At 46.0% G+C, this 105,085-nt stretch overlaps 1 protein-coding gene across 5 annotated transcripts; it reads left to right on the top strand.

The window, feature by feature from the left end:
* Positions 1 to 26,967: 26,967 nt before the first annotated feature.
* On the top strand, positions 26,968 to 89,833 carry MAPK15 (mitogen-activated protein kinase 15). 5 transcript variants are annotated; one of them, XM_073329704.1, is made up of 14 exons: positions 26,968 to 27,253; positions 37,207 to 37,305; positions 38,952 to 38,981; positions 43,018 to 43,108; positions 43,733 to 43,857; positions 44,155 to 44,318; positions 45,583 to 45,722; positions 47,669 to 47,726; positions 66,977 to 67,114; positions 67,428 to 67,533; positions 79,016 to 79,310; positions 87,279 to 87,433; positions 88,429 to 88,590; positions 88,947 to 89,833. In XM_073329704.1, exons 1-14 carry the CDS (start codon positions 27,185 to 27,187, stop codon positions 89,169 to 89,171), a joined length of 1,857 nt encoding a protein of 618 aa, XP_073185805.1. In that variant the 5' UTR covers positions 26,968 to 27,184; the 3' UTR covers positions 89,172 to 89,833. The 5 variants fall into 5 exon arrangements, with proteins under 5 accessions (XP_073185805.1, XP_073185804.1, XP_073185806.1 ...); XM_073329703.1 differs by having other exon boundaries at positions 26,969 to 27,253; positions 43,727 to 43,857; XM_073329707.1 differs by having other exon boundaries at positions 27,235 to 27,278; positions 38,954 to 38,981; positions 43,727 to 43,857.
* The last annotated feature ends 15,252 nt before the right edge of the window (positions 89,834 to 105,085 follow it).

The raw sequence follows: 105,085 nt of genomic DNA on the forward strand, positions 1-105,085 counted from the left end.
GGAATATTTTGTACCTTGGGGAACTTTTTGACCTAAACTGGTAAAGATAAACTTAGGAGGTTTTCATGCAGGTCCCCACATCTGTACCCTAGTGTTCAGAGTGGGGGAGGAACCTTGACAGTGATATTTAATATAAAGCATGCCATGTGAGGTATCATGGGAAAGGATCTGCTGAAAGTCATTGTTCTAGCTAAATATGTGTATCATTGGTGCATATGAAGTTATGAGACTGTGTTGTATGGTTGTCACTAAAATATGCTGTGAGTTGGGGAATTGCCCAGATATTAGATCCCCAGAGACAAGTAGAAGAGAGCTAACCAACACCTGGGTGGGTGTTGAACAACCATCAACAGCCATTATCCAGCAAGAGAATTACAATTCAATGACTCACTTGCACAAGGTCACACCAGGGGAATTGCTCAACCTTGCATGGTGACTCAGCAATGCCCACCAGACATGCCTGGACTTATGTTTTCCAAGCACATGGAATTAAGGTATAAAACAGAACACAGTGGTTCCACTCTTCGTCCTTCCTCTTCTCCTCCACCTCTGCTGAAGGCAATGAGAATGCTGGAGCTGAAGATACTGGTCCTGAGGCTAAAAGGGAAATCCCTGGAAAGACTGTGACCAACCTTCAATATCCAATGGGGTGAGAAAAATTGCTTAATCTAGATGTTGCCCAGTCTATAGGTTGAGAGTTTAGACTGCATGCTTATATTTTATTTTATTTTTGGTAACCACTCTGATTTTTGGCCTATTCTTTAAATCTATCTTTTTGTAATCAAACTTATTTTAATGTATATCCATACCAATGAGTTTGAAGTGCTTGGTAAATCTGCTCAGGTTACAAAGGGTGGTGTATGTCCACTTTCCATTGATGAAGTGGCAAACCAATTAATGAACTTGCATTGCTCAAGAAAGCATCTTGATCATTGCAAAATGGTATATTCCTACCATACAAGGCTGGGAGCTGGGGACAGATTATTCTGGTGCCTTTCTCTGTGTGATTCATGAGTGGCTGTGAGAGCATTCAGGCAATCTAGCTGGGTGTGGGGCTCCACATGCAGTTGTACTGAGTGGTAACAGAACCTGGAGGGGTTTGCTGCTTGCCACCAGTAAGCCATTGTGAGAGACAACCCAGAATAGTGAGTAAAGGGGTCACAGCGGTCCCACAGTTCCAAGTTGCACTCCAGGGATCCTGTCACAGCTGGACACCTGCACAGCAACAAGGACCGGTTCAACAATAGGCTCAGCAAGTGCAGAATGGTGGTTGAATGTGCCTTTGGCCATTTGGATGATCGCTGGTGCAGTTTTCTCACTAGGTAAGACCTCTGTGGAAAAAAATATCCCCATCATTATAGCTGCCTATTGTGTGCTTCATAATATCTGTGAAGCAAAGGGAAAGAAGTTTCCACAGGGGTGGGGCATGAAGGTGGATATGCTTTCTGCTAATTTTGAGCAGCCTGATACCAGGGCTATAAGAAGAGCTCAATGTGGAGCAGCGTGTCACAGGGAAGCTTTGAAAATCCATTTTATTAATGACACACAGTAAAGCGTGCTGCTTTTCTGCATTGTGCCTACACGTAGTCTGAACCTTGCTGCGCTTGCTGTCTGTGTAGTAATGTTATTTTGGAAACACACCTCTTGCTTTGCTCTGAATATAACTCTCAGCCCCCACCATCGACCTCCACTAGAGCCGCCTCCCAGCCTAGTGCCGGAGAGACGACCCAATATGCCATTCAACCCTTTGCCTCTCCTAAGGCACAGCCATTGAGGGGACGTGTATTTGGTGCCTGGGGAATGGGCAGCAACCCAGCAACTCATCCCTCTTGGGGGCCAAAACAGTGGCTGCCATGAGTGAAGGGCGCGTGGGCTACTGGTTAGAGCAGTGGTTCCCAACCAGAGCTTTGTGTACCCCAGGAGGTCTTCCAGGGATACATCAACTCAGCTAGATATCTAGCCTGTTGTAAAACTAGGCAAATAAAAAGCACTAGCGAAGTCAATACAAACTAAAATTTCACAGACAATGATTTGTTTATACTGCTCTGTATACTATATACTGAAATTTAAGGACAAGATTTATATTCCAAATGATTTATTTTATAATTATAAAAATGAGAAAGTAAGCAATTTTTCAGTAATAGTGTGCTGTGACACTTTTGTATTTTTATGTCCGATTTTGTTAGTTTTTAAGTGAGGTGAAACTTGCGGGTACACAAGACAAATGAGACTATTGAAAGGGGTACAGTAGTCTGGAAAGGTTGAGAGCCACTGGGTTAGAGTATGGAGGGAATGGGAACCAGGACTTCTGAGGTCTATCCACAGCCCCGGCTCTGTGTGAAGTTGTGCACATCCCTCAACCCCAGAGCCTCAGTTTCCCGGTCCCACCCCTCCCACCCATGCTATGAATTAATAAAGACAATTTCATTTTCAAGACATGGACTTTTATTACACACAGAAATAGACACTGAAAGATTTGACAAAGAATTAAACCATGGAAATACAGGGGAATAAAACTGGGAGGGGGGAAACATCTCTTTAAAAACAAAGCGATCTCGCCTGTCATACATCAGTGTACGTGCGGCTGTTACTCTTGGCACCTTACCTTGGGGTTGAGTGGAAGGGACATTGCTTTGGCCCCCATCGACTAGTGGAATGTGTACGAGGGGGGCAGGGAGAATACGGTGATGTAGAATGCCATTCTGTGGGGGCTGCAGAGGGAGTCAAGCCTCAAGGTGTTTCTCCTGAAGGTCAACAAAATGTCTCAACGTGTCTGTTTGTCCCTTCTGAATCCCACACATGACCTGCTGCATGCCACGCTCATTCTACTGGGCTGCTTTCCTGCTCATAATGTCCATGTCCAGTTTTTCAGAGAGAGCAATCCTGCACACCCTCTGCTCAGTGTCCACTGTCCCAGAGGTGTTCATTATCTCATTAAACAGGTCTTCACATGTTCTCTTTAGCCTTTGTCTTACCTGGGAGAGCGTCTCCGCTGGTGTGGAGGAAGAGCTGAAGGACACACTTTCATGTGTAAAACCTGCAAAACGCAAAGGAACCATTGTCAGTGCAGACCCAAGGTCTAGTGCAGAATTGCTATATAAAAATCACCCCCCTGAATCCCCACAAGTGTAAAACAGAACATTTTCATTTCTACAAGGTATTCATTAAACCAATTTGATGTCCCAGCTCTGGTGAGTATAGCTTGGGAACAGGGGCGCCGGACCATCTGCAGTGGCGGGGAGCAACCCATGGCCAAACTGGAGGTGGCCAGGGGGCAATGCCACCTCCCTTTTGTAACATGGATATTGTCTGGAGGTTGGGGACCAGTGTTCTCCTTCCCAAACTGCAAGCCTTGGCAGAGGCAACACTGGGGGGAGGGGGGGGGTGCTTGCGGTGGCTTATGGCTACCACAACATTTTCCTTACCCTCCTGTCCTGTTGCCACTGCTGCTCTCCAGCATCCAAGGCACGCCCCTCCCTCCCCCACTGCCCCCAGCCCAGTTCAGAAGCCGGGCCCAGGCAGTGTTAAGAGCCTCCGAGAGAGACCTGGATAGTGTGCAGAGGCCCAGACGCTCCACCTGCCCTAGGTGGGGGCAGGGGATGGGGTGCTAGAGAGCGGCCCCGGGCCCATGTCCCCACATCCCACCTGCCCAAGGCTTGCACTTTCTGTGGTCAGCACTGACACCTGCCACCCAAACTATGGCCATGTATTGTAAAGCATGGAGAAAGGAGCGGAAAATCACAAGTGGGGGGCACAGACACTATTGTTTGTGGTTTGAGCAATTTAAATGGAAACTACCTCCGTCTCCCATAAGTGACTCTAGTTGATATCATGCTCCTGAGAGTAACAGAGGCGGCAAGAGAACAGCTGCTGTAAGAGTCTGGTTCAGACCAGGTCCTTATGCTGCTATGCTGTGTACTGTGATGATACTAGCTGAATTAATACTGGAGTGGCATGGCAAAGTGTCCTACCATGGTGGAAGAAATAAGGCAATCCTTCCCAGAAACCTTCTACAATAGATTGCAGACTACCTCCAGGAAAGCTATGGAAGATTCCTGGGACATCCCTGTGTATATACACAATCTTTTTCATAGGGCACCCTCTGCCTAGCTGGTGCAGCCACTGGGAAGCAGATAGCCACTCTATCTCAACTGTTTTTTTTAAATAAAAAATAGCATATAAGAACATATGACCCCAAAATGTTAATTGGAGTTGCATACTCACCAGAGGTTCCTTCTCCAACGTCATGCTTGGCCATGCTGCTGTACTGTCATTGGCTGGACTCCTCATAAGAACATAAAAATGGCCATAGAGGGTCAGACCAAAGGTCCATCTAGCCCAGTATCCTGTCTTCCAACAGTGGCCAATGCCATGTGCCTCAGAGGGAATGAACAGAACAGGTAATCATCAGGTGATTCATTCCCTGTCACCCATTCCCAGCTTTGGGGTTACAAACAGCTCCTGGCTCTCCAGCACAATGGATCTCTCACTCGCCTGTCTCCCATTCTCCTTCGCCTCTGCCTCATCCCAGACCTCCTGCTCAGGATTGCCTGCAGTGGCCCAGGACCTGACTCCTCGGAGGTATCCACGCTGCTCTTGGGGGTTGAGATGGGGTCGTCGCTGAGAATCACATGCAGCTCCTTGTTGTTGGGATGGTGCCAAATTGGTGTGGCCATACTGAATTAATGGTGAAAGCATAACTTGACATGATGTAGGGTATGTGTACACTACGAAATTAGGTCGAATTTGTAGAGGTCAGTTTTTTAGAAATCGATTTTATATATTCGAGTGTGTGTGTCCCCACAGAAAATGCTCTAAGTGCATTAAGTGCATTAACTCGGTGGAGCGCTTCCACAGTACCGAGGCAAGCATCGACTTCCGGAGTGTTGCACTGTGGGTAGCTATCCCACAGTTCCCGCAGTCTCCACTGCCCATTGGAATTCTGGGTTGAAATCCCAATGCCTGATGGGGCTAAAACATTGTCGCGGGTGGTTCTGGGTACATATCGTCAGGCCCCCGTTCCCTCCCTCCCTCCGTGAAAGCAGCAGCAGACAATTGTTTCGCGCCTTTTTTCTTGAGTTACCTGTGCAGACACCATACCACAGCAAGCACGGAGCCCACTCAGGTAACCGTCACCGTATGTCTCCTGGGTGCTGGCAGACGTGGTACTGCATTGCTACACAGCAGCAGCAACCCATTGCCTTGTGGCAGCAGACGGTGTAATAGGACTGGTAGCCGTCATCATCATGTCCAAGGTGCTCCTGGCCATGTTGACCAGGAGCACCTGGGCAGACATGGGTGCAGGGACTACATTAGAAGTGACTTGACCAGGTCATTCTCTTTAGTCCTGCAGTCAGTCCTATTGAACCATCTTATGGTGAGCAGGCAGGCGATACAGATTGCTAGCAGTCCTACTGTACCATCTTCTGTCAGGCAGGCAAGAGATGAGAATGGCTAGCACCATCTTCTGCCGAGCAGCCATGAGATGTGGGTGGCTTGCAGTCCTTCTGCACCGTCTGCTGCCAGCCAAAGATGTCAAAGATAGATGGAGTGGATCAAAACAAGAAATAGACCAGATTTGTTTTGTACTCATTTGCTTCCTCCCCTCCCCCACCTAGGGGACTCATTCCTCTAGGTCACACTGCAGTCACTCACAGAGAAGGTGCAGCGAGGTAAATCTAGCCATGTATCAATCAGAGGCCAGACCAACCTGCTTGTTCCAATAAGAACAATTACTTAGGTGCACCATTTCTTATTAGAACCCTCTGTGAAGTCCTGCCTGAAATACTTATTGATGTAAAGCCACCCCCTTTGTTGATTTTAATTCCCTGTAAGCCAACCCTGTAAGCCATGTCGTCAGTCGCCCCTCCCTCCGTCAGAGCAATGGCAGACAATTGTTCCGCGCCTTTTTTCTGTGCAGATGCCATACCAAGGCAAGCATGGAGGCCGCTCAGTTCACTTTGGCAATTAGGAGCACATTAAACACCACACGCATTATCCAGTAGTATATGCAACACCAGAACCTGGCAGAGCGATACCGGGCGAGGAGGCGACGTCAGCACGGTCATGTGAGTGATCAGGACACGGACACAGATTTCTCTCAAAGCATGGGCCCTGCCAATGCATGCATCATGGTGCTAATGGGGCAGGTTCATGCTGTGGAATGCCGATTCTGGGCTCGGAAAACAAGCACAGACTGGTGGGACCGCATAGTGTTGTAGGTCTGGGACGATTCCCAGTGGCTGCAAAATTTTCACATGCGTAAGGGCACTTTCGTGGAACTTTGTGACTTGCTTTCCCCTGCCCTGAAGTGCATGAATACCAAGATGAGAGTAGCCCTCACAGCTGAGAAGCGAGTGGCGATAGCCTTGTGGAAGCTTGCAACACCAGACAGCTACCAGTCAGTTGGGAATCAGTTTGGAGTGGGCAAATCTACTGTGGGGGCTGCTGTGATGCAAGTAGCCCACGCAATCAAAGATCTGCTGATATCAAGGGTAGTGACCCTGGGAAATGTGCAAGTCATAGTGGACGGCTTTGCTGCAATGGGATTCCCTAACTGTGGTGGGGCCATAGATGGAACCCATATCCCTATCTTGGCACCGGAGCACCAAGCCGGCAAGTACATAAACCGCAAGGGGTACTTTTCAATAGTGCTGCAAGCTCTGGTGGATCACAAGGTGGATCACAACATCAACGTAGGATGGCTGGGAAAGGTCCATGACGCTCGCATCTTCAGGAACTCTGGTCTGTTTCAAAAGCTGCAGGAAGGGACTTTATTCCCAGACCAGAAAATAACTGTTGGGGATGTTGAAATGCCTATAGTTATCCTTGGGGACCCAGCCTACCCCTTAATGCCATGGCTCATGAAGCCGTACACAGGCAGCTTGGACAGTAGTCAGGAGCTGTTCAACTACAGGCTGAGCAAGTGCAGAATGGTGGTAGAATGTGCATTCGGATGTTTAAAGGCGCGCTGGCGCAGTTGACTGACTCGCTTAGACCTCAGCAAAACCAATATTCCCACTGTTATTACTGCTTGCTGTGCTCTCCACAATATCTGTGAGAGTAAGGGGGAGACGTTTATGGTGGGGTTGGAGGTTGAGGCAAATCGCCTGGCCGCTGGTTACACGCAGCCCGACACCAGGGCAGTTAGAAGAGCACAGGAGGGCGCGGTACGCATCAGAGAAGCTTTGAAAACCAGTTTCATGACTGGACAGGCTACGGTGTGAAAGTTCTGTTTGTTTCTCCTTGATGAAACGCCCCCGCCCCTTGGTTCACTCTACTTCCCTGTAAGCTAACCACCCTCTCCTCCTCCCTTCGATCACTGCTTGCAGAGGCAATAAAGTCATTGTTGCTTCACATTCATGCATTCTTTATTCATTCATCACACAAATAGGGGGATGACTACCAAGGTAGCCCAGGATGGGTGGTGGAGGAGGGAAGGAAAATGCCACACAGCACTTTAAAAGTTTACAACTTTAAAATTTATTGAATGCGAGCCTTCTGTTTTTTTGGGCAATCCTCTGTGGTGGAGTGGCTGGTTGGCCGGAGGCCCCCACACCGCATTCTTGGGCGTCTGGGTGTGGAGGCTATGGAACTTGGGGAGGAGGGCGGTTGGTTACACAGGGGCTGTAGTGGCAGTCTGTGCTCCAGCTGCCTTTGCTGCAGCTCAACCATACACTGGAGCATACTGGTTTGATCCTCCAGCAGCCTCAGCATTGAATCCTGCTTCCTCTCATCACGCTGCCGCCACATTTGAGCTTCAGCCCTGTCTTCAGCCTGCCACCTACTCTCTTCAGCCCGCCACCTCTCCTCCCGGTCATTTTGTGCTTTCTTGCACTCTGACATTATTTGCCTCCACGCATTCATCTTTGCTCTGTCAGTGTGGGAGGACAGCATGAGCTCAGGGAACATTTCATCACAAGTGCGGTTTTTTTTTTCTTTCTAATCTTCAGTAGCCTCTGGGAAGGAGAAGATCCTGTGATCATTGAAACACATGCAGCTGGTGGAGAGAGAAAAAAAAAGGGACAGCGGTATTTAAAAAGACACATTTTATAAACCGTGGCTACACTCTTTCAGGTTTCAGACTAACAGCCATGTTAGTCTGTATTTGCAAAAAGAAAAGGAGTACTTGTGGCACCTTAGAGACTAACCAATTTATTTGAGCATAAGCTTTCATCAGCTACAGCTCACTTCATCGGATGCATACTGTGGAAAATACAGAAGACGTTTTTATACACACAAACCATGAAAAAATGAGTGATTATCACTACAAAAGGTTTTCTCTCCACCCACCCCACTCTCCTGCTGGTAATAGCTTATGTAAAGTGATCACTCTCCTTACAATGTGTATGATAATCAAGGTGGGCCATTTCCAGCACAAATCCAGATTTTCTCACCCTCCTCCCCAAAAAAACCCACTCTCCTGTTGGTAAGCAGGGTAAACCTTGCTGTTAACATTACATACATAGCACATGTGCTTTCGTTACAAGGTCACATTTTGCCTCCCCCCACCGTGTGGCTACCCCCTCAACCCTCCCCGTGGCTAACAGCGGGGAACATTTCTGTTCAGCCACAGGCAAACAGCCCAGCAGGAATGGGCACCTCTGAGTGTCCCCTGAAGAAAAGGACCCTATTTCAACCAGGTGACCATGAACGATATCTCACTCTCCTGAGGATAACACAGAGAGATAAAGAACGGATGTTGTTTGAACGCCAGCAAACATACACTGCAATGCTTTGTTGTACAATGATTCCCGAGTACATGTTACTGGCTTGGAGAGGTAAAGTGTCCTACCATGGAGGACACAATAAGGCTGCCCTCCCCAGAAACCTTTTGCAAAGGCTTTGGAAGTACATCCAGGAGAGCCGCGAATGCCAGGGCAAATTAATCCTGTCACATGCTTGCTTTTAAACCATGTACAGTATTTTAAAAGGTACACTCACTGGAGGTCCCTTCTCCGCCTGCTGGGTCCAGGAGGCAGCCTTGGGTGGATTCGGGGGGTACTGGCTCCAGGTCCAGGGTGAGAAACAGTTCCTGGCTGTCGGGAAAACCGGTTTCTCTGCTTGCTTGCTGTGAGCTATCTACAACTTCTTCTTCTCCTCCTTCTCCTCCTCCTCCCCAAAACCTGCTTCCGTGTTGCCTCCATCTCCATTGAAGGAGTCAAACAACACGGCTGGGGTAGTGGTGGCTGAACCCCCTAAAATGGCATGCAGCTCATCATAGAAGCGGCATGTTTGGGGCTCTGACCCGGAGCGGCCATTCGCCTCTCTGGTTTTCTGGTAGGCTTGCCTCGGCTCCTTCAGTTTCACGCGGCACTGCTTCAGGTCCCTGTTATGGCCTCTGTCCTTCATGCCCTGGGAGATTTTGACAAAGGTTTTGGCATTTTGAAAACTAGAACGGAGTTCTGATAGCACGGATTCCTCTCCCCATCAGATCCCGCACCTCCCGTTCAGTCCATGCTGGAGCTCTTTTGCGATTCTGGGACTCCATCATGGTCACCTCTGCTGATGAGCTCTGCATGGTCACCTGCAGCTTGCCACGCTGGCCAAACAGGAAATGAGATTCAAAAGTTCGCGATTCTTTTCCTGTCTACCTGGCCAGTGCATCTGAGTTGAGAGTGCTGTCCAGAGCGGTCACAATGGAGCACTCTGGGATAGCTCCCGGAGGCCAATACCATCGAATTGTGTCCACAGTACCCCAAATTCGACCCAGCAAGGCTGATTTAAGCACTAATCCACTTGTCAGGGGTGGAGTAAGGAAATCGATTTTAAGAGCCCTTTAAGTCGAAAAAAGGGCTTCATCGTGTGGACGGGTGCAGGTTTACATTGATTTAATGCTGCTAAATTCGACCTAAAGTCCTAGTGTAGACCAGAGCTTAAATATGGCTGAATGGCTGCAGAGGATCCTGGGAGAATCTTTAAGCAGAAGCAAATCTGATAAAGAACTGGAAAAGTCTGTGTGTACGATTGATATTGAACCTATTTGTTGGCAAATATGGGCCCATGCAAAAGTAAATATCCACGTATAAAGTTCCAGTATGGAACACAGGTCGACCTGGTTATAGTGACCTTACAGCAGGAACATCATGCGGAGAGCCAGAGTGAATGATTGATAAGTATGTAAACATAGGGTGATCTTCATTCAGTACCACCCCTCCAGCCCCTTCTAAAAATACCAATTAGGTAAAAATTAGTAACCACATGCCCACTGGGCATGCTTTTAAGACATGTGACTTCTTTGAGGAAAAAGAGTATAAAAATCAAGCAAATTAAATTACTGTTGGGCTTACTTAATTGACACTTAAAGAAGCTTGCAACGCTGCCTCGACAGAGTAACCAATCACTCTGCTATGTGGGACTGTGAACCAGAGGGGTCTCAAGGCAACCGAGGTCTTGCTTCGCAGAATCCAAAGCAGACCAGAAGGCTGAGAAGAACAGACAAGGAAAGAAGAAGCCGTCTATAAAATTGGTAACCACTTTCTCTGTTTGCCAAGCAGGAACTGTGTGAGGCCACCGCAGGGCCTGTTTGTGTATGTTAGTAAAAAAGAGACTCATTAAGGGGAATGTATAGCTCTTAATGTCTAACATAGGAGTTATGTGCTTGATATAACCCCTTACCACTTGTGTAATTCCTTCTCAATAAACTGCTGTGTATTGAAATTAATTACTGTGGACCTTTTTCACTAGTATGACAGTAAGTGCTCCACCAGGAGCCAGTAAAGATCCATTTCAGGGGTAGTAGCACCCCCTGGTGTCAACATTTGGTAGCAGAGGAGGGTTTACTCTTGTATCTAAGGATTTAACTCTTCTCTAGATAGGGGATTGAACCCAGTTACAGTCCCCTCCCATAAAATAACCTTCCTCCAATCATCCTAGTCATAGGCGCCGACTCCATCGGTGCTCTGGGGCTGAAGCCCCCACGGGGAAAAAATGGTGGGTGCTGAGCACCCACCAGAAGCCCCCCCCATCAGAACCTCCCCCTCCCCCCTCCTGCCTGCTGCAATCAGCGGTTTCAGGGCGCAGGAGGCTCAGGGAGGAGGTGGAATGGGGTGGGAAGAGATGGGGTGGGGGTAAGAAGAGGTGGAGGGGGATGGGTGGAGTTGGGGGGAGGGCATGGGGCAGAGCTGGGGGCCGAGCACCCCCTGGCACATTGTAAAATTGGCACCAATGATCCTAATAGCCCTTCTCTACACCTGTTCCCATTTGAATTAATCTTTCTTGAACATGGGTGAAGAGATCTGTACACAGTATGCCAGATGAGGTCTTACCAGTGTCTTGTGTAATTTCCATTTCTACACACACATCCTCGTTAGTCATCCTGCCTTTGTCCTCAGGTTCTACCCTAAATTTATCATCCTTATTGAAAACTGAGGCAAGTATGCATTTAGTTTTTGGGCCATATCTAGATTATACTCAATCTCTACCCTACCATCACTGCAGAGCGTTCCCACTTCTTTTCTTATTCTCTTTTTATTTATATGGCTAAAGAACCCTTTATTATTTGTTTTAATTAGATTTGCATGGTCTAATCCCTCTTATTTTTGGCAGTTCTCACTTTATCTCTGCACTTTTTAACCTCCAAGATGTAGGGTTTTTTTGCCATCAAACGTTTTTTCCATTCATTGTAGACTCCTTGTTTACTCCTAATATCCTTTTTGGGGTGATTATTCAGCCGAATAGATCTGGAGTCCTTCCCTAAAGTTTTTTCTCCTTGCTTGGGATGCATAGTCCAGACAGTTTTCTTCCCAGAAATTCTTCCAGTCACGCACACAAGGTAAGGCAGAAAATAATGGAGGTGAACGATAGCTAATGCAGCTGGTGTGAAGCTGAAGGCTTTGGTTTTGTGGAACATTAGGCCATATACCAATGGAAAAGGGGTCTGTAAGAAAGAACTAATTTTCCAAAGTCGAGGAAAGTTATGAACAAAATTGACTGGGAGGCAAAACTTGGACAGACAAATGTGAGTGAAAATTAGGAGTTGTTTAAGAATTGTACGAAACTGCAGAAAAACCTGAGTGTCTCTGGATTAAGTTTAGAAGTGTGTGCAACAAGAGTGATGTAGTGGTAGCAGTCTGCTATAGACCATCGGACCAGGGGGATGAGGTAGATGAGGCTTTCTTCCGGCAGTTCACGGAAGCTACTAGATCGCATGCCCTGATTCTCATGGGTGACTTTAATTTTCCTGATATCTGCTGGGAGAGCAATACAGCGGTGCATAGACAATCCAGGAAGTTTTTGGAAAGCGTAGGGGACAATTTCCTGGTGCAAGTGCTAGAGGAGCCAACTAGGGGGGGTGCTTTTCTTGACCTGCTGCTCACAAACCGGGTAGAATTAGTGGGGGAAGCAAAAGTGGATGGGAATCTGGGAGGCAGTGACCATGAGTTGGTTGAGTTCAGGATCCTGACGCAGGGAACAAAGGTAAGCAGCAGGATACGGACCCTGGACTTCAGGAAAGCAGACTTCGACTCCCTCAGGGAACGGATGGCCAGGATCCCCTGGGGGACTAACTTGAAGGGGAAAGGAGTCCAGGAGAGCTGGCTGTATTTCAAGGAATCCCTGTTGAGGTTACAGGGACAAACCATCCCAATGAGTCGAAAGAATAGTAAATATGGCAGGCGACCAGCTTGGCTTAATGGTGAAATCCTAGCGGATCTTAAACATAGCTTACAAGAAGCTTACAAGAAGTGGAAGGTTGGACATATGACCAGGGAAGAGTATAAAAATATTGCTCGGGCATGTAGGAATGCTATCAGGAGGGCCAAATCGCACCTGGAGCTGCAGCTAGCCAGAGATGTCAAGAGTAACAAGAAGGGTTTCTTCAGGTATGTTGGCAACAAGAAGAAAGCCAAGGAATGTGTGGGCCCCTTACTGAATGAGGGAGGCAACCTAGTGACAGAGGATGTGGAAAAAGCTAATGTACTCAATGCTTTTTTTGCCTCTGTTTTCACTAACAAGGTCAGCTCCCAGACTGCTGCGCTGGGCATCACAAAATGGGGAAGAGATGGCCAGCCCTCTGTGGAGATAGAGGTGGTTAGGGACTATTTAGAAAAGCTGGACGTGCACAGGTCTATGGGGCCGGACGAGTTGCATCCAAGAGTGCTGAAGGAATTGGCGGCTGTGATTGCAGAGCCATTGGCCATTATCTTTGAAAACTCGTGGCGAACCGGGGAAGTCCCGGATGACTGGAAAAAGGCTAATGTAGTGCCAATCTTTAAAAAAGGGAAAAAGGAGGATCCTGGGAACTACAGGCCAGTCAGCCTCACCTCAGTCCCTGGAAAAATCATGGAGCTGGTCCTCAAAGAATCCATCCTGAAGCACTTGCATGAGAGGAAAGTGATCAGGAACAGCCAGCATGGATTCACCAAGGGAAGGTCATGCCTGACTAATCTAATCGCCTTTTATGATGAGATTACTGGTTCTGTGGATGAAGGGAAAGCAGTGGATGTATTGTTTCTTGACTTTAGCAAAGCTTTTGACACGGTCTCCCACAGTATTCTTGTCAGCAAGTTAAGGAAGTATGGGCTGGATGAATGCACTATAAGGTGGGTAGAAAGCTGGCTAGATTGACGGGCTCAACGGGTAGTGATCAATGGCTCCATATCTAGTTGGCAGCCGGTATCAAGTGGAGTGCCCCAGGGGTCGGTCCTGGGGCCGGTTTTGTTCAATATCTTCATAAATGATCTGGAGGATGGTGTGGATTGCACTCTCAGCAAATTTGCGGATGATACTAAACTGGGAGGAGTGGTAGATACGCTGGAGGGAAGGGATAGGATACAGAAGGACCTAGACAAATTGGAGGATTGGGCCAAAAGAAATCTGATGAGGTTCAATAAGGATAAGTGCAGGGTCCTGCACTTAGGACGGAAGAACCCAATGCACAGCTACAGACTAGGGACCGAATGGCTAGGCAGCAGTTCTGCGGAAAGGGACCTGGGGGTGACAGTGGACGAGAAGCTGGATATGAGTCAGCAATGTGCCCTTGTTGCCAAGAAAGCCAATGGCATTTTGGGATGTATAAGTAGGGACATAGCGAGCAGATCAAGGGACGTGATCGTTCCCCTCTATTCGACATTGGTGAGGCCTCATCTGGAGTACTGTGTCCAGTTTTGGGCCCCACACTTCAAGAAGGATGTGGATAAATTGGAGAGAGTCCAGCGAAGGGCAACAAAAATGATTAGGGGTCTGGAACACATGAGTTATGAGGAGAGGCTGAGGGAGCTGGGATTGTTTAGTCTGCAGAAGAGAAGAATGAGGGGGGATTTGATAGCTGCTTTCAACTACCTGAAAGGGGGTTCCAAAGAGGATGGCTCTAGACTGTTCTCAATGGTAGCAGATGACAGAACGAGGAGTAATGGTCTCAAGTTGCAGTGGGGGAGGTTTAAATTGGATATTAGGAAAAACTTTTTCACTAAGAGGGTGGTGAAACACTGGAATGCGTTACCTAGGGAGGTGGTAGAATCTCCTTCCTTAGAGGTTTTTAAGGTCAGGCTTGACAAAGCCCTGGCTGGGATGATTTAACTGGGAATTGGTCCTGCTTCGAGCAGGGGGTTGGACTAGATGACCTTCTGGGGTCCCTTCAAACCCTGATATTCTATGATTCTATGAATTATTTACTAGATGGCCAAAAGACAAAAATTCCACAAGGAAGAAAGAGGACAACTTCAGTCCTGCTATCTTGGCTAATAGCCATTGATGGACCTCTCTTCCATGAACTTATCTAATTCTTTTTTGAACCCAGTTATACTTTTGGCCTTCACAGCATCTCCTGTCAATGAGTTCTACAGGTTGACTGTGGATTGTGTGAAGTACTTCTTTTTGTGTGTTTTAAACCTGCTGCCTATTAATTTCATTTGGTGACCCCTGGGTTCTTGTACTTGTGCCACAAGTACTCCTTTTCTTTTTGCGAATACAGACTAACACAGTTGCTACTCTGAAACCTGGGTTCTTGTGTTATGGGAAGGAGCAAATAACACTTCATTATTCACTTTCTCCAAATCATTCACGATTTTATAGACCTCTACCATGTCCCCTCTTAGTTGTCTCTTTTCCAAGCTGAAAAGCCTCAGTCTTTTTCATCTTTCCTAATATGGAAACTGTTCCACACGCTTAATCATTTTTGTTGCCCTTCTCTGTACCTTTTCCAATTCTAATATATCTTCTTTCAGATAGTGTGACCAAAACCGCATGCAACATTCAAAGTGTGGGCATAACATAGAAAATATAATGCCACTATATAAATCTGTCTTATTATCTATTCCTTTCCTAATGGTTCCTAACATTCATAGAATCATAGAATCATAGAATATCAGGGTTGGAAGGGACCCCAGAAGGTCATCTAGTCCAACCCCCTGCTCAAAGCAGGACCAATTCCCAGTTAAATCATCCCAGCCAGGGCTTTGTCAAGCCTGACCTTAAAAACCTCTAAGGAAGGAGATTCTACCACCTCCCTAGGTAACGCATTCCAGTGTTTCACCACCCTCTTAGTGAAAAAGTTTTTCCTAATATCCAATCTAAACCTCCCCCACTGCAACTTGAGACCATTACTCCTCGTTCTGTCATCTGCTACCATTGAGAACAGTCTAGAGCCATCCTCTTTGGAACCCCCTTTCAGGTAGTTGAAAGCAGCTATCAAATCCCCCCTCATTCTTCTCTTCTGCAGGCTAAACAATCCCAGCTCCCTCAGCCTCTCCTCATAACTCATGTGTTCCAGTCCCCTAATCATTTTTGTTGCCCTTCGCTGGACTCTCTCCAATTTATCCACATCCTTCTTGAAGTGTGGGGCTCAAAACTGGACACAGTACTCCAGATGAGGCCTCACCAATGTCGAATAGAGGGGAACGATCACGTCCCTCGATCTGCTCGCTATGCCCCTACTTATACATCCCAAAATGCCATTGGCCTTCTTGGCAACAAGGGCACACTGCTGACTCATATCCAGCTTCTCGTCCACTGTCACCCCTAGGTCCTTTTCTGCAGAACTGCTGCCTAGCCATTCGGTCCCTAGTCTGTAGCTGTGCATTGGGTTCTTCCGTCCTAAGTGCAGGACCCTGCACTTATCCTTATTGAACCTCATCAGATTCCTTTTGGCCCAATCTTCCAATTGGTCTAGGTCCTTCTGTATCCTATCCCTCCCCTCCAGCGTATCTACCACTCCTCCCAGTTTAGTATCATCCGCAAATTTGCTGAGAGTGCAATCCACACCATCCTCCAGATCATTTATGAAGATATTGAATAAAACCGGCCCCAGGACCGACCCCTGGGGCACTCCACTTGATACCGGCTGCCAACTAGACATGGAGCCATTGATCACTACCCGTTGAGCCCGACAATTTAGCCAGCTTTCTACCCACCTTATGGTGCATTCATCCAGCCCATACTTCCTTAACTTGCTGACAAGAATACTATGGGAGACCGTGTCAAAAGCTTTGCTAAAGTCAAGAAACAATACATCCACTGCTTTCCCTTCATCCACAGAACCAGTAATCTCATCATAAAAGGCGATTAGATTAGTCAGGCATGACCTTCCCTTGGTGAATCCATGCTGGCTGTTCCTGATCACTTTCCTCTCATGCAAGTGCTTCAGGATTGATTCTTTGAGGACCTGCTCCATGATTTTTCCAGGGACTGAGGTGAGGCTGACTGGCCTGTAGTTCCCAGGATCTTCCTTCTTCCCTTTTTTAAAGATTGGCACTACATTAGCCTTTTTCCAGTCATCCGGGACTTCCCCGGTTCGCCACGAGTTTTCAAAGATAATGGCCAGTGGCTCTGCAATCACAGCCGCCAATTCCTTCAGCACTCTCGGATGCAACTCGTCCGGCCCCATGGACTTGTGCACGTCCAGCTTTTCTAAATAGTCCCTAACCGCCTCTATCTCCACAGAGGGCTGGCCATCTCTTCCGCATTTTGTGATGCCCAGCGCAGCAGTCTGGGAGCTGACCTTGTTAGTGAAAACAGAGGCAAAAAAAGCATTGAGTACATTAGCTTTTTCCACATCCTCTGTCACTAGGTTGCCTCCCTCATTCAGTAAGGGGCCCACACATTCCTTGGCTTTCTTCTTGTTGCCAACATACCTGAAGAAACCCTTCTTGTTACTCTTGACATCTCTGGCTAGCTGCAGCTCCAGGTGCGATTTGGCCCTCCTGATAACATTCCTACATGCCCGAGCAATATTTTTATACTCTTCCCTGGTCATATGTCCAACCTTCCACTTCTTGTAAGCTTCTTTTTTATGTTTAAGATCCGCTAGGATTTCACCATTAAGCCAAGTTGGTCGCCTGCCATATTTACTATTCTTTCGACTCATCGGGATGGTTTGTCCCTGTAACCTCAACAGGGATTCCTTGAAATACAGCCAGCTCTCCTGGACTCCTTTCCCCTTCAAGTTAGTCCCCCAGGGGATCCTGGCCATCCGTTCCCTGAGGGAGTCGAAGTCTGCTTTCCTGAAGTCCAGGGTCCGTATCCTGCTGCTTACCTTTGTTCCCTGCGTCAGGATCCTGAACTCAACCAACTCATGGTCACTGCCTCCCAGATTCCCATCCACTTTTGCTTCCCCCACTAATTCTACCCGGTTTGTGAGCAGCAGGTCAAGAAAAGCACCCCCCCTAGTTGGCTCCTCTAGCACTTGCGCCAGGAAATTGTCCCCTACGCTTTCCAAAAACTTCCTGGATTGTCTATGCACCGCTGTATTGCTCTCCCAGCAGATATCAGGAAAATTAAAGTCACCCATGAGAATCAGGGCATGCGATCTAGTAGCTTCCGTGAGCTGCCGGAAGAAAGCCTCATCCACCTCATCCCCCTGGTCCGGTGGTCGATAGCAGACTCCCACCACTACATCACTCTTGTTGCACACACTTCTAAACTTAATCCAGAGACACTCAGGTTTTTCTGCAGTTTCGTACCGGAGCTCTGAGCAGTCATACTGCTCCCTTACATACAGTGCTACTCCCCCACCTTTTCTGCCCTGCCTGTCCTTCCTGAACAGTTTATAACCATCCATGACAGTACTCCAGTCATATGAGTTATCCCACCAAGTCTCTGTTATTCCGATCACGTCATAGTTCCTTGACATCACCAGGACCTCCAGTTCTCCCTGCTTGTTTCCAAGGCTTTGTGCATTTGTATATAAGCACTTGAGATAACCTGTTGATCGCCCCTCATTGCCAGTATGAGGCAGGAGCCCTCCCCTCACAGACATTCCTGCCTGTGCTTCCTCCCGGTATCCCGCTTTCCCACTTACCTCAGGGCTTTGGTCTCCTTTTCACTCTTTTCACTCTTTTGACTGCTGCTGTACATTGAGTGGATGCTTTCAGAAAACTATCCACAATGACTCCAACAGCTCTTTCTTGAGTGGTAGCAGCTAATTTAGATCCCATCAATTTGTATACATAGTTGGGATTGTAAAAAGAAAAGGAGTACTTGTGGCACCTTATAGACTAACCAATTTATTTGAGCATAAGCTTTCGTGAGCTACAGCTCACTTCATCAGATGCATACTGTGGAAAGTGTAGAAGATCTTTTTATACACACAAAGCATGAAAAAATACCTCCCCCCACCCCACTCTCCTGCTGGTAATAGCTTATCTAAAGTGACCGCTCTCCTTACAATGTGTATGATAATCAAGTTGGGCCATTTCCAGCACAAATCCAGGGTTTAACAAGAACGTTTTGGGGTGGGGTGGGGGGGTAGGAAAAAACAAGGGGAAATAGGCTTGAATAGAGACTGGGAGGGGCTAAGTCATTATGCAAGGTAACCTAAGTTAATTGTATCCAATTTGCAAATGAATTCCAATTCAACAGTTTCTCGCTGGAGTCTGGATTTGAAGTTTTTTTGTTGTAATATCACAACTTTCATGTCTGTAATCGCGTGACCAGAGAGATTGAAGTGTTCTCCGACTGGTTTATGAATCTTATAATTCTTGACATCTGATTTGTGTCCATTTATTCTTTTACGTAGAGACTGTCCAGTTTGACCAATGTACATGGCAGAGGGGCATTGCTGGCACATGATGGCATATATCACATTGGTGGATGGGCAGGTGAACAAGCCTCTGATAGTGTGGCTGATGTTATTAGGCCCTGTGATGGTGTCCCCTGAATAGATATGTGGGCACAGTTGGCAACGGGCTTTGTTGCAAGGATAGGTTCCTGGGTTAGTGGTTCTGTTGTGTGCTATGTGGTTGCTGGTGAATATTTGCTTCAGGTTGAGGGGCTGTCTTTAGGCAAGGACTGGCCTGTCTCCCAAGATTTGTGAGAGTGTTGGGTCATCCTTCAGGATAGGTTGTAGATCCTTAATAATGCGTTGGAGGGGTTTTAGTTGGGGGCTGAAGGTGACGGCTTGTGGCGTTCTGTTATTTTCTTTGTTATGCCTGTCCTGTAGTAGGTGACTTCTGGGAACTCTTCTGGCTCTATCAATCTGTTTCTTCACTTCCGCAGGTGGGTATTGTAGTTCAACAAAGCCCGTTGCCAACTGTGCCACTGTTGGAGAGTGAGTTTGTGTGTGTGTGTGTGTCCCTGGGAAAAAAAAGGGGGGGGGTGAGAAAGCCTGGATTTGTGCTGGACATGGCCCACCTTGATTACCATGCACATGCCCCTGCAACAGTCCCGCAGCTCATGGAGATGGGCAAACAGAAGGCGGACCCCTGTGGCGCCACACAACCCATCTCCATCTCTGGTGGGGGATGGGGCAGTGGAGGGAAGAGAGCAGCCCCTAGAGCAGTGGTCTCCAAACCTTTTTTAATCGCGCACCCCTATCAGTAAAAGATTTTTGAGCACGCACCCCCAATATGTATATTTATTTATGATAAATTACATACATATACTACTGTACTAATATATTATGTAAATTATAAAACATACACAAAAATAGAAATTAAAGGATGAGATAAAGATGAAACAAACAATATTTTTAAAATATTTTTTATTTATTCATTTATTTATTAACGGTACAAAAAACCTTTTTGCTCTCATTAAAATATTATTTTTTAGTGCTTTTTTTAGTGGCTCCAACTTCTTTGCTGCAATAGCTTGCCTATGAACGATGCAGTGAATGAATTTCACATGTGGTGCTACCTCTGTAACCTTACCCTGGAATCCTTTCTTTATTCCAGTCAAAGCAGCCACTCCATCAGTGGTTACACTTACACAGTTTTTCCATAAAACATTGTTTTTATTAAATAAGTCATTTACTGTTGAGAATATATATTCTCTGGTACATCTTTCCTTTAGTGGCTCACAAAAAACGTAGTTCTTCGTGTATTTCATTATTGAAACAGAATCTAGCAAACACCATAAGCTGAGACATGTTAAAAACATCTGTATTTTCATCCAACTGTATAGCAAACCTCCCACACTGCGTAATTTGTTCTAATACTTGTTTCTTTAAATCTTCAGCAATGTTTTCTATGCGTCTTCCAACAGTATTTGCTGACAAAGGAATGCATTTTAGTTTGTCGCCATACTGTTTTCCGTGTATTATTTCATTCATTTTTACTGCGGCAGGAAGAACAAGTGTTTCCTCAATGGTATGTGGCTTTTTGTCTTTCGCTATAAAGTAAGAAACCTCAAAAGAGGCTTCTAAACATTTATCATTGAGTTTAGTGAAATTTTGTAAAGCACTGGATTGAGTATTGCATGACTTTAAACATCGCTGAAAAAATAGTAGAGGTTTGTCTTCATGTTCTGGATGCTTAGTTTTTAAATGTCTTGCTAATCGTGATGGCTTCATACTATCATATGAATATCATATGAATTGAGCTAATATCTCAAGGCACAATATACACTTAGGGCGAGGTTCATTGTTAACGATAGTGGATGTAAATCCATATTTCAAATAGCCTTCTTCTTGATAATTCAGAATTTTTTTGGCCAACTTCTTGTCAGATCTGATAATATGGCTGACGAAGAGCTCGTACTAGGAGTAGGAGAACTGTCAGCTCTGACATTTTCTTGTTCGCTTGTGCTTGCATCATTAGTATTATCTTCAATCCGCGGTTTCTTTGCAAGAATCTTTTTAAGCCACTTGTCCATTTTGTGAGGGTTAGTTTAGTTAAAACTAGATAATATAATCTGTAAATCCACTTAACCGGGCACACGTAAACTGCAATACGTCGCAATACACTGAAAGTGAATGAATGAGTGAGGATGCCATTGTCAACCCCTCCGTGTTGTGGAACTCCCACTCTTCCTTCAGGATACCTCGCAGGACCGGCTCCAGGCACCAGCGTAGGAAGCATGTGCCTGGGGCGTCACACTGTAAGGGGTGGCATTCTGGCCAATCTTAGGGCAGTGCTCCTCTGGCTGCCCCCCCCCTTTTTTTTTCATCCGGTGGCGCTCCTCCTGCCACGCCGCCCTTTTGTTCCGGCGGTGCTCCTCCTGCCGTGCCCCCCAATGGATCGTCTTGGGCACCCCACTTTGGAGACCACTGCCCTAGAGGGTCAGGAATGGGAGACATGAAAACCACCCCCTGAGGGTTGTTCAAGGACTAGGGAAACTAAAAAACCTCGGGGGTGGCAGTGATATGGGGGACGGAGGGGAAGGAGGCGGGCAATGCGTCGCCAGGGGCAGGAGCGGGGCTGGTGTCAGGACCAGGAACAGAGGCAGGGGTAGGGGAAAAGGTGGGAGCGGAATCCCCGGCAGCTATGTCACTGGGGTGCAGCACCTCTTGACCAGATTCAGGGGGCGGGGATGGGAAGGGGGCCCTCACCAACGCCGGGCCTGGGCGCTTCAATGAGCTCAGTGCCCTCAACCACAGCGTCGGGCATGGTGGCATCAGCGACAGGGCCCCCAACCGGGTGGGAAAGCAGCTGCCTCGCCTCAAAAAGGGGCACACCCAAGAGCTCGGGACCTGGCTGCTTGGCACCGGCCATCACCACCAGGGTCTCAGCAGCCAAGAGCAAGGTCCAGTCTGTGGCCAGACAGATGGACGAACCCAGGGGTGCCCCAAGGTCGAGAGCAGGGGCAGCTGCCTGGGGCAAGGGGGAAAGAGGAGGAGGGGGTGGCGTGACTAAGCCGCCACCTGGATTGAGGCCCATTGGCAAAGGGTCATCCACCGCCTCAGTGATTGGGATCAGACCCAGGGCCGCGATCTCCTCAAAGATGGAGGTGAAGTCTCCCCACACCACCCCAGAGTCCTCCCTGCCATCAACCAAGACAGCAATTGCCTCATCGCAGACGGGGGGCTCGGGTGACAAAAGGGTTGGGGGGCTCCATCTGAGGTTCCCTGGGGGAGAGATTCTGAGAGGGGGGTAATTCCGCCCCCCCTCCGCTACCATGGCATTCCCGACTGACTCCACCTGCTGGACTCTATCAGGGGGTGCGGCGGAAGACTCAGCAGCGGCAACCCCCCTCATGGTCTTGTGGGGGGCCTCCCCCCTCCACATTGAGGGGGTGGTTCTGAGCCCAAGACTTCCTTTTGCTGCGCTTTCCCTGCACGAATACCCAGCCCTTCGAGGTGGAGGGCCAGCCAGCAGGCGTTGGGCCAGGGGGCAAGGGCGATAAACTTGGGGGTTCAGGAAGCAAGGAGGGGACAACGAGGGGAAGGGAAACCTCCCCCTGGGGAGCGCCCTCTCCTGTGCCCAGCAATAGCCCTGCTGCCCTCTCCTCCATGGGCCCCGCTGGACCATACACGATGGAGGCGGGGCCCACCCCCTCATCTGGGCACACTGGGAGGGGCTACCCCTGGGGCCCGAGCCAGAGCGATGGAAGAAGGAGGAGGGGCGACTATGGGAGCTGGGCCACCAAGGTCACTGGCAATGGCAGGGCCGGTGCCCTCCTGGATCTCGGGGATCCGGGAGCCCCTCCATCCTGGGCCAGGGGGCAGTCCCTCCTAAAGCCTGGCCTCCCCTGTGGAGTAGTGCACCTGGTAGTGGGCCCCCTCATAGGGCACCAGAAAGGATCCCTCGAGCGCCACCCCGCCACGCACCGCTGGCGGCAGTTGGTTGGACCTGCTGGCGGAAGGACAGGACATGATGGAGGGCGGGGTCCTTGCAACCAAGTGGGAGAGGGCTGATAATGGAAATGGGCTTCCCCAGCTTGGAAAGGAAAGGTAAAAGGGCAGTGTTGGACAGGGCAGCGCATGGAGCCCCTGTGGCCACCTCTGCACCTAGGAGCCAGAGGGAGATGCCGGCTGCTTTCCAGGAGCCGTGCAGAGTCAGGCAGGCAGCCTTCCTGCCCCACTGCGGGTAGCCAAAAGGACTTTTAATGGCCTAATCAGTGGTGCTGGCGGGAGCCCCCAGGGTCCCTTTTCGACTGGATGTTCTGATTGAAAACCGGATGCCTGGCAACCCTAGTGAAGACTTTCTAAACAATTACTCTAGCTCAAACATGTGTTTGGTGCTTAATAATAGGCAATATTCTATAGCCTGTGTTATGCACCAGATCAGACTAGCTTATCCTAATACTCCTTTCTGGCCCTCCAATATTAGGGTTGCCAACCCTCCTGGATTGGCCAGGAGTCTCACGGAATTGGCCTTGATCTCCTAGTGGCTATTGAAAGCCATTTGGGAGATTTTAATAGGCCAAAAGTCCAGCGGGTGGCACAGCAGGGCTAAGGCAGACTCCCTACCTGCCTTAGCTCCGCGTTGCTCCCAGAAGTTACCGGCATGTCCCTCTGGCTCCTAGGCACTGGGGTGGCCAGGGGGCTCTCTGTGTGCGGGAACTGCAGCCAATGGATTGCACCGCAGAGCCGCCTGGCCACCCGAGTCTAGGAGCCAGACATGCCGGTTGCTTCTGGGAGCCACCTGAGGTAAGCGCCACTGTTACGAATTATACCTGATAGGACACGCACACAAGGGGACCCCGAATACAGATTATACAAAGGTTATATACTTTTTAGCAAAGCATGTTGCCCTCGTGCATCAGAAACCTTAGCCAATAAACAAACCCTTTTCTTATCTACCACCTATCCCTGCTTGGTGCATTCCTCGTGCTAAACCAGTATGTTAATGACACAGCATGGTCCTAAAGCCATGCATCAGTAACTTTTATTATCAGGATGGGAGGCCTCACATCAAAGGCCAGGAGATAGGGAGTTAGAGACTGACAAAAAACAGATACTGGGAGCCAAGGCAGGCTGGAGACAAGGAGGAGGATTTTCACAGGGATGCAGTGTCTAAGGAACACTCCTCCTGGTGCATGATGTGCTTGCTTTTAGACAATGGTGGGCCCCAAACCAAAATGGAGTCACTGTTAGGGGGCTTATTCCTTCACCCACTTACTTCCCTGGTCCTTCTCGCATGAACAGAGAGCAACAATACTCTCCAAAGTCCAATACTCTCTGGAAGTCCAAAGGTGCAAACAATTCAATGTTTATTGGGGTGAACTTCCAGCAAGCATGATTCCAGTTTCCTTCCTTAGTATCCTCCTTCCCAGCTCTGACACCACAGAGCCTTACACCTGTGTCCCTGTTCCCATCTCCCCCTTTAGCAAAACATGATTCCAATTTTCTTACCCCCATTCCCTGTTCCCATCTCACATACCCACATGCCCACCCACACCCAGTCACTTCCTCATTGACTACAGATTATATAGTAAAACTTGAGTTCTGCTTAGCTATACCTTAACCAATCATTTTCCTGAAATTTAACTAACCAATCCTAACATATTGTAACATGATTATGTAACCAATTATATCCCACCACCTCAATTAGTTTACACCCAGCAAAATTAATTATACAGCAGACAGGAACAATCACAGAACCAGACAGAGATTATACAGACAAACAACAGCAAAGTGGGAACTATAATGACAAAACAATACAGAAGTGAGGATTTCACATCCCAGCTATTGATAAGTGAGTTCTTGCCAGACAGGATGCTATCAAACTAAGTTTCCTTTTACATTTTCTAGGCACTTCCCTTTCTCTGGAGATGATAGGAATACAATCCTGTCCTGATAGTGCCTAACAGCCCAATAGCACCTTATTTCAATGTGACTAGTTTGGAATGTGAGGATGTGACCGTTCGCTTCCCAGCTTATGGCTGCCTCTGCTGCTTAGCCAAAGGCCTGAGCCTAAGCACAGGGCCACAAACTGTCACAGTAAGAGAAGGCCCTTACACTGGCAGACAGTGGTTTTGATTCTTTCTTTTATACCTCTATCACTAGCCAAGTGATAAGAATACACCTAAATTCTTAGAGTATAGGCCTTTACAGACAGGCCTGAATATCTATATCCTAACAGGTTTCAGAGGAACAGCCGTGTTAGTCTGTATTCGCAAAAAGAAAAGGAGTACTTGTGGCACCTTAGAGACTAACCAATTTATTTGAGCATGAGCTTTCGTGAGCTACATCTGATGAAGTGAGCTGTAGCTCACGAAAGCTCATGCTCAAATAAATTGGTTAGTCTCTAAGGTGCCACAAGTACTCCTTTTCTTTTTGCGAATACAGACTAACACGGCTGTTAGTACAAGTACTCCTTTTCTATATCCTAACAGTCACATGTGCTAACTTTTCCTTAACACCACCCAGCTAGAGCCTGCATCCCAAACCCCCTCCCACACTGCAACCCACTACCCCAGTTCTGAGCCCCCTCCTGCACCCAAATTCCCTCCCAAAGCCTGCACCCCACACCCCCGCCTGCACCTCAACCCCCTGTCCCAGCCCTGAGCCCCCTCCCATATTCCAGAACCCTCGGCCCCAGTCTGGAGCCCCTTCCTACACCCAAACTCCCTCCCAGAGCCCACACCTAGGGCTGCCAACTTTCCATTGGCACAAACCTAACACCCTAGCCCTGACCCTTCCCCGAGGCCCCGCCCCTTCCCTGAGGGCCCACCCACTACACTCCTCGTCCCTCACTGGGTTGCTCTCCCCCACCCTCGCTCACTTTCACTGGGCTGGGGCAGGGGGTTGGGATATGGGAGAAGGTGAGGGCTCTAAATGGGGGTGTGGCCAGAAATGAGGGGTTCAGGGTGCGGGAGAGGGCTGTGGGTTGAGGCAGGGGGTTGGGGTGGGGGAGGGGGAGGGGTGAGGGCTCTGGGCTGGGGGTGCTGGTTCTGGGGTGGGGCCATGGATGAGGGGTTTGGGGTGCACGAGGGGGTTCCAGGCTGGGGGGCGGGGCTGAGGGATTTGGAATGTGGGAGGGGGCTGCAGGTTGAGGCAGGGGGTTGGGATGTGGGAGGGGTGAGGGCTCTGGGCAGGGGGCGCAGGCTCTAGGGTGGGGCCAGGGATGAGAGGTTTGAGGTGAAGGAGGGGGCTCTGAGTTGGGGTTGAGGGTTGGGGCATGGGCTTACCTTGGGCAGCTCCCCGTCAGTGTTGCAGCAGGAGTGCTAAGGCAGGCTTCCTGCCTGTCCTGGGGCACTGCGCTTGCACCCCAGAAGTGGCCAGCAGGTCTGGCTCCTCGGCGGGGGGTGGGGTAGGAGGCTCCATGGCATGTACTGCTCACTCCCGGAGGTACTGCCCCCCCCCAGCTTGGCCAATGGGAGGGAGAAGCTGGTGCTCGGGGCAGGGGCAGCATGCACCATGAGCCTCCTGCTTTCCCCCCACCCCCCGACTAGGGGCCGGACCTGCTGGCTGCTTCCGATGCCCCAGGTCAGGTAGGGACTAGCTTGACTTGGCATCGCAGCACCGGCGACCGGACTTTTAACAGCCTGGTCGGTGGTGCTGACTGGGGCCACCAGGGTCCCTTTTTGAGTGGGTGTTCCCGTCGAAACCCAGACAGCTGGTCACCCTCCCGCACCCCAACCCTCAGCCCCACCCCGATGAGAGGGAGGGGGACAGCTGGAAATGGCGCGATGGAGTCCCAGGCGAGAGACGCCTGCAGGCAAGGGGGCGCCCGCACGGTGATGTGTGTGGACGCTGCCCCGCGGCAGGGGCGGGGGAGCCGAAGAGCGGCTCGCGCAGCCGCGCGAGGGCGCCCCTGGAGTCGGTCCGCTGACCCAAGAGCCCGCAGTACTGCCCACACTGGGGGCGAGTGAGACGCTCTGCGCCTGCGCGCACGGCACCCCGCCCACTGTTTCTATGGCAACAGAAATCAACAGGCCCGCTTGCGGTTTGGGTCCCGGCCTGCACCTCGGCGGCGGGTCTCGCGCCCATTCCCCACGTTCAGCGTGTCCTCCGCGGGCACCGTGAGGGCAGCTGGGCGGCGCGCGCCGCCGGGAGACTGAGGGCGCCTCGGGCGTCAGCGCTCCGGACCCTCGGCTGTGGGCGACCCCGGGGCCTGGGAGGGCCCCCGCTGGCCAGGGCCGAGGCACCATGAGCGTGGCGGAGGTGGAGGAGCTCGTCTCCCAGAAATACGAGATCAAGAAGCGCCTGGGCAAGGGGGTGAGCGCGGCCGCTGCCCCGCGGGGTAGGACCCCCGGCGCCTTCCGAGCGCCAGCGGCTGGCCCCCGCCCGGAGCCGGAGGGAGGGAGGGAGGGATGGCGCCCAGGCCGCCCGCTGCGGCGCGGCGTTCGCCGGCCGCCCCTCGCCGCGGTAACCGGGGCCGTGTGGGCAGAAGCGCCCCTTCCCCCGCTGGTGCCCGGGAGACGGGCTGCGGCGTTGCTCACGGGCTGCGCGCCGCGGCCAAAGCCCCACCGCGCTGGAAGATGCCGGGCAAGCTAACCCTGAGGCGGGCAGAAAGGGAAACACAAGCCAGTGGAGTGGGAAGCTTGGAATGGCTCTGCCTTCAAATTTGTCAGTGATGTTTCATGTTAGAGCAGCCCAGTCACTCGGAAACAATGACCATGTCAGTCCCTTCGCTGTCAGCCCTGCTCAGACCATTCATTAACTCACTTATGTTCGCGCTGTGCTTTCTAAATGCTAACTCTTAACATTAGGCAAGCAAACTACAGGAAAAAGCAGGTTTCAGAGTAACAGCCGTGTTAGTCTGTATTCGCAAAAAGAAAAGGAGGACTTGTGGCACCTTAGAGACTAACCCATTTATTTGAGCATGAGCTTTCGTGAGCTACAGCTCACTTCATCGGATGCATACCGTGGAAACTGCAGCAGACTTTATATACACACAGAGAATATGAAACAATACCTCCTCCCACCCCACTGTCCTGCTGGTAATAGCTTATCTAAAGTGATCATCAAGTTGGGCCATTTCCAGCACAAATCCAGGTTTTCTCACCCTCCACCCCCCCACACACAAACACTCTCCTGCTGGTAATAGCCCATCCAAAGTGACAACTCTTTTCACAATGTGCATGATAACCAAGGTGGGCCATTTCTTGCACAAATCCAGGTTCTCTCACCCCCCCCCCCTCCAAAAACCACACACACAAACTCACTCTCCTGCTGATAATAGCTCATCCAAAGTGACTGCTCTCCCTACAATGTGCATGGTAATCAAGGTGGGCCATGTCCAGCACAAATCCAGGCTTTCTCACCCCCCCCCTTTTTCCTGGGGACACATACACAAACTCACTCTCCTGCTGGCAATAGATCATCCAAACTGACCACTCTCCAAGTTTAAATCCAAGTTTAACCAGAATGTCTTCGGGGGGGGGGTAGGAAAAAACAAGGGGAAATAGGCTACCTTGCATAATGACTTAGCCACTCCCAGTCTCTATTTAAGCCTAAATTAATAGTATCCAATTTGCAAATGAATTCCAATTCAGCAGTTTCTCGCTGGAGTCTGGATTTGAAGTTTTTTTGTTTTAAGATAGCGACCTTCATGTCTGTGATTGCGTGACCAGAGAGATTGAAGTGTTCTCCGACTGGTTTATGAATGTTATAATTCTTGACATCTGAATTGTGTCCATTTACTCTTTTACGTAGAGACGGTCCAGTTTGACCAATGTAAATGGTAGAGGGGCATTGCTGGCACATGATGGCATATATCACATTGGTGGATGTGCAGGTGAACGAGCCTCTGATAGTGTGGCTGATGTTATTAGGTCCTGTCATGGTGTCCCCTGAATAGATATGTGGGCACAGTTGGCAACGGGCTTTGTTGCAAGGATAAGTTCCTGGGTTAGTGGTTCTGTTGTGTGGTATGTGGTTGTTGGTGAGTATTTGCTTTAGGTTGGGGGGCTGTCTGTAGGCAAGGACTGGCCTGTCTCCCAAGATTTGTGACAGTGTAGGGTCATCCTTTAGGATAGGTTGTAGATCCTTAATAATGCGTTGGAGGGTTTTAGTTGGGGGCTGAAGGTGACGGCACAAATCCAGGTTTTCTCACTCTCCGCCCGGATTTGTGCTGGAAATGGCCCAACTTGATTATCATACACATTGTAAAGAGAGTGGTCACTTTGGATAGGCTATTACCAGCAGGAGAGTGAGTTCCTTTGTGGGGGGGCGGAGGGTGAGAAAACCTGGATTTGTGCTGGAAATGGCCCAACTTGATTATCATACACATTGTAAGGAGAGTGATCACTTTAGATAAGCAGTGAATTTGTGGGGGGGGGTGGAGGGTGAGAAAACCTGGATTTGTGCTGGAAATGGCCCACCTGATGATCACTTTAGATAAGCTATTACCAGCAGGACAGTGGGGTGGGAGGAGGTATTGTTTCATATTCTCTGTGTATATATAAAGTCTGCTGCAGTTTCCACGATATGCATCTGAGGAAGTGAGCTGTAGCTCACGAAAGCTTATGCTCTAATAAATTGGTTAGTCTCTAAGGTGCCACAAGTACTCCTTTTCTTTAGATAAGCTATTACCAGCAGGAGAGTGGGGTGGGAGGAGGTATTGTTTCATGGTCTCTGTGTATATAATGTCTTCTGCAGTTTCCACAGTATGCATCCGATGAAGTGAGCTGTAGCTCACGAAAGCTTATGCTCAAATAAATTGGTTAGTCGCTAAGGTGCCACAAGTACTCATTTTCTTTTTAGGAAAAAACAGGTTTTTCCTGCTGATCTAGCCTGAGGGATGCAGGACTTGCTGAGGTGCTTTACACTTTAATGCTTTTTAAAGGGTAAACCCAACCAGTTCAGGCCTCCCAATTAATTTTCTTAATTAAAACAAAGCTTTAAATGACCCAAGTTGCTGATAAAGTGGAGGAATAGAGGGTTTAAGGAAAAGAGGTCGTTTTAATCCCTCCTCCTTCTACAATGCACAATTTACTTTTAAGTAGCACTTTATGACTCTTCAGTCATATTTTCTATTACAATTAGACTGGGAGCTATTTTTTTCAGGGGTTTGTTTTTCTTTTTCAGTAAAAAGACAGTTGAAAACATTCCTGAAAGGGCATCTAGGCTTATTAGGAGGAATGTGGTCTGACAAGGCCAAGAACCTATAGAAGAGAAAAGTGAAATACTTCTTAAAACTCATGCAAAACCCTGTAGGAACCTAAACTCACTTGGTTCCTAAGTTGTTTGTTTTTTTTTTTTTCTTCAGGGTAAAAATTCCCTACATTTCTGCCTCTGGGCATGATCACTGCTATCTCACTCTCGGCATCTGGATGTCTGTCTCCCACTTAAGCCCCAGAGCATTTCACAAACCAGGGGAAGCCTAACTTCATGCAGGGCTCAAATTGGTAGGCATGCTTATAGGCAGTGGTGAGCTGGAGCCGGTTCACTAGAACTGGTTGTTAAATTTAGAAGGGCAAAAGTGTTGCCTTAGGCGCCGACTCTGTGGGTGATCTGGGGCTGGAGCACCCACAGGGAAAATTTGGGGGGTGCAGAGCACCCACCGGCAGCTCCGTACCTGGCCCCAGCTGACCTCCGCTCCGCCTCCTCCCCTGAACGCGCCGCCCCGCTCTGCTTCTCATAGAATCATAGAATATCAGGGTTGGAAGGGACCCCAGAAGGTCATCTAGTCCAACCCCCTGCTCGAAGCAGGACCAATTCCCAGTTAAATCATCCCAGCCAGGGCTTTGTCAAGCCTGACCTTAAAAACCTCTAAGGAAGGAGATTCTACCACCTCCCTAGGTAACGCATTCCAGTGTTTCACCACCCTCTTAGTGAAAAAGTTTTTCCTAATATCCAATCTAAACCTCCCCCACTGCAACTTGAGACGATTACTCCTCGTTCTGTCATCTGCTACCATTGAGAACAGTCTAGAGCCATCCTCTTTGGAACCCCCTTTCAGGTAGTTGAAAGCAGCTATCAAATCCCCCCTCATTCTTCTCTTCTGCAGGCTAAACAATCCCAGCTCCCTCAGCCTCTCCTCATAAGTCATGTGTTCTAGACCCCTAATCATTTTTGTTGTCCTTCGCTGGACTCTCTCCAATTTATCCACATCCTTCTTGTAGTGTGGGGCCCAAAACTGGACACAGTACTCCAGATGAGGCCTCACCAATGTAAGGCCTCTCCACCCCCCACCCTCAGCTTCCCACAAATCAGCTGTTCGCGCGGGAAGCATTGGAGGGCTGAGAAGCAAGCGGCAGCTTCGTGCTCAGGCCCAGGGAGGCGGAGGCAGAGCGGAGGTGAGCTGGGGCAGGGGGGGCATGAGGTGGGCCGTCCGCGCTGCAGCAGGTAACCTGGGGGGCACAGGGGAACTGCTCCCTGCCCCAGCTCGCCTCCGCCTCCCTGGGCCTGAGGGCGAAGCCGCCGCTTGCTTTTCAGCCCTCCCAGGCTTCCTGCGGGAACAGTTGATTCGCGGGGAGCCAGGGGGGTGCGGAGAAGCAGAGCGGGGAGGAGGCGGAGGTGGAGTGGAGGTGAGCTGGGGCCAGAGGAGGGGCAGGTGGGCCCCCTGGTAGGGCACCAGAAAGGATCCTGGAGCTGCTGGTGGGGGCTCTGCACCCACAAAATTTTCCCCGTGGGTGCTCCAGCCACTCCCCCTGCTTCCCCCCCCCCGCTATGCTACCCCTCCCCTGGGAGCCAGAGGGACCTGCTAGGTGCTTCCTGGGAGCCGCCCCAGGTAAGTAACGCCAAGACTCCCTACCTCACTCCCTGGCAGGTCCCTCTGGCTCTTAGGGGCAGGGTGGGCACGCACTACGGTGGCCCATGAGATCCTGCTGCCCGGTTCTGGGGGCAGTCAGGGGACGGGGGAGGGGGATGGATGGGGCAGGAGTCCGGGGGGGGGGCACGACCCCCTCGTGGGGTGAGGAGGGAACTGGTTGTTAAGATTTTGGCAGCTCATCACTGCTTATAGGTGCCTGTTGGATTTGGTCCCATTCAGAATCAAAGAGGAGAAGCTGCTTCCAACCTTGTAACTTGTAGCCCAGTGCTTAGGTCACTCACTTTGTATATGGGAGATCCAGATACAATTCCCTCGTTTGCCAGCGATGGGATTAAGATTTGGCCAGGGGTCTTCCACCTCTCAGATGGGTGCTCTAACTACTGTGCTATGGGATATTCTTATTTGGAGCTCCCTCAATCTGTCCTGTTGAAGCTATTCCACTGTGGATAGATACTAAAATAGCCATTGGGTGAGAGAGAATGAGTGTGTGGGAATGACTCTGTAATGCAATTATTAGGATTTTGGTGAGGTGGGAAAGCCCAGGTCCAGTCCTCCTGCTTAAACCATTCTTTCATTATTGATCCCCAATGAGACAGCTTCAACAGGAGAGACTTAGGGAGATCCGCATCAGAATATCTCGTAGTTCAGTGGTTTGTGAATGCTCTTGAGATGTGGGAGACCCCTGTTCAACTGCCCCCGGACAGCCATGGGGAGTTGAACCTGAGTCTTCCACATCCCAGGTAAGTGCTCTAACTAGTGGGCTACAAGTTATAACATGGGTACCACTGCCACCTCCTCTGGCCATTTTGTTTGGCATGAATTCATTCATTTGAATTCATTCAAAGAATTCCTTAGGCACCTAAGCCAGGTGGAAGGTGCTTGTTCATGGATTTTTTGAAGCAGAGCTAGGCACCTCTCTACAGCCCAGACTTTTAAGTTGCCTGTCTTCAAAAGGGGGACCGGGCTTAGCACACCCACCTCTTGTTGGCATTTCCCATTAGCTAGCTTAGACTGCTCCCTGCCTAGTGTCTTGGCTTTTGAGGATCTCAATCTAAGAGTATGTCTACATTGCAATAAAACACCCACCACTGGCCCATGTCAGCTGATTTGGGTTCCTGGGGCTCAGGCAGTGGGGCTGTAAATTTGCAGTGTAGATGTTTGGGCTTGGGCTGGAGCCTGGGCTCTGGGACCTCGTGAGGGTGGAGGATCCCAGAGCCCAGGCTCCAAGCCTGGATGTCCGCACTGCAATTTTATAGCCCCCAGATCCCAAGTCAGCTAATGCAGGCCAGCCATGGGTGTCTTATTGCAGTGTAGACATACCCATTCATTGTATACAGAAAATGTGGAAATCGCAGAGGTGCTTAATAGCTTCTTTGTTTTGGTTTTCACCAAGAACCTTGATAGTGATTGGATGTCTAACATAGTGAATGCCAGTGAAAATGAGGTAGGATCAGAAGAGGCTAAAATAGGGAAAAAGAACAAGTTAAATATTACTTGGACAAGTTAGATCTCTTCAAGTCACCAGGGCTTGATGAAATACATCCTAGAATACTCAAGGAGCTGACTGAGGAGACATCTGAGCCATTAGCAATTATCTTTGAAAAAGCGGCAGAGTGTCTTGTGGCATCTTATAGACTAACAGACATATTGGAGCATAAGCTTTTGTGGGTGAATACCCACTTCATCAGATGCATGTAGTGGAAATTTCCAGAGGCAGGTATAAATATGCTTCAATTCATTTGCAAATTTGACACCATCAGCTCAGGATTAAACAAAGACTGTGAATGGCTAGTCAACTACAAAAGCAGTTTCTCCTCCCTTGGTGTTCACATCTCAGCTGCTGGAAGAGGGCCTCATCCTCCCTGATTGAACTAACCTCATTATCCCTAGCCTGATTCTTGCTTGCATATTTATACCTGCCTCTGGAAATTTCCACTACATGCATCCGATGAAGTGGGTATTCACCCACGAAAGCTTATGCTCCAATATGTCTGTTAGTCTATAAGGTGTCACGGGGCTCTTTGCCGCTTTTACAGATCCCAACTAACACAGCTACCCCTCTGATACTATCTTTGAAAAGTCATGGAAGACGGGAGAGATTCCAGAAGACTGGAAAAGGGCAAATATAGTGCCCATCTATAACAAGGGAAATAAGAATAGACCAGTCATCTTAACTTCTGTGCCTGGAAAGATAATGGAGCAAATAATTAAGCAATCAATTTGCAAACATCTAGAGGATATTTTGCTAAGTAACTGTCATCATGGATTTGTCAAGAACAAATCATGTCAAACCAACCTGACAGCTTTCTTTGAGGGGGTAACAAACTTAATGGATGGGTGAGGGGAGTGGTAGATGTGGTATATCTTGACTTTAGTAAGGCTTTTGATACTGTCTCGCATGACCGTCTCTTAAACAAACTAGGGAAATCCACTACTATAGTAGGGAGCTATTATAAGGTGGGTGCATAACTAGTCGGAAAACCATTCCCAGAGAATAGTTATCAGTGGTTCACAGTCACGCTGGAAGGGCATAAAGAGTGGAATCCAGCAGGGATCAGTTCTGGGTCCAATTATGTTCCATATCTTCATCAGTGATTTAGATAATGGCATAGACTGTATGCTTATAAAGTTTGTGGATGATAGCAAGCTGGGAGGAGTTGCCAGTGCTTTGGAGGATAGCATTATAATTCAAAATGATCTGGACAAACTGGAGAAATGGTCTGAAGTAAATAGGATGAAATTCAGTAAGGACAAATGCAAAGTACTCCACATAGGAAGGAACAATCTGTTGCACACATACAAAATGGGAAATGACTGCCTAGGAAGGAGTACTGTGGAAGGGATATTGGGGTCATAGTGGACCACACCTAAATATGAGTCAACAGTGTAACACTGTTGCAAAAAAAGCAAATATCATTCTGGGATGTATTAGCAGGAGTGTTGTAAGCAAGATGCAAGAAGTAATTCTTCTGCTCTACGCCGTACTGATTAGGCCTCAACTGAAGTATCGTATCCGGTTCTGGGCGCCACATTTCAGAAAAGATGTGGACAAATTTGGAAAAAAATCCAGAGAAGAGCAACAAAAATTATTAAAGGGCTAGAAAACATGAGGGGGAAGATTGAAAAAACTGAGTTTGTTTAGTCTGGAAAAAAGAAGACTGAGAGGGGACATAATAACAGTTTTCAAGTATATAAAAGGTTACAAGGAGGTGGGAGAAAAATTGTTGTTCTTAACCTCTGAGGATAGGACAAGAAGCAATGGGCTTAAATTGCAGCAAGGGAGATTTAGGTTGGATGTTAGAAAAAACTTCCTAACCGTCAGGGTGTTTAGCCAATTTATTCCAGTGCTTAGGGAGGTTGATGGAAATTCCACATTGGAGATTTTTAAGAGCAGATTAGACAAATACCTGTCAAGGATGGCCTAGATCACGGGTGAGCAAACTTTTTGGCCTGAGGGCCACATCAGGGAACAGAAATTGTATGGCAGGCCATGAATGCTCAAAAAATTGGTGAAGGGGTGCTGGGGTGGGGCTGGGGATGAGTTAGGGGTGCAGGGCGGTGCTCCAGGCTGGGATCGAGGGGTTTGGAGAGCAGGAGGGGGATCAGAGCTGGGGCAGGGGATTGGGGAGAGGCTCGGGGGTGCAGTCTCTGAGCAGCGCTTACCTCAAGTGGCTCACAGAAGCAGTGGCTTGTTTCTTCTCTGGCTTTTACACAGAGGCACAGCTAGGTGGCTTTGCACGCTGCCCCTTCCACAGGCACCGCCTCTGAAGCTTCCATTGGAGTGTGTAGGAGCTGGAGCGGGGCCATGCCGCGGCTCCAGGAGCCGTGTGGTGCGTCCCCCAACCCTGTGCCCCAGCCAAAGTGGGGACGAGACGTGGTATGGCTCGTGGGCTGGCTTAAAACGGCTTGTGGGCCAGATCCAGCCTGCAGGCCGGCCATAGTTTGCCCACCCCGGTCTAGATAATACTTAATCCTGCCATGAGTGCAGGGGACTGGACTAGATGACCTCTTGAAGTCCCTTCCACTCCTATGATTCTATGACTGTATAGAGAGCCTAGGCACCTAACTCAGCATTATGGATCTCAGTTTTGTTTTTGGATTTTCTAGGCACCTAAAAGTTAAGCACCTTCACGCTCAGCATTGCAATGCTTGAGTCCCTTTGTGCATTCCACTTCTCATGCCTACTGCAGTTCAGTATTTTGCCCGTATCAGTACCCTTTATTTAATCTCTTAGCCAGTTTTCAATCCACAGGACAGTGACCTATTTAAGATCATTTGAATTCCTTTTTCTGTTAAGATTTTGTGAGAAACTGTATCACATGCTTTACTAAAATCCAAGATATATAACATCTTCTGTAGGCCCATCATCAGCTGCTAATGTAATTCTATCAAACATATTGATAGGACAAATTCACAATGCATAACTTTATTCACTCCAATATCTCTAGATACTCATAGTCCTAAGAGTCCCTCAAAAACATTATATATAATAGTCATAAAATATAATTGAGATCAAGTGCTTAATGGGAGTTTAAAAATGACTGAATATTTAGGGGAAGGATTGTCTTTTGGTTAAGGTACTGAAATGAGGTTTAGGCGATATGAGTGCAATTCCCAGCTGTGTCACAACTTTCTGTGTTACCTTGCTGGGCAAATCATTTAATATTTCTGTGCTTCAGTTCATAATATGTAAAATGGGGATAATACTTCCTTTCTCCTACTGTTTGTCTTGTGTATGTATATATTATAAGCTCTTTGAGACAGAGACTGTCTGATAGTATGTAAACATGTAGGCCCAGTTCCACAGATATTTAGGCTTCTTAGGAGCATATATAGCATATAGTACACATAGCATATAGTATAATTGCATCCCATTCTCAGTTGGGGTCACTAGGTGCTAATGTAATAAAATAATAACTATATGGGTAATGAGACTGTCCAGAATTACATTGGATAGGATAACTTTTTTTTTATAAGAGGTATAAAGTATAACGCTTCAGTGTCTAAGCTGATCTCTGACAGGGGTTAGGAAAAAACTTCTCTTATGGACACGATTTTCGGTAACTGTCTACTGTGGGGTTTCTTGCACCTTCTTCTTAAGCATCTGATGCTGGCAACTGTCAAAGACAGGATACTGTACTAGAAGGACCCCACTAGTTTGATCCAGTGTGAGTGTTCTTATGTGACAAAAGTATTGCTATTTTTATTTATTTATTTATGTATGTTTTAAATCTAGCAAGATTTATTTTTTACAGCCCTCAATCCTAACAGTGCTTCTTATTGATCCTGGTTTCTTTACCCTTTAGATGTTTAGTGATTGATTTTTTTTTTCTGTTAATACCTTCTACTAAGAACATTTCCCCCCTAATCTGGTCCTAACTGAATCTAGGGACTGAAAGGAAATTTGGTGTGGGTGATATAACTGGCGAATCCATCTATCCTTTTTCCCTAGGCCTATGGAATTGTGTGGAAAGCAATTGATCGCAGGACAGGAGAAATAGTTGCTGTCAAGAAGATCTTTGATGCTTTTAGGAACAGAACAGATGCTCAGGTAAGGAACTGTTTTACCAATAAGAAAAGGAGTACTTGTGGCACCTTAGAGACTAACCAATTTATTTGAGCATGAGCTTCACGAAAGCTCATGCTCAAATAAATTGGTTAGTCTCTAAGGTGCCACAAGTACTCCTTTTCTTTTTGCGAATACAGACTAACACGGCTGTTCCTCTGAAACCTGTTTTACCAATGTGTGATCAATGGCTCCATGTCTAGTTGGCAGCTGGTGTCAAGTAGAGTGCCCCAGGGGTCAGTCCTGGGGCCGATTTTGTTCAATATCTTCATAAATGATCTGGAGGATGGTGTGGATTGCACTCTCAGCAAATTTGCGGATGATACTAAACTGGGAGGAGTGGTTGATACGCTGGAGGGCAGGGATAGGATACAGAGGGACCTAGACAAATTGGAGGATTGGGCCAAAAGAAATCTGATGAGGTTCAATAAGGATAAGTGCAGGGTCCTGCACTTAGGATGGAAGAATCCAATGCACAGCTACAGACTAGGGTCCGAATGGCTAGGCAGCAGTTCTGCGGAAAAGGACCTAAGGGTGACAGTGGACGAGAAGCTGGATATGAGTCAGCAGTGTGCCCTTGTTGCCAAGGAGGCCAATGGCATTTTGGGATGTATAAGTAGGGGCATAGCGAGCAGATCGAGGGACGTGATCATCCCCCTCTATTCGACATTGGTGAGGCCTCATCTGGAGTACTGTGTCCAGTTTTGGGCCCCACACTACAAGAAGGATGTGGATAAATTGGAGAGAGTCCAGCGAAGGGCAACAAAAATGATTATGGGTCTGGAACACATGACTTATGAGGAAAGGCTGAGGGAACTGGGATTGTTTAGTCTGCAGAAGAGAAGAATGAGGGGGGATTTGATAGCTGCTTTCAACTACCTGAGAGGTGGTTCCAGAGAGGATGGTTCTAGACTATTCTCAGTGGTAGAAGAGGACAGGACAAGGAGTAATGGTCTCAAGTTGCAGTGGGGGAGGTTTAGGTTGGATATTAGGAAAAACTTTTTCACTAGGAGGGTGGTGAAACACTGGAATGCGTTGCCTAGGGAGGTGGTGGAATCTCCTTCCTTAGAAGTTTTTAAGGTCAGGTTTGACAAAGCCCTGGCTGGGATGATTTAATTGGGGATTGGTCCTGCTTTTGAGCAGGGGGTTGGACTAGATGATCTCCTGAGGTCCCTTCCAACCCTGATATTCTATGATTCTGAAAGACCTGCATGGTGAGTTCAGGGGTACTTCAAAGAGTCACACATTGACCTAGATGGGTAGATCTCTGGAACTTGTTGCCACAAGATATTAAGGACAAGAGTGTAGTAAGTGATTTGACATTTATATGGGCAATAAGAATATCACCCTCTACAGCTTACACTAGTTTGGCTACCTCTTACACATTTTTATCCTAACTTCATGTGTCATGATGTAACTAACCACTGACTGGCTGATGTTGAGAAGAAACTTCCTCCATAGACATGTAAATATTTTCATGTTACCAAGCAATTAGATTTTCCCTAGTCTGACCCCCACACATGGTACTCTGCTCCTTAATAAATGGGGTTTAACCATCGCACTGGGCAGTCACTTCCTCTTCCATCTATTATCTTATTGCTATGACAGTAAATATTTTTGTTTCTTTCTAGAGAACATTCCGGGAAATTATGCTCCTGCAGGTAAGTAACACCTGTCTTTTGCCCTCTGATGTATCCTTTAGCTCTCCTTTGTATCTCTTCCAGCCAGCATTCGCTTCTTTCCTTCTTACCCTTTAGTTACAGTGCAGTGACTACTGCCACTACCTCTTGTCATATCTCAATCATTCTTTTCTGTGTTGTCAGTCTCAGCAGTAGCAAGCAGTCTTTCCATGCCTTTTATTTATTTATTTTTAAACTAATCTGGTGGTGTTCCTCCCAGAGTGTGTCCGTCTGACTTGATTGTGGCTTCACTACTCTTTTATCTTCTTAACTATGCGCCTGTCATTGTTTCTGATCTATAATCGGTCTCACTCCCCCTGCCTTCTTTCTTCCCTTTTCTAAATGATATATCCTGCACATAGCCAATCCTTGGTTTTAGCTCTTGTGCATTTTATTAGATGCTCTGGTAGGGAGGTCATGCTGTCAGGTTTGGAAGTCCTTGTGTGGGGAAGGAGGGCATGTGGTGCTCAAAACCAGAGGCCCTGGTTGGGTAGGGAAGAAGGTGAAAGATGTTCCTTACTTCACCTGTGAGGGAGAGAGCCTGATCATCTGAAATAACCAAAACTTGACAGACTCCTGTAAAATGTATTGTAAGGAGCAATTCTATACATAGATTCGAAGGTCAGAAGGGATCATTGTGATCATCTAGTCTCACCTCCTGTATTATACGGGCCACAGAACCTCTCCAAAATAATTCCTAGAACATATTTTTTACTAAAACATTTCAACTTGATTTAAAAATTGTCAGTGATGGACCATCCACCACAACCTGTGGTGAATAGTTCCAATGGTTAATTACTGTGACTGTCAAAAATGTATGCCTTATTTCCAGTCTGAATTTGTCTACTTTCAACTTCCAGCCACTGGATCATGTTATATCTTTCTCTGCCAGATTGAAGAGCCCACTATTAAATATTTTGTTCCCCCTGGAGGTGCTTACACACTGTAATCAAGTCACCCCTTAGCCTTCTCTGTATTAGACTCAAAGAGCTCAGTTGATTTAGCTTACCCCACTATAGGGCAAGTTTTCTAATCCTTTCATCATTCTCGTGGCACCCTAGCATAATAAATCGTACAATAAATTTAAGTCTCAGCAGCATTAAAATCAATTCCACAGGAACTCAGCCAGCCAGCCACCTTGCTACTGCCTTCATCATTTATGAAGCATACCTTCTCCAGAGACACTATCGAACAGAACTGATATTATTAGGCAGATGATTTTATCTTTGTATGTAGCATTGCTGCGACTGATACTGCAATACTATATCCAGTTCTGGTGTCCACATTTGAAAAAGGTTATGTAATAATTTGAGAGGGAGCAGAGAAGAGCCAAAAAATGACTTAGTGAGAGAGTTAGGAGGCTCAATCTGTTTAGTTTATAAAAAGGCAACTTGATTACAGTGTACAAGTACCTTCACTGGGAGAAAATACTAGGAGGGATAGCTCAGTGTTTGGGGGGAAGGTTAGCTCAGTGGTTTGAGCATTGGCCTGCTAAACCCAGGGTTGTGAGTTCAATCCTTGAAGGGGCCATTTAGGGATCTGGGGCAAAAATTGGGGATTGGTCCTGCTTTGAGCAGGGGGTTGGACTAGATGACCTCCTGAGGTCCCTTCCAACCCTGAGAGTCTATGATTCTATGAATTAAGAGGTTCCTTAATCTAGCAGAGAAAGACATAACTTCCAGCCATTTGCTCTTGTTAAGACAGACAAATCCAAATTAGAAATAAGGCACACACATTTAATAGTAAGGATGATTAACCATTGGAAGAAACTCCCAAGGGAAGTGGTGTATTCTCCGTCTTGTGAAGTCCAAATCAATTCTAGATGCCTTTCCTGAAGATATACCTTAGTCAAACAGAAGTTTTGGGACTCAATACAGGAGTAACTTGGTGAGATTCTATGGCCTATGTTATACAGGCGGTCAGACTAGATAGTGTGATGATTCCTTCTGGCCTTAAAAATCTATGAATCTGAAAAACTAATTATAGATGATGCAAGTAGTGACCACTATATTAAGCTTGCTTAATTCTTCCTTTGATAACCCCTTATTTGCAGTTGTTTATATCTTTGCTAAATTTAAACTATTTGGGTTGCAGTTTTCCATGCTTGGGCTCTGCCTCAGGTTGGATTTTTAAAAAAGCTTTCAGTACAAATGATGTAGCCATTTTTAAGACTAAGCTGGTAGTTGGGGGTGGGGAGGATAGGAAGATTTTCCAGTATAAGCCACTTTCTCTGACCAGTTTTTGGAGAGCTCAGACATTTCAAAACTTTAAAACAGGAACTTGAAATTTGGTCAGGGGGTAGTTGTTGGGTCAGAGGTGTGCTTTTTGCTATTCCTGAAAAAATGTGTTTAGATCTTGCCATATAATAAGAGCAATTGCTTTTCACACATGTACAGTAGAACTTCTTGAATGTTTTGTGCTTAATTTTCTGAACATTTTATCTGAACTGTGCATGCTCCACTGCATCATTGAGCTTCTGACATCATTCTGAAGTGAGCATACAGAGCTGACTCTCTGGATGAGAAAAAGACACAAAGGTGGTGCTAATATTACAGAATTTGGAATATGTATAATGAATGAGTCAGAGGACTGTTGGAGGAAGAGAAAGGATGGTCTTGTAGTTAAGGCAGTTAGTTGATTGTGCACCATGAAAACTGAATTCTGCCCTGATTCTGCCTCAGACGTCCTATGTGATGGTGGGCAAGTCACTTAAACCAAAACTTTCACTACCACTGCTATTCTGGGTGGTCAGTTTGAAACACCTACAGCCTAATTTTCACAAGTGCAGCACACTCACAAATGCAGTTAAAAGCAATGGGTACTGCAATGGCTTAGCACCTCTGAAAAATCAGGTCCTGGGTCTCTTCAGTAAGGCATCCAGTCATCGAGGAACCCAAAATTAGTGGTCACTTCTGAAAATTTTGGCCTTAACCTTGGTATGCCTCAGTTCAACATCAGTAAAACAGGAATAATCGTATCACTCACTTCATAGGGATGTTGTGCAGATAAATTCACTGTTTCTGAGGCACTCAAACTGTAATGATGAGCACTATAGAAAAGGTTTCAGAGTAGCAGCCGTGTTAGTCTGTATTCGCAAAAAGAAAAGGAGTACTTGTGGCACCTTAGAGACTAACAAATTTATAGACTATACTATGCTATAGAAAAGGAAATTACTAATTCTGTCTTTATTTCAGTTTGGGTTGTGAGCAGTAAATAAGGAATGGGGCCATTTATTGAATAATCAGAATAAAGGAGACTAATGCAAACCTTTAACAGTGACATCCATAGTGTTATAGCAAATTAACTTCACAAATTCATGGAAAGTATGACAATGAGCCATGCTGATGTGTTTATGTAGTTGATACAAAAGCATAAGAAGTTACTGTTAAGGCTTTCCATTAGAGTGTGAGTTTAATGAAGTTGGAGTGTGAATTACTTTTGGGTGTCTGTTGACATGGAAGTGAAAGCCTTGTGGAGCATTGTACTGTATTATCAACAGTGTTGTAGACAGTATGAAGGTGGAAAGGAATGCACAAGTTCCACTTAACCTTAAATGCATGGAAATAAGTTTTTGGTGGATGTGGTGTATCCTGCTTCAACTTTAACTGTCACTAAACATAGGGTTTTTGTGATAACAATAATGATGGTAATGCTTAACATTTATATATGTTTCACCATTATTATCACACTTCTATAATCAAATAGTTCTTTGCTTTAAATACTAAGTGTGTGGCTTGATGTGGATATTCGGGTTTTGCAGTTATTTTGTGTATAATGCTTTTTGGTACTAAAGTGTGAAGAGGAGTAACCTGAGAGCCAAGTGGGAGGGTTGTGTAGCTTAAGTGGCAGCTCATACTACAGAGCAAGGTAGGCTTTTTATTTATTCCCTAAAAAAAGTCTGTATTTTAGTAGAGACACAATGAAGGGAATAACCTCCTGGTCTTTATTTTGGAGTGTAATCTTTCGTATAATAGGTTCAGTCACTTGACTCTGACAAGTGGGTCTTATTTCCCTGCAGGAATTTGGAGAACATCCAAATATCATCAAGCTGCTTAATGTCATCCGAGCTCAGAATGACAGGGATATTTACCTGGTTTTCGAATCTATGGGTGAGACCCACCACTGCTTCAGCTGTTTACATTCTTTCTCTCTAAAGAGTGAATTTCATTCACTGCCTTGAAAGTAGCAAAATAGAAAGATTCATGTAATGAGATAAATGTGAATGTTGGTGGAGCTAGATGGAAAAGTGAACCAATGAATGTGGTGAAGTTAGTGGGGAAGCAATTGCATAGGAATTGATTTGGAAGTGGGACAATGGCAGGCAGATTGGGAGGGATAAAGTGAATGGGTGTCTAGGTGCAATTTTGGGGTAATGAGGAGAGTGGGACAGTAAAACAATTTAAGAGGATAAATGAATGAGTGACTATAGATGGGTGGATGTAATGTAGGATGTGAGTGGAACAATAAGTCCCATTGTAATTTTTCAGTTACTGTCTAGTCTTTGCTTTCAGTGAAGTATTTTTCCCTGCCCTAAGTGAAGTTCAGGAAATAGAGCTGCAGTAGTTCAAGAAATAGGGCTATAGCAGATACAACTTTTTCAATGGCTGTCTTGCTGAGCTTCTGTTTAAAAATGAGCTAGAGAGCTTAGAGTTTGGAGAACAGACTTGATGCCCTAGCTTTGGGTTCCTTTCACTCCCAAACAATAATTCTCTATTGTTCTATGTTAGAGACAGATTTACATGCTGTGATCAAGAAGGGGAATTTGCTGAAAGACATCCACAAGTGTTACATCCTCTACCAACTCCTGAAGGCAACCAAATTCATCCACTCAGGGAATGTCATTCACAGAGACCAGAAGGTACATTTGCACTCACTAGGCCTTACCTAAATGGAAAGATTTGTCCTCCATTCAAGACTGGAGTTAAATGATATATGTAGGGGGGTGAAGGGAGTGAAGAGAAAAGAAAATGACCATAGTATCACATGACCTTTAGTAAGTCATGTATACCTTTTGTTTCGGTTTCCTCCTAACGCCCCTAAAAGCACTCTGTCCCTGGCAGGGGGAAGTGCAGCCTGACATGGGTTTTTATTTCCTCCCTTTCTGCCCTATACAGAGAATAAAGAAATTCTTATGAATGTTTGTGTTCAACTACAGCCCTCAAATATCCTGCTGGATGCGGACTGCTTTGTTAAGCTTTGTGATTTTGGACTGGCTCGCTCCCTTTGTCAGATCCATGAGGACCAAGGCAGCCCTGCACTGACAGAGTATGTGGCAACACGCTGGTACCGAGCCCCTGAGATCCTGCTTTCCTCTCATAGGTAATTGAAAGACTGGGAAACAATCTGCCTGATGTCTCTGAGATGGGCTATTTTGAGATGGTTTGGGAACCCAATTTTGGTTTTATTATACACCCTTGAAACACTGTCAAGAAAACTTAACAGTTGAGGTAAAAATCTTATAGTCCACCCTTACCACAAACACCAACACATGCAATCCCTTGTCCCCAATTCTCTTTACACATACAACCATGCACACCTGAACTCCTCTCTCTACATTGGTCTCTTGCACACCAGACAGCCCTGCATTCATCTGCTACTCAGCCCCCACCATTCGCTTGACTTTCACCCAGTTCTTCCTCACATATACCAAATTAATCTTTTCAAAATCTGGAAAATGCCTCAGCCTTTCTTTTCAAGTCTGGCCTTAAGTGTTCCCCAATGGCAATCTTTTCTCCTTATCTCCTGGCTGCTCCACTTGAAAAACTGCTTCCCTAGTCCCTAGTCCCTGTGGAGGGGCTCTGCTCTGTCAATTCTCTTGGTCAAGGAGAAGCCACTGGAGCTGATAAGACTATCCCTGCCAATTTGAATTAATTATTGCAGTTAGATTTCATGAGACATAGTTTTAGATTTTAATACAGTATTTGATACTATCACATCCACTGCATTTCCCTTTATCCACTATTTTTTTAATTATAGCAACAACCTAAAAAGGCTATTATATTTGACTGGAAAGATTTGTTTAGCCACTCTTCAAGTGGTTCGTTCTTTTAATATTTGGTTTACTTTTTATTAGTAGTTTAATTATTTAAACATATATATTGGGTTAAAGAGTTTGAATGTTGACAAACTTTTATATCATTCTCTGCATTGTTTCCCATTGATTCTGCTTAAGTAATTTTAACTGATTTCTGGATGTCTAAGATCCCAAGGGGTTTCGTCATTGACCACACCATGTCAGTTCCCAGAAATCAGCTTGTGTCTTGATTTTTAGTCATATGAGTACCCCAGATTTTTATTATCTAATTACCATCTTCATCTTTAATTGAGTAATGAACTTCCTCTGACTGCTTATTTCAAATAGGCCTTGACAAGAAATCCCTCAGGTGATTGCCATCTCCATATTTTCTTTGGCTTCCCTGATAGCAACAACCCATCAACACATCTCCTGTGGGGCTATTAGACATGTTTGTTTTTTCCTTGCAGGATGGTCAGAAATAGAAGGGGGTCTCACGGTTACAGAAGCATATTGTTAGCGTTACAAAAGCATATTGGCGTGTCCTGATAAGTCTGTTCTTTCTTGTAGCTACACAAAGGGCGTGGACATGTGGAGTATTGGCTGTATTCTGGGGGAGATGCTGCTTGGAAAACCTCTTTTTCCTGGAACATCCACAGTGAATCAGATAGAGCAGATCTTGAGTGTCATTCCTGCCCCATCCCAGGAAGGTGAGACTTTTCCATGAAGGGAAGTATTAGCAGCCCAATTGCTAAGAGAATGACTCATAATTGGCATTCTTGCTCTCTCCCAGGAACTCAGAAGACTGAGTGGTGGAATGTTGGGAACAGCATGGAAAATAAAACCTTAAGTGATGTGATACAGCAGGGCCAGGGAGCAGTGGGAGAGGGGACATATATAAGCCTTGGGGTAATTAAAGCATGGTTCCCTGTAGACTAGGGAAGGCTACTACAGGTTAATTGGAGCACCTGTAGTCAATTAAGGCCCTGTCAGGAACCTAATAAAAAAAGCCCTGCTTCAGGCAGAGAGGGTGGTGTGAAGAAGGAGAGAGGACTGGAGTTTGGAGTTGTGTTGCTGAGAATTGAAAGACCAGAGGAAGGGAGACCCTGCCCCAGCACGGCAGGGAGACTCCCTCCCGCAGTGTCTCGGATAGAGGGTAAACCTACCCAAGGGGGAAGAAGGTAAGAAGCCTGCAGGGATTGAGAGGGGCTGGGGCTCAGAGTGAGGAACAAACCCAGACACTTCCCTCCTCTACCACCTTCCTGGGCCACTAACGGGGCCCTCGGCGCTTCAAGAGCAGGGGCAAAGAGTGGTGTCCTAGGTACCCGCCAAGAAAAGCACAGGACCCACAATACCAACATTGGCCATTTTGTCACCGTGATCAGATGACATAGATAACATACTGCTTCTAGCATGCATGGAGGTGGTTGATGACAGTAACACATATTAAGGTGATTGATGTAATAAGTCAGTCAGGCTTCCTGACCTGGTCACCTGAACACAAACTTGGAGCCTGAAATTCATAGATGGCTTTTTTTTTTTTTTAAGGCCAGAATGAATTATTATGATCATCTAAGCCAGTGGTTCTCAACTTATTACCATTGTGGGCTGCATCCATGCACGCGCGCGTGCACTCGCACACTCTCTCTCTCCACACACACAGACACATGCACACAAGCTGTATGGCCCTGAGGATGTCACATGAGCCACAGCTGTGTGCTGATTGGGCCGCTAGTTGAGAACCACTCATCTAAGCTGACTGTTTGCATAACACAGGCTATAGAATTTCACCCAAGAATTCTTGCATCAAGCCCATATGTTATGGTTGAGCTAGAGCATGGTTTTCTAGAGAGAGATCCAGTCTTGATTTAAAGATTTCCAAGTGATGGTGACTTGACCTCATCTTTTGGCAAATTGTTCCAGTGGTTAATTACACTCACTGGGGATTGTCTATGTGAACATTAGTAAATTTATAGCACAATAGTGTGCCATGTATTAACTGGCTGTGTGGATCCTGCTACAACACATTAAAAGTTCCATGGTGCACTTTGAACTACTCCCGTTTCAAAGTGAAATAAATCAAAGTGGACTATGGCACTTCTAGTGCAAAGCAGTTGGATCCATACAGCGAGTTAACACAGTAGCCTGCCGGGCACTATAGACTTACACCCCAGCTAGCCATGCACTAACTGTTCATATAGACAAGCTGCTGTTAAAAATCAGTCTGAATTAGTCTTATTTCTAATCTGAATTAATCTAGCTTCAATTTGCAATCTTATTATGTCTTTAATCTATCAGACAAACAGTCCTCTACTATCAGAAATATTCTCCCGCATGCAGAAATTCCAGGATTATAAACCCTGCTCTTCCACTTACTATCTCTAGAGTACCTGCTATGGTGTACAGGAATCTCTGTCTCTCAATTGCCATCTGTTAAATGGGACTCTTGCTTATAATACCTCATAAGGTGCTGTGTTCATTTAATGTATGTAAAGCAATTGAGATTCTCTCTTGGAAAACCTTAGAGATGGGTAAAATATTATTGAATCTTCTCTACCAAAAACTCCTTAGGTTCAAATTCAAAGTTTCGAGTCACAAACTGCATGGCTCTTGAAATCCTGCCCATGGCGTTCATGAAATCTGTTTTCTGTTGCAGATATTTTAGCTATCCATTCGGACTACAGAGCCTCTGTTATTAACCGCATAAGTTCCAGGTAAGCCTTTTACGTTGTGTCACTAGCAGAAACCAACAGATATTGATATAATGTGGGAATAAGCTCAGCAACCAGCTGGCAGGGATCTCTGTCTACAGACTCACTTATTCATCCTCAAGGCAGTGACATTAGATAGAAACAACTGAAACAAAAACCAGTGACCGCTCATCATTCAGGACCAATATTAAAGTTGACCTGACAGCTTTTTACTTTCCATGCCCCAAATTCCAGGCTTTTATGTTGTGATGTTGTCAAAAGTAGAACATTCCCTTTTATTCTTTGTGCTGGTTATACTCTTGAGATTATGAAGTCGAGGATAGCTGGTTCTCTCTACTATGTTGTTGTTTTTTTATTTCAAATTTATGAAAAGTTTCTTTATGTATTTTTATTAGAAACCTGATTTTTCTTAGAGCCCACGTTAAAAATTCTGTATAGCTTAAGACAGAGGATTCAGGACTCCACTCCTGTAGTAAGCAAAATTTCACTTTTATTACTACTTATTAAAAACAATCAATAAAAATGCAGGTCACATTACAACACCACAGTGCACTTCTGTTAGCTCATACATTGCACTGTAAAACCAACCAAAGTGCACATTATGGGGAGTTTTACCTTGCATTCATTTTAGTTACAGGAACAGGTTTACCTTAGGCAAACATTTATTATTATTGTATTTGTTTTAAGAAAGGTGCTAAAACTTTAAAGTTACTTATTAGAAATTGTTTTTTCTTCAAACTGCAGGGGTTTTCAGATAACTTAGTCTACCTTAAATCTGGCTAAAAATCATGTAACATATACAATCTTAGATGTTGTTCCATTTAGGCTTTTAATACTAGTGTGGAGTAATGCTTAATTTCTGTCTGGGTGTAGTTACATCTCCAGATGGGTAAGATGGGATCTTACAATTCTTTAGTTTGCCTTGACACAGTTCTTCTCCCATGGACTAGTTTTGGGTACTACGTGCCTGGCTAGTCTTCTTTGGATTCAGTTCTCTGCAGGAGCTGGTGAACAGCTTTTTATATCCTAAACAATTCTCTTTTAGGTAGAGATGTTCTTTGACCTGGGGGTAATTCTGCCTCGCACTAAAATATTGAATTGTCAGTCATCAGCTTCTGCTGACCAATGTCTCAGAAGAACTTTTTAACTTCCATCTTGGTGCTTTCCCTGAATATTTTTTGTAACTACATATTGGCTAGTCCTGTATCTGGATTCAAACCTGTTAATCTTAACCTCACACTTACATTCCATTTTCCTTCTCTTTCTCCTTTTTTGAGAGAGGTGCAAATGGCTTCCTCTTATTTAAGAATATTTTGGTGGCTACACTTTTTATAGGATGAGTTGATACACTTTTGTTTTTGTTATAATGTGACACTGTTTAGTTTTATCTGACAAAAGTGTAATTTTAGCTTTAACTTTTTGTTTCAACACTTTTCCTCAACACTATGTATTTGTACCAACAGCCCATCATATGTTACTTAGTCTAAAACAAGTGACTACAAGTATCCCTTCCTTGGTCTTTAGGCTTTTCCCCTTCTGTTCACAGCCCTTTGCGATACCTTAATGGGAGGAAAAAAAACTAGGAGTACTTGTGGCACCTTAGAGACTAACAAATTTATTCGGGCATAAGCTTTCATGGGCTAAAACCCACTTCATCGGTTGCATGCAGTGGAAAATACAGTAGGAAGATATATATGGAAAAAATGGGTGTTGCCATTCCAACTGTAACAAGACTAATCAATTAAGGTGGGCTATTATCAGCAGGAGGAAAAAAAATGTTAGTAGTGATAATCAGGATGGCCCAATTTAACTGGGAATTGGTCCTGCTTCGAGCAGGGGGTTGGACTAGATGACCTTCTGGGGTCCCTTCCAACCCTGATATTCTATGATTCTATGATTTCAAACAGTTGACAAGAAGGTGTGAGTAACAGTAGGGGAAAAATTAGCATGGGGAAATAGTTTTTACTTTGTGTAATGACCCATCCACTCCCAGTCTTTATTCAAACCTAATTTAGTGGTGTCCAGTTTGCAAATTAATTCCAATTCTGCAGTTTCTCGTTGGAGTCAGTTTTCTGAATTTTAGTTGTTGGAGAATTGCAACTTTTTAGGTCTGTCCTTGCCCTTCCTGACTGATTCTTTGGGTGGGGGTTGAAGCTTCAGAACCTCCTTAACACAACAAGTGCTGATGGATAATAATGGGGTGTGATTGGTTGTCACCCCGGGGTGCAGTCTCGGAGTTGTGGGCACTGCGGGGCCCCTCTAATCACTCAGTTGGGTTGGCCCTACTCACCCTGGTTGGGGACACAGCCAGCCTAACCCAGGCCTTGTTATCACCCAACACGACAGCAGGTGGCACCACACACCCAAACTGAGCTACCTGAGAGAGCAGCTTCACGGAAGCTACTCAAATACATGCAGCAGACAGCAGCCAATTTCCCAGCTTTCCAGACTCATCTCCTTCTTCTCTACCCCCCTCCTCCCCCCCACACTGGAGTATAAACCCAAAATTATACCGTCTTGTGCTGCACAGGGAATTGTACAGCATAAGCTCATAAAATTCACCCCTTCCCCCAACGTGGAGAGGAATATGCAACAGCCTTTGCCCCTTGAACTAAGATTCCCATACACGTCACTCCAACTCACTGGTTTAGATCAGGGGTTGGAAAACTTTTTGGGCTGAGGGCCGCATCTGGGTGGGGAAATTGTATGTGGGGCAGGGGGTTGGGGTGTGGGAGGGAGTGCGATGTGCAGGAATGGACTCAGGGCCAGAGATTGGGGGAGAGGAGAGGTGCAGGGTGTATAAGGGGGCTCAGGGAAGGGGGTTGGGGTGCAGGAAGGGTGTGGAGTATGGCAGGGAGTTGGGGTGCAGCTGGGGGCTCAGGGCAGAGGGTTGGGGTGCGGCGGGGGGTTGGGGTGCAGGAGGGGTGCTGGGGGCTTAGGGCAGGGAGTTTGGGGGGTGGGGTGCAGGAGGGGTTCAGACTCCGGCCCAGCACCACTTACCTAAAGCAGCTCCGGGGTGGCAGTGTTGCACACCGGGGACAGGGCAGGCTCCATGCCTGCCCTGGCTCCGCACCGCTCCGGGAACCAGACGGAACCACGTCCCTGTGCAGCCCCTGCGGGAGCGACGACACAGGGCTCCATGCGCTGCCCTTGCCACGCCTCCAGATACCTCCCCCAAAGCTCCCATTGGCCGCAGTTCCCCCTTCCCAGCCAATGGGAGCTGCAGGGGGCGGTGCCTGGAGGCAAGGGCAATGCACGGAGGCCTCTGGCACGCCCCCCCCCCTCCATCCCCCAGGGATGTGGTGCCAGCCACTTCTGAGAGCGGTGCAGGGCCTGCAGCTTCACGGGGTGCAATCCCACGGGCTGGATCTGGCCTGCAGGCCGTAGTTTGCCCACCCCTGGTTTAGATAAACAAAAACAAGTGTATTAGATAAACACAAGGTAGATTATAAGTGATAGTAAACAGATCAAAGCAGATTACTTAGCAAATAAACAGAAACTAAGCTTAATATACTAAATAGACTGGCTATGAATAGCAGATTCTCACCCTAAGAGATGATACAAGCAGGCTGTAGATTCTTAAGGGGCAAGCTGCACTTACTTTACAGCTTGGAATCCGCAGGTGTCTCATTCACAGGCTAGAAATCCCTTTAGCCTGGATCCAGCACTTCCCCCAGTTCAGTCTTTGTTCCTCAGGTGTTTAAGAACATAAGAAACATAAGAACAGCCATACTGGGTCAGACCAAAGGTCCATCCAGCCAAGTATCCTGTCTACCGACAGTGGCCAATGCCAGGTGCCCCAGAGGGAGTGAACCTAACAGGTAATGATCAAGTGATCTCTCTCCTGCCATCCATCTCCACCCTCTGACAAACAGAGGCTAGGGACACCATTCCTTACCCATCCTGGCTAATAGCCATTAATGGACTTAACTGGATAAATTCATGGAGGCTCTCTTTTAAACCCTATTATAGTCCTCGCCGTCACAACCTCCTCAGGCAAGGAGTTCCATAGGTTGACTGTGCGCTGAGTGAAGAAGAACTTCCTTTTATTTGTTTTAAACCTGCTACCCATTAATTTCACTTGGTGGCCCCTAGTTCTTATATTATGGGAACAAGTAAATAATTTTCCCTTATTCACTTTCTCCACACCACTCATGATTTTATAGACCTCTATTATATCCCCCCCTTAGTCTTCTCTTTTCCAAGCTGAAAAGTTCTAGCCTCTTTAATCTCTCCTCATATGGGACCTGTTCCAAACCCCTAATCATTTTAGTTGCCCTTTTCTGAAACTTTTCTAATGCCAGTATATCTCTTTTGAGATGAGGGGACCACATCTGTACGCAGTATTCAAGATGTAGGCGTACCATGGATTTATATAAGGGCAATAAGATATTCTCCGTCTTATTCTCTATCCCTTTTTTAATGATTCCTAACATCCCATTTGCTTTTTTGACTGCCACTGCACACTGCATGGATGTCTTCAGAGAACTATCCACGATGACTCCAAGATCTTTCTCCTGATTAGTTGTAGCTAAATTAGCCCCCATCATATTGTATGTATAATTGGGGTGGTTTTTTCCAATGTGCATTACTCTACATTTATCCACATTAAATTTCATTTGCCATTTTGTTTGCCCAATCACTTAGTTTTGTGAGATCTTTTTGAAGTTCTTCACAGTCTGCTTTGGTCGTAACTATCTTGAGCAGTTTAGTATCATCTGCAAACTTTTCCACCTCACTTTTTACCCCTTCTCCAGATCATTTATGAATAAGTTGAATAGGATTGGTCCTAGGACTGACCCTTGGGGAACCACCACTAGTTACCCCTCTCCATTCTGAAAATTTACCATTTATTCCTACCCTTTGTTCCCTGTCTTTTAACCAGTTCTCAATCCATGAAAGGATCTTCCCTCTTATCCCAAGAGCCTTTGGTGAGGGACCTTGTCAAAGGCTTTCTGGAAATCTAAGTACACTATGTCCACAGGATCCCCTTGTCCATATGTTTGTTGACTCCCTCAAAGAACTGTAATAGATTAGTAAGACATGATCTCCCTTTACAGAAACCATGTTGACTTTTGCGCAACAATTTATGTTCTTCTATGTGTCTGACCATTTTATTCTTTACTATTGTTTCAACTGATTTGCCCGGTACTGACATTAGACTTACTGGTCTGTAATTGCCAGGATCACCTCTAGAGCCCTCTTAAAATATTGGCATTACATTAGCTATCTTCCAGTCATTGGGTACAGTAGCTGATTTAAAGGACAGGATACAAACCATAGTTAATAGTTCTGAAATTTCACATTTGAGTTCTTTCAGAACTCTTGGGTGAATGCCATCTGGTCCTGGTGACTTGTTACTGTTAAGTTTCTCAATTAATTCCAAAACCTCCTCTAATGGCACTTCAATCTGTGAGAATTCCTCAGATCTGTCACCGACAAAGGCTGACTCAGGTTTGGGAATCTACCTAACATCCTCAGCCGTGAAGACTGAAGCAAAGAATTAATTTAGTTTCTCCTCAATGACTTTATTGTCTTTAAGTGCTCCTTTTGTATCTCGATCGTCTAGGGGCCCTACTGGTTGGTTAGCAGGCTTCCTGCTTCTGGTGTACTTAAAAACATTTTGTTATTACCTTCTGAATTTTTGGCTAGCTGTTCTTCAAACTCCTTTTTGGCTTTTCTTATTACATTTTTACATTTAATTTGGCAGTGTTTATGCTCCTTTCTATTTACTTCACTAGGATTTGACTTCCACTTTTAAAAGATGCCTTTTAATCTCTCACTGCTTCTTTTACATGGTTGTTAAGCCACGGTGGCTCTTTTTTAATTCATTTACTGTGTTTTTTAATTTGGGGTATACATTTAAGTTAGGCCTCTATTATGGTGTCTTTGAAAAGTGTCCATGCAGCTTGCAGGGATTTCACTCTAGTCACTGTACCTTTTAATTTCTGTTTAACTAACCTCCTCACTTCTACATAGTTCCTCTTTCTGAAATTAAATGCCACAGTGTTGGGCTGTTGAAGTGTTCTTCCCACCACAGGAATGTTAAATGTTGTTATATTATGGTCACTATTTCCAAGCGGTCCTGTTATAGTTACCTCTTTGACCAGATTCTGCGCCCCACTCAGGACTAGATCGAGAGTTGCCTCTCCCCTTGTGGGTTCCTGTACCAGCTGCTCCAAGAAGCAGTCATTTAAAGTATCGAGAAATTTTATCTCTGCATTTTGTCCTGAATCATAGAATAGAATATCAGGGTTGGAAGGGACCCCAGAAGGTCATCTAGTCCAACCCCCTGCTCAAAGCAGGACCAATTCCCAGTTAAATCATCCCAGCCAGGGCTTTGTCAAGCCTGACTTTAAAAACCTCTAAGGAAGGAGATTCTACCACCTCCCTAGGTAACGCATTCCAGTGTTTCACCACCCTCTTAGTGAAAAAGTTTTTCCTAATATCCAATCTAAACCTCCCCCACTGCAACTTGAGACCATTACTCCTCGTTCTGTCATCTGCTACCATTGAGAACAGTCTAGAGCCATCCTCTTTGGAACCCCCTTTCAGGTAGTTGAAAGCAGCTATCAAATCCCCCCTCATTCTTCTCTTCTGCAGGCTAAACAATCCCAGCTCCCTCAGCCTCTCCTCATAACTCATGTGTTCCAGTCCCCTAATCATTTTTGTTGCCCTTCGCTGGACTCTCTCCAATTTATCCACATCCTTCTTGAAGTGTGGGGCCCAAAACTGGACACAGTACTCCAGATGAGGCCTCACCAATGTCGAATAGAGGGGAACGATCACGTCCCTCGATCTGCTCGCTATGCCCCTACTTATACATCCCAAAATGCCATTGGCCTTCTTGGCAACAAGGGCACACTGCTGACTCATATCCAGCTTCTCGTCCACTGTCACCCCTAGGTCCTTTTCTGCAGAACTGCTGCCTAGCCATTCGGTCCCTAGTCTGTAGCTGTGCATTGGGTTCTTCCGTCCTAAGTGCAGGACCCTGCACTTATCCTTATTGAACCTCATCAGATTCCTTTTGGCCCAATCTTCCAATTGGTCTAGGTCCTTCTGTATCCTATCCCTCCCCTCCAGCGTATCTACCACTCCTCCCAGTTTAGTATCATCCGCAAATTTGCTGAGAGTGCAATCCACACCATCTTCCAGATCATTTATGAAGATATTGAATAAAACCGGCCCCAGGACCGACCCTTGGGGCACTCCACTTGATACCGGCTGCCAACTAGACATGGAGCCATTGATCACTACCCGTTGAGCCCGACAATTTAGCCAGCTTTCTACCCACCTTATAGTGCATTCATCCAGCCCATACTTCCTTAACTTGCTGACAAGAATACTATGGGAGACCGTGTCAAAAGCTTTGCTAAAGTCAAGAAACAATACATCCACTGCTTTCCCTTCATCCACAGAACCAGTAATCTCATCATAAAAGGCAATTAGATTAGTCAGGCATGACCTTCCCTTGGTGAATCCATGCTGGCTGTTCCTGATCACTTTCCTCTCATGCAAGTGCTTCAGGATTGATTCTTTGAGGACCTGCTCCATGATTTTTCCAGGGACTGAGGTGAGGCTGACTGGCCTGTAGTTCTCAGGATCTTCCTTCTTCCCTTTTTTAAAGATTGGCACTACATTAGCCTTTTTCCAGTCATCCGGGACTTCCCCGGTTCGCCACGAGTTTTCAAAGATAATGGCCAGTGGCTCTGCAATCACAGCCGCCAATTCCTTCAGCACTCTCGGATGCAACTCGTCCGGCCCCAGGGACTTGTGCACATCCAGCTTTTCTAAATAGTCCCTAACCGCCTCTATCTCCACAGAGGGCTGGCCATCTCTTCCGCATTTTGTGATGCCCAGCGCAGCAGTCTGGGAGCTGACCTTGTTAGTGAAAACAGAGGCAAAAAAAGCATTGAGTACATTAGCTTTTTCCACATCCTCTGTCACTAGGTTGCCTCCCTCATTCAGTAAGGGGCCCACACATTCCTTGGCTTTCTTCTTGTTGCCAACATACCTGAAGAAACCCTTCTTGTTACTCTTGACATCTCTGGCTAGCTGCAGCTCCAGGTGCGATTTGGCCCTCCTGATAACATTCCTACATGCCCGAGCAATATTTTTATACTCTTCCCTGGTCATCTGTCCAACCTTCCACTTCTTGTAAGCTTCTTTTTTATGTTTAAGATCCGCTAGGATTTCACCATTAAGCCAAGCTGGTCGCCTGCCATATTTACTATTCTTTCGACTCATCGGGATGGTTTGTCCCTGTAACCTCAACAGGGATTCCTTGAAATACAGCCAGCTCTCCTGGACTCCTTTCCCCTTCAAGTTAGTCCCCCAGGGGATCCTGGCCATCCGTTCCCTGAGGGAGTCGAAGTCTGCTTTCCTGAAGTCCAGGGTCCGTATCCTGCTGCTTACCTTTGCTCCCTGCGTCAGGATCCTGAACTCAACCAACTCATGGTCACTGCCTCCCAGATTCCCATCCACTTTTGCTTCCCCCACTAATTCTACCCGGTTTGTGAGCAGCAGGTCAAGAAAAGCACCCCCCCTAGTTGGCTCCTCTAGCACTTGCGCCAGGAAATTGTCCCCTACGCTTTCCAAAAACTTCCTGGATTGTCTGTGCACCGCTGTATTGCTCTCCCAGCAGATATCAGGAAAATTAAAGTCACCCATGAGAATCAGGGCATGCGATCTAGTAGCTTCTGTGAGCTACTGAGGTGACATGTACCCAGTCACTATGGGGATAATTGAAATCCCCCACTATTATTGAGTTCTTTATTTTGATAACCTCTCTAATCTCCCTTAGCATTTCATCGTCACTTTCACTGTCCTGGTCAGGTGGTCCTTAAGAATAGAACAGTAGGGATCTATTAGAGCATGGAATTACTATCCATAGAGATTCTATAGAACATGTGGATTCATTTAAGATTTTTATTTCACTTGAGTCTACATTTTCTTTCACATATAGTGCCACTTTTCTGCCCCAAGCATGACCTGTTCTGTCCTTCTGATATATCTTGTACCCTGGAATGATTGTGTCCCATTGATTGATTGTCCTCACTCTACCAGGTTTCTGTGATGCCTATTATATCAATATCCTCCTTGAACTAGAGTGCCTCGTGTTAACCTATCTTATTATTTAGACTTCTAGCATTTGTGTACAAGCACTTTAAAAAACTTATCACTGTTTGTCTGCCCTTTTCTGATGTGTCAGATTCTTTATGTGAATGTTTCTTGTCTGATCTGGCCCATACTTTGTCCTCTTTCATCCCCCTCCTTCTTCCTAAAACCTAGAGAATCTCTATCAATATACTCTCCTCTAAGAGAAGTCTCTGTCCGATCCACATGCTCCTCTGCAGCAATCAGCTTTCCCCCATCTCTTAGTTTAAAAACTGCTCTGCAACTTTTTTAATGTGAAGTGCCAGCAGTCTGGATCCACTTTGGTTTAGGTGGAGCCCATCCTTCCTGTATAGGCTCCCCGATTCCAAAAGTTTCCCCAGTTCCTAATAAATCTAAACTTTTCCTGTCTACACCATCGTCTCATCCACGCATAGAGACTCCGAAGCTCTGCCTGCCTACCTGGCCCTGTACGTGGAACTGGTAGCATTTCTAAGAATGCCATTATAGAGCTCCTGGATTTCAGTCTCTTTCCTAGCAGCCTAAATTTGGCCTCCAGGATGTCTCCCTACCCTTCCCTATGCTGGAGGGTAGGGATAGAATACAGAGGGCCCTAGACAAATTAGAGGACTGGGCCAAAAGAAATCTGATGAGGTTCAACAAGGACAAGTAAAGAGTCCTGCACTTAGGACAGAAGAATCGCAAGCACCGCTACAGACTAGGGACCAAATGGCTCGGCAGCAGTTCTGCAGAAAAGGACCTAGGGGTTACAGTGGTCGAGAAGCTGGATATCAGTCAACCGTGTGCCCTTGTTCCCAAAATGCCATTGGCCTTCTTGGCATGTATAGGTAGGGGCATTGCCAGCAGATCGAGGGACGTGATCGTTCCCCTCTATTTGACATTGGTGAGGCCTCATCTGGAGTACTGTGTCCAGTTTTAGGTCCCACACTACATGAAGGATGTGGAAGAATTGGAAAACATCCAGCGGAGTGCAACAAAAATGATTAGGGGACTGGAACACATGAGTTATGAGGAGAGGCTGAGGGAACTGGGATTGTTTAGTCTGCAGAAGAGAAGAATGAGGGGGGATTTGATAGCTGCTTTCAACTACCTGAAAGGGGGTTCCAAAGAGGATGGCTCTAGACTGTTCTCAGTGGTAGCTGATGACAGAACAAGGAGTAATGGTCTCAAGTTGCAGTGGGGGAGGTTTAGGTTGGATATTAGGAAAAACTTTTTCACTAGGAGGGTGGTGAAACACTGAAATGCGTTACCTTGGGAGGTGGTGGAATCTCCTTCCTTAGATATTTTTAAGGTCAGGCTTGACAAAGCCCTGGCTGGGATGATTTAGATGGGGATTGGTCCTGCTTTGAGCAGGGGGTTGGACTAGATGACCTCCTGCGGTCCCTTCCAACCCTGATATTCTATGATTCTATGTCATGTACCACGACCACCAGCTCCTCCCCAGCACTAGACATAAGTCTATCTATATGCCTTGAGAGATCCATAACCTTCACACCAGGCTGGCAAGTCACCATAAGGTTCTCCTGGTCATCACAAACCCAGCTATCTGTTTCTAATGATCGAATCTCCCATTATTAACACCTGCCTTTTCCTAATGAGTGGAGTTCCTTCCCCCCGAGAGGTAACCTCAGTGCGAGAGGTACCCCAACATCATCTGGAAGGAGGGTCCCAACTATGGCAAGGTTTCCTTCTGTTCCTGTTGCCTGCTCTCCTCTGGGCCTTTCATCCTCCTTAACAGCATAGGGGCTGTCTGATCGGAGGTGGGACAAATCTACAGTGTCCTGGAAAGCCTCATCAACATACCTCTCTGCCTCCCTTAGCTCCTCCAGCTCCGCCATCCTAGCCTCCAAAGCCTGTAAACGGTCTCTGACGGGCAGGAGCTCCTTGCACCGAATGCAAACGTATGCTACTCACCCACAGGGCAGGTAATCATACATGCTATACTGAGTGCAATAAACAGGATAGTCCTTACTCTGCTGCTGGGCTTCTGCCTGCATTTTCTCCTACACTTACCGAGCTTAATGATAGGGTTTGTTTAAATCAAGAAGTTTTGATTATAGCTTAGTGTAAAGGTTTTAAGAATGGCAAATGTACCTTGCCCCCTTCCTACTCCCCTCTCGAAACTCCCTGTTAGCAGCCCTTGTTCACAAAGCTCCCTGGTTTCAGGAGTAGTCTTTTGTGTGGGGAGTGAAGAACATGAGATGATGTCACTGATGGGTTCAGCCACAGAGACACCCCCTCCCACCTCCCCGGGACTGTCACCTGATGTGCTGAAATTACCTCTGAGCCCGTTTTCCACTGCCAGCTTGGGCCTCCAGACCCCTGCCTTGTTGAGCCAGACATACTAGTTTGCTACAACACAGACCTAGGTCTGATCCATGTCCCTAAAGCTGCACATTTTAACCAAAAACTGTTCAGCAAGTCACCTATCTCCAGCACCCAGCTCCCAATGGGATCCAAACCCAAATAAATCCTTTTTACTCTGTATAAAGCTTATACAGGGTAAACTCATTAATTGTCCGCCCTCTATAACACTGATAGAAAGAGAGATGTACAGCTGTTTGCTCCCCCAGGTATTAATCACTTTGGGTTAATTAATAAACAAGTGATTTTATTAAGTATAAAAAGTAGGATTTAAGTTGTTTCAAGTAATAACAGACCAAACAAAGTAAGTTACCAAGCAAAATAAAACAAAACACGCAAGTCTAAGCCTAATACATTTAAGAAACTGCTTACAGGTAAATCTCACCCTCAGAGATGTTCCAATAAGCTTTTTTCACAGACTAGACTTCTTCCTAGAGTGGGTCCAATCCTTTCCCCAGTACAGTTCTTGTTAGTTCCAACTCAGGTGGTAACTTGGGGATTTCTCATGGCCAGCAACCCCCTTTGTTTTGTTCTTCCCCCCTCCCCCCCATTATATGTTTGGCACAAGGCGGGAATCCTTTCTCTCTGGGTTCCCAGCCTTCCTTCTAAATGGAAAAGCACCAGGTTTAAGATGGATTCCAGGATCATGTGTCATGCTCACATGTACTGTGAGACTTCATTACTCACTGGCTGGCACCCACATATACAGGAAGGCTTACAAGTAAAGAGAGCCATTTACAACCAATTGTCCTAGTTAGTGGGAGCCATCAAGATTCCAAGGCATCATTAATGGCCCACTCTTTGCATAATTAAAATAGAACTTCAGAGTAATACTTTATATTTCTAGCTTCAGATACAAGAATGATACATTCATACAAATAGGATGAACACACTCAGTAGATTTCAGAGTAACAGCCGTGTTAGTCTGTATTCGCAAAAAGAAAAGGAGTACTTGTGGCACCTTAGAGACTAACCAATTTATTTGAGCATGAGCTTTCGTGAGCTACAGCTCACTTCATCGGATGCATACCGTGGAAACTGCAGCAGACTTTATATACACACAGAGAATATGAAACAATACCTCCTCCCACCCCACTGTCCTGCTGGTAATAGCTTATCTAAAGTGATCATCAAGTTGGGCCATTTCCAGCACAAATCCAGGTTTTCTCACCCTCCACCCCCCCCCACACACAAATTCACTCTCCTGCTGGTAGTAGCCCATCCAAAGTGACAACTCTCTACACAATGTGCATGATAATCAAGTTGGGCCATTTCCTGCACAAATCCAGGTTCTCTCACCCCCTCACCCCCCTCCAAAAAACACACACACAAACTCACTCTCCTGCTGGTAATAGCTCATCCAAAGTGACCACTCTCCCTACAATGTGCATGGTAATCAAGGTGGGCCATGTCCAGCACAAATCCAGGCTTTCTCACCCCCCCCCTTTTTTTTCCAGGGACACACACACACACACAGCAGGAGAGTGAGTTTGTGTGTGTGTCCCTGGGAAAAAAAAAAAGGGACAGGAAATGGCCCAACTTGATTATCATGCACATTGTGTAGAGAGTTGTCACTTTGGATGGGCTATTACCAGCAGGAGAGTGAATTTGTGTGTGGGGGGGTGGAGGGTGAGAAAACCTGGATTTGTGCTGGAAATGGCCCACCTGATGATCACTTTAGATAAGCTATTACCAGCAGGACAGTGGGGTGGGAGGAGGTATTGTTTCATATTCTCTGTGTGTATATAAAGTCTGCTGCAGTTTCCACGGTATGCATCCGATGAAGTGAGCTGTAGCTCACGAAAGCTCATGCTCAGATAAATTGGTTAGTCTCTAAGGTGCCACAAGTACTCCTTTTCTTTTTACTCAGTAGATTATAAGCTTTGTAATGATACCTTTTGCATAAAGTATATTCAAGTTACATTATATTTACACTCATAAGTATATTTCCATAAACATATGGAGTGCAACGTCACAGTCACTCCCTGCTTTATAGAGCTTTTGCATATGGTGAGAACCCTTTGTTTCAAAGCTTGGTTCCCAGACCAGTCTGTGGAAAAATACTGACATCTCAAGATAGAGTCCAGCATCATGTGGTCTGACCATGTGTCCTTGTAGAGTCATGGTAGCTATTACTCACAGGCTGTTTGGAGTGTTCCCAGGAAGGCTCCTCACCAGGTGGGCGATAAACTTCTCCTAAGACCTATTGCTTTTTCTTAATGGCCAATTGCCCTGAATAGGCCCTTCCCCACCCACGATCTTGACTAAAAGCATCTTGTCTAGTGGGCATTACCCAGGTGTAACTACATTTGAAATACAGATACATAGTAAATATTCATAACTTCAGATAAAAAATGATATATGCATACAAATAGGATAACCATGTTCTGCAAATCATTACTTTTCCAATGACATAATTATGTCATCTTCATAGTGATATTATTATGATAAAAATGGGGTGCACTGCCACAGGGGGTACTTGGGGCCCAACAAGGGATAAGCTGTTAATAAAATCCTTGCTTAGTGATGAAACATTAAGCATGTTTTGTGGTTTGTGTCAAGTTATTGCTGGTTTACTCTAGTTGTAACAGCCACCATTGAAAACATTTTAACATCTTGTTGAACACATGGGAAAAGAGGTGGGGGGGGGGGGGAGTTAAAGACTTAAGTAAGACTTTTATTTAAAGAATTTTCCTTATTTCCTTTCCCTTTTGCTGTATATGTGATGGGTTCGATCACAGAAACCCCCTTGGGACTGTTACCTGATGTGTTGAGACTACCTCTGAGCCCATTTTCTCTGCCAGTTTGGGCCTCAAGAACCCTGCCTTGTCGAGCCAGACACGCCAGTCTGCTCTAACACAGACACAGGGTCTGAACCATGCGCCCCAAAGCTGCAGACTTAACTGAAAACACCGAAGACTTAACTCCTGTCTCTAGCAACCAGACACCCAGCTCCCAATGGAATCCAAACCCCAAATAAATCTGTTTTACTCTGTATAAAGCTTATACAGGGTAAACTCATAAATTGTCCACCCCTCTCTAACATTGTTAGAGAGATATGCACAGCTGTTTGCTCCCCCAGGTATTAATTACTTACTCTGGGTCAATTAATAAGCAAAAGTGATTTTATTAAATATAGAAGGTAGGATTTAAGTGGTTCCAAGTAATAACAGACAGAACAAAATAAGTTACCAAGAAAAATAAAACAAAACACGCAAGTCTAAATCTAGTGCATTAAGAAACTGATTACAGATGAAATCTCACCCCCAGGGATGTTCCATAAGCTTCTTTCACAGACCGGACTCCTTCCTAGTCCGGGTCCAGCAATCACTCACACTCCCTGTAGTTACTGTCCTTTGTTCCAGTTTCTTTCAGGCATCTCTTGGGGGTGGAGAGGCCATCTCTTTAGCCAGCTGAAGACAAAATGGAGAGGCTTCCAGAGCCTTTTATAGTCTCTCTCTTGTGGGCGGAAACCCCTTTGTTCTTCTGTGCGAAGTCACAGCAACGGGATGGAGTTTGTAGCCACCTGGGCAAGTCACATGTCCATGAATGATTCAGCTTTTTGCAGTCCAATGCCATTGTTTACATGTTAGTTTGAACGTTCCCAGGAAAGCCCAGATGTGGATTGGTGTCTCCCAAAGTCCAGTGTCAGTTAAGTGTTTGGTTACTGTAACGATGCTGCCTTTGGTGGGACTCTTCTGAGAGTATCAATTCAGGACAAATTGCTTGGAGCAGGGCAGTTACAGCCTAAGGCTGGGGTTTTTCCACTTCTAAGGCACGCCAAATCAGCCAGACAGGGAGGACTTTGGTTTTACCCCACTGGGTAACCATAAGTCATACAAGCAATGCCCTTAGACAGTCCAGTTTCCTAGTATCACACCAGTGCCACTTGTTATGGGGATGAATGGTTATGAAAAGTAATACCCCAGTGAAAGGAAAAAAAGGTTCTCCTGATCCCAAAGGACCAAGCCCCAGACCCAGGTCAATATACAAGTCGGAGCTTACCCACAAATCATGCTGTTGCCAATCTTTTAGAATCTAAAGGTTTATTCATAAAAGAAAGAAATATAGATGAGAGCTAAAAATTGGTTAAATGGAATCAGTTCCATACAGTAATGGCAAAGTTCTTGGTTCAGGTTTGTAGCAGTGATGGAATAAACTGCAGGCTCAAATCAAATCTCTGGAGTACATCTACAGCTGGGATGGGTCATTCAGTCCTTTGTTTAAAGCTTCCATTTGTAGTAAGGTTCCTACAGAGGTAAGAAGCAGCATTGAAGACAAGATGAAGGAGATAGAGCAGCCTTTTATAATCTCTTGGCATGTGGCCTCTGCTTTCTTTGTTTCAAAGACAAGCTCTCCAGCACATGGCATAGAAAAAACTTAGCATGTCCCTGCCTGCCTTGCTGAGTCACAAGGTGTATATACCTTCTCTCAGTGGGTCAGTTGTATAGCTGATGGTGCTTAATGGGCTATCAAGCAGGCTACGCAGTGCTGATACCAAATTGTCTGGGGTGTCACCCAGAAGCATAGCACAAGTTTGAAATACAGACAGTACAGAGCCAATACTTGTAACTTTATATGCATAAATGAAACATGCATACAGATAGCATAATCATAACCAGAAAACTACAACCTTTCCATAGACACCCCACTTGACCTCCTCTAAAGCTAAAAGACCTGGTGCAACCATAGGACCCAGGTTGAAACAATGATCTATACGGTCACAGTTCATGTCAATAATGTCACAGTATAGTCTTTTATAGCAGAAGATCTCTGCTTGAAAGTCTTAGATCATATTAAAGATGGTATTAACTATCCCTTTTGGGGGAAAGAGAGAGAGAGAGTTAAGATGGTCTTTGGTAGTTGTTGAAGTCCAATCATCTTTTCTTTAAGACAAAGCCAGACAACTTGCTGAAAAAGGGAGAGAAAAGATCAGCAAAGATGGAAAATGCAGCTTCTGTCTCTAACACTTTATTTCCCTTGCAGTCCAGGTGCTGGGAAATGATAGGCCCAGCACATGGTCTTATCAGCCACTCTTAAGAATTGGCAAACTTTTACCAGCATTGGGCTATTTAGGACATTACTTTTAGCTACTTCCCTGGTCACATCAATATTACAAAAGGTGGAGTTTTCTTGGAGGCTAAATCAGACTCTTATCAGACAAAAAAAAGATAGGAAAGAGGAGGAAAAAGGGTGGGGAAGGAAAATGACACTCCAGGGACGGGGTGACAGCTGGAACCCAGGGTGCCAATTCTAGGTGGTGTTCAAGATTTAGTTGAAGCTGGTGGATGGGGTAATGTCCTGACCAGATCAAGCCGGAGACACCTTTCAAGATCAGGATGATAAAGTCTCAGTGGTGTTTTAGAGGATCCCAGGACACTGGGAGACTGGTAGCAGCCATGATGGTGAAACTTCCTCCTAATTCACTGTCCTGTTGTCTGTCACAGTGGCCCCTATATAAATGATGTCCAAGGAGAGATGACAACCATATTCTGCTGAAATTAACCAATTTAAACAAAAGTTATTTGAACTATAAATATTTCCTCCCATTTTTAAAATCTTTTATCTAATTGTCATGGCAACCCATGACACTTCCAGGAACTTGAGGACCTCTTGTTCCACTTCTTTAACTTAAGCAATCCAGTGTGTCTCCAAATTTTGCTTGCTTTCATAAACAATTTTGTATAATTCACTGAACTGGCTTCAGTTCCTCCTACTACTAATTGGATATTGCTAACTAGTCACCTTGAGTGGGATCCATGCATCAAAGAGGAAGGAACAGTTACTTACCTTATAGTAATTTGGTTCGTAGAGATATTTTGTTCATGAGATCCCATGATCCACAACCCATCCCTATTTCTGAGTCTTATCCTAATAGGGTTTCTGAATTAGGGAATTGAAGGGTAGTGGAGACGCAGAAAGATATGCAGGGTGCAGGCACGCCCCGATAGACACTGCTGGTCAAAAATTCTGATCTCTCATTCGTGAGGTGCATGTGTACCTTGGAAGGGATCCACACAGATAAATCATCTCAAACCACAGTTATTGTAAGGTAAGTAGCTGTTCTTTTCCTTTGCAACTTTAACTCTGACTACTATATGTGTGTGTCAACATCAAAGTATCACATTCATTATATAATATGAATCATTATGTTCAAAGAACACCATAACCACTAACTATCCCTTTCACACAACAAAAACAGATAAATACAAATAAGCAGAAGGACTTGTGACAAATGGAGAGATGATACTGTTCAGTATCCAGTCTAGAGGTGATGGATTCTTCCTAGAAGAGGGGGGCACGAGGCCCCACCCCTGCCATGGCTCTGCCCTTGCCCCTCCTCTTTCCCACAAGGCCCTGCTCCACCTGCCTGGGGTGGGGGCAGCTGAGAGCATCCCCCTGCCCATGTCCCCACCCCTGTACCCCCCACCCAGGGCAGGTGGAGGCTCTGCAGCTCCCCACAAGTGCCTGCACAGCTCTTACCCCGGCCTAGCTCCAGCTTCCAGGCTGGCTTAGAGGAGGGGGCCCGGGGACTAAAGAGCAGCAGCTAGGCCATGGTAAGAGTTGCTCGGAGAGCTGTGGACACTCCATCTGCCTGGGCAGGGGTCCCAGGCCACAGGGACATGGATCGGGGGCTGCTCGTGGGAACCCCTTACCCTGGCTGGTGGAGGGTCCATGGCTCCCCACAGCTGCCCGGGCTCCAGCTTCCGGCCTGGCCAGGGGGTGGGCCCATGGGAGGAAGAAGAAGGGCAGGGGGCTGAGCCAGGCCTGTGGCAAAAAGCAGACTGGCCAGACCTGTCCACTTTCAAAAGCAAGAGGGCCAACATGGCCTCTTCACCTCCACTACTCTGGCACCCCCAATCCAGTCACCCAGAAGGTCACCAGCATGATATTGCAACATAGTTAAAAATAGTGATTTTGTTTTGTAATGAAGGGTTTTTTAATTTGAACTGACTTTTAAAAAAATTTATATCAGTTTTTATGTATGTGTTCCTAGCAGTTTACTTCTATCATAAATTCCTAACAAAGATATTTTGCTCGTGTTTCTTTGCTTAGTTTTCTAACTCTTAGTAACACAGAAAAATGTTTCCATGTCATTACCTAGCTAGGTTTGAGACCTCACAATAATCTAGTTATTTGAGCACGACAGTGTATGGCTGGTCATGACAAAAGCTAAGATTAGGTTGCAGAAGTCACAGACTCTGACTTCCAGCAACCTCTGAGGCATTGAGGACCCCGCAGCCAGCCGGCCTCCATGGGCAGCGGGACCCCCCGCAGCTCCCAGCCAGCAGTGGCCCCCTGGAGATCCTCAGACTCCACTGCTGGCAGAGGCCTCCCTGCAGGTACCCTGCCTCCGCAGGCAGTGCGGGACCCCCCTCCTGCAGCTCCCAGTCCCACAAGTCAGCGGCGGGGACTCCTCCCAGCCACTGGGCAATTGGGTCTCTGCAGCTCCCAGCCACTGTGGTGGGGAGGGGCAGGGTGCTGGACCCTCCTCCTTCCCTTTGTCAGGGATGTTTTTAGTAAAAGTCAGGGACAGGTCACGGCTTCTGTGATTTTTTTGTTTATTGCCCGTGACCTGTCCCTGACTTTTACTAAAAATATCCATGACAAAACCGTAGTATTAGTCATGAACCACTCCTTGGGAGTGAAATCTGGGGTTAGGAGTTACCTCCATGAGATTCCCAGGATTGAGATACAGGGTTTTGCAGTGAAATTGGGCACTGGGAGCTACAACTTTGATTCTTGCCTTTCAGACGGCGAGTGACAATTGAGGAAATTTTACCCTCCTCTATCCCCCCTCATGCCTTGGACCTTCTAAAGAGGCTCTTAGTATTTAACCCTGACAAACGGCTGACTGCAGAAGAGGCCCTGCAACATCCCTATGTGAAAAGGTGAGGGCATTGCCAGTGTGACATTTCCCAGCCCCCCTCCAAGCCTGTTGTGTGACTGCTACCAGCACAAGTTTCCCTTCTGCCATGTGAAATGGTGAAGGTAAAGGTAGTTTTCAATCCGCTTTCTCCTCCTCTTCATGTGAAAAGGTGAGGGTGCCTTTAGTATGTGATATTTCAGATCTCTCACGCTCTGTCTTTGTTTTAGCTTTCATTGTAGCCTTAAAATCTATTAATATCTAGTGCCTCTCCTGTTGTGTTTTTGTGTGTGTGTTCACTCTCAGATTTCGTCACATATTTGATATCTTCTTGGTAGGTTCCACTGCCCCACCAAGGAGCCCTCTCTGGACTACGATGTGATTCTTCCTTTAGATGACGATATCCAGTTGTCTGTCGCAGAATATCGCAATAAACTGTATGAGGTAGCTCCTCTTATTCTGCTTCCCATAACACTACTTCTCCAGATTACCTGCCACCCTTTCCACAGACATTCAATCCTACCTATCTCCTCCTTCAATTCACCTTCCACTCACCCCTAGTCCTGCACTTATACCTGACCTTGCTCATCATACTGTCCCATGCTGCTCTATCTATTTAGAAGTGTGTGCAACAAGAGTGATGTAGTGGTGGGAGTCTGCTATAGACCACCAGACCAGGGGGATGAGGCTTTCTTCCGGCAGCTCACGGAAGCTACTAGATCACATGCCCTGATTCTCATGGGTGACTTTAATTTTCCTGATATCTGCTGGGAGAGCAATACAGCAGTGCATAGACAATCCAGGAAGTTTTTGGAAAGCGTAAGGGACAATTTCCTGGTGCAAGTGCTAGAGGAGCCAACTAGGGGGGGCGCTTTTCTTGACCTGCTGCTCACAAACTGGGTAGAATTAGTGGGGGAAGCAAAAGTGGATGGGAATCTGGGAGGCAGTGACCATGAGTTGGTTGAGTTCAGGATCCTGACGCAGGGAAGAAAGGTAAGCAGCAGGATACAGACCCTGGACTTCAGGAAAGCAGACTTTGACTCCCTCAGGGAACGGATGGCCAGGATCCCCTGGGGGACTAACTTGAAGGGGAAAGGAGTCCAGGAGAGCTGGCTGTATTTCAAGGAATCCCTGTTGAGGTTACAGGGACAAACCATCCCGATGAGTCGAAAGAATAGTAAATATGGCAGGCGACCAGCTTGGCTTAATGGTGAAATCCTAGCGGATCCTAAACATAAAAAAGAAGCTTACAAGAAGTGGAAGGTTGGACAGATGACCAGGGAAGAGTATAAAAATATTGCTCGGGCATGTAGGAATGATATCAGGAGGGCCAAATCGCACCTGGAGCTGCAGCTAGCCAGAGATGTCAAGAGTAACAAGAAGGGTTTCTTCAGGTATGTTGGCAACAAGAAGAAAGCCAAGGAAAGTGTGGGCCCCTTAATGAATGAGGGAGGCAACCTAGTGACAGAGGATGTGGAAAAAGCTAATGTACTCAATGCTTTTTTTGCCTCTGTTTTCACTAACAAGGTCAGCTCCCAGACTGCTGCGCTGGGCATCACAAAATGGGGAAGAGATGGCCAGCCCTCTGTGGAGATAGAGGTGTTTAGGGACTATTTAGAAAAGCTGGACGTGCAGAAGTCCATGGGGCCGGACGAGTTGCATCCGAGAGTGCTGAAGGAATTGGCGGCTGTGATTGCAGAGCCATTGGCCATTATCTTTGAAAACTCGTGGTGAACCGGGGAAGTCCCGGATGACTGGAAAAAGGCTAATGTAGTGCCAATCTTTTAAAAAGGGAAGAAGGAGTATCCTGGGAACTACAGGCCAGTCAGCCTCACCTCAGTCCCTGGAAAAATCATGGAGCAGGTCCTCAAAGAATCAATCCTGAAGCACTTGCATGAGAGGAAAGTGATCAGGAACAGCCAGCATGGATTCACCAAGGGAAGGTCATGCCTGACTAATCTAATCGCCTTTTATGATGAGATTACTGGTTCTGTGGATGAAGGGAAAGCAGTGGATGTATTGTTTCTTGACTTTAGCAAAGCTTTTGACACGGTCTCCCACAGTATTCTTGTCAGCAAGTTAAGGAAGTATGGGCTGGATGAATGCACTATAAGGTGTGTAGAAAGCTGGCTAGATTGTCGGGCTCAACAGGTAGTGATCAATGGCTCCATGTCTAGTTGGCAGCCGGTATCAAGTGGAGTGCCCCAAGGGTCGGTCCTGGGGCCGGTTTTGTTCAATATCTTCATAAATGATCTGGAGGATGGTGTGGATTGCACTCTCAGCAAATTTGCGGTTGATACTAAACTGGGAGGAGTGGTAGATACGCTGGAGGGGAGGGATAGGATACAGAAGGACCTAGACAAATTGGAGGACTGGGCCAAAAGAAATCTGATGAGGTTCAATAAGGATAAGTGCAGGGTCCTGCACTTAGGACGGAAGAACCCAATGCACAGCTACAGACTAGGGACCGAATGGCTAGGCAGCAGTTCTGCGGAAAAGGACCTAGGGGTGACAGTGGACGAGAAGCTGGATATGAGTCAGCAGTGTGCCCTTGTTGCCAAGAAGGCCAATGGCATTTTGGGATGTATAAGTAGGGGCATAGCGAGCAGATCGAGGGACGTGATCGTTCCCCTCTATTCGACATTGGTGAGGCCTCATCTGGAGTACTGTGTCCAGTTTTGGGCCCCACACTTCAAGAAGGATGTGGATAAATTGGAGAGAGTCCAGCGAAGGGCAACAAAAATGATTAGGGGTCTGGAACACGAGTTATGAGGAGAGGCTGAGGGAGCTGGGATTGTTTAGTCTGCAGAAGAGAAGAATGAGGGGGGATTTGATAGCTGCTTTCAACTACCTGAAAGGGGGTTCCAAAGAGGATGGCTCTAAACTGTTCTCAATGGTAGCAGATGACAGAACGAGGAGTAATGGTCTCAAGTTGCAGTGGGGGAGGTTTAGATTGGATATTAGGAAAAACTTTTTCACTAAGAGGGTGGTGAAACACTGGAATGCGTTACCTAGGGAGGTGGTAGAATCTCCTTCCTTAGAGGTTTTTAAGGTCAGGCTTGACAAAGCCCTGGCTGGGATGATTTAACTGGGAATTGGTCCTGCTTCGAGCAGGGGGTTGGACTAGATGACCTTCTGGGGTCCCTTCCAACCCTGATATTCTAGGATTCTATGATCTTGGGGGGTGGGAGGGAGAATAACTTGAAAGCCACATTCTCAGTTAGAGGGAGATATATGTGGAGAAGGAATGTCAGAGAGACTGAGGTTTGATGGTGGAAAGTAAATTAGACTTGAATTTGCAGTTCAAGAGGATAGTAAAAATGCCAATGAAATTCTTGGCTACATACAAAGAAGTATGTCACAAAGCAATGAGATAAGCGGAAGGACAGTCAGTGGAGGGATTCAAAGAGTGGCTGATAAGATCAGAACAGTGTCCAAAGATGATCTTAGCAGAATTATTTTGTATGGCCTAGAATGGGTTGATATGGATGTTGGGAAGAGCAGAGAGAAGGATGACATCATACTCAAGACAAGAACATAAGAACGGCCATACTGGGTCAGACCAATGGTCCATCTAGCCCAGTATATCGTTTTGTGACAATGGCCAATACCAGGTGCTTCAGAGGGAATGAAAGAACAGGGCAATCATCAAGTGATTCATCCCATCACCCAATCCCAACTTCAGGCAAACAGAGGCTAGGGCCACTTCAGAGCATGGTTTTGCATCCCTGCCCATCCTGGCTAATAGCCATTGATGGACCTATCCTCCATGAACTTATCTAGTTCTTTTCTGAACCCTGCTATAGTCTTGGCCTTCACAACATCCTCTGACAAGGAGTTCTGCTGGTTGACTGTGCATTGTGTGAAGAAGTACTTCCTTTTATTTGTTTTAAACCTCCTGCGTATTAATTTCATTGGTGACCCCTAGTTCTTGTGTTATGAGAAGGGCTAAATCAGTGGTTCTCAACCTGGGGAACATGTATCTCTGGGGGTATGCAGAGGTCTTCCAGGGGGTACATCAACTTATCTAGATATTTGCCTAGTTTTACAACAGGTTATATTAAAAGCACTAGTGAAGTCAGTCCAAACTAAAATTGCATACAGATAATGACTTGTTTATACTGCTCTATATACTATACACTGAAATGTAAGTACAGTAATTATATTCCAATTTATTTTATAGTGATATGGTAAAAATGAGAAAGCAAGCAATTTTTCAGTAATAATGTGCTGTGACACTTTTGTAAGCAAGTAGTTTAAGTGAGGTGAAATTGCCGGTACGCAAGACAAATCAGACTCTGGAAGGGAGTACAGGAGCCTGGAAAGGGAAAGGTTGAGAACCACTAGGCTAAATAACACTTCCTTGTTTACTTTCTCCACACTGGTCATGATTTTATAGATATCTATCATATCCCTCCTTAGTAGTCTCTTTTCCAAGCAGAAAAGGCCCAGTCTTATTAATCTGTCCTCATATGGAAGCTGTTCCATACCCCTAATTATTTTTGTTGACCTTTCTGTACTAAATTCCAATATATCTTTTTTTGAGATGTGGCAACCAGCTCTACACACAGTATTCAAGATTAAATAGCTATCTGAGTAGTTTTGTATCCTCGGCAAAGTTTGCCATCTCACTGTTTGCCCCTTTTTCCAGATCATTTATGGATGAAGAAATTATGAGAGGCTGAATGAGACCTTTAGTTGCACAGATAAAAGAAAAAAGATCGACTTTAGACACAGTTTGGATGATCAGGGTAAGGGAAGCATCTAAGAAAAACCTGCGTTACAACCTGGAGTGATAGGGAAGATAGTGGTTTTATCAATGGTGATGGAGAATGGGGAAAATAAGGAATTTGACTTTGGCCGTGTTAAGTTTAAGTTCATAGTGAAACAGCCATGAAGAGACATTCAAAACAGGCTGAGGCCCAGGCTAGGGTGGAAGAAGACTAGTCAGGAGTGGAGAAAAAGATTTGAGTAATCAGTGCAGAGATGATACTTGAAATAGTGTGAGTGATTTAAATTATCCAAAGGCAGGGTCTATTGTATTAAAGAGGAGAGGGTCCTGAGAAACTCTCATGCGTAGTAGGAGAAGAAGCAAACAAGAGAGACATTGAAGTAGTGGTTAGAGAAGTAGGAGGAGAACCAGGGTAGGAAGGTCAGTAAGGGTACAGGGTAAAAAAGGAGAGTGTGACGGGTTGGATCACAGAAACCCCCTGGGGGTTGCCAACTGATGTGCCAAAACTACTTCTGCCCCTGCTTTCCCTGCAAGCTTGAGACTCCAGCACCCTGTCGTGCTGAGCCAGACACACCAGTCTGCTCCAACACAGACCTAAGGTCTGAACCATGGGCCCTAAAGCTGCAGCCTTAACTGAAAGCAATTTAAGAAGCGTTCCTGTCCTTGACACTCAGGTGCCCAACTCCCAATGGGGTCCAAACCCTAAATATATCCATTTTATCCTGTATAAACCTTATACAGGGTAAACTCAAATTGTTCACCCTCTATAACACTGATAGAGAGATGCACAGCTTCCCCCCTGAGGTATTAATACGTACTCTGGGTTAATAAGTAAAAAGTGATTTTATTAAATACAGAAAGTAGGATTTAAATAAAAAGGAAAGGAGTACTTGTGGCACCTTAGAGACTAACAAATTTATTTGAGCATAAGCTTTCGTGAGCTACAGCTCACTTCATCGGATGCTGATCATTCACACCGATGAAGTGAGCTGTAGCTCACGAAAACTTATGCTCAAATAAATTGGTTAGTCTCTAAGGTGCCACAAGTACTCCTTTCCTTTTTGCGGATACAGACTAACACGGCTGCTACTCTGAAACCTAGTATTTAAGTGGTTCCAAGTAGTAACAGACAGAACAAAATGAATTGCCAAGCAAAATAAAACACGCAACTCTAAGCCTAATACAGTAATAAAACTGAATACAGATTAAAATCTCACCCTCAGAGATGGCTTCAACAAGTTTCTTTCACAGACTGGATGCCTTCCTAGTCTGGGCACAGTCCTTTCCCCTGGTACAGCCCTTGTTCCAGCTCAGGTGGTAGGTAGGGGATTTCTCATGATGGCTGCCTCTTTGTTCTGTTCCACCCACTTATATATCTTTTGCATAAGGCGGGAATCCTTTTGTCCCTCTCTGGGTTCCCATTCCCTCCTTCACAATGGAAAAGGACCAGGTTAAAGATGGATTCCAGTTCAGGTGACATGATCACATGTCACTGTAAGACTTCATTACCCACTTGCCAGCACACATGTATACAGGAAGACTTACAAGTGAAACAGAGCCATCTACAGACCATTGTCCTGGTTAATAGGAGCCATCAAGATTCCAAGCCACCATTAATGGCCCACTTTGCATAATTACAATAGGCCCTCAGAGTTATATTCTAGTTTCAGATACTAGAGTGATACATTTATACAACTAGGATGACCACACTCAGTATATTATAAGCTTTGTAATACCTTACAAGAGACCTTTTGCATGAAGCATAGTCCAGTTACATTATATTCACACTCATTAGCATACTTTTATAAAATCGTATAGAGTGTGTCACAGTATGATTATCAGCATCGAATATAGCAGAGAGGTCTAGGAGGATGAGTACGTGCCTTGAGTCTCAGCTGGGAAGAGGTCATTAGAGATGTTAATGAGAGGAGTTTCAGTGGAGCAGAGAGGTCAGTAGCTGGATTGGAGGGGATCTGGGATGAGCAGGAGAAGACAAATGTGTGAGGTCGCACTTATAGGTGGGACATTCATTGAGTTTAGAAGTGAGAGGGAGATGAGGGCAGTAACTAGAGAGGCAAGGAGGGGGTGTTTTTTTTTTTTTAAGAATGAAGACGATAAATCTTAAATAAAGCAAAGGATTAGGCAGATGGTGAGAAGTAGTGGAGGAAAGTAGGCAGGGAGTGTAAGCGTGATGGAGGTTTAGGGGATGGGTTCACAGGAATGGCTGGAGGGGTTAAAGGTGAACAAGCAAGTGACCTAAAAAGGTAGTTACATGGGAGAAGGGGATCATGACAAAGTTTGTTGATTTCCCTCTTCATCTCTCCCCTGCCCATCGGAAAGATTCTGCATGATCAAGAGGAGGAATGGAAGGAGGGTTGGGAATTAATGAGAGAGTCAGACGTTGGAAGGAGTGGATTGTTACCCACACAGTTTAGGGCTCTAACCCCACTCTCTCTTGGGCACTCAGAAAGTAAGGGACCCAAACTTTACATCCCTTCCTGGTGGACTCAGGGCTCTGTGTGTCTGCGGGACCTTTACCTAAGGAAAGGTCCTGACACAGTAATATCCTTTGTTTGTTAATTTACTACTTTTCTCAAAATTGCTTTTTAGGCAGTTGCAAAGTATCAGTAGCAAAGTACAAAATCAGTCAAGCTGTTCCCCAACATAATTTTTAACTGTTCTTACTTTCCTTTGGACATAATTCCCCACTCAAAACAGGCTGACAGGTTGAGCTCTAAGTCCCAGTAACAGAATTTATCCATAAATTAACTCGACCTATGACACAGGCACTTGTGGAGAGGTACCCCACCACACCATCTTTTACCTCCTATTGCAATAGATAAACTGTTTGTACCATTCGTCTCCTTCCTCTCCACCAATCCTCGCTGGGGCCTCCAATTCTGTTACTGTGGTTCTAAAAACCCCAAAGCTTTTGGTAACTATTACTCTTGGTGAGGCAGTGGCAGGAAATAAATCAAGGGAAACATGGCCCTCCGACCAATAGATGTCTGGCACACACAGTACAATACAAGACTGCTTTCACTTAAAGCTGCACTTTATTTTAGTCTTAAGCACTTAAACATGTCTGCAACAGGTTAATAAAACACCCCAAAAATCAGTAATTACCGAAGTCTGGAGTGGTCTTTGAGTGGTACAATGACAGCCGTCCAATTGGCCCATCTTTCAGCTGCCATTGGGGATCCTAAGCTGTGTCCATGAAGTTTCCTTATTTATTCAGGTTAGTGTAACAATATCAAAAAACTTGTTAAGCAAACAATTTCAAAGGTTAAGCAACGAGTTTTCCTTAAACCATCTATTAGACAGATGTGGTTTTTTTCCAGAGTCCGCATGTTTTGGGGACCCTGACAAACACATCCCAAAGGGCAGATCTAGGCAAGCATCCTGTTTTTTCTAAAACACATACCTCAGCAGTTTCAACAGAGATCTTATCAGGAAGGACACAGGGTCAGATTCCCCCTCAACCCATGCCCCCCCGGCTGCTTGCTTAATTATAGTAAGGTCATTGCAGAGGCCTGTTAAGGCCTACTGATTTAGCTGCTTTTGGCAATGAGCATGATAATCAATATTCTAATTATCAGTAGTAGTCCAGGCATTTTGCTGGTGTGCCAAGATCTCTCCATACAGAATGATTTGGTAAAGTGGGGTGAAGATTGAGACAAGAGTGGTGTGGCTGAGAAATCATGGATGGTGATCAATTAGCGGTCACAGATGGCCCGATCAGGGAACAAATGGGTGACGTTGAATAAAATGACAGTTGATAGAGAGGAAACTCTGGTATTGAAGGAGCAATGGTTGGTGAAGATATGGTCAAATGAGGGATCAATTTTGTGAGTGGGAGAGCTGGTCTCTTGTTGGAAATAAAATGAGAGGAGTTAGGCCTCTAAGGGATTGGATGGAACATCAGCATGGAAATTAGTCACCGTGTATGAGGGTAGGGAAGATTTTGATGAAATAAAAGTGAAAGCCAGGTATCAAAACCAGATAAGGGAGGTGATTAGCAAGGAGTTGAGGTTGCAGATGACAATTACATGGACTGGGAGAGGAGAGGAGTTTCTGGAGTGCTGCTTAAAAGAATGCAGAGGGACTGGAAAATACATCACTTTGGCCAATTAAAATTAGACTGGAAAAAATCCCAGGAGAATGACTAAGAAATAACTTTGTGGTAGCCCTTCAGAGAATGGAGAAGATAACAAACAGTTGAGCCCTGTGGATTTGCAAATGCAAAACAGAGGAAAACAATAGTTAAAACAAACATACTCGGGAGTGACAGCTCCTGTGGATCCTGTCCTGCAGGATTGGGGCTGGCTCCCAAATCATGTCCAGATGAACGGGTTCACAGTTCCCCTCAGGTCTGGCCCAGCTTCCACTCCAGATGAGGCCTCACCAATGTCGAATAGAGGGGAACGATTACGTCCCTCGATCTGCTGGCAATGCCCCTACCTATACATCCCAAAATGCCATTGGCCTTCTTGGGAAGAAGGGCACACTGACTCATATCCAGCTTCTCGTCCACTGTAATCCCTAGGTCCTTTTCTGCAGAACTGCTGCTGAGCCATTCGGTCCCTAGTCTGTAGCGGTGCATGAGATTCTTCCGTCCTAAGTGCAGGACTCTACACTTGTCCTTGTTGAACCTCAGATTTCTTTTGGCCCAATCCTCCAATTTGTCTAGGTCCCCCTGTATCCTATCCCTCCCCTCCAGCGTATCTACCTCTCCTCTCAGTTTAGGGTCATCTGCAAACTTGCTGAGGGTGCAATCCACACCATCCTCCAGATCATTTATGAAGATATTGAACAAAACCGGCCCCAGGACCGACTCTTGGGACACTCCACTTGATACCGGCTGCCAGCTAGACATGGAGCCATTGATCACTACCCGTTGAGCCCAACAATCTAGCCAACTTTCTACCCACCTTATAGTCATTCATCCGGCCCATACTTCTTTAACTTGCTGGCAAGAATACTGTGGGAGACTGTGTCAAAAGCTTTGCTAAAGTCAAGGAACAACACGTCCACCGCTTTCCCCTCATCCACAGAGGGAGTTCTCATCATAGAAGGCAATTAGATTAGTCAGGCATGACTTGCCCTTAGTGAATCCATGCTGACTGTTCCTGATCACTTTCCTCTCCTCGCAATGCTTCAGAATTGATTCCTTGAGGACCTGCTCCATGATTTTTCCAGGGACTGAGGTGAGGCTGACTGGCCGGTAGTTCCCAGGATCCTCCTCCTTCCCTTTTTTAAAGATGAGCACTACATTAGGCTTTTTCCAGTCGTCCGGGACTTCCCCTGATCGCCATGAGTTTTCAAAGATAATAGCCAATGGCTCTGCAATCACATCCGCCAACTCCTTTAGCACTCTCGGATGCAGCGCATCCGGCCCCATGGACTTGTGCTTGTCCAGCTTTTCTAAATATTCCCGAACCACTTCTTTCTCCACAGAGGGCTGGTCACCTCCTCCCCATGCTATGCTGCCCAGTGCAGCAGTCTGGGAGCTGACCTTGTTCGTGAAGACAGAGGCAAAAAGCAGCATTGAGTACATTAGCTTTTTCCACATCCTCTGTCACTAGGTTGCCTCCCTCATTCAAGGGAGCCCGCACTTTCCTTGACTTTCTTGTTGCTAACATACCTGAAGAAACCCTTATTACTCTTAACAGCTCTTGCTAGCTGCAACTCCAGGTGTGATTTGGCCTTCCCGATTTCACTCCTGCATCCCCAAGCAATTTTTATACTCATCCCTGGTCATTTGTCCAATCTTCCACTTCTTGTGAGCTTCTTTTTTGCGTTCAAGATCAGCAAGGATTTCACTGTTAAGCCAAGCTGGTCGCCTGCCATAGTTACTATTCTTTCTACACATCAGGATGGTTTGTCCCTGTAACCTCAATAAGGATTCTTTAAAATACAGCCAGCTCTCCTGGACTCCTTTCCCCCTCATGTTATTCTCCCAGGGGATCCTGCCCATCAGTTCCCTGAGGTAGTCAAAGTCTGCTTTTCTGAAGTCCAGTGTCTGTATTCTGCTGCTCTCCTTTCTTCCCTGTGTCAGGATCGCGAACTCGACCATCTCATGGTCACTGCCTCCCAGGTTCTCATCCACTTTAGCTTCCCCTACTAATTCTTCCCGGTTTGTGAGCAGCAGGTCAACAAGAGCTCTGCCCCTTGTTGGTTCCTCCAACACTTGCACCAGGATATTGTCCCCTATGCTTTCCAAAAACTTCCTGGATTGTCTGTGCACCGCTGTATTGCTCTTCCAGCAGATATCAGGGTGTTTGAAGTCTCCCATGAGAACCAGGGCCTGCGATCTAGTAACTTCCGTGAGTTGCCGGAAGAAAGCCTCGTCCACCTCATCCCCCTGGTCCGGTGGTCTATAGCAGACTTCCACCACGACATCACCCTCGTTGCTCACATTTCTAAACTTAATCCAGAGACACTCAGGTTTTTCTGCAGTTTCATGCTTGAGCTCTGAGCAGTCATACTGCTCCCTTACATACAGTGCAATTCCCCCCACCTTTTGTGCCCTGCCTGTCCTTCCTGAACAGCTTATATCTATCCATGACCGTACTCCAGTCATGTGAGTTATCCCACCAAGTCTGTTATTCCATCACATCAAAATTCCTTGACTGTGCCAGGACTTCCAGTTCTCCCCGCTTGTTTCCCAGGCTTCTTGCATTTGTGTATAGGCACTTGAGATAACCCACTGATCTGCCCTCTTTCTCAGTATGAGGCAGGAGCCCTGCCCTCTTGTGCGCTGCTGCTTGTGCTTTCTCCTGGTATCCCACTTACCTCAGGGCTTTGGTCTCCTTCCCCCGGTGAACCTAGTTTAAAGCCCTCCTCACTAGGTTAGCCAGCCTGCTTGCGAACATGCTCTTCCCTCTCTTTGTTAGGTGGAGCCCATCTCTACCTAGCACTCCTTCTTGGAACACCATCCCAAGGTCAAAGAATCCAAAGCCTTCTCTCCAACACCACCTGCATAGCCATTCGACTTCCAGAACCAGGAACTGAATGATGGGATGGATCAATCGATAAAGTGCCCTGTTCTGTTCAGTCCCTCTGAAGTATGTGGCACCAGCCACTTGGGAAGATGGGGTAGTTGGACCATTGGGTCAGACCAATGTGGCCATCTTTATGTTCTTAATCACGTTTATATGTTTTAAAAACGTAACCAGCTTCTTGTTCCTGCAGATGATTCTGGAAAGGAAGGCAAATAACCGTCAACAGAAACAAATCCAAAGAGAGAACCTTCAACCAAGTCCATCTCAGTTCAAACCATCTCTTCCAAACACCAGCTTTGTGCCTTTATCTACCATTGGGGATCAGAGAGAGCCAAGACCCACTCTTATGAAAAGTTCACATGTGCCTGCAGGGCCTACAGTGCTTTGTGAAGTTTCCAGCCAGAGAGAGGGTTTAGCAGGAACTCTCTGCCAGAGACCTAAAATCAACATGCTTTACAACCCCATAACGCACACCACTGTTCAGAGTATGTACCAACCTCCTGAATTAGAATGTGTTGCACATAATAGCTAAGGACAGGGAGAGCGAAGCAGGAAGGAGATAGAAACCAATGAAATTTACAGGGGCAATATGAGATGGTGAGTGTAAAAGGGGAAGGGAAGTTGCACCAGGAAGACAGTGCAGAGAGAATATCAAGACAAATGAATTTCCAGTTGGGGGGCGGGGAATTTTCCTTTCTCAGAATGATTTGTACTGACACTTTTGTGGAGAGGTGCTGGGTGTTGAAATTCCCTACTCAAATATTTGGAACACCAAATACTCATTCAAGAATCACAAACTTACCAGTAAAGACTCAGATAAGTCTTTTGCCTGTTAAGCAATATCTTTCCTTCCCAAAGTCCTTTCTTTCTACTATTTCCATTCTCAAATCACATACCAGTAGAATGTGCCACCAAACTGGCCTGGGACCTATGTGAGAGACTTCCTCTCTCCCTGTGACATACTGCCACAATTACAGTCAAAGCCCCATCAGTATAAGAGAAGGAACAGCTGGGAGGGCATTCTTTGTAGGGTTCCTGGGTCTTTGGAACTCCTTCCTTTGGGCTGTAAGAGCTCATATTTGTTCGCTTTCAGGGGATGATGCAAGGCCTGCCTTTTTGCCATTGCTCATGAGGAGTTGGGTAGACCTGGTAGTGGTAATAGAGGACTCTAGTGAGGATTGTGAACAGACCAAATAATTTTTATTACTTATGTTGTCTCTGGGTTATTTGATCTGGGATAACTAATAGGTCTGTTAATATTTTTTTAAAGATTATCAAATGCACCTGGAATATTGAATGATCCTGCTTTGAGCAGGGGGGTTGGACTAGATGACCTCCTGAGGTCCCTTCCAACCCTGATATTCTATGATTTAGTGGGCACTATGATTTAATGGGCACTCTATTATAGTTTAGTAAAAGGCTAGTTAGTGTTTTTTTTAAGGATATACAGAATTTTTCAGTACAAATTATCTTTTTACAGAAGAATTAAAAGAGAGGGTGACAAATACAAAATAAAAGGGAATACAGCAGAGTTAATTGAAGGCATTTCAAGCTAATGTTACATACATATATAATAGATCTAAGCCAGGGGTAGGCAAACTACATCCTGAGGGCCAGATCCAGCCCTTCAGATGTTTTAATCTGGCCCTCAAGCTCCTGCCAGGGAGAGGGATCCAGGGCTTGCCCCACTCTGCCTATGCTGTGGCTCTGCGCAGCTCCCGGAATCAGCGGCATGTTCCCCCTCTGGCTCCTATGCCTAGGGTCAGCCAAGGGGCTCCACAACTCCCATTGGCTGGGAGCCATGGCCAATGGGAGCTGCAGGGGTGGCACCTGTGGATGGGGCAGCATGCTGAGATGCCTGGCTGCACCTCTGCATAGGAGCCAGAGGGGGACATGCTGCTGCTTCCAGGAGCTGCTTGAGGTAAGCGCTGCCGGGAGCAGCACCCTTGGCCCCCTCCCACACCCCAACCCTCTGCCTCAGCCCTGATCCCCTTCCCGCCCTCCAAACCCCTTGGTCCCACCCTGGAGCACCCTCCTGCACCCCAAAAACCCCTCATCCCCAGCCTCATCCCAGAGCCTGCACCCCCAGCTGGAGCCCTCACCCCCCTCTGCACCCCTGCCCCAGCCTGGAGCCCTCTCCCACACCCTGAACTCCTCATTTCTGGTCCCATCCTAGACCCTGCACCCCCAGCCAGAGACCTCAGTCCCTCCTACAGCCCAACCCCCAATTTCATGAGCATTCATGGCCTGCCATACAATTTTCATACCCAGATGTGGCCCTCAGGTCAAAGAGCGTGCCCACCCCCATCTAAGCTATCACTAAGCCGAAGCACAATAATGATAGCCAGTGATTCTTGTGCGGCCAATTTGTCCATTAAGGCTGGTCTACACTAACTCTGTAAGTGTATACCAGCCCTAAGTTATGCTAGTTCAGTTATTTAAGTTACGTAACTGAAGTCGACGCAACTTAGGTTGCCTTACAGCAGTGTCTATATCGCACTGTGTTGACGGGAGACGCTCTGTCAACATAGCTTTTGCTTGTTGGGGAGGTGGAGTACAGACAGACATCGCCGGGAGAGTGCTCTGCCATTGACTTAGTGTATCTTCACCAGATCTGCTAAATCTGCACTGATGCATTGATCGCAGCAGTGCTGGTTTAGCCAGTAGTGTAGACATGGCCTCAGACCCAACCTGCCAAAGCCTGTTACAGAAGAACAAGCTATCTTCAGCCCAGCATGGAGACCATATCTTATTAAAAACTTTAAAACAAAGACTCCCACCCTTTCTCTTTGAGGAGTGTCCCTGTGGGTGCTCCACTTTAGGTGAGTCTGCGCCCCAGCGCTTGTAGTTGGACATTTTTAGTAGCAGTGCCTGGTTGGGTTGCACATGCGCTCTCCCCATCTTGCGCTGCATCTAGCGGTGAATAGCCCTGTGCAGCCAACACCCCCTCAGTTCTTTCTCTACGGCCCTCTGCTTGAGATGAAGCTCTTAGCAATGCCTCTGTTTTTCTCTCTCTAGTTTTAACTAGAGAATACTAGTTAGTTTTGTTTACTTCCTCTTGAACAGATGCTCTTGGTACCACACAATTTCTCCACCACAAGGATCTTCTGATCTCCTCGGCACTGGAATCTCCACTCCTTAGTACTGACCTCACTCCAGCACGCTTGGTACGGAATTAACTTACCACACCAGCCAGATCAGCTGCTTCTTTATCCAGTTGGCAAGGATGAAGATGATGAAATCCACTCCTCCCATCACTCCTTGCCTGTCCACACAGCTACCAGACCAGGTCCACCAGAGCACTATAGGTACCACACAAGACTCAAGGCTGGTATAGACATCTATGCTTTTTCCACTACAGTGGCCTTACTGGGGCCTATGGACAGCATAGCGCCAACACTATGCTAAGGTTCCCAGTCTGCCTAGGGCAAGGCATTCTGCTTCCCCCTCTGAACCTCCAGAAGAGGCAGTGAAGGAATTAGAGGTCACTTTGGATCAGGAAGTTGCACTAACTGCCAATTTTTCATCCTCTTCCTCAGATGAAGCTATCATGCCCCCACCACCCTCATAGATGACTTTAAACAGTTCCACAAAATGTTTAAGAGGATTGCAGATTCCCAGGAGATACCGATAGAAGTAGTGGTGGAACATAAGTTGCTGGACATCCTCCAGCCTCCTCCAAGATTGTCGTCCCTGTAAATTAGGCTGTCATGGACCCAGTCAAGACTGTCTGGCAAACCCCAGCAACAATTCAGCACACCTGCAAAAGAGCAGATAAAAATTATGTCCTTTCCAACAGGATGGAATTCCTATTTTCACACCCCACACCAAACTCTGTAGTGGTAGAGGCCGGGAACAAGCAGGGTAGACAACACCATTTCAGATCCACCCCATATAAACAGACTGGAAGAGGTTGGATCTTTTTGGGTGCAAAGCGTACTCTTCATCGATTCTACAGTTTAGGATCGCAAACTATGAAGCAGTAATGGCCAAATGCAACCACTCAAATTACTCAAAGCTGTCTTGTGGCACCTTAGAGATTAACATTTATTTGAGCATAAGCTTTCGTGAGCTACAGCTCACTTCATTGAATGCATTCAGTGGAAAATACAGTGGGGAGGTTTTATATACACAGAGAACATGAAACAATGGGTGTTACCATAGACACTGTAACAGGAGTGATCAGGAAAGGTGAGCTATTACCAGCAGGAGAGTGGGGGGGGGGGGGGCGCAGGGAGAAAACCTTCTGTAGTGATAATCAAGGTGGGCCATTTCCAGCAGTTGACAAGAATGTCTGAGGAACAGTGGGGGGGGGGGGGAATAAACATGGGGAAATAGTTTCACTTTGTGTAATGACCTATCCACTCTCAGTCTTTATTCAAGCCAAAGTTAATTGTATCCAGCTTGCAAATTAATTCCAATTCAGCAGTCTCTCATTGGAGTCTGTTTTTGAAGTTTTTTTGTTGAAAAATTGCCACTTTTAGGTCTGTAATCGAGTGACCAAAGAGAGATTGATGTGTTTGCTGACTGGTTTTTGAATGTTAGAATTCTTGACATCTGATTTGTGTCCATTTATTCTTTTACATAGAGACTGTCCAGTTTGGCCAATGTACATGGCAGAGGGGCATTGCTGGCACATGATGGCATATATCACATTGCTAGATGTGCACGTGAACAAGCCTCTGATAGTGTGGCTGATGTGATTAGGCCCTATCAGAGGCTTGTTCACGTGCACATCTAGCAATGTGATATATGCCATCATGAACATCATACCAAACAGACTCCAATGAGAGACTGCTGAATTGGAATTAATTTGCAAGCTGGATACAATTAACTTTGGCTTGAATAAAGACAGAGTGGATAGGTCATTACACAAAGTGAAACTATTTCCCCATGTTTATTCCCCCCCCCCCCCACTGTTCCTCAGACATTCTTGTCAACTGCTGGAAATGGCCCACCTTGATTATCACTACAGAAGGTTTTCTCCCCGTGCCCCCCTATCCTCCCCACTCTCCTGCTGGTAATAGCTCACCTTTCCTGATCACTCCTGTTACAGTGTCATAGAATCATAGAATCATAGAATATCAGGGTTGGAAGGGACCCCAGAAGGTCATCTAGTCCAACCCCCTGCTCAAAGCAGGACCAATTCCCAGTTAAATCATCCCAGCCAGGGCTTTGTCAAGCCTGACCTTAAAAACCTCTAAGGAAGGAGATTCTACCACCTCCCTAGGTAACGCATTCCAGTGTTTCACCACCCTCTTAGTGAAAAAGTTTTTCCTAATATCCAATCTAAACCTCCCCCACTGCAACTTGAGACCATTACTCCTCGTTCTGTCATCTGCTACCATTGAGAACAGTCTAGAGCCATCCTCTTTGGAACCCCCTTTCAGGTAGTTGAAAGCAGCTATCAAATCCCCCCTCATTCTTCTCTTCTGCAGGCTAAACAATCCCAGCTCCCTCAGCCTCTCCTCATAACTCATGTGTTCCAGTCCCCTAATCATTTTTGTTGCCCTTCGCTGGACTCTCTCCAATTTATCCACATCCTTCTTGTAGTGTGGGGCCCAAAACTGGACACAGTACTCCAGATGAGGCCTCACCAATGTCGAATAGAGGGGAACGATCACGTCCCTCGATCTGCTCGCTATGCCCCTACTTATACATCCCAAAATGCCATTGGCCTTCTTGGCAACAAGGGCACACTGCTGACTCATATCCAGCTTCTCGTCCACTGTCACCCCTAGGTCCTTTTCCGCAGAACTGCTGCCTAGCCATTCGGTCCCTAGTCTGTAGCTGTGCATTGGGTTCTTCCGTCCTAAGTGCAGGACCCTGCACTTATCCTTATTGAACCTCATCAGATTCCTTTTGGCCCAATCTTCCAATTGGTCTAGGTCCTTCTGTATCCTATCCCTCCCCTCCAGCGTATCTACCACTCCTCCCAGTTTAGTATCATCCGCAAATTTGCTGAGAGTGCAATCCACACCATCCTCCAGATCATTTATGAAGATATTGAATAAAACCGGCCCCAGGACCGACCCCTGGGGCACTCCACTTGATACCGGCTGCCAACTAGACATGGAGCCATTGATCACTACCCGTTGAGCCCGACAATTTAGCCAGCTTTCTACCCACCTTATGGTGCATTCATCCAGCCCATACTTCCTTAACTTGCTGACAAGAATACTATGGGAGACCGTGTCAAAAGCTTTGCTAAAGTCAAGAAACAATACATCCACTGCTTTCCCTTCATCCACAGAACCAGTAATCTCATCATAAAAGGCGATTAGATTAGTCAGGCATGACCTTCCCTTGGTGAATCCATGCTGGCTGTTCCTGATCACTTTCCTCTCATGCAAGTGCTTCAGGATTGATTCTTTGAGGACCTGCTCCATGATTTTTGTCTATGTCTATGGTAACACCCATTGTTTCATGTTCTCTGTGTATATAAAACCTCCCCACTGTATTTTCCACTGAATGCATCCAATGAAGTGAGCTGTAGCTCACGAAAGCTTATGCTCAAATAAATGTGTTAGTCTAAGGTGCCACAAGTACTCCTTTTCTTTTTGCGGATACAGACTAACACCGCTGCTACTCTGAAACCTGACCACTAAACACTTTCTCAAGGGTTTTTGTAACCTCTACCCCGAAATACGAGCCCCTACTCCACCATGGGACCTCAATCTGGTGCTGCAAGTCCTTACTGTGCCCCCTTTTGAACCATTAATGATGTGTTCACTTCTCTCTCTCACAGGTGGCCTCTCTCATCACTATCACATCCGCCTGACGAGTTGGAGAACTGGGGGCCCTCATGGCACACACCCCCATACACAACATTTTTCAAAAATAAAATTACCCTAAAACCACATCCCAAATTCTTACCTAAAGTAGCTTCCTCATTCCACTTGAATCAGCCCATGCATTTCCCATCGTTCTTCCCAAAACTTCACAAAGCAATGCTCCACACTCTGGATGTTTGGAGAGCACTAGCATTTTACATTGAGAGGACAAAGACTTTCAGAAGATCAGTTATTTCTTTCCATTATGGATTGATCTAAGGGAGATGCCATATCTAAACAGATGCTATCAAAATGGATCTCCAGCTGCATTGACTTGTTATCGTCATCAACAGCTACAATCCGCACACACTTCAGAGCAGTCTCTACATCGATAGCCTTCCTCAGCAAATGTGCCCATTATGGACATCTGCAATTCAGTAACCTGGCTGTCCGCCCATAGGGTCACACAGCATTATGCCATAGAGCAGCAATCAGACATTCTATTCGGACTTGCGGTTTTATCATCCGCCATGACTGCAACTCTGAAGCCCCTCCCTTCCACCGAGGGGCACTGCTCTACAGTTACCTCAAGTAGAGCACCCACAGAGACATGCCTTGAAGAAGAAAAGGTTTACTAACCCTGTGCAGTAACTGAGTTTCTTTGAGATGGTTGTCATTGTGGGTGCTCCACTACCCTCCCTCTACTTCAGAATTGTCACGTTAGAGACTCTGCAGTAGAGAAGGAACTGAGGGAAAGTTGGTTGCAAAGTGGTATGTAACCACCAGAAGTGGTGTGAGATGGGGACAGCACATGTGCAACCCAACTAGGCACGGATACTAAAAAATCTCCGATTACAGGTGCAGGCTCACCTAAAGGGGAGCACCCACAGGAACAAAAATCTCGAAGAACTTCAGTTACTGAAGGTGAGTAACAGTCTTTCCCGTGCAACCCCTTTCTTGATTCCTTGGTTTCTCTCTGTATTCACTCACTTTGTCTCTGTTTGCTTCTTCACTATTCTTGTTCTGGCTCTGTGTGTTCCTTTCTCTTCCCATCCCTTTGTTTCTTCCACCTTTGCTCTTTCCCTCCCTGTAAGAGAGAAGGTATGAGATGCACCTCTTCCACCTCCCTCCCCCACTTACTATCTTCTCTTCTGTTTCTCTATGAGGTTCTTTTTCTTTGTCCATTTCATCCTTTCTAACCTTGCTCTATCTTTACCATCTGTGTTTCATCCTTCATTCTTCTCACTCTAATTCTCCCTCCTTTCTATGTATCACATTGTGACTGGGGTCCTAGTGCGGAGCTAAGTATGGTCACTCAGTTAGGGTGCACTGCAAAAAAAATGGAGCAGACAAACCCCAAAAATTATACATGACAAAAAGCTGGTGGATATTCCAATACTCAGATTTACCAAGCCAGCATAAAACAGCTTCTTTATTACTTTACTGGTTACTCAATTAGTTTACCATTCATTTAATGATAGGATGTTCTTTTGACCTCTGAATTACCAGAATGCAGCATAGACAGGGACTGTTGATTACATTGTCAAGCCTACTCATACATATGTAAATACACAAAAATACAAACATTATCTCCCCACATGTCTTTTGAGGGTTATTTATTTTGCAGGATGTTTAACCCTTTTTAGCCATGCATCACACACGTGTTCTTTCTTCCTGCAGATAGCCTGGGTTCTGTTGTAATGGCCAGGAACCATTCAGCACCACTCCCTCAGCATCAGAGAGCATCCTCCATCAATAGGAAACTTGGGAGACAAATCACATGGGTGAATATGAGTGCTCAGCCACCTGCAACAGGCATACAGAATCCCTATAACGTGAGTAGCATCACACAAAACCAGTCTTACTGTTTGCAGGGATCTAAGTTGCTGTGGGGGGAAATGAGTTTTTACTTGCCTTCCACTGTGGTGCCATTTCCAAGGGGAAGTCAAGTTGGTCTGTGATTTGCTCAGTTAGAAAGGCTGAAAGGCTTCTTGTGACTGAGGTAAGTCCTGCAAGACCTATGGAGAGTCTTTCATCTGAGAAAGAGTTCCCACAGTCTGCACAGTGTGAGTAATAATCCCACTGTGTCCACACAGAAGATTGAGGTTTCCTTTACCAGGGACATTGAAGAGAAGGCTGGCTATAGAGTTTTTGCTAGCATGAGTAAGAACTGGATGCCCACAAAGGATTTTTCATCCTTAAGATCCAATGTTTTTACATCAGATTTTGAAGCAGTGACTAATAGTGACATCACAAGAATTAGATGTGAAGTAACAGCAGTTCTTCTAGTGTCCATGAACGTATTCCTCTTGAGGAGGAGGAGAATAGTCGTTGTGTCACACCTTTAGAAGGCAGCTTTGTGATTTTCCGTCCTTTTGTGCATGTAGAGTCTTGTTGGTGACTAAAATGATCTGCCACAAGGTAGGCAGAGGTGATGTTTCTGCTGGTGAATTAGATACCAAGTGCTAGTTAACACGATGTGTGTTTGGAACATGTATATGTCCAACACCTGTGCATGTGCTCATTGTCAAAGCTAGGAGAGAGTTTGAACAGAAGCAACCGTTTCTGAAGGGTTAACCCCTGCATATTCCCTTGCACTGGTACAGAAAGGGTTATCCATCCTGAGAAAGAAATGTAAATGGAGGTGATCACCCCAGATGTAAAAACCACAGATGTACTCTCTTAATAAATCCTACCTGGCAAGAAATTCCACTTGTTCCATGATGGTAGCAAGAGAAGAGCTTTTTCAGAATACTGATCCTCCTCTCCAAGCCCCAGGGGCTGCCAGACACTGCTGCTCAGCCCTGTCACTGATATCTTTCTCCTTCAGAATCAGGAAGTGCCAAAAGGTCCTGACTCTCAAGGTCAGTCCGTATCCAACCTGAGATCATTTTCACTATCCAGTCAGGCACAGGAAGCTGCTATCCACAGTCACCTGACCAGGAAGGACTCTCCCATGATGGTTGTGGTGACAGCAACCAGTACCAGACTAGTAAGTATGGGCATTTTCCTTTCCCCATTTCAAGTGACTGATTGGAGCTGCACAGAGTATCTACAGCTATATGCCTTTCCCATCAAACTCTTTTCTGGTGGGATCATAGTCTGTGTCTTTTCATATCTTGACTGATCCCCACTGTCTTCTCCCTCTCGGGGTGCAGGCTGAGCCCATGTCTCCTTTACAACCTTCTCTCCTTCACCTTCTGGACAGTCCTGCCCTATGCCCCTTCTCATTCTGGGATTTGCTCTACTCCTTCTCTGCATAGCCAGGATCTGTGCCACACCCCTTGTTTCTGTATGAGGAGTTGATTTAGGGTGCCTGAGCTGTTTTGACTTTTCTTTCTCACACAGAATCCAAGGAACCCACAGTTTCCCAGCAGGGATGCTCACCCTCTTCTGAAGTCCAGTAAAAAGATGTTCCAGGTCACAGCAAATATGGGAGCTGCTGGAGATCCCAAGGCATCGATGGGCAGTTACTCCCAGTCCTACGGGACCATCTGTAAATCTGCACTCCAGAATCTTCCAATATCAAATTCCTGCCAACAGGCACCAGCACTGAATATGCACCAGCACTGACCAAGTGGAGTACAGCCCAATCCACCCAGTGACAGGCCCTGTAGGGAACAAACAGCTGGGGTACAACTCCACTCCCAGGCATTTGGCAGGACCCCAAATGCTAGAGAAGTACTGCCTGCACTCACCATATCGGGTACAGTGCCACTTTCTCTGGGCAAGATAGCAAGAATGATCTGGCATTCTGATCCATTTAACTTCAAGCCTGTGCAAAGACACAAGGTAGGCAGGGGATGCAGCACCATTTGTTTCCATACAATGCTGTAGGCACAGTTTATCTTTACATACTATTTCTCATATTCAGTATCACTGATAGCTACAGAAAGCTGCTTTATTCTGCTGCTGGCTTGTGTTGTTAGATATATCCAGGCTGATTTGTCCATTTCTATTGGCCTCAATCGGTTTGTGTTCACTGAATCCAAACTTTGGAGAGGAGCAGGTAACTAAGACTAGATCATTCTCTGAAGCCCAGGAAGACGAAATTTACCATGGATATCTTGAACTCCCTTCTCTTTATGTTCCCAGTAGTTCCCATATCCTTTTGGGGTACAAAATCAATTAACATTCTCTCATTCCAATAAAGTAGTTCCCTTTCTTTTATGTATTTTTCTCTGGTGTATTTAATACTATAACTACTGTGTGTTGATATACTATGTATTGTAATAAACTGCTTATATTTCACTGAGGGAAGTACCTTCTTTTCACAGCATGTTATCTGCTATGTAAGCTATTGAATGAGAGAGAATCACCAGGGAAGTGCTTCTTTGTCTAATGGCCTGACACTGATTATACATTCACCTGTCTCTCCCAGAATTCAGCACTCCATGACATGCCTTTGCTGAATCATAAAGTTGTTATGGAACAACAGTTGCCCTACCATAGTTAAGGCTAAAGCTAGCTTCCCACTTTAACAGCAGTCTTTCCAATGCTTTCCCCTCAACTTTCCCCAAAAGAAGCCACTGTCCCTGAAGTTTCACAAACCACATCTAATTGCAGGGTAGTGTTTTTCCAATCAGAAAACCAATATTCAAATTATTGTGTTTTAAATATATTCCCGTTACCAACTCTGAAAACTCTGAAAAGCTCTTGTTAGCCCGTCGTATCTCCAGCTTTGTCTATAAATTCAAAATATGGTTTATTTATCTGGCTTTTCTCAGAAGTGACTTATTGTTTCTGGGGGAATTACAGTGATACGTAGTTTAAGGAGCTGGTGATGGGGTGTACATATCCCACACTAAGGTAGGAAAGGAATGGGTTAACTAAGGACTTAGGTTAGGGTTATAAAGAGAAGATAAAGGATGGCTGGGGAGGGCCTCAAGAGGGAAAGGAAATGCTGACTGATGCTCTGCCTGCAGCTCAAGGCAGTCTTTGCACAGTTACATGGGGGCTGCCTCTTACCAAAGCCCATGGCCTCCTGCAGCCCTCTAGCCACTTCTGGCTCACCAGGGGCGCCATTTCAGATTTTGGGGGCTGGGGGAAACTTTAACCATGTTCCAGAGACTACTTAGGCACCTGAAAACTAGGGATTTTTTTGTTTGTTTGGGTTTTTTTTGGGGGGGGGGGGGGGAGGTGTTTGCAGGTAACTTGAGAATTAGCTGACAGGAACACAGTATCCAATTCCTATATAAAGAAAGAAAAAATACATACAATTAAAACCATATTTTAAATTTATATATAAATTTAGAACAATCAGGAGATAATACAGCAAGATATTCCCAATCCCAAGCCTTGAGGTATCAGTTCTAGAACTTTAACAGAGATATCAGAAACACAAGTTTGATACTTTGTACACTATCTTCAGTAAAGATAAATAAAATCTGCTTACTTTCTCTAACAGATGCATTCTATGTTACTGCCATTATCACTCTATTTTAGTCAATTGTTTTTCACTCCACTAAAAATGTTTTTGCTTAATTTTAATATACGTGATGGGGGAGTGTGAGAGACAGCACGCTGTCACTTTAAGCATAGCACTCACTAGTCTGAAGGCTTGTTCAGACAGCAGCAGCTGCTAGCAGCTCCCACTCCTGACCTAGAAACAGCAGCAGACTCCTGTTCCCCCACCCCAGTTCAGCAGAGACTGGGTACACAGGCAGGGGGGAAGGGGATACCCTGACAGCCCTCCTCTCCCGCACTGCACAGTAGACAGGAGGTTCCCAGGATCAGCTTGACCAGAGGCAGCTCCGAAGCAGAGGGCAATAGCTGCAGACAGCAGCAGAGCGGAAAGGAGGAATACCCTGCTTCAGAGGCACCCCACCCTTTGAACAGCACCTCTGGGAAGTCGCCCAGCCTGCCCACCCCTCAGCCTGGTCCTGTTTTCTTTCCCTTTAGATATTGGAATATTTTACTGGGAATAAATTCCCTGCTTTTGATAGTGCTTCCAGTAATGTTAAAATATGTTCAAATCTTTTTTTGGTGGAAAAGAAAAATAGGTGTAGTTCAAAGGCCCTTTGAAAGAAAGGGAGCTTCTACAGTCATTTGTACTTCTTTGGGTGTCCCTGAGGACTGTAACCAGGATGCCCTTTGCATGGTAACAGCCATGGCCCTGGAATGGGCTGCTGTGTCAGAGTCACGGGCTGGTTGGAGTAAAGTTCTGGCTACCGATTGTTCCTCTGGAATGACAGATTTTAAGTCAACTCTTATTTCCTGGGGGGGCTTTTCATTGAAGGGTAATACTCTGCCACAGATCAGGTAGTCATATTTAGCGAGAAGATAAGAATGGCCATACTGGGTCAGACCAAAGGTCCATCTATCCCAGTATTCTGTCTTCTGACAGTGACCAATGCCAGGTGCCCCAGAGGGAATGAACAGAACAGGTAATCAAGTCATCCATCCCGTGTTGCCCATTCCCAGCTTCTGGCAAACAGAGGCTAGGGACACCATCCCTGTCCATCCTGGCTAATAGCCATTGATGGACCTATCCTCCATGAACTTATTAGTTCTTTTTTGAACCCTGTTATAGTCCTGGCCTTCACAACATCCTCTGGCAAGGAGTTCCAAAGGTTGACTGTGTGTTGTGTGAAAAAAATACTTCCTTTTGTTTGTTTTAAACCTGCTGCCTATTCATTTCATTGGGTGACCCCTAGTTCTTGTGTTATGAGAAGGAGTAAATAACACTTTATTTACTTTCTCCACACCAGTCATTATTTTAATAGATCTCTATCATATCCCCCCTTAGTCTTCTCTTTTCCAAGCTGAAAAGGCCCAGTCTTACTAATATTTCCCCATATGGCAGCCGTTCCATACCCCTAATCATTTTTGTTGCCCCTTTTCTGAACCTTTTCCAATATATCTTTTTTGAGATGGGGCAACCACATCTGCACACAGTATTTGAGATGTGGGTGTACCATGGATTTATATAGAGGCAATATGATATTTTCTGTCTTATTATCTATCCCTTTCTTAATGATTCCTAACATTCTGTTCACTTTTTTGGCTGCCCCTGCAAATTGAATGGATGTTTTCAGAGAACTATCCACAATGACTCCAAGATCTCTTTCTTCAGTAGAAACAGTTGATTTAGATCCCATCATTTTATATGTATAGATGGGTGCAATAGAGCCTGACTCACCCAGCAGCGCCTCCTGTTGGTTGTCCTTGGGAATTAGCTCATCAGCCTCTGGAGTGCCCTCTGCCATCTGGTGATCCGCCTTACCGCCAGCCCCAGTCCCTCCCAGGACCCAGTGCCTCCTCCCACGGGGGTGCTGCCCCCTGGCAGTAAACCCCAACAATCCCTGAGGGTCTCCCCTCCCTGGGGAACCCCCACCCACTACCCCCACCTCACCTCAGTCTTGGCTACTGCCAGTCATCACTTAGCCCTGCTTCCTGGGGCAGACTGCAGTGTATCAGCCACTCATCACAGGCGAGGGGGTTTGGACCCACTGCCTCTGTCTACCTGTGGGCTGCCCCCTTGCAACCCCATTACCTAATAGGCCCTAATCTACACCTCGCAGCCTTGGGGGTTCCAGGCCGGAGTTCCCCTGCTCCCAAGGCTTTTCCCCCTCTGCCCTGCCCCAAGCTAGGTATTCCCTCAGGTCCCCACAGCCAGGCCCTTCCCTCTCTGAACACAAAGAGAGACTAGCTAAGCTTCAGCCTAGCAGCCCCTTTATAGACCCAGCTGTGGCCTGATTGGGGCAGGGCCCAGCTGCGGCCATTTCCCCAATCAGCCTAGCTTCTCTTGCCCTCAGCCCTGGCTCTCTCCCAGGGCTGGCTTTTAAGCCCCACAGGGCAAGAGTGGGTAACCACCCTGCTACATTGGGATTACGCTTTCCAATGTGCATTACTTTGCATTTATCAACATTGAATTTCATCTGCCATTTTGTTGCCCAGTCATCCAGTTTTGAGAGATACTTTTGTAGCTCTTTGCAGTCTGCCTGGGACTTAACTATCTTGAGTAGTTTTGTATCATCTGCAAATGTTGCCACCTCACTGCTTACCCCTTTTTCCAGATCATTTATGAATATGTTGAATAGGCCTGGTCCCAGTACAGATCCCTGGGGGACACCACTATTTACCACTCTCCATTCTGAAAACTGACCATTTATTCCTACCCTTTGTTTCCTATCTTTTGACCAGTTACCAATCCATGAGAGGACCTTCCCTCTTATCCCATGACAGCTTACTTTGCTTAAGAGCCTTTGGTGAGGGACCTTGTCAAAGGCCTTCTGAAAATCTAAGTATACTATATCCACTGGATCCCCCTTGTCCACATACTTGTTGACCTCCCTCAAAGAATTCTAGTAGATTGGTGAGGCATGATTTCCCTTAACAAAAACCATGTTGACTTTTCCCTAACAAATTGTGTTCATCTATGTGTCTGGCAATTTTGTTCTTTACTATAGTTTCAACCAGTTTGCCTGGTACTGAAGTTGGCTTACTGACGTGTAATTGCCGGGATCACCTCTGGAACCTTTTTTAAAAATTGGCGTCACATTAGCGATCCTCCACTCATCTGGTACAGAAGCTGATTTAAATGATAGGTTACAGACTACAGTTAGTAGTTCTGCAATTTCATATTTAAGTTCCTTCAGAACTCTTGGGTGAATCCCATCTGGTCCTGGTGACCTATTACTGTTTAGTTTGTCAATTTGTTCCAAAACCTCCTCTAATGACTACCTCATTCTGGGACAGTGCCTCAGATTTGCCACCTAAAAAGAATGGTTCAGGTTTGGGAATCTCGCTCACATCCTCAGCCATGAAGACCGATGCAAAGAATTCATTTAGTTTCTCCGCAACGGCCTTATCATCCTTGAGTGCTCCTTTAGCATCTCGATCAGCCAGTGGCCCCACTGGTTGTTTAGCAAACTTCTCGCTTCTGATGTACTTAAAAGGAATTTTGCTATTACTTTTTGAGTCTTTAGCTAGCTGTTCTTCAGATTCTTTTTTGGCCTTCCTAATTATATTTTTACACTTTATTTGCCAGTGTTTAGGCTCCTTTCTGTTTTCCTCACTGGGATTTAGCTTCCACTTTCTAAAGGATGCCTTTTTGCCTCTCACTGCTTCTTTTACTTTGTTGTTGAGCCATGGTGGCACATTTTTGGTTCTCTTACTATGTTTTTTAATTTGGGGTATATATGTAACTTGAGCCTCTATTATGGTATCTTTAAACATTTTCCATGCAGCTTGCAGGGATTTCACTTTTTGCGCTGTACCTTTTAATTTCTGTTTCACTAACTTCCTCATTTTTATGTAGTCCCCCTTTCTGAATTTAAATGCTATGGTGTTGGGCTGCTGTGGTGTTTCCACCGCCACAAGGATGTTAAATTTAATATTATTATGGTCACTATTACCAAGTGGTCCAGCTATATTCACCTCTTGGACCAGATCCTGCTCCACTTGGGACTAAATCAAGAATTGCCCCTCCTCTTGTGGGTTCCAGGGCTAGCTACTCCAAGAAGCAGTCATTTAAGGTGTCAAGAAACTTTATCTCTGCATCCTGTCCTGTAGTGACATGTACCCAGTAAATATGGGGATAGTTGAAATCCCCCATTATTATTGAGTTTTTTATTTTAATAACCTCTCTAATCTCCCTGAGCATTTCACAGGTGGTCAGTAATATATCCCTACTGCTACATTCTTATTATTAGAGCATGGAATTACCATCCATAGAGATTCTATGGTACAGTTTAGTTCGTTTAAGATTTTTACTTCATTTGATCAGGGAGCTGGAGCACATGACTTGTGAGGAGAGGCTGAGGGAACTGGCATTATTTAGTCTGCAGAAGAGAAGAATGAGGGGGGATTTGATAGCTGCTTTCAACTACCTGAAAGGGGGTTCCAAAGAGGATGGATCTAGACTGTTTTCAGTGGTACCAGATGACAGAACAAGGAGTAATGGTCTCAAGTTGCCGTGGGGGAGGTTTAGGTTGGATATTAGGAAAAACGTTTTCACTAAGAGGGTGGTGAAACACTGGAATGTGTTACCTAGGGAGGTGGTAGAATCTCCTTCCTTAGAGGTTTTTAAGGTCAGGCTTGACAAAGCCCTGGCTGGGATGATTTAACTGGGAATTGGTCCTGTTTCGAGCAGGGGGTTGGACTAGATGACCTTCAGGGGTCCCTTCCAACCCTGATACTCTATGATTCTATGCTTTCTTTCACATACAGTGTCACTCCCCCACCAGCATGACCTGTTCTGTCCTTCCAATACATTTTGTACCCTGGTTTTATTTTGTCCCATTGATTATCCTCATTCCACCAAGTTTCTGTGATGCCTATTATATCAATATCCTCATTTAATACCAGGCACTCTAGTTCACCCATCTTATTATTTAGCCTTCTAGCATTGGCATATAAGCACTTTAAAAACTTGTCACTTTTTAGCTATCTGCCATTATATGATATAATTGAATGGGACTTTTTTTCATTTGACTGTTTTTCATCAGATCCTACCTGTTGCTGGCACAGAATGCCTGAGGCAAGCAACAGCAGGGGTTCGTTGCCCGGTATGCATCACCCAATAATCACAACAGGGTGGAAAAGTAGAAAAGTTTATTTGGAATTCCAAAGAAAGGTATAGGGAGAGAAATCTCAAATCCTGCACACCAGAGCAGGTCATTACACACACTTTTATATTCTTTAATGCTACTGCACTACACATCAGCCAATCAAAGCTTTGCACATATACTTTGCCTTCCTTATATGGGTTACAACAATGTTTATTTCCTGCAACCTCTAACAAGCATTCTTAGTAACTTAAACAACCAGCACATCCCGTCTGGCCTTGCAGCTGTCTCCTCCTGTTATCTTAACTTGGCATCAGCCAACCCTACACTATGGAACATTATCTGCGGCTGCAACATTATTTTAAAAGAAAAAGAGCTTATTCAGGCCAGCCAGGCCTGAGTTCCATTAAGGGGAATTTGAAAAGAAGCCCCTGAGCCTAGAGCAGGGAGACTTCCTCGACCCTCATGGTATTCCATCCCATTGACTTAACTAGTGGCCATGCCGTGGGGCCCCAACATACCTGTATTTTCTCTTCCATCCTCTCCTCCTTACTAGGACATAGAGAATCTCCATTCATAGATCCTCCCCTAAGGGATGTCTCTGTCCAAACCACGTGCTCCTCCGCACCTGTCTGCTTTCCCCCAGCCCTTAGTTTAAAAACTGCTCAACGTCCTTTTTAATTTTAAATGCCCGCAATCTGGTTCCGTTTTGGTTTAGGTGGAGCCCATCCTTCCTGTATAGGCGCCTCCTTTCCCAAAAGTTTCCCCAGTTCCTAATAAATCTAAACCCCTCCTCCCTATACCATTATTTTATCCAGGCATTGAGACCCTGCAGCTCTGCCTAACTGTCCCCGCGGGTGGAACTGGAAGCATCTCAGAGAATGCTACCATGAAGGTCCTGGACTTCAATCTCTTATCTAGCAGCCTAAATTTGGCCTCCAGGACCTCTCTCCTATCCTTCCCTATGTCACTGGTACCTACATGTACCACCGGCTCCTCCCCAGCACTACACATAAGTCTATCTAGATGTCTCAAGAGATCCACAACCTTCGCACCAGGCAAGCAAGTCACCATGCGGTTCTCCCAGTCATCGCAAACCCAGTTATCTATGTTTCTAATGATCAAATCGCCCATTACTAATACCTGTCTCTTCCTAATAACTGGAGTTCCCTCCACTGGAGAGGTATTCTCAGGGTGAGAGGATACCACATCATCTGGAAGGAGGGTCCCAACTATGGGATCATTTCCCGGATGACTGGAAAAAGGCTAATGTAGTGCCAATCTTTAAAAAAGGGAAGAAGGAGGATCCTGGGAACTACAGGCCAGTCAGCCTCACCTCAGTCCCTGGAAAAATCATGGAGCAGGTCCTCAAAGAATCAATCCTGAAGCACTTGCATGAGAGGAAAGTGATCAGGAACAGCCAGCATGGATTCACCAAGGGAAGGTCATGCCTGACTAATCTAATCGCCTTCTATGATGAGATTACTGGTTCTGTGGATGAAGGGAAAGCAGTGGATGTATTGTTTCTTGACTTTAGCAAAGCTTTTGACACGGTCTCCCACAGTATTCTTGTCAGCAAGTTAAGGAAGTATGGGCTGGATGAATGCACTATAAGGTGGGTAGAAAGCTGGCTAGATTGTCGGGCTCAACGGGTAGTGATCAATGGCTCCATGTCTAGTTGGCAGCCGGTATCAAGTGGAGTGCCCCAAGGGTCGGTCCTGGGGCCGGTTTTGTTCAATATCTTCATAAATGATCTGGAGGATGGTGTGGATTGCACTCTCAGCAAATTTGCGGATGATACTAAACTGGGAGGAGTGGTAGATACGCTGGAGGGGAGGGATAGGATACAGAAGGACCTAGACAAATTGGAGGATTGGGCCAAAAGAAATCTGATGAGGTTCAATAAGGATAAGTTCAGGGTCCTGCACTTAGGATGGAAGAATCCAATGCACCGCTACAGACTAGGGACCGAATGGCTAGGCAGCAGTTCTACGGAAAAGGACCTAGGGGTGACAGTGGACGAGAAGCTGGATATGAGTCAGCAGTGTGCCCTTGTTGCCAAGAAGGCCAATGGCATTTTGGGATGTATAAGTAGGGGCATAGCGAGCAGATCGAGGGATGTGATTGTTCCCCTCTATTCGACATCGGTGAGGCCTCATCTGGAGTACTGTGTCCAGTTTTGGGCCCCACACTACAAGAAGGATGTGGATAAATTGGAGAGAGTCCAGCGAAGGGCAACAAAAATGATTAGGGGTCTAGAACACATGACTTATGAGGAGAGGCTGAGGGAGCTGGGATTGTTTAGCCTGCAGAAGAGAAGAATGAGGGGGGATTTGATAGCTGCTTTCAACTACCTGAAAGGGGGTTCCAAAGAGGATGGCTCTAGACTGTTCTCAATGGTAGCAGATGACAGAACGAGGAGTAATGGTCTCAAGTTGCAGTGGGGGAGGTTTAGATTGGATATTAGGAAAAACTTTTTCACTAAGAGGTTGGTGAAACACTGGAATGCGTTACCTAGGGAGGTGGTAGAATCTCCTTCCTTAGAGGTTTTTAAGGTCAGGCTTGACAAAGCCCTGGCTGGGATGATTTAACTGGGAATTGGTCCTGCTTCGAGCAGGGGGTTGGACTAGATGACCTTCAGGGGTCCCTTCCAACCCTGATATTCTATGATTCTATGATTTCCCCTCATCCACAAGGCTTGTTACCCTGTCAAAGGACCCCTCCTATGTACCTCTCTGCCTCCCTTAGTTCCTCCAGTTCAGCCACTCTGGTCTCCAAAGCCCGTACATGGCCTCTTGAGGGCCAGGAGCTCCTTGCACCGAATACACACATATGCCACCTGCCCGTAGGGCAGGTAATCATACATGCTGCATTGGGTGCAATAAACTGGATAGACCCTACTCTGTTGCTGGACTTCTGTTTGCATTATCTTTTTACTCCTGAAGCTTGTACCTTTGTTGTTGTTTTGTTTTCATCAGGTTTTCTTAAGTTAAAAGAAGTTTAAGGAATGTTAAGTGTATCTAGCCCCCCCCACACACACAAACTCCCCCTGTAAACTCCCTCACAAAACTCCCGTTAGCCTCTCCTGTTCACTCCCTTCCCACCAAACCTTTTTTGTGGGTTGTTAATTGGTATTTAATAAAAACATACTCTCTGAAAGATAACCAATCTTTATTTGTCTCCTACACATGTTGATTGCTGCTGGAATTAATTCAAAGTGGCAATTTGATCATTTGCTGAGTACAAATCACAGTCAGTAACCATCAAAATTTTCATGCAAGGCAGCCAGTTAACAAAGCCTGGCAGAGTGCTGGATAGAAAGACACATTACTGGAGCTCATTGTCAAAATGGTGCTTCAAAGCCTCCCCGATTCAAATAGCCCCCCATTGTGCCCCTCTAGTAGCCCTGGTATCTGGCTGCTCCAAATCAGCTGCCAGGCAATCCTCTTCCATGCTCTACCCCAGGGGAAACTTTTCACCCTTAGCATTACAAATGTTATGGAGTGCAGAGCAGGCTGCTATGACCAGGGGAATATTTTGCTCATTTAGGTCTAACTTGCCAGAAAGGTAGTGCCAATGTGCTTTTAATCTGCCAAAGGCACATTCTACACCTGCTCAGCCTGTTGTTGAAGTGCTCCTTGCTACTGTCCAGGTTTGTCATGTGAGGCTTCGTGAGCCATGGGAATAAAGCGTACGCTGGGTCTCCAAGGATCACTGGGCATTTCAACATCCCCCACTGGAATCTTCTGATCTGGAAAGAAAGTCCCTGCTTGCAGCTTTCTGTACAGGCTCATGTTCCTGAAGATGCGTGCATTGTGCACCTTTCCGGATCACCCTGTGTTGATGTCAGTGAAACTGCCATGGTGATCCACAAGCGCCTGCAATACCAAAAAGAAATACCCCTTTCTATTGATGTACTCCATCGCAAGATGGTCCAGGGCCAAAATGGGGATATGTGTGCCATCTATCGCCCTGCCTCAGTTAGGGAATCTGATCGCCACAAAGCCATCCACTACTTCACGCACATTTCTAAAAGTCACAGTCCTTCATGGCAGGATATGATTAATGGCTCTGCACAGTTGCGTTAACACAGATCCAGCAGTGGACTTCCCAACACCAAACTGATTCACAACTGACCAGTAGCAGTTTGGAGTTGCTAGCTTCCACACAGTGATCGCCACACACTTCTCCACCGAGAGGGCAGCTCATTTTGGTGTCCTTTTGCTGCAGTGCTAGGGTGAGTGCCACATAGAGTTCCAGGAAGGTGGCTTTCCGCATCCAAAAGTTCTGCAGCCACCGCTCGTTATCCCAGACCTACATAACGATGCAATCCCAGCACTCAGTGCTTGTTTCCCAAGTCCAAAAGCAATGGTATATCTTGTGCAGCTGCTCTGTTAATGCCCAAAGTAATCTGGTGTTGTTTCTTTCCATGGCACACAGCAGGGCAGGCACCTCTGATTCCTTTTCAAATTGGGTGCTCATGATATACTGCATGACCAGCCGTAATGTGTTCGTAACCGTGACCACAAAAGTAGAGAGCAGTGCAGGATCCATCCTTTCAGACAGCGATGGTGAGCACACATAAACAGGGGTAGTTGAAAAATGCCGCAAAATGCAATTGGAAGCCTGAGGAATGATGGGACAGGAAAAATGCATCATGGGACATTGAGCCCACACCCATGATGCACTGTGATCCATTCCGCCTTCCCACAACTTCTAGCTGCAGAAGGTGGCAAGTAGCACAGTAAGATAGCGACCCACAGTGAACTGCTCTTTCTGTCAGTGCTAGAACACCGACCGTGGACGTGTTCTGCGACAGAAGGAATCTTGTGTGAACATGCACAAGTGACGTAATTATACCAGTTTTTGATCGTCGGTGTAACTTGCATCAACAAAACTCTGTAGCGTAGACAAGGCCTTAGAGTGTCACAGCTAAATACAAAGTGGAGTGAATTGTTTAACATAAGGAATTACCATGTAAGAGACCATTCAAGGTGAAGTGGACGGTTAACACCTCTGCAGGCATAGGACAATGGAGGGTTAGTAGGTTATAGATTGTTGTAATGAACAATAAATTCAGTGTCTTTATTGAGTCCATGATTTTTAGTGTCTAACAAACTTATGAATTTAAGCACCCAGGTTTGTCTTTTGAAGGTGTTGCGCAGGTTTCCTTTGAGGACGCAGACTGAGAGGTCAGAAATAGAGGGATCATTTTGTGAAGTCTTCTTTCCTGGGTGAAGGAATTGGCGGCTGTGATTGCAGAGCCATTGGCCATTATCTTTGAAAACTCGTGGCGAACCGGGGAAGTCCCGGATGACTGGAAAAAGGCTAATGTAGTGCCAATCTTTAAAAAAGGGAAGAAGGAGGATCCAGGGAACTACAGGCCAGTCAGCCTCACCTCAGTCCCTGGAAAAATCATGGAGCTGGTCCTCAAAGAATCAATCCTGAAGCACTTGCATGAGAGGAAAGTGATCAGGAACAGCCAGCATGGATTCACCAAGGGAAGGTCATGCCTGACTAATCTAATCGCCTTCTATGATGAGATTACTGGTTCTGTGGATGAAGGGAAAGCAGTGGATGTATTGTTTCTTGACTTTAGCAAAGCTTTTGACACGGTCTCCCACAGTATTCTTGTCAGCAAGTTAAGGAAGTATGGGCTGGATGAATGCACTATAAGGTGGGTAGAAAGCTGGCTAGATTGTCGGGCTCAACGGGTAGTGATCAATGGCTCCATGTCTAGTTGGCAGCCGGTATCAAGTGGAGTGCCCCAAGGGTCGGTCCTGGGGCCGGTTTTGTTCAATATCTTCATAAATGATCTGGAGGATGGTGTGGATTGCACTCTCAGCAAATTTGCGGATGATACTAAACTGGGAGGAGTGGTAGATACGCTGGAGGGGAGGGATAGGATACAGAAGGACCTAGACAAATTGGAGGATTGGGCCAAAAGAAATCTGATGAGGTTCAATAAGGATAAGTTCAGGGTCCTGCACTTAGGATGGAAGAATCCAATGCACCGCTACAGACTAGGGACCGAATGGCTAGGCAGCAGTTCTACGGAAAAGGACCTAGGGGTGACAGTGGACGAGAAGCTGGATATGAGTCAGCAGTGTGCCCTTGTTGCCAAGAAGGCCAATGGCATTTTGGGATGTATAAGTAGGGGCATAGCGAGCAGATCGAGGGACGTGATCGTTCCCCTCTATTCGACATTGGTGAGGCCTCATCTGGAGTACTGTGTCCGGTTTTGGGCCCCACACTACAAAAAGGATGTGGATAAATTGGAGAGAGTCCAGCGAAGGGCAACAAAAATGATTAGGGGTCTAGAACACATGACTTATGAGGAGAGGCTGAGGGAGCTGGGATTGTTTAGCCTGCAGAAGAGAAGAATGAGGGGGGATTTGATAGCTGCTTTCAACTACCTGAAAGGGGGTTCCAAAGAGGATGGCTCTAGACTGTTCTCAATGGTAGCAGATGACAGAACGAGGAGTAATGGTCTCAAGTTGCAGTGGGGGAGGTTTAGATTGGATATTAGGAAAAACTTTTTCACTAAGAGGTTGGTGAAACACTGGAATGCGTTACCTAGGGAGGTGGTAGAATCTCCTTCCTTAGAGGTTTTTAAGGTCAGGCTTGACAAAGCCCTGGCTGGGATGATTTAACTGGGAATTGGTCCTGCTTCGAGCAGGGGGTTGGACTAGATGACCTTCAGGGGTCCCTTCCAACCCTGATATTCTATGATTCTATGACATGGTGTTTTTGTCTTTTATCATTTGAGAGCATAGTAGCATATTAGCATACTGCACACCAACTGTCCATGTGGACCCTGTTGCCACACCCTAAAATTTCCCTGGTGCACTTTGGATCTTCTCAACTTTCAAATGGGAGTAACTCAAAGTCCTCTAGGGAATTTTTGATGCATGGCAGCAGGTTACACACAGATTGTGTGCGGTTTGCTAGTCCTCTCCAAATTTATACCCCAGGTTGCTGCACAGTAACTGTTCATTTGTTCAGTGGTTCTTAACCTTTACTGTGGCCTGCACCCCTTTGGTTCTCAAAATATGTTCTCACACCCCTTATCAAAAATCATTGAAGTAGGTCAGTTCTTTAAACCTAGATATATTTTTTGTTTGTATATTACAGTAATTGTTAAAAAATGTATAAAGTTAATACATACAGAGGTCTGATGAAACAAAGTAGTTGTACTTACATGCCTGTGCTTAATTTGTGTTTTCGATGATTTACCTTCTAAAAATATCCGGCATGTCTCACACCCCCTGAAAGGGCATCTCGCAGCCCCAGGGGGTTCGTGCACCCCAGGTTAAGAACCACTGATCTAGACAAGCCCCCAGAAATAATATATAAAATCCGTAGTATACCTCCAACAACACATTTCAGTCGCAGAGCGAGGAGGGCACAGTTAGGGTTGTAGCTTGATGGAGTGATGAAGAGCAGTATGAACATGGCAGTGGAGAAGGGGCTGGGTCACTTTACGATTCATTTTTAGACTTTCAAATAATTTGATTTAATTCATACAGTACTGCTGTTTGTAATAACAAATGGATTATCCAAATGCTCTTCTGTGTATATAAAAATTGTGGGTTAGATCCTTAGATGGTGCAAGTCGGTGTGGTACTGTTGAAGTCAATGGACGGACACAGATTTTAAACCACCCAAGGCTCTAGCCCTGCATATATTTGAGTGGATCTCTATCCCCTCACCTTCATAGTGCAGCTGACTGTGTTTTGTACAGCACCTTGAACAATATGGCCATGATCTTGACTAGGGCTTCTGGGTGTTACTGATTTCATATATAAAGTTATTAGAGGTGTAGAACTTGGTGTAGAATGTGTCATGCTGTTTTTATTTTTTTCTCTTGATATTAGCCACACTTCACTGAGGCTCTTTTCTTTTTAACAATCTCTTTTTATTTGGGGAAAGAAAGTGCAGATGGAAAATATTTACAGGTCAGGTAATCTGTGACTCTCCAGCTCACTGCCTGCCTGGCTTTGACATCCTTGCCTCCCTCATCCCACCTACAGCATTTAGCTCACCATCATGTGCTACACTAAACAATTCTGTGTGTGAAATCTGACTCCAACACAGTGTTTTAGTAAAAATTAATTTGTTTATTTTATGCACCACAATATACAGAATGGCTTAGATAGCATCCTCTTAATATATAACAGTAGCAAGAAACTGAATAAGAAAAGAGATGAGGCTCTGTACAGGAACAAGACTGTTCTGTTCTACTGTATGAACTCTTGTGCCATCTTCCTCCTAGTGTTATTTGCAACATGGAGTAAATTTAAAATGCCCTTTAGGCTCCTTATTGTGTTTTTAGCCCACTCCTCTGCACTTCTCTGCTCATTTCTTTGTGCTAATGTATTTACGTCTAATTGAACTGTTCATGTTAGAAATGATATATAATCTTGATCACTGGAGATTTTAATCATCACTTGTGGGGCTTCCTGAACAGCCCATTCTTCAAATTGGGAAATCCAGCCACACAGGGCTTCATTTGACACTGCTTCCAGCAACCAATAAAATAACCACCATTTGTCACGGAAAATTTAATTAATTTATATAGTGCTGTTAGCATGACAGCTAGGCATCTTGAAACCTTTAATTCTTTAAGACATAAATAAAGCTACTGTCAACTGTTGGCACTCAATCGGCCCTTCCCCCACCTGTCATCCACATACCTGTAGCAGGGTTGCTGAGCTTGCAGCTCCAGCCCCGGTACTTGTTCATTAGGGCTGCAGGTTTATTTCAGCATTTTTTTCATCAAAAATTTTAAAAATGTTTTCTTTTTTATTTAAAAAAATGCCCTCCTTGCCTCACCAAGGGGGCACCAACCACCTGCAGCAGGACCCTCCACTCCAGCACTGCAACCCTAATCCTGGCTGAGTGCAGAGGGGAAGCTGGTGGGAGCTGCTGCGGAGAGAACCCACCCCACAATCACCCCGCAACTGGCTTCTTTGT

This window comes from Lepidochelys kempii, chromosome 2, assembly GCF_965140265.1.
Source record: "Lepidochelys kempii isolate rLepKem1 chromosome 2, rLepKem1.hap2, whole genome shotgun sequence".
In the NCBI taxonomy this organism is placed as follows: domain Eukaryota; kingdom Metazoa; phylum Chordata; order Testudines; family Cheloniidae; genus Lepidochelys; species Lepidochelys kempii.

What these genes read in the sequence shown, in the direction of transcription:
- MAPK15 (XM_073329703.1), top strand. Translation starts at nt 27,185, where the DNA reads ATGAGCGTGGCGGAGGTGGAGGAGCTCGTCTCCCAGAAATACGAGATC. An exon ending in CCTGGTTTTCGAATCTATGG is followed by an intron (nt 43,109 to 43,726) that starts GTGAGACCCACC and finishes GTTCTATGTTAG; the next exon opens with AGACAGATTTACATGCTGTG. An exon ending in TCATTCACAGAGACCAGAAG is followed by an intron (nt 43,858 to 44,154) that starts GTACATTTGCAC and finishes GTTCAACTACAG; the next exon opens with CCCTCAAATATCCTGCTGGA.